The following is a 144,179-nucleotide window of genomic DNA, read 5'->3' as shown; positions in this document are numbered from 1 at the left end:
TTTAAAATTAAGCAATTTTGTTGAATTAAGCGTCAGATAAAATCAAAACATTATGGACAACATCGTAGCAGCAGCAGCAGCAGCGGAAAAAATCAAAAACTGGAGGAAATCAAGAGCGAGCTCCGAGAAGAAGAAACACGCCAGCGTGTGCGTGAAATTGCTGCCAAAACGACGTCGAAGGAGAAAACAAGGCCTACTTGGATGGACGCTCGAGAAGATGGCCACAAGAATCAACTTCTGCTGCAATTTAACAAAATGGCGCTTTTCAGCGCCAACGAAAATTCACGAAAGAGTTATTGTTTCAAATGATTCATGCACTGCTTTTGATGCAGTTTTAAAGCTTTTGACGCTTGGCGTTTAAATTAATTTAAATATTTCCAAAATTTTCATTTTAACAAAAATGAACGAATATTAACAATTTTCGCTTGCAAGTGTCAACGGTCAAACGATCGCAGTTGGCCTTGAACAAGCAAGCGCGTTCTTTGACCCACGCAAAAAATCTTCCCGCTCTCTGATTGGCTGTTTTGTTTTGCCGTGGAGTCGTGAAGGCAGCATTTTTGCCAACGATTTTCATTCCATCGTCATCGTTCGAACCGACAACATCGTAGCAGCAGCAGCAGCAGCGGAAAAAAATCAACGACTGGAGGAAATCAAGAGCGAGCTCCGAGAAGAAGAAACACGCCAGCGTGTGCGTGAAATTGCTGCCAAAACGACGTCGAAGGAGAAAAACAAGGCCTACTTGGATGGACGCTCGAGAAGATGGCCACAAGAATCAACTTCTGCTGCAATTTAACAAAATGGCGCTTTTCAGCGCCAACGAAAAATTCACGAAAGAGTTATTAATATTTCCCCCAAAATTTTCATTTAAAAAAATAATTACGAATATTAACAATTTTCGCTTGCGAGTGTCAAACGTCAAACGATCGCAGTTGGCCTTGAACAAGCAAGCGCGTGCTTTGACCCACGCAAAAAATCTTCCCGCTCTCTGATTGGCTGTTTTGTTTTGCCGTAGAGTCGTGAAGGCAGCATTTTTGCCAACGATTTTCATTCCATCGTCATCGTTCGAACCGACAACATCGTAGCAGCAGCAGCAGCAGCGGATAAAAAAATCAACGACTGGAGGAAATCAAGAGCGAGCTCCGAGAAGAAGAAACACGCCAGCGTGTGCGTGAAATTGTCATCGTCATCGTTCGAACCGACAACATCGTAGCAGCAGCAGCAGCAGCAGCGGAAAAAAAAAATCAAAGACTGGAGGAAATCAAGAGCGAGCTCCGAGAAGAAGAAACACGCCAGCGTGTGCGTGAAATTGTGAGTCGTGAAGGCAGCATTTTTGCCAACGATTTTCATTCCATCGTCATCGTTCGAACCGACAATATCGTAGCAGCAGCAGCGGAAAAAAAATCAACGACTGGAGGAAATCAAGAGCGAGCTCCGAGAAGAAGAAACACGCCAGCGTGTTCGTGAAATTGCTGCCAAAACGACGTCGAAGGAGAAAAACAAGGCCTACTTGGATGAACGCTCGAGAAGATGGCCACAAGAATCAACTTCTGCTTCAATTTAACAAAATGGCGCTTTTCAGCGCCAACGAAAAATTCACAAAAGAGTTATCGTTTCAAATGATTCATGCACTGCTTTTGGTGCATTTTTAAAGCTTTTGACGCTTAGCGTTTAAATGAATTTAAATATTTCCCCCAACATTTTCATTTAAAAAAATGAACGAATATTAACAATTTTCGCTTGCAAGTGTCAAACGTCAAACGATCGCAGTTGGCCTTGAACAAGCAAGCGCGTGCTTTGACCCACGCAAAAAATCTTTCCGCTCTTGATTGGCTGTTTTGCCATGGAGTCGTGAAGGCAGCATTTTTGCCAACGATTTTCATTCCATCGTCATCGTTCGAACCGACAACATCGTAGCAGCAGCAGCAGCAGCGGAAAAAAACAACGACTGGAGGAAATCAAGAGCGAGCTCCGAGAAGAAGAAACACGCCAGCGTGTGCGTGAAATTGCTGCCAAAACGACGTCGAAGGAGAAAACAAGGCCTACTTGGATGGACGCTCGAGAAGATGGCCACAAGAATCAACTTCTGCTTCAATTTAACAAAATGGCGCTTTTCAGCGCCAACGAAAATTCACGAAAGAGTTATTGTTTCAAATGATTCATGCACTGCTTTTGGTGCATTTTTAAAGCTTTTGACGCTTAGCGTTTAAATTAATTTAAATATTTCCCCCAAAATTTTAATTTAAAAAAAAATTAACGAATATTAACAATTTTCGCTTGCAAGTGTCAACGGTCAAACGATCGCAGTTGGCCTTGAACAAGCAAGCGCGTTCTTCGACCCACGCAAAAAATCTTCCCGCTCTCTGATTGGCTGTTTTGTTTTGCCGTGGAGTCGTGAAGGCAGCATTTTTGCCAACGATTTTCATTCCATCGTCATCGTTCGAACCGACAACATCGTAGCAGCAGCAGCAGCAGCGGAAAAAAAACAACGACTGGAGGAAATCAAGAGCGAGCTCCGAGAAGAAGAAACACGCCAGCGTGTGCGTGAAATTGCTGCCAAAACGACGTCGAAGGAGAAAAACAAGGCCTACTTGGATGAACGCTCGAGAAGATGGCCACAAGAATCAACTTCTGCTGCAATTTAACAAAATGGCGCTTTTCAGCGCCAACGAAAAATTCACGAAAGAGTTATTGTTTCAAATGATTCATGAACTGCTTTTGGTGCATTTTTAAAGCTTTTGACGCTTAGCGTTTAAATTAATTTAAATATTTCCCCCAACATTTTCATTTAAAAAATTGAACGAATATTAACAATTTTCGCTTGCAAGTGTCAAACGTCAAACGATCGCAGCAGCAGCGGAAAAAAATCAAAGACTGGAGGAAATCAAGAGCGAGCTCCGAGAAGAAGAAACACGCCGGCGTGTGCGTGAAATTGCTGCCAAAACGACGTCGAAGGAGAAAAACAAGGCCTACTTGGATGGACGCTCGAGAAGATGGCCACAAGAATCAACTTCTGCTGCAATTCAACAAAATGGCGCTTTTCAGCGCCAACGAAAAGTTCACGAAAGAGTTATCGTTTCAAATGATTCATGCACTGCTTTTGATGCAGTTTTAAAGCTTTTGACGCTTGGCGTTTAAATTAATTTAAATATTTCCCCCAAAATTTTCATTTTAACAAAATGAACGAATATTAACAATTTTCGCTTGCAAGTGTCAACGGTCAAACGATCGCAGTTGGCCTTGAACAAGCAAGCGCGTTCTTTGACCCACGCAAAAAATCTTCCCGCTCTCTGATTGGCTGTTTTGTTTTGCCGTAGAGTCGTGAAGGCAGCATTTTTGCCAACGATTTTCATTCCATCGTCATCGTTCGAACCGACAACATCGTAGCAGCAGCAGCAGCAGCGGATAAAAAAATCAACGACTGGAGGAAATCAAGAGCGAGCTCCGAGAAGAAGAAACACGCCAGCGTGTGCGTGAAATTGTCATCGTCATCGTTCGAACCGACAACATCGTAGCAGCAGCAGCAGCAGCGGAAAAAAAATCAAAGACTGGAGGAAATCAAGAGCGAGCTCCGAGAAGAAGAAACACGCCAGCGTGTGCGTGAAATTGTGAGTCGTGAAGGCAGCATTTTTGCCAACGATTTTCATTCCATCGTCATCGTTCGAACCGACAACATCGTAGCAGCAGCAGCAGCAGCGGAAAAAAATCAACGACTGGAGGAAATCAAGAGCGAGCTCCGAGAAGAAGAAACACGCCAGCGTGTGCGTGAAATTGCTGCCAAAACGACGTCGAAGGAGAAAAACAAGGCCTACTTGGATGAACGCTCGAGAAGATGGCCACAAGAATCAACTTCTGCTTCAATTTAACAAAATGGCGCTTTTCAGCGCCAACGAAAAATTCACGAAAGAGTTATTGTTTCAAATGATTCATGCACTGCTTTTGGTGCATTTTTAAAGCTTTTGACGCTTAGCGTTTAAATTAATTTAAATATTTCCCCCAAAATTTTAATTTAAAAAAAAAAATTAACGAATATTAACAATTTTCGCTTGCAAGTGTCAACGGTCAAACGATCGCAGTTGGCCTTGAACAAGCAAGCGCGTTCTTCGACCCACGCAAAAAATCTTCCCGCTCTCTGATTAGGTCTATTCCCGTACTTGCAGAATTGCAGAATTTCTGCAGCTTCTGCAGAATTCTGCAGCCGGCATAAGTAACTTTTTTGCAGCACGTTCCCGTACTTTTCAGCTCGATCTCTTCATCTCTCTCTTTTGCAGAAGTTCTGCAAGTAGAGAAGCGGCAAAAATTTTGCCTGGGTATCGCGTTCCAGTACTTTTTCTGCAACATTGTACACAGTTGAGTAGATTTACTCAAACTGGGTATTATTTTTTTATTATTTCAAAATATTAAAAAAAAGGTTGACAAAAAAAGTAATTGAACGAAGTTTACCTATAGAACTGGGACATTGCAATGCAATGGGAATGCAGCACAATATTTTATTTGAAAGATCAAGGATGTATTATTTATTAAGTAACTAGAAATTAATTATGCTTAGGTAGAAATCATATATTAGAAACAACTTTAAAAATTTACATTAGGTAAACCATTTTACAAATGAGAATGGCAGGTAAGTTTAAAAAACATGATTTGAAAAAAAGACAAACAAATTAAACCTTTGTTTGTCTTCGAGGGACCAAAATACATGTTTAATAGAATGTTTGAAAGATTATTCAGGATAGGGAGGTGGGGGTAAGACGGCCAGGCGGGGTAAGACGGCCACCCCACTGTTTTACTAAGTATACTAATGAATATTACTAAAATGTTTAGCAATACTGTTCCTCATGCTAAATAATGCATATGGAGTCACCTTTGCCAAAAATATTGTTTGAAATAGTATAAAAATAGCTCAAAATAAACAAATAATTTTTGAACTTGAAACTGGATGTAATTTTCATGAATTACAACTTAGGCATTTTGTTAGATAACAATATGTTTTCCTGTCTTCAAATATTTTTTCATGTTAAATTGAAGTTTTCCCTAGATTATGTCCCTCGGAAAAGTTTAAAAAATGCGATGAGCTATTTGCAAAAAATGTTTCAAAAAATTATTTATTTGGGGGCAAGACGGCCACCTCCTCCGGGGGAAGACGGCCACCCGTAATTTTTAAATTTTATTTGATATAGGTTACATTTTTGACGGGTTTTTTGACTATTAAGACATATTTGTAGATAAGGAAAAGCATTTTCAATAAAACTATCCATTTTTGATCAAAATGCTGTTAAATACCGTTTCGACAACATTCTTTACTGTGATATAGCAACACTCATTGATCAGTATGAAATCCTATGAAACTTTTCATAAAAATCGCTAATTTAATATTGTTTACATAATTTTGATTTACTTATTCTTATCAAAATACACAAACTAATTATTTTGCATCAAATTGTGTTTGTTTTGTAGTAAAATTCACAGTTTTTCATAAAATGTGGTCGCAATAATATGAAATTCACTGAGCCAAAATATGAAAATTTTTAAACAGCATTTTTCTTCACATTTGAAACCTGATTTTTTCAACCAAAATAGTTATGATGTTCAGAGAAGTCTGTTCAACCAACCTTGTAGGAATTTGGGTGGATTTAGCAAAGTTATTAAGTTAATTTATAGCACTGGCTGTCTTACCCCACATGGGTGGCCGTCTTACCCCGCGTATTTCATATATATACGATTTCAATTATTTTTTTAAAATTCCTGAAAAGTATTGAAAATTGGTTTTTAGACTAACTAATTTATGTCATTTCTATAATGGACTAGTAGTAGAACAATATGTACGTAGTTTGAGATCAAAATAATCTGTTGTGTAAATTTTATTAGACTTCTCCCTTAGGGTGGCCGTCTTACCCCCATCTCCCCTAACATAAATGTACCGTTTTTATTTGGCTGTGTAAGCGCCAATGTATATTATTTGTTTTAAAAGCAACGATATTAAAGTATTACAACAACTGCTAATAATGTTTCAGAGATGGCGAAATAATAAATCTTTTTCGCCATCTCTGAAACATTATTAGCAGTTGTTGTAATACTTTAATATCGTTGCTTTTAAAACGGATAACATAAATAAACTATGACTGGATGTCACATTAACGAACAACGGTGACGCAGTAAAATCGACAAATAAAAAAAAAATGATCACAAACTCAAAAATTTTAATATACATGAATTAAGCAATCGGGAAATTAAGAAATCCATAATTAAAAATATAAAAAAAAACTAATATTTCCACATCAAGAAACATTAAAAAACATTAAATCAGATATTTGAGAAATTTAAAAATGCAAATAATTATATCAGGGAAAAAAACAATAAATCACAAGTTCAAAGCTTGAAAAATCAAATAATTAAAAACTAAATATTTCAAAATGATTAAAGTTCAAAAAATCTTAATTTAAAAATTCAAAATAAAAAAAAGGTTGAAAAAATTAAATAAAACAACAAAAGTTTTTTTTTAATATTTATGAGATCAAAACACAACAAATTCAAAAGCTACAGTTGAAAATAATAAGATAGAAACTTAAAGAAATTAAAATTTCTAATACAAGTAAAATGAATAAGTTCTGTAAATCAAAATTATTAAAACTCAAATATAAAAAAAATAGGAGCAGTCAAAATTTCCAATCTCTAAATCCTCTAAATTTGAGTTTCTGACCTAAAATATGACTTCGAAAAATGTATTTATATGTGAAATGAAAGCTGTTCATTTGTTGAAATTTTCAAAATGAAACTTTATTTTTAAATTGTAATGCTTTTTTTTGTTTTTGTTAATATAAAACTAAGAATTTATTATTTTTTTGTTATTATTTTACGATACAAATATGTTGTTAAAAAATCTTTCTAATTGAAACATTTTCACACGTTTCATTGTGAGTGAAACTAGTAAATATTGTCAAAATGCTCAAATATTTTGGAAATGTTTATGAAACTTTCACTTTCACTTAACTAAGGTATAAAACTGTAATAAAAGCAAAAATATAAGCATTCCATATTAATTTAAAAGTTATTATGACCAATAAACTGGGCCTCAAACTCACTTTGCACTTAGAAACATTCCACCTTGGGACTCGAACTCATGACAGTTGAATAACGAATCTGATTGACTACCATCTCATTCAGACAGACTTAATTTTGAAATCGGAGGAATGAAGCGGTTGAAAATATAGTTCAAAGTTTTTGATTAAATTATGCCTTAACATAAATTGTTCCAATTCAATGTTCCCATTTTCAAAATATTGAAAAAAAAGCTTTAAATTTCAATGAAAACACAAGTACCTACAAACAACTAAATACCTTTTTCAAATACCGAAAACAATAATAATATCAACAAAACTGAAGGAAAACTGTCATTTTCCGTTTGCTATTATTTTTAAGTTACAAAAATGTTAAAAAAGGGCAATTTAAAGAATAAATGTATTTTTAGTCTTTCAATTTATAAATCGTTTTTTTTTCATTATAAAAAAACTAATTTTGTACATATGGCCCGCAAGCTCATTTGAGCTTCAAATTTGGCCCGGCATCCAAAAACTTTGAGCACCCCTGATTTATATGATTCAAGGTTGCGTAGAAATTAAAAGTTCAAGAATTTAAGAATTTAAGAATTTAAGAATTTAAGAACTTAAGAATCTAAGAATCTAAGAATTTAAGAATTTTAATTACGACAAAATAACATTTGTTTTTTGGTTCATATAAGAATACAAATTGGTAACACCGTTAAAGGTATAATTTATTATTAGCCAATTAAATTTACCTGTTATTTAACACACATATTTAGTATATTCCGAGGTATATTAAAAAACAATTGAAGATCAAAAATTATTCCTAAACAAATATTTATTTGAAATTATTAAACTCAAAAGAAATGTGTCTTTTGAAAGTTTTTAAAAACAATTTGATTTGTAGTACAATTTTTTGTAGGGGTACTAGCCGTGCTGTTTGAACTAAGCCTGAAATCGTTAACATAAAAAATCGTTCTCAATAAAACCAGACATCAAAAACTACCCCAAAATCATCTATAATTACAACTTATAATAATGCTTAATTTAACAAAACTTGCTCATTTTATGTAAGCGTGTAGTCAACATCCATCACACCAAATTGCAGTAACTTTTCAACAAGAAGGGTCTCATGGCGCAGGGGTAGCGGCTTCGGCTGCCGATCCCGATGATGCTATGAGACGCGGGTTCGATTCCCGCCTTATCCACTGAGCTTCTATCGGATGGTGAAGTAAAACGTCGGTCCCGGTTTCTCCTGTCTCGTCAGAGGCGCTGGAGCAGAAATCCCACGTTAGAGGAAGGCCATGCCCCGGGGGGCGTAGTACCAATAGTTTAGTTTCGTTTCGTTTCAACAAGAAAGAGAAGAGAGAGCTTGCAGAAAAGTACGGGAACGGTTTTGCTGCAACTTCTACCTCTCTCACTGCAGAAGTTCTACCTGAGAGAAAAGTTACTTTTGTTGCAGAAAAGTACGGGAACGCTCTGCTGCCGTTTTTGTGCAGAATTGCAGAATTCTGCAGTACGGGAATAGACCTATTGGCTGTTTTGTTTTGCCGTGGAGTCGTGAAGGCAGCTTTTTTGCCAACGATTTTCATTCCATCGTCATCGTTCGAACCGACAACATCGTAGCAGCAGCAGCAGCAGCGGAAAAAAAACAACGACTGGAGGAAATCAAGAGCGAGCTCCGAGAAGAAGAAACACGCCAGCGTGTGCGTGAAATTGCTGCCAAAACGACGTCGAAGGAGAAAAACAAGGCCTACTTGGATGAACGCTCGAGAAGATGGCCACAAGAATCAACTTCTGCTGCAATTTAACAAAATGGCGCTTTTCAGCGCCAACGAAAAATTCACAATTCATTGTTTCAAATGATTCATGCACTGCTTTTGGTGCATTTTTAAAGCTTTTGACGCTTAGCGTTTAAATTAATTTAAATATTTCCCCCAACATTTTCATTTAAAAAAATGAACGAATATTAACAATTTTCGCTTGCAAGTGTCAAACGTCAAACGATCGCAGCAGCAGCGGAAAAAATCAAAGACTGGAGGAAATCAAGAGCGAGCTCCGAGAAGAAGAAACACGCCGGCGTGTGCGTGAAATTGCTGCCAAAACGACGTCGAAGGAGAAAAACAAGGCCTACTTGGATGGACGCTCGAGAAGATGGCCACAAGAATCAACTTCTGCTGCAATTCAAAATGGCGCTTTTCAGCGCCAACGAAAAATTCACGAAAGAGTTATCGTTTCAAATGATTCATGCACTACTTTTGGTGCATTTTTAAAGCTTTTGACGCGTAGCGTTTAAATTAATTTAAATATTTCCCCCAAAATTTTCATTTTAAAAACCCGATTTAATATCACCAGAGGTGAAATAGAGCCTTTCTTACAAAATGATGAAACTCCGAGAAATATATTGGTGCAATTATTTTTTCAAAAACATAATGATACCATCCAGTGAGAATTTTACCTAAAGCTTCGAATCATTTAAGGCTAAACCTCAAATACATTTTTTTTTAAATTTCAGAAGTACATTATTTGTCGCAAGACATTTGAATTTAATTAAGAAAACATAGTGGATTGAAATTATTAGAAAAAAAAATAAAGGGTACTCAGTCTATAATGTTAGTCTATGATTAACTAAAAAAAATATGTATCGCTATTGCACTTTGTCGATCAATTATCAGAAACCAGAAAGAACACTTTCACGCGCAAGCGTAAAAGCGCTGGCGTTGAAGCTTCGACTTGACGACTTTTCGAGCGATAATGGGCTGAGACTTTGAATTTGATGTTCAGTATATGATTGTGTATAAATCCAAGCGAACGGTCAGCGAACGACTGGACAACGCGTACCATAGGTACATTATGTACCGTAGGTATAAAATAGACCCACCAAGTGGTCCTTTAGCCTCTTGTCCTGTAACCCGATACCCTGGCCTCCCGCGGTGCTGGCCGGGATACTAGTAACCATTGCAGAGATCGGGTAACCAACCCCCGGTGGAAACTTTGGTAGTATGCTGACAGGGTAAGGGGGGCTCCACCCTCTTCGGAGGGTGTAGCTGTACCGTTAGGCTTCGAGACAAAAGCCCCCGTTACGGTGTCGAGAGAAAACCGCAGCTGGGTCCCGGAAGCTGCAAGGTGGCAGCCCCACCCCGAGACTAGGTATTCGCAGCCCTGGTTAGGCGGCATACCGAAGTAAATCACCAACTCAGAAAAACGAAAGAAGAAATTCAGGACGGATTAATCGGCATCAGACCAGGCGATGTAAAAAGGACAACGATTGGAAACTCGGTACTTGGAACGTTCGAACTCTCCAAGATCCTGCACGTGCTGGCCTTCTTGCCCGGGAGCTGCACAAGCTGAACGTGCATGTGGCCGCCATCCAGGAAGTTCGATGGCCCGGTCATGGAGAGCGAGAATTCACGGCGGTGGACCCCATCGCCAACACCTCTTTCAAGTACCACATCTACTACAGTGGCGGCGAAAAGGCGATGCACGGAGTCGGTTTCGTAGTGATTGGGGATCAGAAGAACCGAGTCATCAAGTGGAAGGTGGTGAATGACCGGATCTGCGTGTTGAGAATTAAGGGCAAATTCTTCAACTACAGCCTGATCAACATCTACGCTCCGACGAACGACAAGCCCGATGACGAGAAAGACGCTTTCTACGAGCGTCTTGACAAGACCTATGGAGAGTGCCCAAGACACGACGTGAAGATAGTCATCGGAGACGCAAACGCGCAGGTCGGAAGGAAGCCTTCTTCCATCCTGTCATCGGCAAGGAGAGCCTTCATCCTCGCACGAATGACAACGGCCTACGTTTGGTCAATTTCGCCGCAGCCAGAGGAATGGCTATCTGTAGCACCTTCTTTGCGCGCATGAACATTCGGAAGCACACCTGGCGACACCCGAATGGCGAATCGTGCACACAAATCGATCACGTTTTGGTGGATGGTCGACACTTCTCGGACGTGATGGACGTCCGATCGTACAGAGGACCGAACATCGACTCTGATCACTTCCTGGTAGCGTGTAAAATCCGAGCTAGGCTGTCGAACGTGCTGACCCCGCGGACTGCGAGGATAGCGCGGTTGAACGTCCAGCGCCTCGCGAGCAGCGACGTTGCTGCAGAGTACAGTCGGAAGCTCGACGAGCGGATCAACGAGGACGCGCCTACGGGTAACCTGGACGAGCAATGGGGAGCCCTCCAGAGCATCGTCAACACAACGGCTACCGAAGTGATCGGCACGACCAGAGGACGCAAACCCAAAGGGTGGTTCGATGCGGAGTGCCAGCGAGTGACGGACGAGAAGAACGAGGCCAGGAAGCGTATGCTCGTTAAGGGTACGCGCCGAAACTGTGAGCGATACAGTGAGTTGCGAAGAGCAGAAAACGAATCCACCGCCGAAAAGAACGGGAGTACGACGAAACGGTACTTGCCGAAGCGGAAGCACAGTACAACGCGAACGATAAGCGGAGGTTTTACGCGACTGTCAACGGTGTAAGAAGGAAAACCACGCCTTCCCCTGTGATGTGCAACGACACGGAAGGCAACCTGTTGACAGACAAGACTGCGGTGGCGGCTAGGTGGATGGAGCACTTCCAGCAGCTGTTGAACGGTGAGGCACGAGAGGGAATCGTCGAGGACAGGATACACGTTGAGGAAGATGGAAAAGCTGTGGACCCGCCTACGTTGGAGGAAGTAGCTAAGGCTGTTAAAGAGCTCAAGAACGGGAAATCCGCGGGAAAGGACGGACTTCCGGCCGAACTTTTCAAGCACGGGAGTACGCGGATGACCGAGATTCTGCACCAAATCATCCTACGCATTTGGTGCGAAGAACAGCTTCCGACCGACTGGTTAGATGGGCTCGTCACCCCAATCTACAAGAAAGGGCAAAGACTCGATTGTGCCAACTATCGAGGCATCACAATCCTCAACGCAGCGTACAAAGTACTCTCCCGCATCCTGTGGAGCAAGCTGAGACCGATGACCGAGACCTTTGTCGGCAAATACCAGTGCGGTTTTCGAGCGGGTCGGTCAACGACGGATCAGATGTTCACTCTGCGACAAATCCTCGACAAGTTCCGGGAGTACAACCTGCAAACACACCATTTGTTCATCGACTTCAAGGCGGCGTACGATTCGGTCAAAAGAAACGAACTTTGGAAGATTATGGTAGAACACGGCTTTCCGGCGAAGCTTATAAGACTGATTCGTGCAACGCTCGACGGAGCAAAATCAAGCGTGCGAATAGCCAACGAGACATCTGAAGCTTTCGTTACGTTGGATGGATTGAAGCAGGGCGATGCTCTCTCGAACTTACTGTTCATCATAGCGTTGGAGGGTGCTGCGCGAAGGGCAGGCGTGCAAAGAAACGGAACACTCATCACTAAATCGCACATGCTGCTTGGATACGCTGACGACATCGACATCATTGGTATCGACCGTCGTTCAGTGGAGGAGGCGTTCGTCCCTTTCAAGCGGGAAGCTGCGAAGATCGGACTGACCATCAACACTGCCAAGACCAAGTATCTGGTCGCTGGCAGAGCGCGTGGCAGTGCAGGTGATGGTGTTTCGGAGGTGGAAATAGATGGAGAAAGATATGAGGTGGTGGATGAATTTGTATATCTTGGTACACTCGTGACGTGCGACAACGATGTGAGCTGCGAAGTGAAACGGCGGATTAGTGCTGCAAACAGGGCCTTCTACGGTCTTCGTAGCCAGCTAAGGTCCCGCAGCCTAAGGACGCCTACGAAAATCACGCTGTACAGGACCTTGATACTCCCTGTAGCTCTTTACGGTCACGAGTCGTGGACGCTAAAGGAGGCTGACCAGAGAGCACTTGGGGTCTTCGAGCGGAGAATCCTGCGTTCTATCTTCGGCGGCAAGCAAGTAGGAGACCGGTGGCGCAGGCGCATGAACTTCGAGCTGTACCAAGACTACAAACATGCTGATATCGTAAAAGTCATCAAGCACGACAGGCTAAAGTGGGCTGGACATGTAGCCAGAATGTCGGACGAGCGGGCGGCTAAAACGATATTCAGCAGTGAACCTGGACGGGGTCGTCGGCTTCGTGGAAGGCCTCGTACGCGTTGGCTGTGTGCAGTCGACGAAGATGCAAGAGCGGCCAACATTGTGGGCGACTGGAGACGAGCGGCCCAAGATCGAGCATCCTGGAAATCTTCGATTAGTTCAGCGTTGGGTCGATAGACCTGTTGCTGATAAAGTAAAGTAAGTAATAAATCCAAAAATTTAATAGGAAAAAATAGGGTAAAAATAAGACGAAAAACACTAAAATCGCAATATCTCTGGAAATACATTTTGAAAAAGCTTCAAATTTTGGGCCTAAACAGTTTGTTGCGAGCACACCGTGCCGACTGCGCCGACTGCGCCGACCGTGCCCCTCGGATCATCGCCCAAACGAGATTGAATAAAAATGGTATAGATAAGATCCGTCACGCTGACGCAGGAAGACAGATAAGAGAAGACGATGATCTCGCAGGTTTAAGGGTATCAGTTGTCAACTAGCAATTAAACAAAATACTAGCAGTTGAATTTTGGTAAATTATACTTTCTGTAATTTCTTTATATTTCTAACCAGAACTGTATTTTTTAGCAATTAATTGATTAATCGAGCACTCTGGCTCGTTGATAGAGTTCGTCTGTTTGTGACAAGTGTGAAAGTAGGAGACTAAATGTAAGTTTTGAACTATTAATACGCGAATGAATTTGAACTTAACCCTAACTGAATTTAAATATATATTTTAGCTTTGAGCTATACTCTACCACAAAACCCAGAGTTTGCTACAAGAAGTCCGAATATTTTACGTCGCCAACAGAAACTCAAAGATTTATATACGATGGCCTCGAATCCCCGCAAGTCGTTCGTTCGTCAGACCCGCTCGATGACGCGCGTGGCTCAAGAAGCAGCTAACCTCCAAATTGGAGACGCTCGAGATGATGCAGCGAAACCGTTCGAGCCGTCTGTCGTCGAACCGGAGCGAGGGGATGAGCAGGATTGCGCTGGATGTACCAGGCCGAACAACGCCAAGCTGTACATGGTGCGGTGTGAAAAGTGCGAGCTGTACTTCCACTTCTCGTGCGCGAACGTCACCACCGCAACCGTCAATCAGCCGCCGTTTGTGTGCCGTACTTGCGTGCCCTTTCGGCCAAGATCTGCCCGTTCATCGGGCTCCCATGTGAGCAGTACACGTTCGGCACGAATTGCCCTAGAACTGCAGCAGATGGAGGAGCAGTTCCGGATCCAGGAAGCGCTCACGAAGGAACGACTCGCGCAGTTGGAGCGACAGTACCTGTACAGCTCGAAGAAGTACGCGCTTCTTCGGGAACAGGAAGAAGAAGATGGGGACGTAGTGTCCGTAGCAGAGACAGCCGCGCTTCGACGAGCAGGGTTGAGAAGTGGTTCAATGCTCAGGCTGAGACCGGGAACACCGGTCCAGGCGTAAACAAGGAGACGACCGAGTCTGAAGATCACGTTCAGCCACTGAGTGAGGACAAGGCCGATAGTCTGCACGTGAAGTTCACGTCTACTCCGCTTGCTTCGCCAAATGCTTCGTTCAACAAATCGCCGTACGTTTCTCTCCATTTCCTCCCTATTGCCGGACAGTCTCGAGGAAAGCAGCGAAAAGTCGATCCCTGAGGGACCCAAGGACCCCGGGCAGACCGCGGCTGAAATTCCACCCAGCGAGGTTCCAGAACCACCTACCACCATGGAAAGCATCCTCAAACTGCTGCAAATCTCACTGGGGAAGCCGCAGAACACCGGTGCTATCCCGAAGATCCTCAAAGTCACCTCAACCGCTTTCGAGGAGTGGCGAAACAGCATGCAGCGGAAGGATCTCGACCCGATTCCAGAAGAGTTAAGCGAAGAGACGAAGAAAAACGAGCAAAACTTGCTTGTGCTCCTTCAGCAGCTCGAGGATCAGCGCGCCGAGGACCAGCAGTTGCAGCGCCAGCGGGAAGAGCAGCTCAAACGCAAGCTGCAGCAGCAAGAACGTGAGCAAGCGAAGCCGAAGCAAGAACTGCAGCGTCGACTTCAGCAGGTGGAAGCAGAGCAGAAGGAAGAAATGCAGCGTTTACTGCAGCAGCAACAAAGAGAGCTGGCCGAGCAGAAGCGGGAGCTGAAACAGCGTCTCAAGGAGCAGAAGCAACAGCAAGCCAAACAGCAAGAAGAGCTTGACCGTTTGCGAGAGCTCGAGAGGCTGCAAAAGCTGGCAGAATCTCGGGACAAGAACCACTCGTCGGCAGCGGGCCGCAACGGCACGGTCGAAAACAACGAAAGCCGATCAACAGAAAGCATCCGATCAGGAACAACATCTGTACCAAGCGTTGACGATGTCCTGCCACCTCCATCTAACGAGCGATCTCGCGCCTCTGCAAACTTTGGCAGTTCTTCCGTAAGGAGCTCTCGATCTTCATCTTCAAGGTCGTCTACTTTGACAACACCGTCGGTCGTACCTTCCGTTGGATCATTCCCCCTCTCTCGTGTCGCCGCTGCCGGCACCGCCTCCGTACCAAGGACCGACTTCGCAGCAGATTGCTGCACGTCAGGTGGTCAACAAAGAACTCCCAGTTTTCACAGGGAATCCTGTTGACTGGCCGATCTTTATCAGCAGTTATAACCACTCTACGCTGACGTGCGGATACACCGACAACGAGAACCTGTTGCGACTGCAGCGTGCGATCCAGGGGAGGGCGAGAGAAGAAGTGAGCAGCCTGCTCCTCAATCCGTCGACGATACCGCAATTGCTGACCTCTCTGAAGCTGCTGTACGGACGACCGGAGCAGATCGTTCACACGATGATCGAGAAAGTACGCGCGACCCCCCGCGCCGAGAGCGGACAAGCTGGAGTCTCTCGTCTCGTTCGGTCTGGTGGTCCACAATCTCTGTGGGCACTTGAAGGCTATTGGCATGGAGAAGCACCTGTCGAACCCCATTTTGCTGCACGAGCTCGTTGCCAAGTTGCCTTCCAACGTAATGTTCAATTGGGCACTCTACCAGGAGCAACTGCCAGAAGTGGACCTCAACGTGTTCGGCGACTACATGTCGAAAATAGCGACCGCTACCAGCGGCGTGACATTGTTCGCTGCGAAGGCTGCCAAGGACGATTTCCGGCCCAAGAAGGAGAAGGCGGCGTACGTCAACACGCACTCGACTGCCGAGCAAGGTCGGCGCAAGGGTGACGACGAGATCAAGGAGAAGCCGACGGACCGTCCGTCTTCGAACATCAAGGTGTGCCCGATGTGCGACAACAGCGGCCATTTAGCGGCCAACTGCTCGAAGTTCAGCAAACTTTGTCTCGACGACCGTTGGAAGCTGGTCAAGGAGAAAAGACTTTGTCGTCGCTGTCTGGTTGCCCACTCGCGCTGGCCGTGCAAAAGCGATCCCTGCGGAGTCCAAGGTTGCCAGAAGAAGCATCATCCGCTGCTCCACTACGAACAAGCACCCACGGAAGCGAAGCGCAGCGAGCCCGCAACGAGCGGCATAGTCGCACTGCACCGTCAACCGACGATATCAACGTTGTTCCGTATGTTGCCCGTCACGTTGTACGGAAAGAAAGGGAAAGTAAACACGTTCGCCTTTCTCGATGACGGCTCGTCGGTGACACTCCTGGAGCGGAAGTTGGCGGCAACCCTTGGCCTGGAAGGAAAGCAAGCATCTCTGTGCATCCACTGGACATCCGGCATCAAGAAGAACTTCTCGGAGACGCGGGAGGTTGAGCTGGAGATTTCTGGCGCTGATCGTCCGCAGCGGTTCGTCGCGTCGAACGTGTACACGGTGGACAAGCTCGGACTTCCGGAACAAACGATGGACGTCGCGGCCATGGCGGAAGAGTTCGCGTATCTGCAGGATCTGCCACTATCGAGCTTGCAGTCTGCGGTTCCCGGAATACTCATCGGTCTGAACAACGTGCACCTGCTCGCAACACTGAAGCTGCGGGAAGGACGCAAAGGAGAACCGATCGCTACCAAAACGCGCCTCGGTTGGACGGTCTACGGGAGTATGCCGGCGGCTACAAAGTCTTTCGCCCATCGCCAGTTCCACATCTCTGAGGAACAAGCCGAAGTTGACCTGCACGAATACATCAAGAGCTTCTTTGCGGTTGAAAGCCTCGGAGTCATGGCAGTACCGAGCAAGGAGAGCGTCGACGATCAGCGTGCCAACAAGATTCTGTCCGAAACTACCAAACGAGTCGAAGGTGGGCGGTTTGAAACTGGCCTTCTCTGGAAACAGGACTACGTGGAGTTTCCGGATAGCAGACCGATGGCGGAGAAGCGGATGAAGTGTTTGGAGCGACGCCTGGGACGAGATCCGGCACTGTACGATCAAGTTCGAAAGCAGATTGCGGACTTCCAGTCGAAAGGTTTTGCGCACAAGGCGACCGCTGCGGAACTGGACACTTTTGACCCTCGCCGGACCTGGTATTTGCCCCTCGGAGTAGTACTGAACCCAAAAAAGCCCGGCAAAGTACGCGTGATCTGGGACGCGGCTGCCAAGGTCGACGGAGTGTCCCTGAATACCATGCTGTTGAAGGGGCCCGACTTGTTGACGCCGCTGCTGTCCGTGCTTTTCCAGTTCAGGGAGAGACAGGTCGCCATCTGCGCAGACATCGAAGCCATGTTTCACCAGGTGAAGATTCGGTAACCCGATCGCAGCGCGCAGCTGTTCCTGTGGAGAGATTCGCCGGAAAAGCCGCTGGAAACCATGGTGACCGACGTCGCTATTTTTGGGGCGACGTGCTCCCCAGCCCACTCGCAGTACGTGAAAAATCTCAACGCTGACGAACACGAAGCAGATCACCCGAAGGCGGCAGCAGCGATTCGCAACAAGCACTACGTCGACGATTACCTCGACAGTGTCGATACGGCGGACGAAGCAGTTGCGATGGCGCTGGAGGTAGCCGAGGTTCACGCGAAAGCTGGATTCCACATCCGGAACTGGATCTCGAACGACAAAACTGTGCTAGAGCGGATCGGAGCGGTCAACCCTACGACGGTCAAGAACTTCGTGATCGAGAAGGAAAGCGGGTTCGAGCGTCTGCTGGGAATGGTGTGGCTGCCAGACGAAGACATGTTTTCGTTCGCACTGAACCTGCGGGAGGACAACATGAAGCTGCTGACTGGAGAGGTGATGCCGACGAAGACCCAGCTGCTGAGCATCGTGATGAGCATCTATGACCCGAACGGGTTAGTCGCCGTCTTCGTCATCCACGGAAAAATACTCGTGCAGGACGTGTGGCGATCCGGCGTCGGCTGGAAAGACAAAATCCCGGAGAAGCTCATCGGACGCTGGAAGCAGTGGATCGCGCTGCTGCGCAAAATCGAAACGGTGAGAGTTCCACGTTGCTATTTCATGGATTACGAACCAGCCAGCCTGAAAACATTGGAACTCCACGTGTTTGTCGACGCCAGCGAGCAGGCTTACTCCGCAATGGCATACTTTCGTCTGGAGGATCGTGGCCAAGTCTGGTGCTCACTGGTGGCAACCAAAACGAAGGTCGCACCTCTACAGCCGCTTCCCATCCCACGTCTCGAAGTTCAGTCGGGCGTAACTGGATCGCGCTTGTGGAAGACCATCGAGGACGGACACTCACTCCCTATTTCGAAGGTCGTTTTCTGGTCGGACTCCAAGACGGCACTGCAGTGGATCAGGTCAACCGACCTCCGCCGATTTCGCCCGTATGTGGCGTTCCGGGTCAACGAGATCCTGTCACTGTCCAAGGCCGCCGAGTGGAGATACTGTCCATCGCGCATGAACGTCGCCGACGAAGCTACGAAGTGGGGTAAAAAGGGACCAACTTTCGACCCCGATGCGCAAGTTTACGTCTGCCACAAGTTCATTTACGGTCAAGAAGAAGACTGGCCCGAAGACTGCCTCGAGCGGGTTGAGGCGACGGAAGAACTCAGGCCAGCGTTCATGTTCAGCCACTTCGTGGTCAAGCCCATCATTCGACTGGATCTGTTTTCGCGATGGGAACGCCTGCTGAGGATGATCGCCTACGTCCATCGTTTTCTCGCGCGCAGACTGAAGCTGAAGCAGGAAACCTGTCCGGGCGCGCTGACACGTGAGGAGCTGCAGAAAGCCGAACGAAGCCTGTGGCGCTTGGCTCAATCCGACGCTTATCCGGACGAGGTCGCCACGCTGAACCAGAACCTGCTAGTGCCAGCCGAGAAACGAGAGTGTCTGGAGACGTCGAGCAGCATATTGAAGTTGTCCCCTCTGCTGGACGACAGCGGAGTGCTTCGAGCTGGAAGTCGCTTGGAGGCCGCCGAGTTCGCCGCGTTTGACGCCAAGTTTCCCGTGATTCTCCCGAACAAACATCGCGTGAACTGGCTGCTCGTGGACTCCTACCACCGAAGATTTTGCCACGCAAACAACGAGACGGTGGTCAACGAGATACGGCAGAAGTTCAACATACCGAAGCTGCGGGTCCTGATAAGGCAGGTGGCGAGTAAATGCTGTTTCTGCCGCATAAAAAAGGCCATCGCGGTGGCACCCATGATGGCACCCCTTCCACGTGTGAGGCTGTCCCCTTTCGTGCGCCCATTCACGTTCACAGGCGTGGACTACTTCGGCCCGGTCCTGATCAAGGTTGGACGCAGTGTTGCGAAACGCTGGGTGGCGCTTTTCACCTGCTTGACGATCCGCGCAGTTCACCTGGAGCTCGTCGCAAGCTTGTCAACGGACTCGTGCAAGAAAGCAATCCGCCGGTTCATCGCGCGACGTGGAGCGCCGCAGGAGATATACTCGGACAACGGTACAAATTTCCAAGGAGCCAGTGGAGAGCTGTCGAAGGAATTAGCCAAGGTCAACCACAACGAACTCAGCAGCACATTCACGGACACGCACACCCAGTGGCGATTCAACCCGCCGGCCGCGCCGCACATGGGTGGCTGCTGGGAACGAATGGTAAGATCGGTGAAGGCTGCACTGGGCGCAATCCCGGTGGAACGTAAGCTGGATGAGGAGTCGCTGGTCACCTTACTAGCGGAGGCGGAGCATATGGTCAACTCGCGCCCCCTGACTTTCGTGCCGCTGGAGAGCGCAGACAGTGAGTCCTTGACCCCCAACCATTTTCTCATGCTGAGTTCGAGCGGTGTTCAGCAGGCCGTCAAGGATCCGGTCGGCGTAAGCGCGGCTATCAAAAACAGCTGGAACAGTATCCAGCACACACTGGACGAGTTCTGGAGCCGCTGGGTGAAAGAATATCTGCCGACGATCGCGAGGAGGACTAAATGGTTTGAGGAGGTGAGACCAATCAAAGAGGGCGATCTCGTGCTTGTTGTGGACGAAGGACATCGGAACGGGTGGCTGCGAGGACGCGTTGCAAGGACGTATCCCGGCAAGGATGGCAGAATACGTCGAGCGGATGTACACACATCGAAGGGTCTGGTGCGTGAGCGAGCAGTCGTCAAGCTTGCTCTGCTGGACGTTGGTGACGCTGAGGATTCTGGTGCAGATCATCATGCGACACGTGGGGGAGGATGTTGCGAGCACACCGTGCCGACTGCGCCGACTGCGCCGACCGTGCCCTCGGATCATCGCCCAAACGAGATTGAATAAAAATGGTATAGATAAGATCCGTCACGCTGACGCAGGGAAGACAGATAAGAGAAGACGATGATCTCGCAGGTTTAAGGGTATCAGTTGTCAACTAGCAATTAAACAAAATACTAGCAGTTGAATTTTGGTAAATTATACTTTCTGTAATTTCTTTATATTTCTAACCAGAACTGTATTTTTAGCAATTAATTGATTAATCGAGCACTCTGGCTCGTTGATAGAGTTCGTCTGTTTGTGACAAGTGTGAAAGTAGGAGACTAAATGTAAGTTTTGAACTATTAATACGCGAATGAATTTGAACTTAACCCTAACTGAATTTAAATATATATTTTAGCTTTGAGCTATACTCTACCACAAAACCCAGAGTTTGCTACAAGAAGTCCGAATATTTTACGTCGCCAACACAGTTTATGGCGCATGTTTTCGAATGGATTTTTGTTTGAAACTTTAAATTTGATAGTGTTATCTGTAAAATAGTCCAAAAAAATACCTCCAAAAATGGCTTTGACCACATTTACTGGTCGAAAATTGTGAATCGAAAAATAAAATGTTCGTCTCCGACCTCCGAAATGAGTGCAGTGTGCGAGCTGGTGTAGTGTCGCGCTCCGGCCGGTCCGTCGATTTTATCGCAAAAATCGTTGTCAGCCGGTACATCGCGGCGTGAAATTCCGTTGAGACTCTCCGGAACCTGCAGTGAACCGGTGGACATTAAAAGCAGTGCTCGACGATCGCGAATCCGTCATAATTCTCGCGAGTTTTTTTGTGCCGATTTGCGGATCAAATCGAGCCACAACAAGAACAATAAAGTGCTTCCCGCGTGGCAAGTACAATACCATCGTCGTCGTCGCCTTCGTTCTTTCGCACCGCGATTGTGTTGTGTGCTGGTATCGTCGTCGTCGTGAACGAGCTGGGTGTAGTGCTGCTTGGAAGTGTGAAAGAAATTTCAACACGCACAGTGGGTCGGAGTGAAAAAAGTGTGCGGCAGAATACAATCAACAAAAAGATTTAAAAAATTTAAAAGAAATTTTTTTGTGCTAAAGTGGAGTGAATTAAATCAACCAGATCGTACGTACACCCCCCCCCCTCCACCCCGTTTTTGGGCGACTGTACCCCATATTAGAAGCGGCCCAAAACAATTGGGGTTTCGACTCCTTCTACCCGTGAGCGGCTGTCCCCAGGTTAGGGGCGGCTCCTATAGAGGCGAGCGAACCCCCCCCCCCCTTCGAGCGTCTGTTCCCCAGGTTAGGGGCGGCTCAAGGAAACCGGTGTCCTGCTCCATCGTCGAGGTAAGCGTCTGTTCTCCAGGTTAGGGGCGGCTTACAGCAGAAAGAGTTAGGACCCCCTCGAGCGTCTGTTCCCAGGTTAGGGGCGGCTCGGATCAGCGTCTGTTCCCCAGGTTAGGGCGGCTGGCTAACAGTCCCAGTGCCAGGGTGGGACTTTAAACAGTCCTGGTACGACGGTCCTCCGGCGAGACAGGGGTTGGTGATGGCTACACGCACCCGCCGTAAAACAGTAGTGCAGAGAGCTCCAGATGCGAGCCGATCCAATCGCCGACCCGATTTTCGGGGATCCAGGGATTGGAAACTCGGGACGTGGAACTGCAGGTCTCTCAACTTCGATGGGAGCGACCGCATTCTTTCCAAAGAATTGCGGGTCCGCGGTCTCGAAGTCGTGGCGCTGCAGGAGGTGTGCTGGACGGGGAAGGACCACCGGGAGTACGGTGACTACACTATGTATTGGAGCGGCGGCAATACACACGAGCTGGGGACAGCTTTTATAGTGTTGGGCGAAATGTCGAAGCGCGTGATTGGTTGGTGGCCAGTCAACGACAGAATGTGCCGGTTGAGAATCAAGGGCCGATTCTTCAACCTGAGCATCATCAACGTGCACAGCCCGCACATGGAAGCGACGCCGATGACAAGGACGCTTTCTACGAGCTTCTTGACCGCGAGTACAGGAAGTGTCCAAAACACGACGTCAAGATTGTCATCGGCGACTTAAACGCTCAAGTCGGCCAGGAGGAGGAGTTTAGACCGGTTATTGGGAGGTTCAGCGCCCACCAGCAGACGAACGAGAACGGCCTACGACTCATCGATGTCGCTACCTCCCGAAACATGGCCATACGTAGTACCTTCTTCCAGCACACCTCCTATACAAGTACACCTGGAGATCACCAAACGACACGGAGACGCAAATCGACCATGTTCTCATCGATGGTCGGCACTTCTCGGACATAATCGACGTCAGAACCTACCGTGGCGTGGACATCGACTCGGACCACTACCTGGTGGTGGCTAAGCTGCGCCAACGCCTGTCCGAGGTCAACAAGATCCGGTACCGTCGCCCGCAGCGGTATAACCTGGAGCGACTCAAGGATCCGGAGGTCGCTACCCAGTACGCGCGGGAACTCGAAGCTGCGTTGCCTGACGAGGGTGAGCTCGCCGAAGCCCCTCTGGAGGCCTGCTGGAGCCATATGGAAGCAAAACGCGTAAGTTCTACAAGAAACTTAGTCAATCCCGGAAAGGCTTCATGCCGCGGGCCGAAATGTGCCGGGATAAGGATGGAGGCATCTTGACGGACGAGCGCGAGGTGATCGAAAGGTGGAAGCAGCACTTCGACGAGCACCTGAACGGCCCAGAGGCGGAGTACGAGGGCGACGGGGGAATCGACGTCAGCGGTATGGTGGACGGCGGGGACGAGCCAGCACCCACGATGAGGGAAGTTAAGGATGCCATCAAGAAGCTGAAGAACAACAAAGCAGTGGGTAAGGATGGTATCGGTGCTGAACTCATCAAGATGGGCCCGGACAAGCTGGCGGCCTGTCTACACCGGCTGATAGTCAAGGTCTGGGACACAGAACAGCTACCGGAGGAGTGGAAAGAGGGAGTAATATGCCCGATCTACAAGAAGGGGGACAAGTTGGAATGTGAGAACTATCGAGCCATCACTATTCTCAACGCGGCCTACAAAGTGCTGTCGCAGATCATATTCTGTCGTCTGTCGGAGCGAGCAAAGGATTTCGTTGGGACGTACCAAGCCGGTTTTGTGGAGGGGAAATCGACGACGGACCAAATCTTTTTGCTACGCCAAATCCTCCAAAAGTGTCGCGAGTACCAGATCCCGACGCACCACCTATTCATCGATTTCAAAGCCGCGTACGACTCGGTCGATCGCGAAGAGCTATGGAAGATCATGTACGAGAATGGCTTTCCCGGGAAGCTGATCAGACGGGTGAAATCAACGATGGATGGTGCACGGTGCAGCGTGAAGATTTCGGGTGCTATGTCCGACCCGATCGAATCGCGCAAGGGACTGCGACAAGGCGACGGTATCTCCGGCCTCTGTTTCAACATTGGGCTTGAAGGTGTCATGAGGCGAGCGGGCTTCAACATGCGGGGCACGATTATCAACCGGTCCAACCAGTTCATCTGCTATGCCGACGCCATGGACATTGTCGGCAGGACGTTCGAGGAGGTGGCTAAGCGGTACACCGAATTGAAGCGGGAAGCGGATAAGGTTGGATTGAAGGTGAATGTTGCGAAGACGAAGTATCTGCTGGCAGGAGGAACCGAGTCCCTTAGGGCTCGCATAGGACCGAGCGTGACGATCGACGGCGACGAGTTCGAGGTCGTGGAGGAGTTTGTGTACCTCGGATCGTTGGTAACGTCGGACAACAACTGCAGCAGAGAAATTCGGAGGCGCATCATCACCGGTAGTCGTGCCTACTATGGACTCCACAAGACCCTACGGTCTGGTCATCTTTCCCGGCGTACAAAGTGCACCATGTACGAAACGCTGATAAGACCGGCCGTTCTCTACGGGCACGAGACGTGGACGATGCTCGAGGAGGACTTGCAAGCGCTTGAAGTTTTCGAACGGCGAGTGCTTAGGACGATCTTTGGCGGCGTGCGTGAGAACACTGTATGGAGGAGAAGGATGAACCACGAGCTGGCGCAACTCTACGGCAAGCCAAGTATTCGGAAAGTCGCCAAGGCTGGCCGGATCAGGTGGGCCGGACACGTCGCGAGAATGCCGGATGCGCTGGATGCGCGCCAACCGAACCAGACTATCAATCCGGTGAAGTTGGTGTTCAATTCGGAGCCGGTTGGAACGCGGCGGAGGGGGGCGCAACGTGCACGGTGGTTAAACCAAGTGGAGGAAGATCTAGAAAGTGTGGGAGTTCCGCAGCGGAATTGGAGAGAAGCAGCCCAGGACCGAGTTAGATGGCAACGCATCTGGAGACAGCGCATGACCCGGAGGTTGTACGAGCAGTAAAAGTAAAGTAAGTAAGTCTCCGACCCCACGGCTACAGATCTGGCTTTTAAAAATTGTGGGTTTTACGAGCGGTTTTCCAGTGATGGAAGACACAAATTTTTAAGAGCGGATACAGACATCGGCCATGTATTTCAGAAAAAGAGCTCTCAAAAATCAGACTTTGAGTTCCGGGTTTCGGGCCAAAATTCAATCGAAAGAGCGCATCTAAACCTTCAATTTAGTAATAGGATTTTTCCTGGGACGAATCCTCGCCGTGCACGAATTTTTTAGATTTCTGAAAAAGCGTTTTTCCAAAAGCAAACCTTAAACCTTTCTTTTGTAAGAAAGGCAAAAGTCAAACGCTCTCAAATAAAAGTGCGGAATCCAATCGATGTAAAATTTGCTGAGAAGTTTGATCGAGTCGTGAACACTCAGTTAGAAAGATAAATTTATGTGAAATTACAAATAAATCCTTGGGGAGAATTATTCTGAATGACCCCTTACCTTTTTTGAGAAATTTACTCTGTATATAAAGAAAAATCATACAGCTATAACTTTTGAACCAACCGTCTGATCAATACCAAAATTTACTCGAATACAATTCATACCAAATGCTTTTGATCGAGAATGGGCTGAGACTTTGAATTTGATGTTCAGTATATGATTGTGTATAAATCCAAAAATTTAATAGGAAAAAATAGGGTAAAAATAAGACGAAAAACACTAAAATCGCAATATCTCTGGAAATACATTTTGAAAATGCTTCAAATTTTGGGCCCAAACAGTTTATGGCGCATGATTTCGAATGGATTTTTGTTTGAAACTGAATTCTTTAAATTTGATAGTGTTATCTGTAAAATAGTCCAAAAAATACCTCTAAAAATGGCTTTGACCATATTTACTGGTCGAAAATTGTGAATCGAAAAATAAAATGTTCGTCTCCGACCCCACGGCTACAGATCTGGCTTTTAAAAATTGTGGGTTTTACGAGCGGTTTTCCAGTGATGGAAGACACAAATTTTTAAGAGCGGATACAGACATCGGCCATGTATTTCAGAAAAAGAGCTCTCAAAAATCAGACTTTGAGTTCCGGGTTTCGGGCCAAAATTCAATCGATAGAGCGCATCTAAACCTTCAATTTAGTAATAGGATTTTTTCCTGGGACGAATCCTCGCCGTGCACGAATTTTTTTAGATTTCTGAAAAAAGCGTTTTTTCAAAAGCAAACCTTAAACCTTTCTTTTGTAAGAAAGGCAAAAAATGAACGAATATTAACAATTTTCGCTTGCAAGTGTCAACGGTCAAACGATCGCAGTTGGACTTGAACAAGCAAGCGCGTTCTTTGACCCACGCAAAAAATCTTCCCGCTCTCTGATTGGCTGTTTTGTTTTGCCGTGGAGTCGTGAAGGCAGCATTTTTGCCAACGATTTTCATTCCATCGTCATCGTCAACGATCGCAGTTGAGCCTTGAACAATTGCTCAAAATCATATGGTTCGGTAAATGTCCTCCCGGGAGAACCTCCCTGAGGGCACCGGCCACTCCAGGTTGTGGCCAATACTGTCAAAATGGTCTTTTTCATCCAAGTAGTTTGATACCCATATTGTCCAGTCTCGTATGGCGTTCCATCGGAACACCCCTGAGGGTTCTGGCCACTCCGGGTCTTGTGGCCAGAATATTCCGGCTGGCCTGCTCCGCTTGGGCTGCTCCTTGCTCCAGGCCAGCTGCTTTTCGGCCAACTGCTTCTGGGCCTCCAGGCCATCTGCTTCCAGGTCCAGGTTGTTGTTCACTCCTCGACGTCCAGCGATAGAATGATTTCCCTGGGCTGACCGAGCGGGGTTTATATTGGCTCAAAATGGTGACGGATGCTCCGCCTCTTTGTGCCGGTTATCCCAAACCTCATAATTCGCTTTTTGTTGCAACTGTGTGGAAAATTCCACGCAACAGTGCCTTGTTGCGTTGCGGACCCCTTCCCCAGTACCAAGCATGCAAAATTTTCGTAACGCGCGACATTTTTCGTTTTTCTGGATTGACACCTCACCAGAATAGAGCCCTTAGGACAAAGTTCTTTGTCAAAAGTTTTGAAAAAGTTGATCGTTGTCGATCATGGCCGTTCATGGACACCCGCGACAGACACGGAGGATGAAACAAAGAGAAACGCAAAAAGCAACTTTTTCAAAACTTTTTCTCGTAAAACCGCGATAACTCGTGATGTTTATAAGCAAACCCCTTATGTTTTTATATCAAATATTTTGTAATTCTCTGCTCTACAACTTTGTAGAACATTGTTACACTCTCAAAAAATAACCCTGCATTGTTAGAAAAACACGAAATTTTAAAATGAAAACTTTTGTTCTAAATGAAAAAATGACCCTTCTGGGTCAATGTAGATTCGAAAAGTACATTAAATTTCCCTTAAAATGACATGTTCCAAATTTTTTACAGTCGAGTAACGGAAAATGGGAGAAATTTTAAAACTTGTTTAGTGTTTTTTTCGATGAAAATACTTTTTCGGAATTCTGAGTATGCCATTAAATCGGGCGTCTAATTTTACTTAAAAGTCCCTTTGACACCAAATTTCTATCTCATCACCGTTTTTCGCATGTTCAAAAACTGAAGGGGTCGTACCACCCCTCCGACACGAGATATCAAAAAACGGACCTCAGATTCGTAATCAGGGACAAAAGTTACCCCTTAGGACAAAGTTTCACGCAAATCGAATAGGGGTCGGGGCAAATGCTGTGTGAGTTGGCGGAGAATTACCCGTGTACATTTTTGATAGCGTGAGCAATTATATTAAATAAAAAGCGCTTTACTCTTCATAAAAGAAAATTGTGGTTGATTTGTACTAAAACTGCTAGTTGGAATAATCTATTGCATTCAACAAATGTTTGAAAAAAGAAACAAACTTAGAATGCCGCGTAAACGTATGTAATGAAATTAACACAATAACATAGAGCATGAGCATGAGCATGGTTGACTGCCAATGAGCTGCTACTCCGTTATTGACAGATCAGCTGAAGTTAAACATTGAATCAAAAATGATCAGTGGGAGCCAACCATCCGTTCACTGTTTAACCCCTGAAGACCCCGACTTTATTAGTCAATACCGGCGCCCTCCCAAGAATCCTCGGGTCAACAAAAGGGAGGAATTTTAGTCCGATAGTTGAAGTTGTAGACTCATCAAGCACATAGTTTTTCGCTATATCGATAGCGGTGTGCTCTAATGTTCTAACTGAAAATTGAGCCAAAATGAGTTAATGATGCCAATTAAATTCCCTACAAAACGCTTCTAACAGATCTGAAAAATTCGTTTCCTACGCGGAGATATCGCCCTGCAACCATTTGTACTAACTGACATTTTCGTACGCATCATGGATGCGCTCTCTTATTTTTCATCATGGTGCAGCGACCTCAAATTTAAATCATTAAATTAGTCCATTTTTCGAACCTCACCACAGTTCTAACCATGCGCGCTTACGCAAGCATAAATAATTTTACCCGTCGACTCGCGTTGCGCGACAAATAATTAAGCTTATGTACAGGTGTGGATCATGAGTCATCCTCACCTGAAAAGCCCTTTATTAATTTTCGCCAATTGTTAGGCAATCAAAAAAATGATTAAGCTTTCAATTATGAAAGTGCGATGTTATTCCACAGGGGAAATTGAAGGTGTGGCTTAACCAAATTCATTGGCATGTTTGTTCAATGGAGAATTCGACCTTCTCATTATTGACTTACATTTTTGAGAATATTTGAGGAACATAATTTTGATATTCCAATAACATAATTTAAAGTTTCACGACAATGGTTCGAACCCAGGACTTCCGATTTTGAGGTGTACTCACTACACCATACGGAAAGTCATGAAGAATTGCAGAGGTCTGCATAATTTAATTCATGAGGTTCATCGATGCTTCTCATCGGAACGGACAACTTTTAGTAGAACAAAATTTAGTAGAGTTTTCGGGGACTGACTATAAAAACCCCAAAATTCTTGAGGAGGGCAGTTAGTTCCAGAATTAGTTCCAGTCAGTTCCAGCCAGCTCAACTTCAGTCCAGTTCCAGAAGACGCCCCAGACCAGCCGGACCCGCCAGCAGCCACCAGTAGCAGAGGCCCCAGTCCAGCCGGACTTAGCGGTGGAGGCCGCAGTCCGCCGGGACTTAGCCGCCGTGAAGAGTCCGCCGGGACTTAGCCGCTGTGAAGAGTCCACCCGGGACTTAGGAGTTCGGGGTCTGGCATGGCTCGGCGAAGAGGTCTGAAGGACAAGTCTGGCTTCAACGTAGAGAATTGGCACGACGAAAGTCTTAATGAAATTAGCAACAAAAAGTTGAGTGATGTGATCGTGCGCGTTGAGAGTGTTACCGCAAAAATGTAATCTTCAAAAAGTGTAATATACAAATAAGTGAAGTTAACTGATCTGTTTTGACTCTACAAGTAAATATCACAAAAATCCTGAAAGCCTAAACCGCTCGGGCCGTTCAATGGCTTGACCTTTTGAAAACACGCATATCCATAAAAGATACGATTATACTATAATATTATGGTAAATCGCCAGGTGTCCTTAAAAGTTTGAGCAATATTATGGAGCACTATTTTGGAAGGCAAATAGCACAAGTGTGCACATTTGGAAGCGAGAAGGAATTATCAGTTAGGTGAAGTGTGTCAAAATGGTTTAGAGGCGTAGTTTTTTTTTGGTTTGGACGACCCCTACAGTTGTGCTAAGAGTGCACAACAACTTGTAAAATGTTTCAAACTGGACATTTGGGTTGGGCTAAGTGGGTAATGGGTTGGGGATAATTATTGTTACGTCGTTTTTTTTTGCATGGACGACCTCTGCAGTTGAGCTAAGAGTGCACAACACCTTGAAGAATGTTTCAAACTGGACATTTGGGTTGGGCTAAGTGGGTAATGCTCAACGACACGAAGAATGTTTCAAATTGGACTTTTGGGTTGGGCTAAGTGGGTAATGGGTTGAGGAAAATTATTGTTACGTCGTTTTTCTTGCATGGACGACCCCTGTAGGTGAGCTAGGAGTGCACATGACATGGAGAATGTTTCAAATTGGACTTTTGGGTTGGGCTAGCTAGCGCACCTACAGGGGTCGTCCATGCAAAAAAAAAACGACGTAACAACATTTTCCCCCAACCCATTACCCACTTAGCCCAACCCAAAAGTTCAATTGAATATTCTTCAAGTCATTGTGCACTCTTAGCACAACTGAAGGGGTCGTCCATGAAAAAAAACGACGTAACAACATTTTTCCCCAACCCATTACCCACTTAGCCCAACCCAAATGTCCAGTTTGAAACATTCTTCAAGGTGTTGTGCACTCTTGGCTCAACTCCAGGGGTCGTCCAGGCAAAAAATACGACGTAACAACATTTTTCCCCAACCCATTACCCACTTAGCCCAACCCAAAAGTCCAATTTGAAACATTCTTCATGTCGTTGAGCATTACCCACTTAGCCCAACCCAAATGTCCAGTTTGAAACATTCTTCAAGGTGTTGTGCACTCTTAGCTCAACTGCAGGGGTAGTCCAGGCAAAAAAAAACGACGTAACAACATTTTTCCCCAACCCATTACCCACTTAGCCTAACCTAAAAGTCCAATTTGAAACATTCTTCAAATCGTTGTGCACTTCTAGCTCAACTGCAGGGGTCGTCCATGCAAAAAAAAAAAACGACGTAACAATAATTTTCCCCAACCCATTACCCACTTAGCCCATCCCAAAAGTCCAATTTGAAACGTTCTCCATGTCGTTGTGCACTCCTAGCTCACCTACAGGGGTCGTCCATGCAAAAAAAAACGACGTAACAATAATTTTCCCCAACCCATTACCCACTTAGCCCAACCCAAAAGTTCAGTTTGAAACATTCTTCAAGTTGTTGTGCACTCTTAGCACAACTGAAGGGGTCGTCCATGCAAAAAAAAACGACGTAGCAACATTTTTTCCCAACCCATTACCCACTTAGCCCAACCCAAAAGTCCAATTTAATATTCTTCAAGTCGTTGTGCACTCTTAGCTCAACTGCAGGGGTCGTCCATGCAAAAAAACTACGTAACAACATCTTCCATAGTTGATGTGCACACTGGCACAACTGTTAATTAAATAAACTGGCTAAAAGTTTTTACAACATCATTTTCTTATGTTTTTAGGAGTACATCAACCTAGTATCCGTCATAGTTGATGTATTATGGATGTTTTTACAATTATATTCATAAAAAAATATAAATTCTCCAAGTTTTTCATACAAAAATTTTGATTAAAATGATATTTTTTCCAAAAGGATAATTTTCCTACCAAATTCAAACTATAATAAGTGTTTGAAAAAAGTTTTGATATAAAATGTTTTTCCTAAGCTCTAATTAATCAACTCGTGAAAATATAACATTGAAACAACTAATTTGGACTATTTTAACAATAAAATGACTTTGCACGCTTTTGTACCAAAGCCCTGTGCACGTTTGTGCTAACTTATACAAATTACCTCCCAAAACACACTTGTGTCAATTGCAAGCATGATTTTTTTTCGTATTTTCTCTGCCAAAATTTTTCTAGCATTTCAAAAGTTTTTATAATTCACAATGTCTTTAAGTAATGTCAGATGCATACTTTAAAATTGTTAGAACAATTGTTTGTCGAATAGTTTTCCAGAAACAGTAATTCAAAGTTTAAAAATCGATTTTCTCGCAACTACCAAAATGTCAGTTAGTATAAGAGACCACACCGCTATCGATATACTTGTTGATACCGCTTGAGACCGTTGAATCCACAGCATCTCCTTCAAACATCACGTGCTTAATTTTTTTTTTGGGTTAGTAGGATAAGGTATTAGCTTTATGATGCCTCCCGAGCTACGATGCTATGGGGAGGACTTTCATATCAAACCCGTCGGCGAGCCTTCCGAGCAACGATGCTATGGGAAGGTATTTCTAATTAGCACACTAAAACACTCGCGCACAGGTATTTAAGAGCGAGTTTTTCACCGATGTGAAACAGGTCGTATCGAGGTGCTCCGATTTGGATGAAACTTTCAGGGTTTGTTTGTCTATACATGAGATGAACTCATGCCAAATATGAGCCCTCTACGACAAAGGGAAGTGGGGTAAAACGGGTATTCAAGTTTGAGGTCCAAAACACATGAAAAATCTTAAAATTGCTCGCATTTCCGTAAAACTTCATCAATTCCAACTCTCTTTGATGCATTCGAAAGGTCTTTTGAAGCCCTTCAAAATGTGCTATAGACATCCAGGATTCGTTTGACCTTTTCTCATAGTTTTTGCAAATTACTGTTAAAAATGGATTTTTTTAAAACCTTAATAACTTTTGGCAACAGCCTCCAACACCCATTCTCCCATAGGTCAAAAGATAGGGAATTTCATGGACTATAAGCCTACAGTATTAACTTTTTGGCCAATCGCAGTTTTTCTCATAGTTTTACGATTTTTCTAGAACAAACATTTTACGACGTTAGTTTTTGCCCTGTAGGCCAAGAAGACTGCACTTTTTGGTCTCAATTTTTTCATATTCGGAATCCTCAGAAAATTTTACATTAGATTGAGTTGTTGGAAATTTGAATTTGATTGGAAAAAATGCCATTTAGAATTAATTAAAATATTATTTATAATGTTGTCGGATTAGGGGTAAAACCAGTTTTCGCCTACTTGATACAGCATTTGATGTATTGATCATAGGGTAAATAAGATCTATTTCTTTTTTCAAAAATGTTTTATTTAATTATTTTTTAAATCAAAATTACAACTCCAATACTTCTAACTTACGTGAAATTGACCGAGGATTCCGAATATGACAAAATTGAGACCAAAAAGTGCAGTCTTCTTGGGCTACAGGGCAAAAACTAACGTCGTAAAATGCTTGTTCTAGAAAAATCGTAGAACTATGAGAAAACTGCGATTGGCCAAAAGTTAATACCGTAAGCTTATAGTCCATGAAATTACCTATCTTTGACCTATAAGAGTATGGGTGTTGGAGGCTGTTGCAAAAAGATATTAAGGTTTTAAAAAAATCCATTTTTAACAGTAATTTGCAAAAGCTATGAGAAAAAGTTAAACCAATCCTGGATATCTATAGCACATTTTGAAGGGCTTTGAAAGACCATTCGAATGCATCTAAGAGAAATGGAATTGATGAAGTTTTACGAAAATGCGAGCAATTTTAAGACTTTTCATGTGTTTTCGACCTCAAACTTCAATGCCCGTTTCACCCCACTTCCCTTTGTCGTAGAGGGCTCATATTTAACATGAGTTCATCTCATGCATAGACAAACAAACGCTGAAAGTTTCATCCAAATCGGAGCACCTCGATACGACCTCTAGAACAAACCGAGCAGAATCTACAAATACTGCCTCTTAAATACTAAATAAATGTAATTTTTCATCACGATTACCCAGACGACTTAATCCTTCAGCTTGCCTTTCGATCAATGATGATATAGGAAGGACTTTTTTACAGTAATTTACAGTAACACTTAAACCTATGTTAATGCAACAATTCACACGATGTCGTGCATCCCGATTAACGATGATGTAGGAAGGACTTGAGCAAGCTAATCAGAATGAAACACGAAATAAAATTCTTTTCTTTCCACACACAATGCCACACAATTGACCGCGCGTCACCACCCAACAAATTGAACTGATTTTCTTCTGCTTGTGGGCAAGCCAACCAGGATGAAAAAGGAAGCAAAATTCTCTTCTTTTCACACACAATGCCACACAATTGACCGCGCGTCACCACCCAACAAATTGAACTCTGAAATTAACACAATAACATAGACAAACTAAACCAGTGGTGTGCTTTCCGATCATCGATGATAAAGGAAGAACTGATATTTTTGCAAGCAAGAAAAAAATTGCCGATCAACACGATCGGAACTTCAGAGCAACCGCGTGGCCCCGCTGATCGCGATCGACAATGAGAGATACAAAAGAAATGAAAGATATAAAATTAAACATGATAAATAAAGACTTCGCGTCCCCACTACCAGCGCACTAATGATGCCACTATTCAATTTTAATAATCACTCACCCCATGCTACAAACAGAAACACAAAAGAATTAAAAACAAACTCGAAAAATCGATACTGCGCGTCACCACTGCCAGTGCCCTAATCACAAGGTACGTGCTATATTTTTTTTCAATTTCAATTCGGTTTTATTAGTGAATAATCATGTAACAGTTTGTTTATTCGCAGTACATAACAGCTGTGTGTGTTTTCCATTTTGGAACGATTATTGCTTATGACTAAGAGATTACCAAGAGTAAAAAGAAATTAGAAAAAAAAACTTGGTTGCAGTTCCGCGAGCCGTGGCCGATTTTCTGGCAAAGGTGGCATTGCGCTACGTCCATTGGGTTTTTAAAATAAAACCGCCAGTTTACCCAAAAACCGTCCACCGCATTAGTCTCGGATTTTGACGGTGCCGCGGTCGAAGTACAACAGGTACATAGTGTGCGTACCTGTGACTGTTGTCTTCCGCGAGAGGTAGGGGACGCTTTCTCGTCGAAGGCCAAGCGGAAAACGCTGGACTGGAATCGAATGGACGACGGGTAGGATGTTCGGTGTTACTGCTGCTACCCGCTGCCGACTGAGCCATTTTCGCATTTTATAAACGAGCGGCCAAGCATCAGGTCGAGGCTCAGGCAGTGGACCAGCGAAACATGACAGCGATAGAAAGAGAACCAAATATAATTATTTTTAGTTCGTTTGGAAGTCAACGTTTGGCAGAAATATATTGGATATATGATTTACATTAAATAGGAATTTACAGGAAGCCGAACGCGGGTAGAAATTCATCAGATTTGAGTTTCCATGCTCAACGTTTCCATTAGATTCATGATTTACATTAGATTTAGATTTAATTGGAGTAATTTCCTTGACTTTTTACTCTGTACATCATATTTCAACATTACATTGAGTGAGTTCACATTACGTGCTGTGTAAATTTACATACAAATAAATATTTCCGAATGTTACATCATTTATGATGTAACACTTTTGCACGTCATTAAACATTTAAATTTAAGTGCAATTTGATGTAAATTTGCAACAAAATATACGTAAAAATATGATATTACGTATGATTCAACAGTTTACGTCGAATATCAAGTTTACATCAACTCAGTTTACATGTGAGTAATGTTTTCCGTGTCGAGTAAATTCACATTTTTTTCTGTGTAGAGTACTCATCAATGAGACAGGAACAATCATAAAATGGCTCTCACAAGTCGTAGTTTCAACCAATCAGGCTCATATTTGGGGGAAAGTTGTGTCTACTGGATACACGTCTGCCATGATAGTGGCTTTGGTTATGGACGCTCCCTTGAAAAGTTATTCATAAATGTTTGATTCTGGGGTGTAAAAGTATATTATGGACAAAAATTACTTTTTCGCTCGTAGGCTGCCATTAACACCAAAACTAATATTTCTTCAAATTTCTTTCGACGTTCCATACACCCAAACGAAAAATATATCTCAAAATCTGCAAAGTGGATTTGCTGCAGAAAATGTTATATTTTATTACATTTTTGCAGCAAGCCCATGAATCATGCCCGCGTGTAAACACGTCAGCGATCTGCAGTTCTCACCAACACATAGAATGCTGGCGCGTCCCCGAGCAACACTCTAGAGAGAACATTATGTTCGCGTTCTGTCCCTCACCATTCATCAAGCGTCCATGGCGCTGTGGTAGCGTGTCGGATAAACAACCCAGAAGTTGATGGTTCAATCCTCGTTCTGTTAAGATTTTTTTTTCTGCAATACAAACAATCTGCCGTCGGTAATGTCGATAATTGTCGGTAACGGGCAAAAATGTCATACCCCTATATCGCAAAAAATGCATGAGGACAGATTTCATGCAGATTCTGATATGCTTTCATGCCGCCATGTATCACAATCATGCGACAGCCGGTTGGGTGTAGGGATTGAGTTGGGCTACAATGTCCTTTCATTAGGTTTGGCCAAAATTTAGAATATACCCAGTATCCAGGACTGTCTCATTGTTCCCCACTCATTTCAGCTCATGGGTAACAATGAGACACTTTGATTTTTCTTCATTAAACTTTTCAAAATCTATGGAAATCTTTCAAAACATGAATTAAAAGTGATTTTTGGCATATTTATAGAGTTTTAACTTCATTAAACCAAAAATACAAAGTTATTTGGTATAAATATACGAATTTTACAAAATTTAAATACTTTTTAGTATAACTTTTGTTAATTAAAGTTTCATGTTGGCAAAATTGCTCTAAAATGTTCAAGGCAAGTTACCTGCAATGGAACAATACAAAAACATGATGTTTTACTAGAAAAATCTTGATTTTCGTAGTGTGTCTCATTGTTCCCCAGCTGTCTCATTGTTCCTGCCAAGTGCGTCTACAATGAGACAGTTGAATAACTCTGGCTGTAGATGTCGGATCGATCTCATATTTTGGTCAATGTTAGAACACATTAAAAGAAAGAAAATGCAACAAAAAGCTCATTAAAGCATGCTGATGAAAAAATGAGAAAAATCTTTGAAAGTGGAAAACCAGAAGTGTCTCATTGATGACTACCCTACCATATGTAAAAAAAAGTATTAATACCCCTTGGGCACAATGCACATTTTGTGATGAAATATGTAAACAATTTAAAGTTTGACAGAAACCTAGTACTACGTTTTGTTCAGAAACTCATGCCGAACTATTTGCTACAAAAAGCTCATGAATAGATGATTTCCATAAAAAGTTATATAACAAATACTATTACAAAAATCAAAAAAAAGGTGCAAAAAAACAGTTTGTACACCTTTCGAAAAATTAACAAAAATAAAGTTATTTGTTGACAAATCACCATGAATCCAGTCTCCCAACTCCAAATAGGCATCCTTGACTGATTAAAAAAATAATTTGGATTGAATATAAAGTTTACTAACTACTTAGTATAAAAGTTTATAAAACTCTAGAAATTCTATATAAAACTTATCTAAACTTAATTTTGCAAACTTTTAATTTAACTAAATGTGAATATATTACCATAGAATTGCTAAATAAATATTTTGGAGTGGGTATAACACCATTTTGGGGTTTGTTGTATCGATAGAATAGATTTTTCGTTGGAATTTCGTACCAACCCGGAACTACGTCGTCGGAAAATCCGCCGGCATCCGAACCGGTCCACGATTCCGAGTCAACCTATGTGGTATCGGAAAGGGCATAAAATTTCCGATCTTTTGATACCCAAACATCTTGGTTTTCTATAAAACCCACGTTTTTAAATACGCTGAAAGAGCTGAAAGAAGAGCTCAAAACTCTTAAGTTGAACGTGATCGAAGTATTCAAGATGACGAGTCACAACAAGGACATCAAGTATCGTGATCAACTGTACCTGGTTCATCTCGAGAAAGGATCGACAACTCCGTCTGAGCTGAAAGTAGTTTGGGGACGTTATCGTCCAGTGCACCGCGACGTGACACAATGTTCGAACTACTTTGTAACGAGTACATAAATGAACAAACATAAAATAATATTTAAAGAGGAACTGCACTTGGCGTTTCTCAATAGAATCTAATTTAATAACGCCACGAGGTAGGCAATGAGAAACTGACATACAGTTTCTCAGATTTGAATTTAAATGAGATCCAACGTTCTCCAGAGATACACTACAGCTTGTCGATCATCTTGGTGGCCGAGTGGCATAAACTCTGCCTTGAGGTGGGGTCATCAACCGGATTCGGGGAGTTCAACCTGCTAAGATCTTCCGAGGGGAATTCGCAAACTCGCGGTTTCAGGGAAGACGAACTAGCTGTTCGGGGTGAAACGGGCGAGGGGTTTCCGAACGATTGTCCTACGCCGAAGGTATGAGATGGATTGGAATTTGAGTTAAATCGCTCAATTTCTCTTCGCGAGGAGTTAAGCGATTTCCGGGCTCAGGCTTTCTCCACACCGCGGCGTTCTGACTTGAAACCCCAGCGGCTCACTTTATCCAGTTCCGCGAAGGAGGCTACAGGTGTCCTTTTTTCTAGTGCGCGTCGTGATCTTTCTAGTTAGGTAATTTGATTCGTGAGTTTGTCTTTGGGTTGTTTTAAGTTGAAGTTTGTGTCCTTTCCTGTGTTTAGATAGCTAGAAGCTTAGGGCCGTTTTCGTGTGGCGGCAGTAGTGTGCTCGCGTTGGAAAACAGGTGTTTCGGTAAGGTATTGTGCTACCTCCATGTGCCAGTGCTCAGTGCGTTCTTTCCCAAGTGTAGGCCACGCTACAGGCCCAATCCACTCGCCGTCACGCTGCGAAACGCCCTGGATCGACCCAGGACATCACCAGCCCAGGCCCGGCAACGCTACGCCGGACGAACCGCGTCCGTCACCACACGAGGTTCCGGAACTGACCGGCTTCCGCCGGAGAAGGACGACAGCAACCGTCAACCGTCTGCGTCCACCGCATCGGCCACGCGCAACAGCAACCGAGCACGTGCGTCAGTATCAGCGCGACCTCGCTGAGGTCCAAGCCGCGACCCGCCTACGAGTGGCGGCCACGATAGGTTCGGCGTGAAACCACGTTGAGCAGCAGCAACAGCAACAGCAGCAGGGAGTAGTCGTTTCAGCATTCGCTGGCGGCGTTCGAGATCCGGTAGGTGAAACCACCGCGACCAGAGCAGCAGGAGAGCACCAGGTAACATCCGCAGCAGCAAACCGTCGAGTTCGGCGGCCACGTGATCAACGCACTCAAAAGGGACGTGAGTAGAACGCATGTTTGATTAAAGTGATAAGTCCATGGCCCACTTGCTCGCAACCTAAAGCCCCCAGGTGCGAGGCCGATTACACGTCATTTGACGTGCCCATAAACCGTCTCGTCCGAGCACCCCTTGACTTAAACGCACACACCAACATAGAGCACAAAACATAAGCACCAAGTAGAAACCCGAAACACACGACAGATACCAGGCTAACAGGGAAAGGAAGAGGGGAGGACCGCCGGCAAAACCCGAAAATGTGCACAAAACAATGAATGAACGTTCAAACACCAACACAAATGTATCACACACCTCTGTAAAATAAACACTCAACACCAACACCAATGTCGACTTTAGTCTAGACACCAACCAAACTCTAGCTACGGACTGATCCTTAGGATGGTCCAAAAATAAACTCATGATTAGTTCGCGATCGTAAATAAATGTAGTTTTTACTCTATTTTTCTATTTTATTCTATTTTTTTTACTGGAGAGGTTGGGCTCCTTTCTCCCACCGGGCAACCATTGCGTCTTTTCCGGCTCTTGGACAAACTGGGAAACTGGAAGGGCCAAGGGTGATGACTAGCTGCGGGAAGTTCTGAGTCTTCTTCAAGTGGATATCTTTTCTTGGATTTTCTCATTGGGTAATTGTTCGGTAATGTTCTCGCTTTGTTTTTCTGCCGTCAGTGAACTTCCTTTCCCCCGTTCCGGGATAAACTGAACCCCCTCTGGAGGTCTCAATAGCTGGGCAAACTGAAAACAGGTGGATGGTCTCCCTCAGGAGTGGCGCTTAAGCCATCTCACTTACCATCAGGAAGTTCGACAAGCTGGCGTGCTATAACTTGCATGGTGAAAGAAACTGTTTCATCAAGAGTCGTCGTGCGGAGGTGAGCATAAAACTCAAGCTTGCAACACAATCAACGAGAACATCGAAGCCAAATGCTTCAATTGCGGTGGCGACGATTCGACCAAAAATTTTAGCCGCTCATAACGAGCTGAGTTTGAGTTCACGGACGTAGATTTTCCTGCTTTGACGTCACCAGGAGCGGGATCTGCTCAAGTGGTTCCAAATCTGCAGCCATTGTGTTGAATCAGCGGCAAAAGTTGCAGTATTCTCAACACCTCCAGGTTTCAGTCAGCAACCGAGGAAAAACCAACCAGCATCAACGGATGAAGGGTGACCTGTTTTCACCACAAACACTTCTAAACATTTTCATCGAGATGACAACAACACTGCTTGGTTGCAAAACTCGTGCGGAACAAGTAAGAACGCTTGGAGGGTTAATTTTAAAATACAGTTCGTAGTTTACTCGTTCTAATGATTTTAAATAATTCAAATAATTTTTTATTTTAGTGTTAAGTTAGGATTAGTTGTGAAAGTGTTTTTTTTTCTTGTTTATCCAAATGTATTCTATTCAATGCAAAAATGTAAAACAATTTAATATTAATAAATAAATGTGATCAGTTAATTATAAAACGAAAAGTACAACACAGATGAAGAGCATTTAGCCATACCACTTGCAATGTAAATGATATGTAATTATTATAAGAATGTTCAATAAAGATATATTTAAAGGAAAAAAGGAAATGGTTCAATATACCCCCGCTTACAGTATTGAGCCGAATGAGCAGCCTTGCGTAAAGCGATACGACCACTACTACTTCACTGCCTTGGCTATATAGTGAAGCACGTGATATCAACAACAAGCGTTAGAGTGACTAATTTTAGCAAACATGATGAGAGAAGGTTCCGATTTTACCTGGTTTCTGGACATAAATAAAAACTGTTAACATGATTTAGAAACTGTGAAACTGTGACCAGAAACTCAATTGATTCATAACTGTTGTTCGCGCGTTTTGTCGGTTCGTGAGAATTCGGACACTGATTAAAACACTGTTTTTAACTACGTGAGTAAAACAATTTTATTGCGCGAACAGAAACGACATTTATTACTAAATGCGTAAGGTATAATCTAATCGAACACAGGCGCAGCCAGTCCGAAGAAAGCATTCTGTAAGAACTTGCAGTTAGATTACGCCTCAAGTCCTTTTTTTGTCAATATTAATAATTATTACTGACTAAACTCTAAAGGGAACAGTACATGGGATGCGAGCCGAGGAGACATCAAAAAGAGCAAGAATCACCATTGGCTCTCGTCAGAGATGGGCCAGGGACAGACAGGGATTAAATTAAATTTATTTGTGAATCGCATTTAGGCTGGTAGAAATTGACAATGGAGCACTTCCATTTCTACCACTCGAATCCGGTGCTCCATTGATATCCCGCGCGATCAACTGTAAAGAGATAATTAGTATAATATTTGCAAAAGATGTGAATTTCTTGTGAAGCATCAAATTTAGTCAAAATATGAATGAATGGTTTTTTAGAATCAGTAAATTTTTTCTGTGGTCACCCTAACTACCATTCATCATGATCGTAGCTTGCAAGTTGGCTATGTGGCGTTCGGAATATGAACGTAGTTTATGTTTAACACTGTAGTTTGAATATTTTTATACATATAAACTGTTTAAATCAATATTTTTTACAAAAAAAACAGTCAAAAATTGAAAACTGGGATAATCAGCTTATTTTTTTTTTAACGGGAATATCAAATATTCAAAAGACTTTCAAACGACAACGTTTGCAACATTCAGATGTGATAACTGGTAGCAGAGAGTTGTGTTGTGTCTCGTTTTCAATAGTTTGTCGTTCGTTGTCTGGTGCAGTTCATTTTTTGCCTGGACAATCGCGATTGCAGTGCGTGGTGCCTGAATATATTTATATATGAAACATATAGCAGCTTTGTTGAACAGTGTTGTGGACCAAACGAAGCTGCAACATTGCAATAGGCACAGACGTTACGTGTCAGGAAATGATAGAGTGTCATATAAATTTTGTGTAACTTAGTGTAAAACAAGAAGAATCCAGCATCATGGATCAGCGGCTGACCAGCGTTATCATTCTGGGCCTCGGGTTCATGCTTTTGTTCACTGCCTTTCAAACGATGGCGAATATTGAAGTACGAACATGTTTCAAGCGTGATGTGCTTTTTTTATAATGTGCGGCATACGTCTTCAAACATGTTTTCTTTCTTTCACTAACACTTTCAGCAAACTGTGATAAACAGTATCAAAACAGATGATCCCACGTTTACCGGAGATGGATATACTAGTTTGGCGGTAAAGTATTTTCACACCATCAATAAATTGAACGGCAGTTTGAAATTCTTTGCATGTTTGGGCTAAAAGTTTATGTCACTTTTTTTATATCCAATTTAAAGAAACATCACGATTCAAACATGTTAAAATAACTAAAAACATTATGTAATAAATCTTGAACCCGATAATCGTTCAAATATCGTTTTTTTCGTTTCGGAGAATATAGTTAATTGATTTTAAAAATTTGGTACACATCTGAAGCTTTCAGATCTGTTATTTCCTTTTTGCAACAAACAAGAGTGTACTTTAATTTTAAATCGGTAACGTTAATTTAATTGAACAAGGTGAAAAAAAGGCCGGGGTATATATTTTTTGTTTTCGTTTAGAGCTGATTAACGTTGTTCGTACTTTTGTTGGTGTTGCTTTTCATTTATTTGAAGCAACTTTATTCTTTTTGGTAATGCACTGCCTGTTCTTACTGATAAAAGCATTAAATAAACATCTTTAAATTTTGCATAATTTCATTTTTCTACATTTTCCTTTCTTCATACTTGCATAGGTTATATATGCATTGCTGTCCATTTCCAATTGGATTACTCCATCCGTGCTGTCGAAAACTGGACCAAAAATTGCAATGTTGCTGGGAGCTCTCACCTACTGGTAAGTGATGCGTAACAAAAAACATTCCATAATTCCACAACAACTCAGTTTGCTCATAAACGCAAACCTGTATATCGTGACTTGTTTTTTTTTTTGTAAATACAGAAAAGTCATCCTTTTATACCAAGATGAAATGAAAATAATCTCGCTGATTGAACAGACACGGAGAAAAAAGAGTTCCCAAAATCGTGAATTTCATGGTACGTTTTTCAAAATCTTACCATGGGATTTGAGCTCTTTGTTCGAGGTTCCCATTTTCATGAACGCTTGTTCACGATTTTGGGAACTCTTTTTTCTCCTTGAACATGTTTGCAAACACGAAATTTTTGAATGATAACACATAGAATTATACAAAATATAAGTAAATTGAGGTCCAATGTTATAAAACCCACAATAAATTTAATAAATAACATCACTTCCTGAGAAACTAGCTAGCACATAATGTTTGAGAAGTGTAGCGTAAAATTGCTATTTTTTCATAACTATCTAATATATTTTGAAAATAACTAAATTAAAGATGAAATTTTGACGGGGCACGTGGGACAAGTTTAAATCGTTTGAACTAATATTTATGCATGCATTATTAGTTGTGTAGCTATTTGTTGCTGCATTCCGCCGACTGGAGCGAAAACGAACGACCTTGAAATTGTTGAAACACAACTGTTGGTAGGAAAGATACTTTGTGCAATGAGACTGTATTAGTAGTGAGTACCCGGTACCTACGATTCCCGTTACACTTTATATGGAATTCCAATAAGAATGTAACAGAAAATTCAAGCATCGGGTCCAGACTGTTAATCGGTTTAAGGAACAGGTACACTGTTCCCATTACTTTTTCTCATGATATTATGATTCGTTATCCTAATCGGAATTCAAAGTTATCTATAAAATTTTTATTTAGTTCTCTGAATAAAAGCTTATTCAACTCAAACCTAGTTCAACAACAAAAACGAAGCACTTTTGGAAGCATTGTTCACTAATTTGTAAAGGCGTTCAAAATTGGACACGAAATAAGGCGTTCGTCTGTTTGTCTTTTTGCCTTCCTCACCTCACTGAGGCAAGGCTATAAAATCACTCGAAAAATGAACTTCTTAAATACACCTCCTAGATATACCTTCACGTATACCTATCGACTCAGAATCAAATTCTGAACAAATGTCTGTGGGGATGTGTGTAGACATAATTTTTTTCCACACGATTATCTCAGAACTGGCTGAACCGATTTTGGCCGGATCCGCCTTATTCTGTTCGTTTTGGGGTCCCCTAAGACCCTATCAAATTTTATTCTGTTAAGTGAAGTACTTTTAAAGTTATGCCATGAAAAAGGTTTTTTGGAGATGCAAAAAAGGGTGATTTTTGCATAACCTCAAAGGCCGGGTCTTATTGCAACGCGCGAGAGTCGCGCAGCATGCGCATCGCCCGGTTGCCACATTGCTTAAGCAGTGTCTGCGTCTCTTCTGCAAAAAGTCTGTATTAATCATTTCGTCTCGGCATAGATTTAAACGAACTTTTTAGTGAAATATACAACTCATAAGACATTGTTTACTAGGGGAAACAGCATGCAATTCCATCGTGCACCTAATGTTGGCATATCAGCTCTTTTGAATTCAATTACAGTTACCTGATGAAATTTTCAACTGAAATCGAGTGACACATAATTCAGTAGGAAGTGAGCAAGCATGTTTCTATCAAAAGTTTTGCAACATAAGTTATTTAAATTTCTCCCAATAAATAATGAATTATATGAACTTTTCCGTGGAATATACTGTAGCATTTGTGTTTGGTCCGCTTAAAATTACGTCATTTGACTTTCCGTGCCCTTAATCTTGCGCACAAGAAAACCCCCCGTTCGGCGGAAAATACTATAAGCGTCAAAACTGTCAAGTTGACGCAGCTGTCGCGAGCCGCGTGAGCACGTCGTCCACGCGACGCAGCAAAATTTTACTGCTTCTTTTCGAATCGACGGTCGGACCGACCGCACGTTCCACCGTTCCGGCCTGCATCGCGAGCAACCCGGCCGACTGGACGCCCTGGCCCCGAAAGGGGCCTTTTCGTTCTAGTTCTAGTGCTGGCAAACCCGGAGACCTGCAAGCGGCCAGTGCTAAGGCGAGTCGACGAAACCGTCGGCGAGGAAGAGGACCTGTGGAGCCGGAGTGGTCACGATCGGGACCATGTGCAACTGTCGGTGAGTGCACAATTCCCCAGAGCAAGGAGGCAGCGGTGGGGACAAACAAAGCGAGCGAAATGCCACGCGGGAGAGTGTGGTTTGTGCCTGTCGCCGTTGGAATATGGCCCGTGTGATCGTCGGAAGCGGCGTCATGTCTGAACGCCGGAAGTGACGCTCGGCGATGTCGCTGAAGAAAGGGGATGTGTGAGGAAAGAAGGCGAGTGCGAAGAGCGGGGGAAAGAAAAGAAGGGAAGAGGAAGCAAAAGCGCGAGAAGGTGAACAAGCGCGAGGCGCGCGAGAATAAAGAAGAGCGTTGAAGAAGAAGAAGATGCCGGGGAAAAGGAAGATTTGTGCGCACACACACTGATGAGGGTTCAATACACGTGTTAAAACATACATTTCGTGCTTGTGTTTTTCTTCTTTTGAGCTCAAAGAGCAGCCGGGAAATCTCTAATTGTAACATGGCGCCCAACAAAACGAACCCAATCAGGAGATGTAGTTAGCTTTTGTTTAGTGTGTGTGCGCTCGTTTCGCTACTGTGGACAAGCTATGAAAGCAGAGAGAGTAGGCTGTGAACAAGAAGAAAACAAAATACGCAACGCGGTAAAAGGGAAGAGTTGAGGTCAGTTGGAGGCAGGTGATTTTCAAGCTCACACAAGGAGTTACCATGATGGGGGTGAAGCTGGAGACGTTCTGGGTCGTAAAGAAGACGACCGCCTGACCACTTTGTGCAGATTCGGTCTGCAGTGTTTCGATTTAGTTTATGTTGGATGTACGGAGCATGCTATCTGGAGAGTTTTTTGGTCTCTCGCACTTTAGCTTTTGTGGATAATGTTTAGTTTTAGTTATGTGACGTAGGTCACGGGTCAGGCAGTCTCCAGCACACTTCGAGAAAAGTGTAGGCGTAGAATTTTCCGTGTGGCACTATCATACCACACGGAAAATTCTTTCCCTTGTGGTAAGGTTGTGTAGCATTTGTGTTTGGTCCGCTTAAAATTACGTCATTTGACTTTCCGTGCCCTTAATCTTGCGCACAAGAAAACCCCCCGTTCGGCGGAAAATACTATAAGCGTCAAAACTGTCAAGTTGACGCAGCTGTCGCGAGCCGCGTGAGCACGTCGTCCACGCGACGCAGCAAAATTTTACTGCTTCTTTTCGAATCGACGGTCGGACCGACCGCACGTTCCACCGTTCCGGCCTGCATCGCGAGCAACCCGGCCGACTGGACGCCCTGGCCCCGAAAGGGGCCTTTTCGTTCTAGTTCTAGTGCTGGCAAACCCGGAGACCTGCAAGCGGCCAGTGCTAAGGCGAGTCGACGAAACCGTCGGCGAGGAAGAGGACCTGTGGAGCCGGAGTGGTCACGATCGGGACCATGTGCAACTGTCGGTGAGTGCACAATTCCCCAGAGCAAGGAGGCAGCGGTGGGGACAAACAAAGCGAGCGAAATGCCACGCGGGAGAGTGTGGTTTGTGCCTGTCGCCGTTGGAATATGGCCCGTGTGATCGTCGGAAGCGGCGTCATGTCTGAACGCCGGAAGTGACGCTCGGCGATGTCGCTGAAGAAAGGGGATGTGTGAGGAAAGAAGGCGAGTGCGAAGAGCGGGGGAAAGAAAAGAAGGGAAGAGGAAGCAAAAGCGCGAGAAGGTGAACAAGCGCGAGGCGCGCGAGAATAAAGAAGAGCGTTGAAGAAGAAGAAGATGCCGGGGAAAAGGAAGATTTGTGCGCACACACACTGATGAGGGTTCAATACACGTGTTAAAACATACATTTCGTGCTTGTGTTTTTCTTCTTTTGAGCTCAAAGAGCAGCCGGGAAATCTCTAATTGTAACAATACTATTCACGAGACATAAAAGTTATATACACATTTTAATTCTTAAACTAATTGACCAAATTGATAAATTAATAGGTGAAAGTTAAAATGTAAACAAACAAAAAAGGCAACTATTATGTTGAAAAGTCTGTAAAATACATGTTTCTTTATTCCTGGCACTGCTGCCCCGTAAACGTCAAACGTGCTCTCTCTCACTCCTCTCATTCTTTGTTTTTCTTTTTGGTGTGCGATTCGTCGGCTGTCGCCGGATTATGTGCTTTTTGTGTTGCGTGATTTTTTGTGTGAATCAGCTGCCTTGCAAAACCCACACGGCACGGTCGTTGCCACGCTGGACCTTGTGTCGGTTACGAATCGATGGTCGAGGGCGTGATCCGAACGGAACGACCACCAGGAAGTGCTGGGAACTGACCAAGGCGAGAAGGGTAAGATGACAAGAGCGGGGGAATGCCGAAGATTAAGCGGAAGGTGAAGACGATAGAGTACGCGATTCTGGAACATGTCTAGGTGTAGGGGAAGATCCGGATGCTGCCAAGACTACAAAAAGCGCAAGATTGCCGAAGTTAGTCTTGAAGAGCTACGTGCTGTCGCAGGGAGCTTAATTATTTTTTTTTCGACCAGTTTGAAGAAGCAAGAGCTTATTGGTTTAATGGTTGCGGCTTCTGTCTCATACGGAGAAGGATAAGGGAACAATTCCCGGTAAATTCTTTTAAAATAGCTATGAAATTGAACATGGAAAATTAACAAAAAACAAACTGAATCTGTTGGGATTCAAACTGGGACGTTAACTAGCTGGCCATCAGCAGGAATTTAACCGCAAGGTCTGTCATTCTGAAACGGGTCGTTGGACAGGCAATCAAAACACCTTTCCAATGAGCAATGTTACACGCAGAAAAATAAGGCATATTTGAATCAACAAAACGTTTTGTTGATTTGAAAATCATGATTTTTGTTGAATCAACGCTAAACGTCAAAGCAGCTTTTTCAAAACAACAAAAGACTTTTGTGGAATTGAGAAAATCAAGGTTTGTTTCAACGCAAAATCGGCGTTGATTATATTCAACAAAAAAATTGTTGATTCAAACCTCGTACAGGCTGGTTCTACAAAACATTTTTCTGCGTGTATTTTGATGACTTGCTAACTTTATTGAAAGAAAAAAAAAATTATAATTTTTTATGGGTCAATGATTATTTTTTTGCCAATTGTATTTTGTAGATGTGAGGAAGGCACCAACCACCTTAAGGTGGATTAAGTAACTTTTTTTTTTTTATATATATTTCGGTCATGTTCGTCTGATTGAAGGTGTGTTAGTTTGATCACACAACACGGTAGTATGCCACAGCGATCTGTTGCATCACTGTTTTGTCAGAAATAAATGCCAATTCCTATTGGAAGGGAGAGGTTCGATGGCACAAAACGGAAACATAACACTTTATATTTAATAGTCAGGCCCCGGTGCCTGCGATTCCCGTTACAGTTTATATGGAATTCCAATAAGGATGTAACAGAAAAATCAGGCATCGGGTCCAGACTCAAAATTGTTGAACTGTTGACTCACAATAAAATCAACTATTTTTGTGTATAATGACCGTCTCATTATTTTATGTACCTGTTTGTAACCTTCGCTTACGATCAAGAATGCTACAAAAACAACTCAGCTTGGTGGTCATGACTAAAGTATGCTTTCACTATCGTTGTGCAAGTGTTTACACTCGTTTTTCTTTTTTTTGCTGACATGCCAGCTTCGCTAAAATACTTTATAATGTCGACATTTGAATTTCACAGGCTGAAAATTAAGCCTTTCTATTTGACAAAATTAAACGAACCATAAAAAATGTGTGGGTGGCTGAATGTCTTGCTGTGATTAATCCATTATCATTATTTCAAGTTCATCTGTTTACGGTCGTCCGTAAATCCCCGTACCGCGGTGTGTTCCAATATTTTGTACTATCAGTGTGTCAAGGAGAACTTGAAAGCCTGAATACACCATCGAGATGATAAGTGTAACCATGAAGATCGGTGTCAATCAGCACAAATTCAGCTGGGCGACATAATGAATTGAGACGCACAAAAAGTGCAGGTCAAAAAATAGAAATTTAAATTACAATTGGTTATCTGGAATAATTTAATTTAAATTTATTCATTTATTGACTCACAAAAAGTTTACAAAAATTGAAGTGTTTTAATGACAACCGTATTATTGAGTATAGGCCCTGAAATATTTTGATAATTTTCGTTATCAAAATATGTCAGTCAAAACCGTGGTGTAGGGGTAAGCGTGATTGCCTCTCACCCAGTCGGCCTGGGTTCGATCCCAGACGGTCCCGGTGGCATTTTTCGAGACGAGATTTGTCTGATCACGCCTTCCGTCGGAAGGGAAGTAAATGTTGGCCCCGGACTAACATAAAGGTTAGGTCGTTAGCTCAGTCCAGGTGTAGAAGTCGTCTCTCTGGGTCCTGCCTCGGTGGAGTCGCTGGTAGGCAGTTGGACTAACAATCCAAAGGTCGTCAGTTTGAATCCCGGGGTGGATGGAAGCTTAGGTGTAAAAAGAGGTTTGCAATTGCCTCAACAATCAAGCCTTCGGACACCTAGTTTCGAGTAGGAATCTCGCAATCGAGAACGCCAAGGCAATGCTGTAGAGCGAATAATTTGATTTTTTTTTTGCCCTGACATATTTTGATAATTTTCGTTATTAATTATTACACACAGAAAAAAAATCAATTCCCGTAATCGTGAATTAAGTTCACGAATGTGAGATCCACGAAGGAATTTATTCATGAGTATGGTGCATTTGCACCATAAACGTGAATATATTCCTTCGTGGTTCTCATAATCGTGAACTGACTTCACGGTTTCGAGAATTGGTTTTTTTTCTGTGCATACTCGACAATGATCGCAAATTATGATGAATAGAGGTGTTTATTAGGATAACATAAAATCATGTACTTTCACTCCCAGATAGCGCTGTCCGTGTCTAATAAGAACATGAATCTTGATCCATTCAAAAGCTGGACTAAGACAAATCTTATTGGTGAAAAAGTATAAAAGCCGTTTCCAAAAGCTTGAAGCTTGAGTGGCCAAATCCTGTTTACAAATTCAATTCGAAGCACTTAGGAAAGAGGTTTTACATTTTTACCGCTGCGGATTTGTCTGAAACATTGTACAGATATTTCAGCGCATAAAAATGCTCAAACGAGTTTAACTCTTTAACAAAACATAGTTTTACAAACTGAGGATGTAAAAATTATGAAGAATCAAACCATCCATAATTTGCTGACAACACATTTGAAATCATTAATGTTTGGCTTTGAATATGTGTTCAAATATCTGTACGTGTAGCGAAGATGTAGTACAACTATGCTTTTCGACATAAGCACTCTCTTTCTGTATCCCTCTGTTAGTGACTCTGTGGAACTAACATGTGGAATGCAAGGATGGTGAGATGTTGTTGTTGTTAATTACTTTATTTCCGGCAGCTTTAACCTTTCGGTCATTCGCTGCCCAGGATGGTGAGATGGTTTCTTCATACATATTTAGTAGTGCTGCACATAAATTTCATCTCCTTGAGATTTCATCGATTTGGTACAATCATAAATTTGGGTGCAGGACATGCAATTTCACCTTATTCTACTCTCTCGCATGCATAAAACGTTATTAACACTGCAAACATAATACTTTTATTTAATTACAGCTTTTTCATCGTGACGTTCCTGTGGCCGCAAACTTTTTTGCTTTATTTGGCTAGTGGCATATTAGGCTGTGGTGCTGCTCTTATCTGGACTGGCCAAGGAATGTATCTTTCGAAGTGCAGTGACGAAACGACTATTTCCAGAAATTCGGGAATTTTCTGGGCATTGCTTCAAATGAGGTAATTATGCGAATAGTGTATTTTTGGTTCGATGGTGTTATACCAAACCTGGAGACTAAATTTTAGCATTCATTTGAAATTGGTGTAATGTGTTTCTATATCAAAAAGATACTTTTATCTCAAGGATTCACAGTTAAAATTTATTATTTATTTATTTCATTGAGTTGCTGAATTAACTTGAATGCCATCTATAGTTCAATTACAATGGCTAACATAAACATATAACATATATTTGTGTGATATTTAAAATCTTATAGGAATTGTTTGAGGTATTGACACCTAGCGTGAATATTCAAAGAAACAACAAGAATTTTGATTTAGATGGAATGCTACATCTAGCGGTGAAATTTAATTCGATGCCTTAATCCTAACGATTTATTTTTCAGTCTGAACAGTTGATGGAACATTTGGTTAGAAAATTAAATTCAGGAGTTTGAAATGTTTCTGTTTACCGAACCTCGAACCTCGCAACTGCAACGATGAAACATTCCAGTGAAACACTAACCTTGTAACAGCGCGTCACATATACCTATGTTGGCTGGTCGAATTTTGATATGAGAAGCTCTAGCGTTCGTAGCGAGATGAAAAAAACGAAAGGCAAAATGGTCCCACCTATAAAGTTAAGTGTTACAATTTCTAGAAAAAATGAGGATTTATAAGGTTTTCTTTAACATAGTACAATCCTTTTTTTCCCATGTTGGAAAAATCTCGAGTTAAGCATTATAATAAATAAAATCAGTAATTTTGATACATTTTTTCCATATCAATTGGTTAAATAGTTCACCAAAGCAAAACATCAAATTTTTTTCTGATGAAACCACGCCTTCTAATTTTCAAACAAATGTTTTGTTATAGATTTAAGGTTGTAACATATGGTTTCAAACATTAATTATGATGGATCAGTTATGTACAATTAACTACAGTTTTGATTCATTGTATATTTTTGCGGTTTCAGCAACTTTGATTCTTTTAATATTAAACAGTAATGTTTATACTCAAAAAAAATCAAACCATCCACATTAACGACCCCCGGGTCTTTTGTGGTCTCTATTGCAAGTTTCTGCTCGAACCTAGGAGTCCGAAGGCTTGAATGCTGAGAGCACCCAAACCTCTTTCTACTCCAAGGAACTTTCCACCCCAGTGGAAGTGAACTGACGACCTTTGAATTGCGAGTCCAACCGCCGCCAGCGATTCCACCGGAGTAGGCTTGGTTTGGTGTGTTGTTTGTACTTATGGCATGGAGACGACTCCTACACCTGGAATGACTTAACGGCCTAACAACCAAGGCCGGGACCGACATTTTACTTCCTCATCCGATGGAAGGTTGGAGCAGATGGGAAATGTTTATACTCATGATGAGAAATTAAGCGATTGAATTGATTTAAACAAGCATTTATTGTATGTTTATGAAAAACCCGATTTAATCCCACCTGGGGTGAGATAGAGCCTTTCTTACTAAAGAATATAACAATGGTTGATTTTTTGTTAATTAATAACATCGACTTTGTTTATTTATAACGTCAGCACAAAAGAAGTTATTGTTGTTGTTAATTCATTTATTTCTGGCAGCTTTAACCATCTTGGTCATTCGCTGCCCTAGCACAAAAGAAAGTCTTATGATGAAAGCAATGTATTATAAATGATATGATTTCCAAAAGAAATAAAAAACGCAATTTTCACCAAAAGAATATTTTCAATCGTACAATATGTTTGTACGTTTGTAATCAAACAAGCGTTTATGACAAACGCGATCATAGCAAGCTTCCCATGCGCCAGTGACAATGCATTGGCGTCGCCAGCATTGGAAACTTTGAAAACGATATAAACGATGAAAAGCTTAGAAAGCTCCTATTGGAATCCAAAGAACCCTGTTAAATAAACTTACGAAAATGAAGTCTACATTTAGGCGATTTTAGGAGCGCACGGGAAACAAATTGATTGTAGCCGGATGAATGTCCTATGTCACAAAAGTTTTTGCATAAACATTGGACAGTTATGCAAAAACGGACAGGGCAAAAGAAACCGAAAAGCTACGATATCTTACATGTTGTAGGAAACATCGGTAGACAAGCTACTACAAAACGATTATAAGTCGAGCCACAAAATATATGCGCCAGCATTCTGGCGCCAGTATTCGAAGCTCAACTTGACAACTTGTCGACTTGGCGACGAAGCGTCGAATTCGATGCAGTGTGATTTTTTTGACGATTTTTCCGATTAAAATTCATGCTGAGTCGACATATTTACGAAGATGGAAATAACGTCCAGCCTTAAAGTAAAACCTATACCTTTCTTTAGTAAGAAAGGCAAAAAGTAAATCGTTCTAAAAATTGATCGGGATTGCCGATAGATCGATGCTTGTGTGCTCTCTTATACTAACTGACATTTTGGTGGTTACGAGAAAATCGATTTTTTAACTTTGAATTACTATTTCTGGGAAACTATTCGACAAACAATTGTCCTAATAATTTTAAAGTATGCTCCTGACATAACTTAAAGACATGGTAAAATATGAAAACTTTTGAAATGCAAAAAAAATTGGCAGAGAAATAACAAAAAAAAAATCACGCTTGCAATTAGCACAAGTGTGTCTTGAACAGTGATTTGTATGAGTTAGCACAAACGTGCACAGGGCGAATTTTGCAGTTGAGCTAAAATGCTTCTTCGATGGCAGAGTCGTGTATACTTCCAACGTGGCACTTGGTACAAAAGTGCGCAGAGTTTTTTATTGTAAAAATATTAGTTATTTGTTGTTTCAATGTTTTTTGCGTGGTAACTTTGAATTGTTGCTAGTTAAGGAACATTTTTCTCAACAATACTTTTTTAATATATTTGTTTATCATTAAGTTTAGTGTGAAAATTGCAGTTTTTGAGAGCAACTACCGTTAAAACTTGAATTTTATGAAGAAAAAACTTAGTGAAGTGCAAGGTTTCATAAATATAAGTATGATAATCCATGAAATAGCTTCAATGAGACCAAGTATGACGAAAACCGAATAGATCTACGCTTACAAACAGAAGAAAAGATTTGGTAAAAACTTTGAGCTAGTTTATTTTATTTCCATCATGTCATACAACCTTTTTAGAAATGCGAGATATCCTGGACACAACCCCTAGAACTGTTATGGTAGATTGCAGTTAGAACAAGTGTGTCTCTTGCAATGGATTCTTGGTTTGTATCGAGTAGAACAAAAGTGCTCCAAAAAAATCAATGCTTAGTCTTTGAACATGGACGACCCCTGCAGTTGTGCTAAGTGTGCACAACTACGTGAATGATGTTGTTACGTGTTTTTTTTTTGGTTTGGACGACCCCTGCAGTTGTGCTAAGTTTGCACAACTACTTGGAGGGTGTTTGAATTGAATATTTGGGTAAGGCTAAGTGTGAGATTGGTTAGTGGATGCTGTTGTTACGTATTTTTTGGATTGGACGATCCCTGTAGTTGTGCTAAGTGTGCACAACTACTTAAAAATGGTTTAAATTGGATATTTGAGTTAGGCTATGTTTGAGATTGGTTAGTGGATGATTTTGTTACATAGTTTTTTTGGATTGGACGACCCCTGCAGTTGTGCTTAATGTGCACAACTTCTTGAAGGGTGTTTGAGTTGGATATTTGGGTTAGGCAAAGTGTGACATTGGCTAGTGGATGTTATGTTACGTAGTTTTTTGGATTGGACGATCCCTGCAATTGTGCTAAGTGTGCACAACAAGAGTTCCCAAATGAAGCGGTTAGGCTAAGTTCAACTATTGATTCAGCTTAAACCTCCCTTTGTGGTTCAATCCTGGTTCAGTGAACCATGAACCATTCGTTACACCGTGACATTAGTTACACCGAACATACGTTTCACCGTAAAATTCGTTACACCGCAACATTCGTTAAACCACAACATTCGTTACACCGCAACATTCGTTACACCGTAACATTCGTTACACCGTAGCATTCGTTACACCGTAACATTCGTTACACCTTCACATTCCTTACACCGTAAAATTCGTTACACCGTAGTATGGTTACACCGTAACATTCGTTTCACCGTAACATTCGTTACACCGTAACATACGTTACACCGTAACATACATTTCACCGTAAAATTCGTTACACCGTAACATTCGTTACACCGTAACATTCGTTACACCGCAACATACATTTCACCGTAACATTCGTTACACCGTAAAATTCGTTACACCGTAAAATTCGTTAGTTCGTAACATTCGTTACACCGCAACATACATTTCACCGTAAAATTTGAAACACCGTAAAATTCGTTACACCGTAACATTCGTTACACAGTAACATTCTTTACACCGTGACATTCGTTACACCGTGACATTCGTTACACCGTAACATTCGTTACATCGTGACATTCGTTACACCGTAACATTCGTTACACCGTGACATTCGTTACACCGTAACATTCGTTACACCGTAACATACGTTACACCGTAACATACATTTCACCGTAAAATTCGTTACACCGTAACATTCGTTACACCGCAACATACATTTCACCGTAACATTCTTTACACCGTAACATTCGTTACACCGTATCATTCGTTACACCGTAGTATAATTACACCGTAATATTCGTTACACCGTAGTATGGTTACACAATAACATTCGTTACACAGTATCATTCGTTACACTGTATCATTCGTTACATCGTAACATTCGTTACACCGCAGCATACATTTCACCGTAAAATTCGTTACACCGTAAAATTCGTTACACCGTAACATTCGTTACACCGTAACATTCGTTACACCTTAACATTCGTTACACCATGACATTCGTTACACCGTGTCATTCGTTACACCGTAACATTCGTTACACCGTAACATTCGTTACACCGTAACATTCGTTACACCGTAACATTCGTTACACCGTAACATTCGTTACACCGTAACGTTCGTTACACCGTAACATACGTTACACCGTAGTATGGTTACATCGTAACATTCGTTACACCGTAACATTCGTTACACCGTAACATTCGTTACACCGTAATACACCGCAATTAAAACATTTTTTAAGTCGTTGTGCACACTTAGCACAACTGCAGGGGTCGTCCATTAAAAAAAACTACGTAACAATAACTAATCTAATCTAATCTAACCCTAGCGCAGCCAGTCTTTCGAGGGCATCCTGGAAAATGCCTTAGGTTGATTAACGCCTAGCATCCTCTTGTCATTATTAACAATTGCAGTGCCCCAATGCAATAAATTGCTTTGAAACATCACAAACGTTAAAGCGGCCAGGCCAACTGCGTAAAGTTTACCGCAAAGATGATACGTTGAAGTGGGTTGAGTTTGAGCACGAATGTTCAAACAACAACGCAATTCTGAAACAGGGGAGGAAGAAACGTGGGGATCCCCGCTCACGTTCCTGTTAGTTATAGCAATTAATCGTTGGGAGCACCATGCTAAGAAGTAAAAAAACTACGTAACAATAACATCCACTAATTAATCTCACACTAACCCAAAATCCAATTTAAAACATTTTTAAGTCGTTGTGCACACTTAGAACAACTGCAGGGTCGTCCAATCCAAAAACTACGTAACAATAACATCCACCTACCAATGTCACACTTAGGGGTCATCCAATTAAAAAAACTCTGCCACTAAATAATTATTTGACACACTTCGTCTAACTTACAACTTCTTCACGTATCCAAAGTGCACACTTGTGCTAATTGCCTTCCAAAATAGTGCTCCATAATATTGTTCAAACTAGTAAGGACACCTGGCAATTTACCATAATATTATAGTGTAATCGTATTTTCATGGATTTGCGTGTTTTCAAAAGGTCAAGCCATGATGAAAAATAAGAGAGAAAATCCATGATGCGTTCGAAAATGTCAGTTAGTACAAATGGTTGCAGGGCGATATCTCCGCGTAGGAAACGAATTATTCAGATCTGTTAGAAGCGTTTTGTAGGGAATTTAATTAGCTAAAAGATGTCTTCATTAACTCATTTTGGCCCAAAAGTCAGTTAGTACATCAGAGCACAGAGGCATCGAGATGTCGAATTTGTTTTAGATGCTCACTCATGGTCTGTACTATGAATGTAGCAAGAAATTTCGAATAAAATCAGAAATGAAAAATGTTGGCGAAGGTCACCAGGTGGGCTTTAACCTTTTCAGGGATTTTTTCTTATGGTAGGTTAATCAAACGGCTCTAACTCCAGAACCATATTATGGATCTGGATGAAAATTTGGGAGGTTGTAGAGCTCGAAAATGCAATTTTTGAGATAAATGAAAGATATGAAAATGAACAAAATTGACCATATTTTCATTTGAAAACTGTGTATTTTGTTGAAAAGTCTGGCCGCATCCGAAAACAGATGGATATTTCGATATTTGCGCGGCAACTCGCCCAGGTTCAGCACACTAGCTTTCATCTGCATTCAGAAGAATCGAAATCAGATATATGGGAGCTGAGAACGACGCGACACAAAACTTTGCAAAATTTTACCACATACGAACATCACTCGACCTCCACGGAATTTATTTTCTCAAAATTCGAGGGTTGGAGATAGACGAGTTCTGTCAAGGTGAATCGATAGTGCGTCGAAAATTGATGCAGTGTGATTTTTTAACGATTTTTCCGATTAAAATTCATGCTGAATCGACATATTTACGAAGATGGAAATGACGTCCAGCCTTGAAGTAAAACCTATACCTTTCTTTAGTAAGAAAGGCAAAATATATTGCTCAAATATGCTGTTTTCTTCGTTTATGTAGGTTAAACATATAGGGGTCTTCTTTTGGAAAAGTTAGGATCTAAGTTGTCCTATATTGGACCCCTTAATATTGCTCGAAAATAAGTAGTTTCTGGTTTTATTTTTAGACACGTTCCTTAAATTTACATAATTTCAACTTAAGCCGCTGCAAAAACCTTTTGAAGTAAATAAATAAATAAAGAAAAGTATTAAAAATGAAATTACAAGCCATGGTATTAACATTTGAATGAAAAAAGTGTTTCATTTTACACCTGTCCAGTTGTTTTACAATCATTAGTTTTAAAAATATCCAAGCACTGAAGAATTTTTTTTTCGCCGAAAAAAAACTTTTTGCGGTGCTGTAGATTTTAATTCCACAAAAAGTTGAAAATATTTTTGATCGATCCCAAACATGCTAAAAATGATTAAAAATACAGGAAAATGCATTTCAAATTGTTTTCAGTTGGTTAGAATTCTATTTCCATTAAAATTTCAAAGTTTTTGAAAAATATTTTTGTCCCCTGATTTTTCGGACCGATTTTGAAGGGGGGAGGAGGTTCGGCATAAACTTTGATAATATTTGCAACGGCCTTACTGAAGCAGAATAATCAGTCGATTTTTTTTAAATAGGTTATTAAATCATAAAAGATAAACACCGTTTTGTTGTGATAATGCTAGTCGCCATGGCTAGTTTCAGATGTCGAACTCAAAACACTTCTTTAAGCGAAAAGGACAATTAAATATCAGCCAACATTGTTTTGAATGATTCTGTACATGCCAAATAAATAATTTGTTGACAAATACCCGCTTAAAATAGTGATTTTATTGATTTTTTCATCAAATCCCTTCACAGGGTCCACTTTACGACATGGGTCCACTAAGGGATAACATTGTATAGCAAAAAAAGATTATTATTTTCTGTCTGCTTTTTTTTAAGTTCAACTTATTTTGTTAGGTGATGCGATAAGTTTCTATCATTGTGAAGTACCGTCAGTGGGGGTGACATTCGATGTTATTCACATTGTTTTTGTTATTAAGAAATTACGAGAGGTGTATCGTTTTTTTGACCCATAGTCACTCCCACTGACCGTAGATACACAGAAAAAAAAATTCGGTAAATTTACATTATTTATGATGTACCAAAAGTGCACGTAATTAATGATGCGAAATTACATCAAATTCATTGTAAATTTAAATGCCATCCGATTTAATCGTGCCGAACAAATAGCGCTTCAGAAAATGTAAATTTCCGATGAAATCTACGTAAATTTACCGAAGCCAAAATTTTTTTTGCCCCGTTGAATCTAGAATCTGATGTAATTTTCAAACGTTTTTGTAAATCATGGTTCAAATAGATAAAATTCTACCTCATTTTGGACAAAGTTTGACTGCCAATAATAAACCACATATTGATCAATAATAAAGTTAATATGTCTGTACTGCTAAACAACACAAAACGTTTGAAAATTACAACAAATTATAGAATCAACGGAGCAGTGAACATTTCTTTTCAACAACAACAAAAACATAACTGTCGACCTTACGCAAGGTTCTTAAAAAGGAGGTGATTTTACAATACGGAATGTACTCACCTCCGCACAATCCGCGAATCCAGCTTCCAGCTCTGAGTTTGGCAAAGAGGACCAGCTGCGAGAGAAGTAACGGGAAGAAATGGCCAAATTGGGCCAGATGCTGGCTGCTGGCGATAAGTCAACGCTGCCATGTACTGAAGGAGAAGCGACGAAAACGGACGCCCGGCGTGCCCAGCAGGATCAGGGAGTAACTTTTCCGAAAGCAAGGCTATATTCAGAACCATCTGCCGGAACCGTTTCGGCGCGTTGACATCGAGACCGAGTACTTTTTGAATGACTACACCCAGGTCGACCAGGAAACGTTCATTTCGCTGTGCCTGACAAATATCAAATCCTTTCTGAAGACGAATTCGGAACTATTCAAACAACGAATTGGCGTCGACATCTTAACCATTAAAGTGTTTTTATATTTCCTTGTTTGATGGAATATTCTAGTTCCCACACAAGCAAGAAAGCATCTCCTTGCAGCTGTCCCCCGGAACAAGGGGACAACAACAACGACAGCCACCCAGCAGCATCCGCACCCAAGCAGAGAGCGTTTACTTCTTGACGGCCTGTCCGACCTTGGCCTTCTTGGTTCCGCGCACCTTCTTCATACGGTTCTTGCGTTCCTTGCGCTGCTTGCGGGTCATCTTCTTCTTCTCGTACAGTCCGTGGCGGCCCAGTCGGTACTTGGGTTCGAACTTCTTGGCGTTATCCAGGGTGTCGTAGATGAGCCCGAAGCCGGTCGACTTGCCGCCGCCAAAGTTGTTCTTGAAGCCGAACACGAACACCACATCCGGGGTGACCTTGTACATGGCGGCCAGCTTGTCGCGGATCTCCATCTTCGAGACCGAGGCCAGACCCGGGTGCAGCAAGTCGCAGATCATCTGCTTGCGGCACAACAGCCGGTTGGTCATGAAACGGCGGGTACGAATCGTCGCGGTCGACATCTTGGCGGTCCTTTTTAGCAGACACAGGAAAAAATCCACACGTTCTGGCACGGCACTTTAGCGTAAAAGCTGAAACCTAGAATGACATTCAATTTAGTTGTAGGGAAATTAGGTAGCAATCTCGCGCGTAACTCACCAAGGTCGGCGCCTGAATGACAAGAGGTTCCAGCGAAAATCGGTTTGGATCGGTAGCCGAGCTGGCCAGTTTGAGATCAAAAACCTGGACTGCATTATGAATGACTGCAAAATTGAAAATTGCGGGTTTGTTTACATTCAAAGCTTTGACGTTTACTCTCAATGACCTGCTGCGCTAGTAGACTGGTATGTGATGAAATGTCGGATTTGTTGTCGGAGTCAGGGATGCCAGATAATCAAATTGCCGAAACAGCTGCAAAAAAACTGCCGTCTAAATAAAGAAAAAAGAAGAAATCATATGAATAATGCATATGCTTTTCCATCGAGTACGTAATGTTGATTTATCTGCACCTTGACGTTTATTTTCGTCTTTCTATAATCATTTTCAACTGAAACACTAAACCATCAAGTAGCTTTATAAGAATTGTGCAGGTTTGTTTTTTTTTTTCAAGGTTTTTCAAAACATTGATATTAAGGAAAAAAAAACAAACCAAGGGTGAGAGATTGAAATAGGGTCAACCAAAACTTTCAAAATATTGAACAAAACATAAGTAAATAGCTAGCTCCATGCGTTTCCCTTTTTTCTAATTCAATAAAGTTGACGGTTCCAAGAATAATATTACAATATTTTTTCTTTTTGTCAGTACCTGGATACCCCACACTATAAAACTCAAAAACACCGAAAAAACATTTAAAAAAAAATCTTTTCAAAATAATAGAAACCACAAAATAACGAGTTTCTATCGGTATTGTTGTTTCTGACATTTGTAAAAAAAAGTTCTTACTGAATGTACTTGTGTTTTCAAAAAAAAAAATTTGTTTTTATATTTCGAAAATTGTGGTGACATTACATGTTGAACAATTCTTTTATAAGTTAAATGTGGCTAATGAAAAATCGTTGAGATCCAGAATTTCAACATTTCAATTGAAAAAAAAAATGGAAAATGTTTTAAGCTTCCGTATAGCTAACCTGCAATCATTATTTTCAAAAAAACGAAACAACATTTATTTATTTCATCGAAAATTCACTTAAATTCAAATTATTTTTAATAAACCCAAACATGCTCAAATGATTTAAAGTGCAAAGGAATGCATATATTATTAATTTCAGCTGAATGCTCTTAAATTTAATTTTTTAACTTTTTGAAAATATATTTTTGCTCCTGGTTTTTCGAGTAAATTTTTTAATAGTGGTGGAGGGGTGGGTTGATCGACGAAAGCTTTGTAAAATATTTGCTGCAAACTTGATCGCAGGCCATACTTTGGGCACCCCTGATTTACATCTACGGATTCACCCTATTAAAAAGTTTTTTACCGAATTAACATAAGACTTTCAGACCATATTGCGAAATTAGGTCAATATCGAAGACATTTCTAATAAATTGAATCACCCTAATTAAAACCAGTAAAATAATTCCCTTCTGCAGTAACTCCGACAAATTCCAGCATATACCTTGAAAAGTTTATACCCTTGCCACTTGTCAAGTTGCACCTGGCAACACGACAAACATTTCAAAAAGCCACAATGAAGTGAAATAAAACAGTCTATCTCGCTCACATCTTTGAGAAAAGACATCTAAACAAGCGAGATGCATTTATTTTTAGCCTGGGGATACGCCCAAGTGAAGTATTTGCGGTGAAATCGTTTGGTAAAAATGTAAGTCTAAAAAGGAAACAAAACGGATACAATAATTGTGAAAAAAAAGTCGCGTGAGAGCATCTGATCTGAAAACCCTCTTCCGGGATTCTAGGTGTCGGGCCATCAAAGTGCTGTAAAGATGTTTATCCGCTTCCTGCAGCAGGGCAAGCTGGTCAACGTAGACAGCTCGTCGAGTACGCCAATCTTGAAAAAATCCGGAATATCCTGGGAGACTCGACCGTGTGATACGAGACGGATTCATACTTTAGAGTGGACATGAGTGAGGAGGTGATTGACCAGCCAAAGATGCAAATCGGAAACGGAACGTCCTCTACTTACCTGGTTCTGCAGAAAAATGGTAGACACTGAGAAAAGGACTAAGAAACTCCGTTGCAATCAGGACCAAGGTGTTTCATTCGAGTACCATCATCAAGAAACTTCCGTGGATCCGAGATTGGCAGTCCGGATCAAATCTCACGTCGAAGGTGGTAGGTAACAAAATCAAAAATGTGTTCTGCAAAAGGAAAAATGAAAAAAATACTCACCAAAATCAACAGCTGGAAGACGCCAATTTCCTTCCACTTCCACTTCCTTCCGAAAAGAATTCGCGATTAAGATATTCTCTAGGCGAAACGCGTTTTGGTTCAAATGTTCCGGTGAATGTCACCGGACTCTGGATTCAAAAAGTGTCCCACCATCGATAAAGATTGCCAATTTCACCATAACAGTGGTCCGCCGTAAAGAAACTTACATTTACGAGCAACCGAACCGACCCGCGGCAGCACACAATTGTTTTGATTTTGCTAAGTGTCAAACACAAAAGTAAGGAAAAATTTAGGATTTTACAACATTTTAGCATTTACATAAAACGTTTTTAAATGTTTTTCACAGTTTACATGTTTTTCATCCATTCAAATTTGTGGGTTTTCGTTAAGATTTTTTTCATTTACGTAAGATTCACCGGTTACGTACAATCTCATTTTACATGATGGGTGTTTAAATGACATTCAACCATTTACATCGGATTTCAAATTTACATAAAGCGATTTTACGTCCAAAACAATGTTTCCGTGTCGGGTAATTTTACACTTTTTTTTCTGTGTAGTTTACTAACATTTTCCCAAAATATGGTGTAATTTGATGGACTCTACCTTAAATGGCATCGTTTGAAAACTGACCCAATCTCACCTCTTTGAGGGGGTGACATTGGGTCAAATGAAACTAAAATGATGCTCAAATACAAAGATATGGTAAAAACAAGTCATCCAACAGTGTTTCTTGTTCGAGGGAATCGTATTGACATTTGGGTACTTTTTGATCAATTCCAACAAAAGATTTAAAAAGTTGATTTTTCGAGAGGTCATTTTTGGCAAAAAACGTACCGTAAAACGGGGTGACTTTGATAACCGGGGTGACTTTGATAGGTTTGAGATTTTTCCGCAAACTTAAGAGTACAAAAAAATTACATACGGAATGGTTTGGAATTATACTGACCGGGGTAGAGAAGTGTTCAAAGCAGGGCTGCGGAGTCGGGTCATATTTCAAGCGACTCCGACTCCGACTCCGGCTTTCTGAGTTAAGCCGACTCCGACTCCGACTCCGACTCCGGCTCCGGCTTTCCACATATTGTTGACTCCGACTCCGGCCTACCAACTTTAGCTGACTCCGACTCCGACTCCGACTCCAGCTTTCCACAAATTGTTGACTCCGGCTCCGACTCTGACTCCGACACCTAATATTTATTTAAAATATTTAAAAAAATTGAATTGATCACATAACTCACATTTCAGAGGACACTTGCGCGAATACTGTAAACCGGGGTGACATTTCTGTTCAGAGTGTTTTGCAAAATGATAAATACTAATTATATATTCAAACAGAATGGTATGGAAGCTTGGTAGATAAGTTTTGTTGTTCTATGTTACATGTTTTCAGCGATATTGAAACAAAAATCAAAAATATCTTCAGATTTAAAAGCATTTTCAGCACAACAATTTACTAAGAAAGTTTTAATTTAGTTGTTTGAAAAATTAGAACTTATTATTAGGGTGCACAGAAAAAATGACCCCTGCTCCACAATCGGAAAACGGTTTGTTGAGTTATTTTAAGCATCTGTGTCAATTTTGAACGAAATTGGTTGAGATTAACCCATTGATTCCCGAACCTGAAGTTAGTGAAAAAAATGTCACTAATAACTCTTCAGGATCGAGTTTTACAGCTTCGGTATGTTCTACAAAGTTGTAGAGCATTAAATTTCAAATGAGATTCTCACTTTTGGGATTATTTGGATGGACATAGCGCTCCGTGCAAACCAAACAATAAGAGAATTGTTTTTTTCATACATTTTTCTGATTTTTCCCATACAAACTTCACCCCCGAGTATCAATGGGTAAAATTTGACCAATGTTGCTTATACTTGGCCCAGAGTCCTAAAATAGCTCAAGGAACAATAATCAGCTTGTGGAGCGAGGTTTGAAAAAAGTCCCATATTCTGGGCACCCTACTTTTATTCAATTACTTTAAATTTACATTCATTTTTTAAGTTAATAAGCTAGCTACTCTAAATTTTAATTGGACTTTTTATTTAATTAAATTTTAAAAGAAAGCTAGCCTTCATGATCGATTTGACACATAAAATCAATTTGCATACTTTTAGGCTGAATTTTTGAAGAAACACAGAAAACAATTTTCAAAGTAACTTTTTTTAAAAGCTCTTTTGAATTTATTTGAGAAGACCTAAATGGACATTGTGCGATCCAGTCCAGTACACACTTTAAGATATATAAATCATAAAAAATTCTAATATTTGAAATAGTAGTTTATGCAACAAGTTACAAAGAGGATTTTTCAGCACGAGTCGTACATTTATCCAACGAGGTTTACCGCGTTGGATAAATACGAAGAGTGCTGAAAAAATCAAGTTTTGCAACAAGTTCCATACAACATTTTTTGCAATTCCGAAAAACACCCATTGAGTGAAATTTTAAGTAAAATTTTCATGTATTTTGTCAATAAATCGTTTTAATCAAAAAAATGTTGAAAAGTGTTACTTTTCGAAACAAGTGCTGAAAAGTTCAACTTTTCAGCACCCATTTCAGTGCTGAAAAGTAGAACTTTTCAGCATTTATTTTGAAAAGTGTTGCTATTCGATTCTGTTATTTTTGGTACAGAAAAGTAAGCTATTTCGTCGTTCAAGAATGACAGGAAAAGTAAGTAGTTTCACGACGGAATTGCAAAAATTAAATTTAAATTATATCAATTATATCACCCCAATTTAAGGTATTTTTAAAAAAAATAGACTTGTTCAACGATATTATTTAAGGATCAACACTTTAAGAGTTTTGTAGAGAAATTGTAAACATTGAGGTTATCGATATATCTAATTAATTTAATGATTATTTCAATATCAGTTGCAATTTTTTTTCGATATTTTTTGTCAGTCTTAAATGTTTTCAGCACGACACTTTGATTTATTTTTATTTGCATACTAAATGAGCATGCTGCGTTTCATGTAGTAGATTGATATAAGAGTTGATAATTTATTGGTAGAGTTATAGAGTTGTCTGTGGTTATAACGTCAATTTTACAAATGTTTTAGAAACATATTTTTTTCGTTAAGTACTGATAGTGAACCTTTATTTTTCCTATTAAAAAAATGATCTACTTAAAACTTCCAAGACATTCGCTACCGGACAAAAAGATGACGGTGTGTATATTTTTTTTAGAAAGAGTTTGATAAAATTTGGTCAAATTTTAATAAAAAGAATACATAAATACAAGCAAAATGAGACAGTAAAAAATCATTTTAATATGCTTTAGGTTTTGACTACACAGGCACAATTGTTTACTATTTTATGAGTTACGACACTATAGTAAAGTGTATACAAACATTGACAAGGGAGGATTAACAGATTATCATTCAGTGATCTAAGTGAAAAAAAAACATATTAAGAGCTTTCCAATCACAACAAAAATGCTTTGAAAACATCATGGCATCTGATAAATATCTTGAACCAAAAAATAAATTAAATAAAAAAACGTCAACGCGTGATTCAATAAATAAATTTAAAATATTTAAAAAATTGGGAATTAACCTGAATTATTACAAAGATTGAACAATAAATAAGTTCAAAAATTATATTAAATTTTTTGACAACTCCGACTCCAGGTCTATCAGAAATTTACGACTCCGGCTCCGACTCCGACTCCAACTCCACAGCCCTGGTTCAAAGTACCTCAAAAAGAACTTTTCATAAAATTTTAAAAAGTTTAAATAGTTAGTTAACTATAACTAAGAAAATGTTGATGAAAAGCATAATTTGAAACTTCTCAAAGTGTCATAATTTTCTCAATGAACATGATTTTTAATCGAAAAACGGAATGCATTTTCGGATTCTTTGGAAAATTTTCCACAAGGAGATGGTAAAATGAGTTTGTAAATAATAAATAATATGTGTTTTTAAAACACAATTCAATAAAATCTCCAAATTTAAAGGCAATTTCAGTTGAACAAATTTCATGTAAAATGTGAAAACTTGTGATTCGTGCTTTGAATTTAGTATAAAATGCAATATTAATCGATCATTTTATAAACAAAACGAGTTTTAACGAATTTAAGGAAAATACCAACATTTTAATAATTTTACCTTAAATTTATATGTATTTTGTTAAAAAGCTTATACACTTAGTTAACTTAATATAAACATTAATTTTCTTTCTTCAAAATTATATCAACATCTTAGTGATGGTACATTAGACGTAAAAATAAAGTTTGAACACCTTAAATCTGATTTTAAACAAGAAAAACTATGACTATCAAAGTCACCCCGGAATTTAAACTAAGAATTTTTAACGTAACTATTTTTCCAAACACTATTGAAAAAGTTTTTTTTTTCGAAATTAGTACATGGACTTTGTGTGGCCTACCCCAGTACATGTTTTAAAAATAATAATCTTGAGAAAAATCTTAACAGTTGGAAAATATTCCAAAAACAAATTGAAATCCTATCAAAGTCACCCCGGTTTACGGTACCTCAACTTTAGACAGCTGCTAAAATGACAGGATTTGTTCTAGGAACGAGATTTTTTCAGAAAAAGTCATCTTAAGATGTCCCTTGCACAACCCTTTTAACAGAATTCAGTTTCATTGAGAAGTACCTGAGAAATGATAAAATCCGTAAAAAAATACTTTGACCCAATCTCACCCCCAGACCCAATGTCACCCCCACTGACGGTATAAAGAGATCAGTATCTAGGTAAAAATCACACAAACGTGTCTTTTTGCACGCTATGAACTCCTTGTGTATGGCCAATGCAAATATTTTTCAGATGTTATTATCTAACGACTGCAAATTTAAACGTGTTATGTTTTTATTAATTTTTTTCGGAATACTTTTTTTTAAAGCTGTAAAGAAAACTGGGTACCGTGAACTAGGGTATCATTGATAGGCTATCAATGCACTATGGGGTATTTCCATATAAGCGAGCGGCCAAAAATATTTTTTTGCTTTTTTGTGACTTTTTTGTGTTGTTTGTACTTAGTATAATGAAAACAAATGAATTTTGATATTTTTCCAAAAAAAAAGTTTAATTTTCGATTTTTTCATATATTTGAGGCCACATGCATTAAAGTGGTGAATTTTGATATTCTTGCTCTGTCTATTTGATGCACGGAATGGCGGTTTATGCTATGTTAAAGTTTCTGATTTACGTTCAATCTCCCTCCTCTTTTCTTGAGTTTAAATCCACCTCTCTTTGAAGACCCCCATCCCCTCCAATTAAAATTTGATTTTTGCGGTGTTTTAGAATTTTAGACGGTTTATTTTATGGAACATTATATGGATTCTCGTCCACGTTTTTGGTTGATCCACTTGCAAAATTCACGTTTTCCACGATAAATTCTTCTAAATCAAAATCACTATGTAACCGATTGTCTTTAGATTACTTAAAATATGAACTTCTTCTATGGGCTTTTGTATACCTCGTTGTGAAGCTACAGAACAGCATGCGTAGGTTTTCCTCTGTGGGTTTTTCCTGAGTTGATCATGTGATGGTTCTGCAATGTTGTAATTCTTACAAATATACTCGAAAGCAGTTCTCACGTTTTCAGAATAGTGCTTCGTTATATCGTACAGGGACACTACGGTATTATTATCCATACTTTCAAAAGAACACAACAACGAACTGATATGAATATTCGACGAATCGTTTCTGTAAAGTACTTAGAATAGGAATTTCTAATTTTATTAAACGTACCTAAGTACCGTAAACTGGGGTGACTTTGATAGCCCGGGGTGACATTGATAGAAATTTGATTTGGCCACTATTTTTGATACATCCAATGTAACAGTCACATTTTTGCATATATGTTCGATAATAAGCTTTCCCTTAATGCTTACATACTCAAAATTCTCAAAAATGTTTAAATATTAAATTGACGGGCATTTGAAAAACCTATCAAAGTCACCCCGGGCTATCAAAGTCACCCCAGTTTACGGTACCAACAAAGTCATGAATATCAAATCAATTTCAAAACATACATAGCAGGTACGTCATTTCTGCCTCCGCAGGTAAATAATGTGATTTTAACCAAGCGTATACGCGAAATCATTAATTTTCTTGCATGAATCAAAATGTTCAAAATGGCATAACTCAAAAGTGCACATAAGTGCACTTTGAAATTTGGAGACAAGTTAGGACATGGTTCAAATTTTAAGCTGCAAAATTTTCAGATCGCACAAATGCACACAAAAAAGTACTCCATTAACAAAGTTGAAAAACTAAATTTTGAATAAAAATCCATCTTTTTATTTTTATTATTTTTTAGCCTATAAAAGTGTGTTTTGTAAAATGTTATTGAAAAGTTGAATCAATTACCTTTCTGAATATTTATAATGATGCAGGAAAAATACATAAACAGCTACACAGTACAACTATGAAAAATAATCATTTTTTGTCAAAAACATGTTTTTCTTACCATTTTCGCCTTTGAAGGTCTGCAATTCAGTGAATATTGAACCTACAACTTTCAAACTCCGGATTTTTCTTAGTTAGAATGTTTATTTTCGAAAAAAAATACCAAAAAAATAATTAGAGTATGTCGGTTTTTCGATTTATGGCCGCCTGAAACCCCATAGTGCAATGATAGCTTTGACTTTGACAGGTTTTTTCGCAAAATGAAGAGTACAAATTAAATACGTACGGATTGAAATATATGGAATAATACTGACCGTGGTACACAGAAAAAAAATTACACAGCACGTAATTACTGTTTCTTATGTAAACTCACTCAATGTAATGTTGAAATATGATGTAAAGAGCAAAAAGTCAAGGAAACTACTCCAATGTTAATCTAAATCTAATGTAAATCATGAATCTAATGGAAACGTTGAGCATGGAAACTCAAATCTGATGAATTTCTACCCGTTTTCGGCTTCCTGTAAATTCCTATTTAACGGTACACATCAACCATCGCTTTGCACCCAGATTTCTGTTACAGACATTTTAGTATCTTCAAAAATACGGGAACTATCGATATGATTTGTTATTCATCCCCTAAATTACAGTCTTCAAAGTTATTTACAATAAGTTTGACCATTTTGACAATCCGATTCTTTCAGGATTGGGTCCGTAAGTTTGACAAATTTGGAATAAGAAGACAAAAACTTCTTCGGTTGCTGTGCACCCTTAATGTAAATCATATATCAAATGTATTTCTGCCAAACGTTGATTCCAAACAACCCGAACTAAAAATAGTTATATTTGGTTCTCTTTCTATCGCTCTCATATTTCGCTGGCCCACTGCCTGAGCCTCGACCTGAACAAGTTGATGCTTATAAATATTCCTGTAAATTTACATTATTTATCATGTACCAAAAGGTATCATGATAAATGATGGATATTTACATCAGGTTCATTGGAAATTTACATTAGATTCATTGGAAATTTTCATTACTTTTGAAAATTTACATTAGTTTTGGAAATTACATTAGTTTTGGAATTTACATTAGTTCAAATCAACTAATTCTGATTAGCCAATGAGAATGAGAAGCTCGACTTGGATTGCAGTAGGAAAAGGGTGTGGCCTATGTTCTATTTTAAAATGATTGAAGCGGGCAACAAAAGGAAATTCTGTTTTAAAAAGTTGTTTCACAGGTAGGGGACGCTTTCTCATCAACGGCCAAGTGGAATAACGCTGGACTGGAATCGAACGGACGACGGGTAGGATGTTCGGTGTTACTGCTGCTACCCGCTGACGAATGAGCCATCTTCGCATTTTATAAACGAGCGGGAAAAGCATCAACTTGTTCAGGTCGAGGCTCAGGTAGTAGACCAGAGAAGTATGAGATCGATAAAAAGAGAACCAACTATAACTATTTTTTAGCTTGGGTAATTTTGAAGTCAACGTTTGGCAGAAATACATGTGATATATGATTTACATTAAATATGAATTTACAGGAAGCCGAACACGTGTAGAAATTCATCAGATTTGAGCTTCCATGCCCAACGTTTCCATTAGATTCATGATTTACATTAGATTTACAGGGTTGTTACGGGAGAGTCGAAAAAAAATCCGCGCCAAATCCGCGCCGACCTTAAACCCGAAACCGCGCAAAATCCATGCCATTTAAAAAAAATATCGCGAGCAACATTTAAGAAATTTTATTTTTAATGAAGAAAAACTAATTCAGAAAGCATTTGATAAAAAAAAAAACTCGGCTCCAAAAGAATGAAAGCAATAAATCCATTTAAAAAAATTCCTTAAGAGACGGTCAAGGCAAGGGTCATGAAAAAAAATCTTCAAAATAGAAAATACAATATTTAAAAACCTAAAAATTTAACTTCAAAAATATAACCTAGAAATTAAATCAAAATCTAAAATTATAATATCTGGAGTTTTTTTGAAAAGGTCCAATAAACCAAATTTCCAGTTTTTGTTTTTTGGGGGTTTTTGAAACCGCCTTGAGTCAGGGGTAATAAAAAACACCCAAAAGCAAAAACTGAAAATTTGGTTTATTGGACCTTTCAAAAAACTCCAGATATGATAAAATTTCAAATTTTGAAAGTCTAAATATTCAAAACCTAAGAATTTTTATACAGTTCGTAATCCAAAATCCTCGCTAAAATTTCACTCCAAAAGAAATTTAATTTCTGATATTTAAAATAATGTCTGCTCATAATTTCAAAATCTCTAAATAAAATAGGACTTCAAAAATTGTGGAATTCAAGAATTTAAGAACTAAGAATTATAAAAAAAAAACATTTTAGAATTTAAGAATTTTTGAATTTTAGAATTTTTGACCTTTTGAATTTTTGAATTTTTGAATTTCTGAATTTTAGAATTTTAGAATTTTAGAATTTTAGAATTTTAGAATTTTAGAATTTTAGAATTTTAGAATTTTAGAATTTTAGAATTTTAGAATTTTAGAATTTTAGAATTTTAGAATTTTAGAATTTTAGAATTTTAGAATTTTAGAATTTTAGAATTTTAGAATTTTAGAATTTTAGAATTTTAGAATTTTAAATTTTAGAATTTTAGAATTTTAGAATTTTAGAATTTTAGAATTTTAGAATTTTAGAATTTTAGAATTTTAGAATTTTAGAATTTTAGAATTTTAGAATTTTAGAATTTTAGAATTTTAGAATTTTAGAATTTTAGAATTTTAGAATTTTAGAATTTTAGAATTTTAGAATTTTAAAATTTTAGAATTTTAGAATTTTAAATTTTAGAATTTTAGAATTTTAGAATTTTAGAATTTTAGAATTTTAGAATTTTAGAATTTTAGAATTTTAGAATTTTAGAATTTTAGAATTTTAGAATTTTAGAATTTTAGAATTTTAGAATTTTAGAATTTTAGAATTTTAGAATTTTAGAATTTTAGAATTTTAGAATTTTAGAATTTTAGAATTTTAGAATTTTAGAATTTTAGAATTTTAGAATTTTAGAATTTTAGAATTTTAGAATTTTAGAATTTTAGAATTTCAGAATTTTAGAATTTTAGAACTTTAGAATTTTAGAATTTTAGAATTTCAGAATTTTAGAATTTTAGAATCTTAGAATCTTAGAATTTTAGAATTTTAGAATTTTAAAATTTTAGAATTTTAGAATTTTAGAATTTTAGAATTTTAGAATTTTAGAATTTTAGAATTTTAGAATTTTAGAATTTTAGAATTTTAGAATTTTAGAATTTTAGAATTTTAGAACTTTAGAATTTTAGAATTTTAGAATTTTAGAATTTTAGAATTTTAGAATTTTAAAATTTTAGAATTTTTGAATTTTTGAATTTTTGAATTTTAGAATTTTAGATTTGGAATGTTCTGATCTTTTTATTTTCGCCAAGAATGTTTAAATTTAGAAAAAAAAACAAATATTTCTACCGACTAAATTCCATTCCAAAATTCGAAAGTGGAGGCCAGCTTCTGTTACGTCCAATCAAGCTCATATTTGGCGCCCACCAGAACAAGCCCCAATAATAGTTTTTGTTGCACATTCTAATGTCTATATCTTCGGGAAAATTTTGTAATATTTGATTTACAAAATTAAAAATTGAATAAATCCAGTATAAAATTAAAAATAAATAAGGTTAAAAATTATTACTTAAAACTCAAAAGAAATTAAATATTCAGAGCCGGAGATGTTAAGAAATGACAAGAAACATATAAAAAAAATTCTACATAATCTTTATCTTCATTTTTTGACGTTTCGTACTAAGAAAATACAAACAAACATTTTCAAAATTGCCATCCGCGCGATATCCGCGCCTGAGCAAAATTAGCCAGCAAATCCGCTCCAGATCCGCGCCATCCGCGCGATCCGCGCCATCCGCGCGATCCGCGCCGTCCGTAACAACTCTGGATTTAGATTTACATTGGAGTAATTTCCATGACTTTTAACTTTTTACATCATATTTAAACATTACATTGAGTGAGTATACATAAGAAACAGTTATTACATGTTGTGTAAATATACATATTTTTTTCTGTGTAGATGACGCCTAGCACTCTTCTTGTCATTTCGACGTCGTCGTGCTATCATGTCGCACCCGCCATTTTGACGTTCCGAGAAAAACGCGTTTTAATGTTTGACCTTGAATATACAAAAACGAAAGCACACAATGTAAACAATAACAAACACGTTTTGTTTGGCTGACCATTCTGTGCATTGTCCCGAAGTTTGGTTGAAGTTGGTTGCTGAAGTCCCGAGTTATAATTAAAAATGTTTACGGAAGTCTAACTTGTACGTGCGTCAAACGCATCCTGACCTAAAATCCCTTTGCCCTTTGTCGCACTTACATCAATTTGCAGGGAGTGACAAGATAGCACGACAGGATTGAAACATCTTTTATATGTAGAGTGACAAAAATTTTCGGAGCTTTTTTGGTTTTCATTGAATATCTCAGGATTGAAATCGAATTTTGGGGATCTGTGAAGGTCAAAAGGTGAGGCATTGTGAGCTGCACAAAATGGCGTTCTTAACTCAATTTGGCCCAAAATGCACGTACGACAAGTTAGCACGATGGCGACGATTTATTAACATCTGAAGGGTGCCATTGCATTGGAATGCATTGAAACATCTCAAACGTTAAAGCTGCCAGGCCTACTGCGTAAAGCCGTATCGCAGAGACATGATTCGTTGAAGTGGGTTGAGTTTGATCCCGGAAATTTTTTTTTTTTGAATTAAATATACTTTATTGAATCTTTCTTATAATAATTACATTTGGTTTACATAATAAGTGGTCAGCTGTGGCTCTTCAGCTTTAGTTTGCTTTTCGTGATTTAAACACTGTTCATATTCATAACTTTAAAAGTATATGATTTATCATTTTTGTAACACTAGGTACAATGAAGAAAAAAAAATTAAGAAAACATAACCTAACCTAAAACTAACTTAATCTTACCATAAACTAAACCAATCCTTGAATCAAGGGGTATTCAGATATAGCACATTTTTCCCTGAATTTCAAACATTTTTCTTGAATCTTCTGATCCAACATTTTTACTTCTGCTAATTCATGAACCTCACTTGATCTTGTCCAGCCAGGAACATTCAAAACCATTTTGAGTACCTTGTTTTGGACACGCTGGAGCTTCAATTTATGAGTTCTAGCGCAACACTCCCAAACAGGTACTGCATACTCAATAACGGGGTAAATTATTTGTTTGTAAACTGCTAACTTATTTTTCAAAGATAGCTTTGATTTTCTGTTAATTAAAGGATACAAACACCTGATGAGAATGCTGCACTTGTTCAATATTTTATCTACATGCTGCCGAAACAAAAGTTTCGAGTCAAGTATGAGACCTAAATAGACAACTTCCTTTGACCAGGGTATCGAAACATCATTCATTTTAATCAAAACATCATCCTTTGGGACAAATCGGGCCGATTTGGAAAGTGGAAAAATGATGGTTTGAGTTTTGGCTGCATTTATGCGAATTTTCCAGTCGCCAAAGTATTCGGAAAGAACGTCAAGACCCTTCTGAAGACGGCCAACTAAATATCTGGTTATTTTACCCTTATAAATAACGGCAGTGTCATCAGCAAAAAGTGACAACACACCATTACCAGGAAGAGTAGGCAAATCAGATGTAAAAATATTGTACAGAAGTGGGCCAAGAATACTTCCTTGGGAACCCCAGCATCAATGTTGAATAATCCAGAAGCAATCCCATTCAGAAAAACCTTGAACGATCTCTCCGAAAGATAGTGCTGGATAATTTTGATAAGATACATTGGAAAACCGTATAAATACAGTTTATGTATCAAACCATCATGCCAAACATTGTCAAAAGCCTTCTCAACATCCAACAAAGCCATAGCAGTTGATTTAGACTCAAGCTTGTTCTGCTTGATGATTTTAGTTACTCTCGTAAGCTGATGAGCAGTATTATGTCCCTTTCGGAAGCCAAACTGCTCGTTCAAAATTATATTATTATCGTTGGTAAAATCCAAAAGCCTTGAATAGATGACCTTCTCAAAGAGTTTGGACAGACTACTCAAAAGACTAATGGGACGATAACTTGTTGGCGATGTTGGATCTTTTGAGGCTTCAAAATTGGTATGACTTTGCCCAGTTTCCAATTGGTGGGGAAGTAACCAAGTTGCAAACATTTATTGAAAATATTGGCTAGATGTTGAAAGAACTGATCACTCTGTTTTTTCAACACTAGATTAAAATGTTATCAAAGCCTGGAGCTTTCATATTTTCATTTGTTTAACTGCAACTTTGACTTCCTCACCAGAAACATGGGAATCTGCAGGAAATTCAAAGGTAGAGTCATTGATTGTTGAAATACTATTGGCAACTGATGTTTCTTTACGGCTGGTCATGGAAGCGCCAAGATTATGTGAACTAACAAAATGAAGCCCAAGTGCATTTGCCTTTTCCTCGGATGTAATCAAAGGAGAATCCTCAACAATAAGAGGAGGAATAGGCTTTGGTTTGTTTTTAAGAACTTTTGAAAGTTTCCAAAATGGTTTTGAATAATTCCCAAGCTGGCTTACATGTTTTGAAAATTCTTGATTTCTGATATTGTCAAGTCGGTCTTGTATGATTTTGTTCAAATTGTTCACTGAAATCTTTTGTCATAGTCCCCAGTCCGTTGATATTGTCTCCTATAAACATTCCTAAGTCTAATCAAGTGTTTAGTATCTACGTCAATATCAGTTACCTTAAAATTAACAGGAACCTCCCGAACGTTGGCAGCCTCTGCTTGGTTGATAGCCTGCTGGATCACCTCCAGCGAACGATCAATATCAGCAGAAGTTTCCGGGTGTTGATCATAGTCGATGTTGCTGTCTACCACTTGCTGAAACTGCTGCCAGTCAACGTTGTGGTAATCTTTCCGGGTTGGTTGCCGCTGCGGAGTAACGGAAGCTCCAACCTCCACAACCACCGGATAGTGATCAGAACTCAACTCTTCAAACACCTCAGGATGAGCCACGTTCTCAGCCATATTGGTAATGAAGAAGTCGATGATTGAGTGATTCCCAGACCGAGCCACCCTCGTTGGACGATCCGGACTCACAACGTTGTAGTATCCGTTTTGCAGATCGTTGTGCAGAATCACTCCGTTCCGATTCCTCCTGCTGTTGCCCCAAACTTCATGCTTCGCGTTGAGGTCACCAGCGATGATGTACTTTGCGCTCCGCCGTGTCAGCTTCTGGATATCGCTCTTCAGTTTTGCTGCTGAACCATCTCTGGAATTCACCTGACGTGGGCAGTATGCAGCAATGAAGAGTACTGGGCCAACAGAAGTGGGAATTTCCACCCCAACGGCCTCGATGATGTCCAGCTTAAAGTGTGGCAGCCGGCGTGGCTTGAGATCACGATGAACAGCGACAAGCACACCTCCTCCTCCAGAGGTGGTCCTATCGAGCTGCGTCGCGATCTTGTAGTTTTGCAGATAAACTTTTTCACCGGGCTTCAGATGAGTTTCCGTGATGGCAGCTACGTCGATCTCCTTCTCGCGAAGAAAATCCACCAGCTCTAAGTTCTTCCTCCTAATGGAGCAAGCGTTCCAATTCAGCAGCTTGAGGGACCTACGATCCATACTGGATGACGAACGAGGTCAGCACTTCAATCTGCTGGGTCTTGGTTTTGCATCCACGCAGTGCAGCGGACATCTGTTTGAAAATATTGAGGAGTTCGGTTGAGGTGTAAAGATCATTACCATTTTCCTCAACTGCTGGTTCTTGGGTTGGTCTTGGCTCCTGGCTGAAGCCCGGTGGTGGCGGTCTCGGCTCCTGGCTGGAACCCGGCCGTGGATGATTCATCTCAGCTCTCTTCCTGGGATCCAACGGCAACGGTGCCAAGTTCGGGACCTGGCGTCGCGGTTGAAGAGGTGGAAAATTTTGCTCCACCAGGGCTGGAGGAGTTCTACGACGCTGAGGCTGATTCTTCGTCGATGCTTGCTGCCGAATTTTCACGAACTCAGCTCTCTTGGGGCACTTTCGGTCGGTTGACGAGTGCTCACCGTTGCAGTTGAGGCACTTCACCAGCGAATCTTGGATGCACTGGGATGTGATGTGCGCATCGGTACCACATTTGGCGCAACGACGCTTCAGGTGGCAGTTCTTACCTCCGTGCCCGAAGCCCAGGCAGTTGAAGCATTGTGTGACGTCACGATGCACTGGTCGGTATCGCTCCCACGACACGATAATGTTGAAAACCGCTCGAATTGCCTTCAGCTCAGGAAGCGTCGTCGATCCCTTAGCCAAATGCAGCAGGTAGAGCTGGTCACGGTACTTGATGTCTTTGTTGCGTCGGCTCATTTTGTGCACGGCCAACACATCCAGTTTCAAAACTTTTAGCTCGGCAGCTAATTCCTCCACTGGCATGTCGTACAGACCTCTGACGACGATTTTGTACGGCTTATCCATGACGACATCATGGGTAAAGTACTCCGCCTCGTTTTCGGTCAAGTAATCCTTGACCAGTTGATAGTGCTGCCTGGATTGCACCAGCACCTTAAATCCGTCCTGACACAGACGAATGTTGCCTTGGACTTTCCCAGACTTGATGAGTTCAACCAGCCCCGCACGAAAGTCGATCGTTGCTGCTGATTGCCTCACATAAAAAGGAGGCAGTTTCTCCTTTCGCTGTTTCACTTCATTCTCCTTTGCTTCCGCTACCTGGTCCTCGTCAGGCAGTCCAGCAAACTTGTTGTTCTTCAATAGCTGCTCCTCGTGCGACGAAGAGTTCTCCTCCTCCTCATCCATCGGTACAGTACCGTCGCTCTTTTTCGTCTTTTTGCTGTTCGATGTCACTTCCAAAAGCACCTTCCTTTTGGAAATCCCCGGTTTTTGGCCATCAGTTGAGGCCTCAACCTTCCTTTTGGAAATTCCCACTTTTTTGCCTGCTTGAGCCGCAGGTAGGGCGATATTGCCGGCGTTTTGCGCCGGGACGCGACGAGTCATGTTGATTCAGACAACCTTCACCAACGAATGCTCGGATGACAAATGAAGTTTGATCCCGGAGTGTTCGAACAACAACACAATTCTGAATCGACATGGGAGGAAGAAACGTGGGGACACACCACCATATGCTCCGAGATTTGGTTATATTCGTTGGGAGCACCATGCTAAGAAGGTTTGGTACTCCGGGACCCTCTAGGATGGGACATTGTATTTCCACGAATGCCCTGGACACTATTTGCCGTGGTTATAGCGCCACAACTCGCTCTCTGTAACAATATTCCTAATTCCAGCCCAAGGTCACCAAGTCGTCATGGCCTAGTGGTTAGCATTTTTGCTTACCAATCTGAAGGACGGGGATCGAACCCCACCTCGAGCGACTTTGATTTTTCGTTCATATTCATCATTTCATATTTCTATGTTCTTAACTTTCTCGTTGGGAGCAGATGGGAATCGAACCCAGAACCATTCGCTTACAAAGTGAACACCAGTCAGCCACGGGCGCTCCCAAACAATAGAAATCAATATTTTTAGAAAGGGTCCATCCATAAAACACGTGGACACTTTTTTGGGATTCTGTTACCCCGTGGACAATTGTCCATACAAAAATATTTTTTTGTATGGATCGTGGACAATTGCCATACCCCACCCCCCACCTAAAGTGAAGTGTCCACGTGGTTTATGGATGGTCCCAAACAAAACCTGTTTTAAAAAAAAATAGGCAAAATTATATCTTTTTATCTATTTCATCTTAAACTCATATGTATTTTGTCAAAAAGCTTATACTAAATGTAAGGTAAATAATAATATTGATTTTAGCTTAAAAACTGTATCAGCAGCCTTACTTCCCCTGTTCGCATAAATGTCCCATTTGCATTTTCATCACCTTTGAGTCTGGTTCAAAAACGTCTGCTTTAAAAAAAAAAAACAAAAATACCCACTACTTTGTTCTAGACATCTGGAGAAAATCCAGTATGTTTTGTGAAAACTTAACACGCGGCCTTATGTGCTGGCCTTGTGTTTTTCTCGGCTTGCTGTTTTTGCATACATGCAATCATGGGCAGCTTAGTAATGGTACATTTGACGTAAAAAATTAATATGCACGCTTTAAATCAGATTTTAACAAGAAAATGTATAACGATTAAAGTCACCCTGGACAAAACTTGTTTCCAAAATAATGCAAAGACCTTGTATTGCCTACCCCAGTCATGTTTTAAAAATAATAAGCTTGAGACAAACCTTACCAGTTGAAAAATATTTAAAAAATACATTGAAATCCTATCAATGTCACCCCGGTTTACGGTACTTTTAACAAATTAATGACTTCAAGCGCTGAAGCATATTTTTCGACTAGTTAGATTTCATTTAGCTTCGGCGAATTCAGATGGATTTATATCGGGCTGTTCTAGATCAGACACTAAAATAAGAATCAGTACAACAAATTTATAATTTTAAACCTTTATATGCTCTAGAATCTGCTGTTGCGTTCGAACGTTCAGACTGATGTTCCGATTAGTCCTAACTGACGGCATTGTGATATTGAGATTTTCTTGGTTATTCCAGTCTCAGCTATTAGCATAACCGTTCATTAAGTGGGATAATTCGAACAAAAATTTTGTTAAATTTCCATAAGCATTTGTAACTGTTTTTTTTTCAATTTATTTCAAATAACTGCCCCACTCAACATTTTCAACAATGTATTCATCATTATTCATACTTTTAGCATGTTCTGCGGAAACCTACTCGTATTTTTTTTGTTCCAAGGAAAAACGCACATCGACGAAAGCACACGGACGCTAATTTTCTCAATTCTGGGTGGCGTTGCTGTGATTGGTATTGTGTTCCTGCTGACGTTAAAAAATACTTCTACTTTTAATGTGGGCGCCGACGAAGACGGAATTCCAGAGATTAAACAAAGCCCGAAACAAGCATTTGTGGGAGCGATGCGCTTGTTCATGACCAAAAAAATGCTGCTTCTAAGCGTTTCCTTCGTCTACACAGGTATGTAAAATAGTTCAATGGATTCGTGCAAAATAAATCATTTAAAAAATCATGTGAAAGCATGAAGTTTTAGGTCCTTTTTTAACTTGTCAGATAAATTGAACAGCAATGTATAGAAGTTTGTATGGAGATCTAGGGTGGTTTTGACCATCTCAATAGAACAAAACTGTCTCTTTTTAATTTATGTTTATTCAGATTTTCTTTTCCATGTACATTAGGGTGGTCCAAATCCGGACTTTTTTGGGGCTACCCCCTGAAATCAAAGATTGACCCATCACTAGGCTAAATTCCAAATTTTAGCTCATTCTGAAAACGGGAACCCCTCCCTCCAATCGCTTAAAGTTTGTATGGGAAAAATCGTCAAAATGTATGGAGAAAAGCAACTGTTTTACTTTTTTACCTGTGTAAGGCGCCATAGTTATCCGATTCTTACTATTTCTCAAATGTAGAACCTTCATTAAATTTAGAACAACTTTCCCGGAGACACCATATTTTTATGATTTTTTCCCGCGAAGTCATTAGCGCTCAAAACTGACCATTTTTGCGCGGCTAGCTGTAAGGGGCTACCTAACAACGATGTTTAATTCCAATTCGAGCACACACGTGCTCTCTCTCAGGTTCAAACTCTCTCACGAGCTTGCTCGCCTGCCTGCTTGCCTGCCTGTTTACCTACAAGCGCGCGCGCTGTTTCTCTGCTTGGACTTTTGTCGTCGTCGTCGTTTTCGTTTGCTATCCGCTGCGCTGCGTTCCTGGCATGTTTATTATAATGTTCAGGATATATTTCGATATTTATTTCGAGATATAAAATTAAATGTAATATGTGATTAACAATAGATATCATATTATCAGAGCGTGTGTGAGAGAATACAAATTTCGATAAATTAGTTCCTCCATGAATTGTCATCTGTTATTATTGAGTAAATATTTAAATAGGGATATTGTAATTTAAATTTATTTCTAGTTTTTTTTAAATGGTACCATATCAAACTCAAGACTGGGATTTTAACTATTCTAGAAAAAATAAAAGACTTTTTTTTTACTTAGTCAAGTATAGATTTCAGGAAGAACAATACATTTAGACAACTCATCGATTATGGGAACTGTTTTTTCCACTTTTGTATACTATCAAACAAGCTTAAAAAGAAAATATTTGAATTTTTTTCGTAGCCCTATGATCACGACTATTTTTCATTCCATACAAAATATTTTAATCTGCCGAAAATATAACAAACTTCCTTACAACAAATTGCGGTATATTTTGCTTTTGACGATTATTAGAAGTTTATGTCAGATTCCGAAACATCCAAAAAGTGCAAACGATGTCTAAAAGAAAAGCCTCAAAAATAGAGATTGTTGAGTTGGATGATATTTAGAGTAAAAAAACAAAATTTGTATTAACTGAAGATTTTTTTAAATAATTCTAATGAGCATATACGAACAACTGCTTGTAATGCTTGGAAAAACGAACAAACCCTGTGGATTTTTGTGGTGTTCTCTTTGTGCTATGTTCGTGTTCATGTTCGAGTCATGCATGCAGTGGGGGGTCATTATGGTAATTGATATTATTGCGCGTCAGTATCGTGCAAGCAGTGGTGTTGGGAAGGTGGATTTTTGTGGTGTTCTCTTTGTGCTATGTTCGTGTTCATGTTCAAGTCATGCATGCAGTGGGGGTCATTGTGGTAATTAATATTATTGCGCGTCAGTATCGTGAGGGCAGCAGGGCCAGGAAGATGGTTTTATTGTTGTGTTCGTTTTGTAATGTATTTGTATTAAAATCTAGCATGGCTTTTTGTGGTGATGGTATGGTTTTGGTGGTGGTGGTGGTGGTGTTAAAAAAAACAAACGTTCAATTTACTAACATTGAGTCCAAAACCTCCCTACAAACATCTATACCACTAGGTGACGTAGAGATCTCTGCGCATTCTAGATAGATGTTTACTAACATACCTTCCAATCCCCGAGGTTAGCAAGGTACCGGCCAGGAGCCCTTATCTTACTGGATAGTAGGGAGTTTGGGGTAATATCGACAGTGGGGGTAAAATGGACACCCCTTTAAAAATCATGTTTTCTTCGGATATAAAGTGAAAACGGCAATTTAAGTGATAAGGCTAGTACTAGTAATGGCCTAGGAGTATGTACAAACCAAAAAGTTGGAATAGGTTAAGTAGTTTTGGTATAATATGTAAAAGTTTCCTAAGGCCGGTTGGCACTGCCTTAAATTCTAATATTTGAAGGTTAGGAAATAAGGTTTTGCAGGAGTTATATGGCAAAAGTGGACCTTTTGTGTTTAAGGGGATGCTTGGACGATGCCTGAGATATGTACGTATAAAAATTGTGCATTTTATCCATTTTTATCATCAAAAATCGCAATTTATGATAGAATATGCTATGGGGGTAATTTGGACATGGCTTGTGGGGTAATTTGGACATACCTGAAAGTGTACCTGTCAGGCAACAAAAAAGTAACTTTCATGGTTGGATGAGTTTTAAAGGGATTTAGATAAATTTAGAGGGATTTAATATGTCAAAACAATCAAAAATGAATGTGAGCAATTAGAACTTTCACAAAACCCCTATTTTTTAATTTAGATAAATTTATTCCAATATTTGAATTGATGAAAATCTGATTACTGTACATTTGGCGTTCAACAAGACTCTAATGTTGATTGCTTTTAATTAATTTCTTTGACATTTCTAATTTCTATGCTGGTTTACAATAATATTTAAATTTGAAGGGCTACAGAATGTAAAATTAAAAAAATATGATATTTTCAGGCTAATAAATTCTATATAAAGATTGATTTATATAAACATAAACGATACCTTAATCACTAAAAACAAGTATAGTGTGCCTGATCCAGAATCAATGTTTAAATCATTTCAGTATTAATGATTAAATTATGTACAGTATGTAAAAAAAGTATTTACACCCCTTGGGCACTATGCACATTTTGTGATGAAACATGTAAACAATTTAATGTTGACATAAACCTAGTACTTCGTTTTGTTCAGAAACTCATGCCGAACATTTTGCTGCAAAAAGCTCATGAAAATATGTTTTCTATAAAAGTTATATAACAAATACTATTACAAAAATAAAAAAGGTGCAAAAAAAGTTTGTACACCTTTCGAAAAATTAACATAAATAAAGTTATTTGTTGACAAATCACCATAAATCCAGTCTCCCAACTCCAAATAGGCATCCTTGACTGATTAAAAAATAATTTGGATTGAATATAAAGTTTACTAATTACTTAGTATAAAAGTTTATATAACTCTGGAAATTCTATATAAAACTTATCTAAACTTAATTTTGCAAACTTTCAATTTAACTAAATGTCAATATATTACCATAGAATTGCTAAATAAACATTTTGGAGTGGGTATAACACCGTTTTGGGGTCTTTGTATCGCTAGAATAGATTTTTCGTTGGAATTTCGGACCAACCGGAATTACGTCGTCGAAAAATCCGCCGGCATCGAACCGGTCCACAATTCACAAGTCAACCTATGTGGCATCGGAAAGGGCATAAAATTTCCGATCTTTTGATACCCATACATCTAGGTTTTCTATAAAACCCACGTTTTTAAATACCTGGGCAAAAAGTAAGTTTGATCCAAGAGAACAAAAATTACGAAATTCCATACATTTTTGGCAGATTGCTCAAACGAAACCATAACAACGTTTTTGCCTAGGTATTTAAAAACGTGGGTTTTATAGAAAACCTAGATGTCTGGGTATCAAAAGATCGGAAATTTTATGCCCTTTCCGATGCTACATAGGTTGACTTGTTAATTGTGGACCGGTTCGAATGCCGGCGGATTTTCCGACGACGTAATTCCGGGTTGGTACGAAATTCCAACGAAAAATCTATTCTAGCGATACAAAGACCCCCAAAACGGTGTTATTCCCCTTTCCAGAATGTTTATTTAGCAATTCTATGGTAATATATTGACATTTAGTTAAATTGAAAGTTTGCAAAATTAAGTTTAGATAAGTTTTATTTAGAATTTCCAGAGTTATATAAACTTTTATACTAAGTAATTAGTAAACTTTATATTCAATCCAAATTTTTTTAATCAGTCAAGGATGCCTATTTGGAGTTGGGAGACTGGATTTATGGTGATTTGTCAACAAATAACTTTATTTATGTTAATTTTTCGAAAGGTGTACAAACTTTTTGCACCATTTTTTTTTGTAATAGTATTTGTTATATAACTTTTTATAGAAAACATATTTTCATGAGCTTTTTGCAGCAAAATGTTCGGCATGAGTTTCTGAACAAAACGAAGTACTAGGTTTATGTCAACATTAAATTGTTTACATGTTTCATCACAAAATGTGCATAGTGCCCAAGGGGTGTAAATACTTTTTTTACATACTGTATACTACACTAAACTATTTGTTATCTTCCTATTGAATTATAGTTCTATCACAAAATCATTATTTAAACCTTTGATGAAATATTGTGAGCAATACTTCAAAATATAAAGCAATTACAAAACCAGGTTGAAGGATAAAAAACATGCTCAAAAAATCAAATGTTAAACTTATTCTTCAACATGTGTCCAAAATACCCCACAAAAGGTGTTCATATTACCCCACAAGGTATGTCCATATTACCCCACAAGGCATGTCCAAATTACCCCACAAGGCATGTCCAAATTACCCCATAGGGGTGTTCATATTACCCCCACACAAAAATGTGGGGGTAATTTGGACACCTTTTAACTTTTGCGATAAAAATGGGTTTTTCATCAAAATTTATCGAAATGAATGACATTTTTCCATCAAATATGGTCTCTATTATCCTCTGGTGTCATCCACATTCCTTTAAAATATCCATACAGCCCGTAACAGAGCAATTTCCTTAGGGTGTCCAAATTACCCCACACTCCCCACACGCTCATCTAAAGACGAAAACATGGTATCTCCCGTGTTGGAATGTTGTAACCGGATGAGAGTCTAGTGCTATCATACGTTTAATTACAGTTAAACAGCAAGATAAGCGTTGTGCAGCCATCCGGAATTGTGCGACCTTTATTGCTAATGCTAATGCTAATGCTAATGATCTAAGAATTTATTTGCTACATATATCTCAAAACAAACCTGCTATTTTAGTTGAAAATTATAAAAAAAAACATGCCAGGAACGCAGCGCAGCGGACAGCAAACGAAAACGACGACGACGACAAAAGTTCAAGCAGATAAACAGGCAGGCAGGCAGGCGAGCAAGCTCGTGAGAGAGTTTGAACCTGAGAGAGAGCACGTGCGTGTACGAATTGTAATTAAACCAGGGGGATGCTAACGGCAGCCATCTTGGGTGATTGAGATTGATAACGCGCGAAAACTGCGCACAGTGAAAACAAAAATATTTCTTTTTTTAATAATTCAATTTTTGTTATAAGAATTACTTTAGTAAAAGTCAAATTACACAGTAGTTAAGTTAAACGTTTCATGTGATAAAAGTACAACTTTAAATGAGGTCATCGGCCCGTTGTGTGCTTAATAATCCCAACTTTAGTAGTTTATTTTGCAAAAAAAAATGATAAAAATCACCTCACAAACATACACTAACTCTTAAACGTACATTGCGGTAAAATTTTACATAGAAACAATAATTACTTTATTTCCATTTTATGCCTGCAGTTTTTGTACTTTTTTTTACAGTGCGCAATTGCTTTGTTTTGGTTCCGTAACGAACAGCTGTTCTTTTGTGCTGGAGCCGAAGTTGACATTTCCCTTTTGTTCTGGTGCCGAAGTTGACAACTAGTGTTGGCTGCGGGCGAGCTGCCTGTAGTGAGATATAGATGTCGCCCCCCTGAATTAAACATCGTTGTTAGGTAGCCCCTTACAGCTAGCTAGCAAAAATGGTCAGTTTTGAGCGCTAATAACTTCGCGGGAAAAAATCCTAAAAACATGGTGTCTTCGGGAAAGTTTTTCTAAATTTAATGAAGGTTCTACATTTGAGAAATGGTAAGAATCGGATAACTATAGCGCCTTCCACAGGTTAAAAAGTAAAACAGTTGCTTTTCTCCATATATTTTGACGATTTTTCCCATACAAACTTTAAGCGATTGGAGGGAGGGGTTCCCGTGGTCAGAATGAGCTCAAATTTGGAATTTAGCCTAGTGATGGGTCAATCTTTGATTTCAGGGGGTAGCCCCAAAAATGTCTGGATTTGGACCACCCTAATGTAATGTACATTCACTTAAAAATAATATTAAGTGTCCAATCACAATTATGAAATATTGTAGCTTTCGCTATTTAGTGTTTTCAAATGAAGGAGGTCCTACAATTACAAGACAGAAAAGGGATACCTTAAAATTAACTTATAAACTATAGAGAGCGGATCTATGCAGCAGTCGAAATGCATCAATTATCTTATTGGACATAACATCCAATGTGTCAACTTCGGCTAATTGATGAAGTTCACTGGTGCTAAACCAGGGAGGAAATTCAAGAATCATTTCCAGAATTCAGAGGGAAAATAATAAGTTGAGTTTTGCAGCATTTGGAGTTTTTTTTTGCTTTCCTAAGGCTATAATCCTGCTCTAAAAATGAACTTTTCACAGAAAGTCGAAAACTGAACAAATGTCTGTGTGTGTGTAAGTGTGCGTGTATGTGTGTGTGTGTATGTGTGTGTGTATGTGACCAAAATTCTCACTGAGTTTTCTCAGCAATGGCTGAATCGATTTTGGTTAAACCAGTTGCATTCGATTTGGTTTAAGGTCCCATACGTACCTATTGAATTTTATAAAGTTTCGATATGTAGTTCAAAAGTTATGTATAAAAATGTGTTTTTGTATTTCTCCGGATGTTGGATAAGTGACCGGAAATCGATTCGAATATCGTCATGTTATACATCGTTGGTTAGGTAATCGCAACATTTCAACGAGTACAAAACATTGAAGATCTGGCAACCCTGTCTCGAGTTATAATCACTTAAGTGATATTTATGTACTTTTTTGAGGCCGGATCTCACTTAAATGTATTAAAACAATATCCGTATCCATCATCCAACCAACCGTTGGCTGGGTAATTGAAAGACCTTTTTAATGAGCCCAAAACATTAAAGATCTGGCAACCCTGTCTCGAGTTATAACCACTTAAGTGATATTTTTGTACTTTTTTGAGGCCGGATCTCACTTAAATGTATTAAAACTGTATCCGGATCCATCATTCAACCAACCGTTGATTAGGTAATCGCAAGACCTTTCCAACGAGTCCAAAACATTGAAGATCTGGCAACTCTGTCTCGAGTTATGACCACTTAAATGATATTTCTGTACTTTTTTGGCGGATTTTAAGAAATACTAGATGAAATTTGTGACCGGCTCCGTGGCTTAATGGTTACGGCTTCAACCTCATAAGGATCAAAACCCGGTTGGTACCTTTGAAATTTGGAATCAGGAATTTGAATTTTGAATATGAACAAAAACGAAATTGAATCAGGTGGGATTCGAACTCACACCTTTGGATTGGTGGCCTGGGACGCTAAGCAGTCAGCCATCAGAAGGTCCCCTCGTTCTTGAACTTTGGGTGTACTAACTATACTTTCCCATAATATCGCTACCGGCCAGCGGGTATTGGATTGGACCACAAACACACAGACACACACAACTAGATGAAATTTGTGTCCAAACCCATCGAATCATCAATAGTTGGTAAAGAGTGAGGAAGGCATCAACCGGTGGATTAAGTTAGTTTTTTTATTTAAATATACTTTATTGAATCTTCTTATAATAATTACATTTGATTTACATAATAAGTGGTCAGCTGTGGCTCTTCAGCTTTAGTTTGCTTTTCGTAATTTAAACACTGTTCATTTTCATAACTTTAAAAGTATTTGATTTATCACTTTTGTAACACTAGGTACAATGAGGAAAAAAAATGTTAAGAAAACATAACCTAACCTAAAACTAACTTAAACTTACAATAAACTAAACCAATCCTTGAATCAAGGGGTATTCAGAAATAGCACATTTTTCCCTGAATTTCAAACATTTCTCTTAAATCTTCTGATCCAACATTTTTATTTCTGCTAAGTCATGAACCTCACTTGATCTTGTCCAGCCAGGAACATTCAAAACCATTTTGAGTACTTTGTTTTGGACACGCTGGAGCTTCAATTTATGAGTTCTAGCGCAACACTCCAAAACATGTACTGCATACTCAATAACGGGGTAAATTATTTGTTTGTAAACTGCTAGCTTATTTTTCAAAGAAAGCTTTGATTTTCTGTTAATTAAAGGGTACAAACACTTGATGAGAATGCTGCACTTGTTCAATATCTTGTCTACATGCTGCCGAAACAAAAGTTTCGAGTCAAGTATGAGACCTAAATAGACAACTTCCTTTGACCAGGGTATCGAAACATCATTCAGTTTAATCAAAACATCATCCTTTGGGGCAAATCTGGCCGATTTAAGAGGAAAAATTATGGTTTGAGTTTTTGCTGCATTTATGCGAATTTTCCAGTCGCCAAAGTATCCGGAAAGAACGTCAAGACCCTTCTGAAGACGACCAACTAAATATCTGGTTATTTTACCCTTATTAGATTCCTACTCGAAACCAGGTGTCCGAAGGCTTGATTGTTGAGGCAATTGCAAACCTCTTTTACACCTAAGCTTCCATCCACCCGGGATTCGAACTGACGACCTTTGGATTGTTATAGTCCAACTGCCTACCAGCGACTCCACTGAGACAGGACCCAGGGAGACGACTCCTACAGCTGGACTGAGCTAACGACCTAACCTTTATTAGGTTAGTCCGGGGCCAACATTTACTTCCCGTCCGACGGAAGGCGTGATCAGACAAATCTCGTTTCGAAAAATGCCACCGGGACCGTCTGGGATCGAACCCAGGCCGACTGGGTGAGAGGCAACCACGCTTACCCCTACACCACGGTTCCGGCCAACAGATGTAAACATATTGTACAGAAGTGGGCCAAGAATACTTTCTTGGGGAAACCCAGCATTAATGTTGAATAATCCAGAAGCCATCCCATTCAGAAAAACCCTGAACGATCTCTCCGTTAGATAGTTTTTTTTATTTATATTTATTCAGATTTTCTCTTCCATGTACATTAGGGTGGTCCAAATCCGGACTTTTTTGGGGCTACCCCCTGAAATCAAAGATTGACCCATCACTAGGCTAAATTCCAAATTTGAGCTCATTCTGACCACGGGAACCCCTCCCTCCAATCGCTTAAAGTTTGTATGGGAAAAATGTATGGAGAAAAGCAACTGTTTTACTTTTTTACCTGTGCAAGGCGCCATAGTTATCCGATTCTTACCATTTCTCAAATGTAGAACCTTCATTAAATTTAGAACAAGTTTCCCGAAGACACCATATTTTTAGGATTTTTTCCCGCGAAGTTATTAGCGCCCAAAACTGACCCTTTTTTGCGCGGCCAGCTGTAAGGGGCTACCTAACAACGATGTTTATTTCCAATTCGTACACGCACGTGCTCTCTCTCAGGTTCAAACTCTCTCACGAGCTTGCTCGCCTGCCTGCCTGCTTGTTTACCTACAAGCGCGTGCTCTGTTTCTCGGCTTGGACTTTTGTCGTCGTCGTCGTTTTCGTTTGCTATCCGCTGCGCTGCGTTTCTGGCATGTTTATTATGATTTTCAACTAAAATAGTAGGATTGTTTTGAGATATATTTAGCATATAAATTCTTAAATTACGACAAAAATAAAACAAAAAACTGCGCTGAAAAAAATAGTTTAAAGAAAAGACAGCTTAGGCTCGATCAAAAAATTACAGCAAATGTCATGAGAACAGGGTGTTTTTTCAAGCATTACACGCAGTTTTTCGTATATTCTAAAGAAACATGATAGATAATGATTCAATTAAAAAAAAAAAAAACTTCAGGTAATATAAATGTTGTTCCTTTAGGTAGTTTGCTTTAACAAAAATATACTTAGTACAAATCAAAGCAATTTTAAAATTATTGCTGCAAATTTTCATTCATACTCTCTAAAATTATTTTTTTATTCTTTATGGAAATTTCTTTCTGTGTTCCTAGACCACCTGCAACAAATTTTGCAACTGTTTATCATTTTTTGTCAGTTTACCTGTAAATTTAACGATTCAGAAAACATCTCTTTCTGCACAATCGTAAACTACCTTCAGATCTTGCAGTTGCGGCCTTCCTTTCCTTTCAGTTTAAAAAAAAATCTAAAAAACATTCCTTCATTTTTTATCTAAAAAAACTGCATGGTATTTCTTGTAACAAGAGCAGATAAATTAAAATCCAAAACGATGACGATTCATGGATGAACTTGGGATGAACTAATTCATCAAATTTGTATTCTCCCTCACACGCTCTTATAATATGATATCTTTTGTTGATCACATATTACATTAAATTTTATATCTCAAAACAAACCTGGTATTTTAGTTCAACATTATAATAAACATGTCAAGAACGCAGCGCAGCGGATAGCAAACGAAAACGACGACGACGACAAAAGTCCAAGCCGAGAAACAGAGCACGCGCTTGTAGGTAAACAAGCAGGCAGGCAGGCGAGCAAGCTCGTGAGAGAGTTGAACCTGAGAGAGAGCACGTGCGTGTACGAATTGGAAATAAACATCGTTGTTAGGTAGCCCCTTACAGCTGGCCGCGCAAAAAGGGTCAGTTTTGGGCGCTAATAACTTCGCGAGAAAAATCCTAAAAATATGGTGTCTTCGGGAAAGTTGTTCTAAATTTAATGAAGGTTCTACATTTGAGAAATGGTAAGAATCGGATAACTTTGGCGCCTTCCACAGGTAAAAAAGTAAAACAGTTGCTTTTCTCCATACATTTTGACGATTTTTCCCATACAAACTTTAAGCGATTGGAGGGAGGGGTTCCCGTGGTCAGAATGAGCTCAAATTTGGAATTTAGCCTAGTGATGGGTCAATCTTTGATTTCAGGGGGTAGCCCCAAAAAAGTCCGGATTTGGACCACCCTAATGTACATTCATTCAGTTAAAATATTATTGAGTATCCAATCACAATCGATGACTTTTCACCTCAATTTTAAATACTAACAACTTTCATTTATTCATGAAATATTGTAGCTTTCACTATTCAGTGATTTCAAATGTAGGAGGTGACCGAGCCACGTATCCTAGTGGTAACGCTCCCGCCTAGTAAGCGGTAGTTCGGGGTTCAAATCCCGGCTCGGACCAACGCAACTGGTGATCGTTTCTCTTCTGGATTCGATTGCTTAGTAAAGGGAAGGTAGTGTATCGTCACAAACTGGACCTAATCACGACACCTTAGGGAGGCGAACTATGGAATGTTAACATTAACCTTGACATGTTAACATTAAGTTGAGAATGAAATTGCCACTGAATCCGCTTTGTAAATGCCGGCCCCGATACTCTTCAAGGGTGTTCCCCTCAGGAACTGGGAAAGATTTACTTTTTTTTTACTACATGTACAAAAGGGAAAAGGGATACCTTAAAACTAACTTATAAACTATATAAAGAGCGGATCAGTGTAGCTGAAGACTGCACTGATTTTTGTCGAAATGCATCAATCATCTTATTGAACATAACATCCAAAGTGTCAACTTCGGCTAATTGATGAAGTTCACAGGTACTGAACCAGGGAGGAAGTTTCAGAATCATTTTCAGAATTTTGTTCTGAATCCTCTGAAGTTTTTTCTTCCTGGTTAAGCAACAGCTTGTCCAGATCGGTACAGCATAAAGCATGGCAGGTCCGAAAATTTGTTTATAACTGCCTTGATGACCTTCTCAAAGAGTTTGGACAAACTACTCAACAGACTAATGGGACGATAACTTGTTGGCGATGTTGGATCTTTTTGAGGCTTTAAAATTGGTATGACTTTGCCCAGCTTCCAATTGGTGGGGAAGTAACCAAGTTGCAAACATTTATTGAAAATATTGGCTAGATGTTCAAAGAACTGGTCACTCTGTTTTTTCAACACTAGATTAAAAATGTTATCAAAGCCAGGAGCTTTCATATTTATCATTTGTTTAACTGTAACTTTGACTTCCTCAGCAGAAACATGGGAATCTGCAGGAAATTCAAAGGTAGAGTTATTAATTGTTGAAATACTATTGGCAACTGATGTTTCTTTACGACTGGTCATGGAAGTGCCAAGATTATGAGAACTAACAAAATGAAGCCCAAGTGCATTTGCCTTTTCCTCGGATGTAATCAAAGGAGAATCCTCAACAATAAGAGGAGGAATAGGCTTTGGTTTGTTTTTAAGAACTTTTGAAAGTTTCCAAAATAGTTTTGAATAATTCCCAAGCTGGATTACATGTTTTGAAAATTCTAGATTTCTGATATTGTCAAGTCGGTCTTGTATGATTTTGTTAAAATTGTTCACTGAAATCTTTTATTCATAGTCCCCAGTCCGTTGATATTGTCTCCTATAAACATTCCTAAGTCTAATCAAGTGTTTAGTATCTACGTCAATATCAGTTACCTTAAAATTAACAGGAACGTTGGCAGCCTCTGCTTGGTTGATAGCCTGTTGGATCACCTCCAGCGAACGATCAATATCAGCAGAAGTTTCAGGGTGTTGATCATAGTCGATGTTGCCGTCGACCACTTGCTGAAACTGCTGCCAGTCAACGTGGTAATCTTTCCGGGTTGGTTGCCGCTGCAGAGTAACGGAAGCTCCAACTCCACAACCACCGGATAGTGATCAGAACTCAACTCTTCAAACACCTCAGGGTGAGCCACGTTCTCAGCCATATTGGTGATGAAGAAGTCGATGATTGAGTAATTCCTAGACCGAGCCACCCTCCTTGGTCTAACTACGTTGTAGTATCCGTTTTGCAGATCGTTGTGCAGAATCACTCCGCTCCGATTCCTTCTGCTGTTGCCCCAAACTTCATGCTTCGTGTTGAGGTCACCAGCGATGATGTATTTTGCACTCCGCCGTGTCAGCTTCTGGATATCGCTCTTCAGTTTTGCTGCTGGACCATCTCTGGCATTCACTTGACGTGGGCAGTATGCAGCAATGAAGAGTACTGGGCCAACAGAAGTGGGGATTTCAACCCCAACGGCCTCGATGATGTCCAGCTTGAAGAGTGGCAGCCGGCGTGGCTTGAGATCACGATGCACAGCGACAAGCACACCTCCTCCTCCAGAGGTGGTCCTGTCGAGCTGCGTCGCGATCTTGTAGTTTTGCAGATACAGTTTTTCACCGAGCTTCAGATGAGTTTCCGTGATCAATCTCCTTCTCGCGAAGAAAATCCACCAGCTCTAAATTCTTCCTCCTAATGGAGCAAGGGTTCCAATTCAGCAGCTTGAGGGACCTACGATTCATACACGCAGAAAAATGAATTATCAATTCAATAAGTTTTTGCCATCATTTCGATAAATAAAATTATCGGTTGGCAACCAATAATTTATTTTATCAAATTCAATAAGTTTTCTTATCAATTTGATAAAACTTTTTTGTCGATTTGACAAAATGTATTATCAATTTGATAAACATCTTAGAAGAAACGTCAAAAGCAAAACTTATCAAATTGATAAAATTGTTGATCATTTTGATAAATTTTGTTAATCAAAACTATAATTTTGTTTATCGGAATGAAAATTGTATTTATCACTGTGACGGGGACGCGTTGTCTTGTTTTTGCATGCTCATTTTTATTTCTTTTGTGTCGCTTTTTTTTGTGCTTGGGTGCGTGGTTATTATAATTAAATAATGGCATCATAAGTGCGTTGACCACGGGGACGCGTTGTCTTGTTTTTGCATGCTCATTTTTATTTCTTTTGTGTCGCTGTTTGTGTGCTTGGGTGCGTGGTTATTATAATTAAATAATGGCATCATTTGTGCGCTGACCACGGTGACGCGCTGTCTTGTTTTTGCATGCTCATTTTCATTTCTTTTGTGTCGCTGTTTGTGTGCTTGGGTGCGTGGTTATTATAATTAAATAATGGCATCATAAGTGCGTTGACCACGGGGACGCGCTGTCTTGTTTTTGCATGCTCATTTTCATTTCTTTTGTGTTGCTGTGATTCGTATGGGGTGAGTGATTGTGGTAATCGAATAATAACATCATTAGTGCGCTGGAAGTGGGGACGTGAAATCGTGATTATGCAGGTTAATTTTTTTGTGTGCTTTTTTTCGCTGTTCGTATGGGGTGAGTGATTGTGGTAATCGAATAATAGCATCATTGGTGCGCTGGAAGTGGGGACGCGAAATCGTGATTATGCAGGTTATTTTTTTTGTGTGCTTTTGTGTCGCTGTTCGTTAGGGGTGAGTGATTGTGGTGATCGAATAATAGCATGACTTACTGAATTATTTGTGTCTTGAGCGTAATTTTCGTTGAGTAATTGGTGTTTTTTTGTGATTTTTTTTTGAGATCTTAATTAATTGTTTTGTCATTTTCAAAGCCCTTCCTATATCATCGTTAATCGGAAGGCACGGCGTCGGGTAAATTGTGTATAATGTTTTGAATAAGGTTTTATTTTTAATGGTGAAAAAGCCATTTCTATATAATGATCGAAAGACGCACTGACATTCTGGATTAATTAATAGTGTAGTGAAATAATTGTGAGTGAGTGATTTTGTGTGTTAACCAGAAAGACCTTCCCATAGCATCGTTGCTCGGAAGGCTCGCCGACGGGTCTGTTATGAAAGTCCTCCCCATAGCATCGTAGCTCGGGAGGCATCGAAAAGCCAATACCTTATCCTACTAACCCAAAAAAAAAATAATCACGTGATGCTTGAAGGAGATGCTGTGGATTCAACGGTCTCAAGCGGTATCAACAAGTATATAGCGAAAAACTGTGTGCTTGATGAGTCTGCAACTTCAACTATCGGACTAACATTCCTCCCTTTCGTTGAACTGCAGGCTTCTTGGGAGGGCGCCGGTATTGACTAATAAAGTAGGGATCTTCAGAGGTTAAACAGTGAACGGATGGTTGGCTCCCACTGATCATTTTTGATTCATTGTTTAACTTCAGCTGATCTGTCAATAACGGAGTAGCAGCTCATTGGCAGTCAACCATGCTCATGCTCATGCTCATGCTCATGCTCATGAAAATTGTATTTATCACTGTTTTGCTGGTTATTCTTTCGTTATTTTTATTAAAAATCAAACAAAAAATTAGATGATTTAACGCGTGATTCAACGACTGTACTGGTGGTGGACTCGACAGCAACTCGGCAGCAACCTCAAGCGCTTCCTCGTTCTTCTGGTTGTCTACCGTATTCGGTCAACTTTAGACTCTCCAAGCTGAAGATCCACCTCCGTGGTGGACCAACCGGAACTCCACAGGGACCGACTCTCCCGATACCTTCTCCTTCATTTTGGCTTGCATTTGTCAACGCTAAAGTTGTCCGGAACGTTTTGGCGGTGTCCACAGATTCCTGGTTGAAGCTCAGATTCGGGTGAAAATCTGAAAACACGAAAAAATCATTATTTAAAAACAACTCTGTACAAATTTGTCACCATCAACCTCTGATTCTATTCCAAGATCAACCTCTTTGTTCAATGTGGGCTGGGGTGTACTTTATTGCAGCTTACAGGTTGCGGAAGATTTCAGATTTTCCAGGACTTCGAGTCGCTGCCGATCTTTCCGTAGCGGGCGTATTTATCGTCCCCGTAGGTTCAGTATAAGCCGGATTTTACGAAAAACTCGCTGCGGTAGTGGCTGCGGCGGCATTTCCGGCTTTTTCTCAATCACATCGAATTGATTTACCGTACGGTTTACTTCTTAAAAAAAAGTTAGATTAGAATATTCCTCGATGAATCCGCATGTTTGTTTCTTTACTTTTTGATTTGTTTGTTTATGTTTGGAATGACAGGAGAAATTCAGTGACAATTTTATTCATAAAAAAAAACAATAATGATTGTCGTTTTGACAATTAAAGTTTATCAAAACGATAAGTTAGCGTTATCAAATCAATAACTATAAGTTATGATAAGATGATGATAATGTTATTTATCAATTTGATAAGTCTGAATTTTTCTGCGTGTACTGAATGACGAACGAGGTCAGCACTTCAATCTGCTGGGTCTTGGTTTTGCATCCACGAAGTACAGCGGGCATCTGTTTGAAAATATTGAGGAGTTCGGTTGAGGTGTAAAGATCATTACCATTTTCCTCAACTGCTGGTTCTTGGGTTGGTCTTGGCTCCTGGCTGAAGCCCGTTGGCGATGGTCTCTGTTCCTGGCTGAAGCCCGGCGGCGGATGATTGATCTCTGCTCCCTTCCTGGGATCCAACGGCAACGGTGCCAGGTTCGGGACCTGCCGTCGCGGTTGAAGAGGTGGATAGTTTTGCTCCACCAGGGCTGGAGAAGTTCTACGACGCTTAGGCTGATTCTTGGTCGACGTTTGCTGCCGAAATTTCACAAACTCAGCTCTCTTGAGGCACTTTCGGTCGGTTGACGAATGCTCACCGTTGCAGTTGAGGCACTTTACCACCGAATCTTGGATGCACTGCGATGTGATGTGCGCATCGGTACCACATTTAGAGCAACGACGCTTTAGGTGGCAATTCTTACCTCCGTGCCCGAAGCCCAGGCAGTTGAAGCATTGTGTGACGTCACGATGCACTGGTCGGCATCGCTCCCACGACACGATAACGTTGAAAACCACTCGAATTGCCTTCAGCTCAGGAAGCGTTGTCGATTCCTTAGCCAAATGCAGCAGGTAGAGCTGGTCACGATACTTGATGTCTGTGTTGCGTCGGTTCATTTTGTGCACGGCCAACACATCCAGTTTCAAAACTTTTAGCTCGGCAGCTAATTCCTCCACTGGCATGTCGTACAGACCTCTGACGACGATTTTGTACGGCTTATCCATGACGACATCATGGGTAAAGTACTCCGCCTCGTTTTCGGTCAAGTAATCCTTGACCAGTTGATAGTGCTGCCTGGATTGCACCAGCACCTTAATTTCATCCTGACACAGACGAATGTTGCCTTGGACTTTCCCAGACTTGATGAGTTCAACCAGTCCCGCTCGAACGTCGATTGTTGCTGCTGATTGCCGCACATAAAAAGGAGGCAGTTTCTCCTTTCGCTGTTTCACTTCATTCTCCTTTGCTTCCGCTACCTGGTCCTCGCCAGGCAGTCCAGCGAACTTGTTGTTCTTCAAAAGCTGCACCTCGTGCGACGAAGAGTTCCCGCATAGTCAACAACCATACAGTCACCATTTGTCGAATGATTTTTCCTAAATGATCTTAATAATACACCAAATAGGGTGCAACCGTACATTTTCCATTCCCCAAACAATCCTACAATTTATTAAATAGGTCGTTAGGTAATGTTACAATACATTTTTACAAGGGATTTTTTTCGTGGATCATAGCCATACCCTACCCCAAACTGTTCAATTCTTATTTTATGTGAACCGTACCACAAATTAATAAAATATGATTTTAAATGGTGAACTGCTTTACCGACACTTACCGACACCATTTGAAAAGGGAGGAGCCAAAAATAAACTTTACAAATGTTCTGGGAACTATGGATTCAACGGGAATGGTAAGTATATGATTATTAATGGTGAGCGTTTTTTTTTGCAATGTCCGGGATTTGTTACCGCTTGATGATGATGTCTCCTGTTGATTCTTCCGTGGTGCTGCCGCCTTATCTAATTGAGCTATCTCAGTTACATAACGTTTGGCGGTTTAAAATGCATTTTATTATGAAATGTGGCCTCAAAATTTATCATAAATATATCGTAACATGTATGGTAGAACCATACAAATAAATTATAGACCAATCACATGGCGAACAGTTATCGTTCTGATAATGGTCAATCAATTGTTTAAATTATTTGGACTTATAAAAATTATCACGAAAATAAATTAGCTTTACATACAAACTATATGACAAACAGGTATATCATTCCATGAATTGTTGAACAATGGTTTGAATTGTTGAGACTTAGGAAAATTTTCGCTGAATTCAGGTATATCGTTCCATGAATTGTTGAACAATGGTTTGAATTGTTGAGACTTAGGAAAATTTTTGCCATAATTCAGGTATATCGTTCCATGAATTGTTGAACAATGGTTTGAATTGTTGAGACTTAGGAAAATTTTCGCTGAATTCAGGTATATCGTTCCATGAATTGTTAAAGTATTATTTGAATTATTCGGACTTGGGATTTTTTTTTTGCTGTAGTTCAATTGGCTCAATCATACAATACCTGTTTCAAATAATCCTAAGCGTTTGGCGAATTTTACTGTTTGAAATAATACCAAACATATGAGGAATAATTATATCGTACCATTAATTGTTGTGCAATTGTTTCAATTATTAGGACTTAGGAAATTTAGGAAATTTTCCGCTTAGGTTTCTTTGACTAAATCATACCGAGTACCATAACTTTTATCATACCGGCTACAGTACTATTATGTTCTAACAATAGCTGTTTCGAACCATCCTAATCGTATGACGAATAGATACCGTTCATTAAATTGTAGGAAAAAAAATCAACCATTTGAATATGTCAAGATAAGTGTAACAATTCGGGAAATAGTACCATTTTAATTTTGTTATATGGTCGTGACATTATATCAACAATATCACGAATGGTAACTATACCAGAAATAATTTTCTTATGATTTCGACAGTTTCACCTTTGGTATTTGATTATGCGGGTTCTCCTCTCCTCATCCATCGGTACAGTACCATCGATCTTTTTCGTCTTTTTGCTTTTCGATGTCACTTCCAAAAGCACCTTCCTTTTGGAAATCCCCGGTTTTTGGTTATCAGTTAAGGCCTCAACCTTCCTTTTGGAAAGCCCCACTTTTCTGCCTGCGCCGCAGGTAGGGCGATATTGCCGGCGTTTTCCGCCGGGACGCGACGGGTCCTGTTGAATAAGACACCTATGGGTCATTCCATCCCAAGTGACCACGCGTTCAACATCGACCTTCACCAAATTTGCTCATATTTGACATGGGGTTGTTTTTGTCCCAAAAACAAAGAATCCCAAGTTTGGTGACATTTGGTCCACCCCGCGCCCGTGGCATCCACCTCCTTTTCTGAGATTTTTGGAAAACCTCATTTTTAAAATGCATTTTGCTGAGAGAAAAGTTTACGCGGATTTGAAGATTTTTTGACGTAGAATCGAATGGCGTACTCAAAATTTACGTAAAGTGTTGCCAGATATGAAAATTTTGCGCTTTAGGTTTTAAAATGCATTTTTAACCCTTTGGACGAGCACTTACGGGAAAACTGACAATTGCATTCGATTGCTGAGAGTTTTTTACATTAAATTCAATCAAAACCTTAGGGTAAATTGAATATTTCTTGAGATATCACATTTTTAAGTTGGAAAGCTTTGTATTGCATAGCAAATGAGCAATTCTCTACCAAAACCGGAAATGGATTTTATTTGTATTTTTTTTATTTAGCTCAAACTGTGTGGGGGCCTTCCCCTATGACCAAATAAACTATTTTGCGTCATTGGTTCACCCATAGAAGTCTCCATACAATTTTGGCTGCTGTCCATACAAAAATGGTATGTACACCCAAAATTCAGAATCGAGATAATCGTTCTCTCAAAATTTATTGAGGGCTCAGTGCCAAAATCGATAGAATAATGGTACCAACTCACACCATCATAACAAATGAGTTCATTCGTTAGTTGAATCAATAAATCTCAAACAAATGTCATACATCGACTTCTGACTTCTCCATGGTCACCAAGCTGTGGTGGCCGAGGCAGCTAAGTCATTGGATTGGTTTGTCAAAGGTCTCTGGTTCGATTCCCGTTGTCGACACTTTTGGTTTTTTGTTTGACGGATGAACTTTTTTGCAAATGAACCTCGAGAGAATAGTTCTATCGCCCATCTCGAGCTGTGTTCTCTGCGTCCGTGAATGGTACCACTATTCTCTCGACTCGAGACCATCATTCTCTCGGACTAGCGCTGCCAGTTTTGGGTGCAAATATTCAAACAGCTGTAAATTTTGAGTGAATTTTCTGATCAATTTGGTGTCTTCGGCAAAGTTGTAGGCATTGTTGTGGACTTTTGAGAAAAAAAAATAGGTTCACGGATTTTTTTTTGCAGATAGTGATTTGGATTTGGAAAAAATCGAAGTTGCATGCAAAAACAAGTTTGACATTATTTTTTTTATGCAAAATTGAATTTGCAATCGAAAAGTACTTTGCAGATTTTTTGATAAAGGGCTCCGTTTTCAAGATAAAGCCACCGAAAGTTTGATTTTAACTTTTAACATCTTCTTCGACAAAGTTTCCCAAAACGCTATCAAATTTTCTTATTGTCAAAATTCTCAAAGATTTTGATCCGGGGAACAACAACAACATCGCAAAGCGCTAAGAATTGATCCCGTAAATATTAAGGGTAAATTTTTTGAGCATGTTTTTAAATTTTGCCAAAAAAAACTCCAAAAATCCTTCAGGTAAAAATTGGACCCACCAACCTTAACCAAATGGGCTCATATTATCAGGCTAGCTTCTAGGGCCATAAAACTAGAAAATTCCTGTTGAAGCGCTCGAAATTAAACATTTCGTCATTTTCTTATATCCATGAACCACGCCAAGTCTTGTCAAGACGGGGGGTTTAAATGCATACATACAATAAATACATACATACAATACATACATACATAAATACATACATACATAGATACATACATACATTCATACATACATACAATACATACATACATAAATTCTATTTTGGGACATTCACTTGCTTCCGTTAAGAAATTGAAAAAAATCAAATTTCAAGGCCTACTATGCTCTCACGCACTGTACTGTTGAAAATTGATTGTAAAGTAAAACATTTGCTATCCCAATACAAAGCTTTCCAACTTAAAAATGTAATATCTCAAGAAATATTCAATTTACCCTGAGGTTTTGATTGAATTTAATGTAAAAAACTCTCAGCAATCGAATGCAATTGTCAGTTTTCCCGTAAGTGCTCGTCCAAAGGGTTAAAAATGCACTTTAAAACTTAAAGCGCAAAATTTTCATATCTGGCAACACTTTACGTAAATTTTGAGTACGCCAGTCGATTCTACGTCAAAAAATCTTCTAATATGCATACCCAAAAGTTCACTTTTTGTAAACTTTTCTCTTAGTAAAATGCATTTTAAAAATGAGGTTTTCAATAATCTCAGAAAAAGAGGGGGGTGCTACTGGCGCGGGGGTGGACCAAATGTCACCAAACTTGGGATTCTTAATGTTTGGGGCAAAAACAACCCCCATGTCAAATATGAGCAGATTTGGTGAAGGTCGATGTTGGACGCGTGGTCACTTGGGATGGAATGACCCCTATCTAAAGTGCGCAAGGACCCCTACGTCACCTTAGTGGTATAGATGTTTGTAGGGAGGTTTTGGACTCAATGTTAGTAGGAGAGGTAGAACCCTAGGATACACCTCGAAAGGCGTTGCATGTTGGTTGTAACAGTATTCCTAATTCCAGTCAAGGCTCACCAAGTCGCCATGGCCTAGTGGTTAGCAATTTTGCTTACCAATTCAAAGGACGAGGGTTCGAACCCCGCCTCCAGTGACTTTGATTTTTCGTTCATATTCAGCATTTCAAGTATTTCTATGTCCTTAACATTCTCGATGGGAGCAGATGGGAATCGAACCCAGAACCATTCGCTTACAAAGCGAACACTGTAACCATTCAGCCACAGCTGCTCCCTAGCATTTGAAGTAATTTTCAATTCTATTAAAAAAAGAATTAAAAATATCCAAGCTTCATTGTAATCTTCTTGTGATGACACCTTTGGTGGAGATGCTTGTATCATCAGCAAAAGTGATTTCTGACATCCTGGGGGCAAATCAGGCAAGTCAGAAGTCAAAATATTGTATAAAAATGGACCCAAAATGCTACCTTGAGGGACGCCAACGTACATGTAGTTGAGCAAATTTGCTATTGTACGATCCGTCAAATAATTTTGAATAATTTTCACAATATAAATCGGAAAATTAAACCTATTTTCGCAATCAAACCTTTACGCCAAACACTGTCAAATGCTTATTCAATGTCTAGAAGAGCGGCGCTAGTAGAATTTGTTGCTCCGAATTTGTTGGTGTAATCCAATATCCAATTGGGTACTAAAGCCCTATGTCAATTTTTATGTGCAACGGTAAATAACACGATTAAAAACAATTTCTGATCACTTTTTTTTCATTTTAATGCAAATTTTTTTTTTGACTGGACAACATTTTTTCGATGTATCAACTATGGTCCCCTTGGAACGAGCTGTCAAGTAGGAACTTTTCTGTCAAGAAGGACCGCGAGGTTAATTTTTCAAAATTGATTAAAAAAATCCATTTTAAACTCTTTGTGGTCGTACAAAGGGTCATTGTACTCAGAAAAATAAGCTTTATCGCTGTAAACAATAATATCAGAAATCTAAGCTTCATTTTAGGACCCAATTGTCCGATTTTTCCACACTCTCATTCGGAACGGAACCTTTACGCATGGCCCTCAGGGACGTATCTGCTGGTAGTCCTTCAATGAACTCCCGCCAGTACATTCGCTTCTTCCGCTTCAGAGTATTACTATACCTGCGGATCAAGAGCTCTGTACTTTTGGAAGTTCGCTCGCACTTGCAGAAGTCCACATAAGCTTCAGACCTGGCCGCCGAGAGATCCGTACACTGAGCTTGTAACGCACTGTTATAGATCAAACCCACATTAACTCAGTGCGGACGTTATGCATCGGCGGCCGTTACTGATCGTGTGGTCCGCCCTAGAACCGCCCTGGCGAACCGAGGGCGGGCCGCCTGGGCGGTTGAAATTTGACATTTGAAATTTTTCAATTTCGTCCGCCCTCCATCCGCCTTGGCGTGCCATGGGCGCATCGCCTGGGCGGTTCAAACTGGTCGCTGAAATGTTTCAATATCGTTCGCCCCTCAATCTCCGCGGCGAGCCAAAGGCTGATTGCCGTGGCGGTTTGCATCTGAAGGAATTTATTTCGAATTTGACATTTCAGTCAGTTTTCAACGAGCTTCGGTGGGTGTTGTTATTTAATCGGCGGCTGCTGATTTTCGTTGTTAAGTTCGTGTTGGGAGAAGTGTTGTGTGTTTAGATTGTTTACTTATGTAAACAAACAGTTGAAAGTGCGTTTGAAATAGTGATTGAAGGTTGTTTTGCAAGAATAATCGTTATTGTTGGTGTAATTTATGTGACACCCCTTATAAATATTGTTGGCAGATGTGCAATCATTTGGAATACTTTGAATTTGATATGTTTCATTGTTGTTATGATTTGATTTATTCTTTTTTGTATGTTTGTATGGAAATTTGGTGTACATTTTGGTAAAAAGTATACCTTTCCCAGGGAAACCTCTTGAAGAGTATCGAGGTGGCATTTACAAAGCGGATTTTGTGCCAATGTTTACTCAATTAATGTTAATGTTTTTTTTTGTGTGAATGTTAACACTCCAAAGGTTGCGGGTTCAGTGCCAGCAGTGGAGGAAATTAGTGGTGCAGAAGCGATTTTTGTCTTTCTTTTGTTTGACGTTTTTTAGGTGTGCATGATGCAGGACGTGGGTAGGAAGTAATTTCAATTATTTTCAATTATCAGTTCAGCGGCAACAATATCATTTAAAATTGTGTTTAATTTTTTACAGCTTCCTGGATCATTTATAAATGAACGGCTTATATGTATTTATCTATTCTGCATTTGATTTATTTGAATGTTTATATCATTCCTATTCCTTGTCCTTTTTTCTACCATTCCGCCATACCATATATGATTAAATTTCATGAACTAACGACAGTTACTGAAATAGCAATGGAACCATCTGAAGAATTTTTCTTTAAAATGTAATTATCTTTCTTCCAGCTTCCGGGAATCTTCTTCAATTATAATGCCTACATTTATCTATTCACTAGATGATTTATTTAAATGTTTATATCCTTCCTCATCCTATTCCTTTTCTTTCAGCAATGGAACCATCTGGAGCATTTGTCTTTTTAATTATAGTTGTTTGTTTTGCAGCTTCCCGGAATCATCTTTAAAATTACTGCTTATTTGTATTTATCACTGTAAGATTTATTTTTATATTCATATCTACCATTCCCCATACAATATATGATCAAATTGAATGACAAGAAAGAACATAGGGTGTAATCTACTAGGATACTTTCTTCGGATTAGCTGCGTTGTTTTTTATTAGATTAGAGTATGAATTGTTAACATTCAATACGTTGACTGTTTATATGTAAGTACCAATAATACATGAACATTTTAAATAATTTAGTTTTTAAGAATTAGTTAAAGAATTATTTTTATTTGCAGGAAATGGAAAATCTTCGCAACAAGTTTGCTTATCAATATATTATTTTGTTTCTTTATTTTTTTCATCATTTCACCTCAGTGAACTAACAACGCACGTAAGATGTATTGAGAACAAAATTATTTTGAAAATTATGTTTTTTTTCATATTTTTGTTTTATTTCTAAATTTTAGCACACAAGAATCTACAAAGATCTGCATTTCTATATAAGGCACTTTGTGTTTTTTTCAGTTTTAGATGAACTTGAAAAAACACTATCAGAATCCTGAAGGAACCTGAACGGGTATTCTGCGTGGGCGGATGAAATATGTATGAAAGGCGAATCGAGGGCGGGCCAAGGCGGTTGGGGCTTTTTGGGCGGATGAACTTTATATAGGGGGCGGATCGGGGGCGAGCCGCTGGCGGACCAACCTATAGGGGCGGCTGAACCGTATATGAGAGGCGCAACAAGGGCGAGCCAAGGTGGTTGGGGCTTTTTGGGCGGATGAATTTTATATGGGGGGCGTATCAAGGGCGGCTGAACCGTATATGAAAGGCGCAACAAGGGCGAGCCAAGGCGGTTGGGGCATTTTGGGTGGATGAACTTTATATGGGGAGCGTATCAAGGGCGACCCGCTGGCGAACCAACCTACAGGGGCGGCTGAACCGTATATGAGAGGCGCAACAAGGGCGAGCCAAGGTGGTTGGGGCTTTTTGGGCGGATGAATTTTATATGGGGGGCGTATCAAGGGCGACCCGCTGGCGAACCAACCTACAGGGGCGGCTGAACCGTATATGAGAGGCGCATCAAGGGCGAGCCAAGGCGGTTGGGGCTTTTTGGGCGGATGAACTTTATATGGGAGGCGTATCATGGGCGACCCGCTGGCGAACCAACCTACAGGGGCGGCTGAACCGTATATGAGAGGCGCATCAAGGGCGAGCCAAGGCGGTTGGGCCATTTTGGGCGGATGAATTTTATATGGGGGGCGTATCAAGGGCGACCCGCTGGCGAACCAACCTACAGGGGCGGCTGAACCGTATATGAGAGGCGCATCAAGGGCGAGCCAAGGCGGTTGGGGCTTTTTGAGCGGATGAACTTTATATAGGGGGCGGATCGGGGGCGACCCGCTGGCGGACCATCTTACAGGGGCGGACGAACCGTATATGAAAGGCGGGTCGAGGGCGAGCCACGGCGGTTGGGGCTTTTTAGGCGGATGAACTTTCTATGGGAGGCGTATCGAGGGCGACCCGCTGGCGGACCATCCTATAGGGGCAGTTGAACCATACAAAACGGCGTATGTAGGGCGGATGAACGGCGGGTAAAACATTTCAAGGCAAACCTGGGCGACCCCGGGGCGAGTCGCTGGCGGACCAACGTCACGATAAAAACTGATCGTGCGCCAAATTGTTGCAAATTTTATCCGCCAGCGGCACTGCGACTTCAGAGGAGAAATGTGCCCTGTTTGCTGCCCACTTCAAGGACGCGTTCAATTCCAGGTTCGCTTCGGAGGCGGAAATTATCGAAGCCACAAGGAACACTCCCATCAATGCTATCGAGTGTTCCCTCACGGAAGTTGCGAATTGCCAAGTATCTGCTGCTATTAACAAGCTCAAACTCTCCTATTCGCCCGGTCCCGACGGAATTCCCTCTTCGGTTATCAAACGATGTTCTGGTGCACTCCTTTCCCCTTGACCTGCCTGTTCAACCTATCTTTGCGGCAAAGCACCTTCCCGGATAAGTGGAAAGCCTCTTTTATGTTCCCGGTGCACAAGAAAGGTGACAAAAGCAGCGTCAAAAATTACCGTGGAATCACCTCTCTCTCGGCTTGTTCGAAGGTTTTCGAAATTCTGGTCAATAATGTACTGTTTGACTCTTGCAAAACTACATTTCCACGGATCAGCATGGCTTCTACCTAAACGCTCTGTTGTCACGAATCTTGCTCAATTCGTGTCACATTGTCTTCAAGAAATGGATGCTGGAGCTCAAGTCGACGCAGTGTACACAGACTTGAAGGCGGCGTTCGATCGGGTTGACCACGGAGTTTTGCTAAAACGACTGGAAAGACTCGGAGTCTCCGCCAGTCTCGTTCGTTGGCTGAAGTCTTACCTCACCAACCGGATTCTGCGAGTCAAGATTGGGAACTCTGAGTCAGACATGTTCATAAGTCTCTCTGGCGTTCCTCAAGGCAGTAATTTAGGTCCGTTACTGTTCATACTTTTCGCCAACGAACTGTCGATGCTGCTAAGCGAAGGGTGCCGGTTGTTTTACGCTGATGATGTCAAAATCTTCACCGTTGTTAGAAGCGTTTTGAACTGTTCAGCTCTGCAAAGACAGTTAAACCACTTTAACGAATGGTGCGTGCGTAACTTCCTGACGATCAGCATAGAAAAGTGTAGCACAATCTCTTTCCACCGTAAACTCAAACCCGTGGTCTTCGACTATGCCATCGCCGGAAACACTCTTGCTCGGGTAACCCAAGTACGTGACCTGGGCGTTACCCTTGATAGCAAATTGTGTTTCACTATCCACCTCCATGACATCGTGTCCAGAGCCAATCGACAGCTTGGATTCATCTTTAGGATCGCTGATGACTTCCGAGATGTCGCGTGCTTACGTTCATTATACTGCGCGCTGGTAAGATCCATCCTTGAGTTCTGCTCCGTAGTGTGGTGTCCGTACCAGAGCACCTGGACTGCTAAAATTGAATCAGTTCAGTGAAAATTCACCCGGCTTGCCCTTCGCCGTGCAAGGAATCCTGCCGGTTGGAACACGTACGAAGAACGTTGTCGTGTCTTGCAGCTAGAGACTCTCGAGCGGAGGCGGCACGTCTCACAAGCAACGTTTGTTGCCAAAGTACTGGCCGGTGAAGTTGACACTCCTTGGATTCGCGCTCAAATTCAAATCTACACACCTGCTCGGCCACTTCGTCAACGCCAATATCTACAACTTGCTAACCGCAACACCAACTATGGACAGCACGAACCAGTTCGTTTCATGTGTAGCCGATTCAACGTATTTTCCCACCTGTACGATCCCAACATCTCCACCCCGCAGTTTCAACAACGAGCCCGACCCTGGTACTCTCACCAGCTTTAATCTGTTTTTGTGTTTCATGTTGTTAGCATTTGTCTTTTGTTAAGTTGAGTTTTATCATTAAGACCACAAGTTGTCGGATGATTTAAATAAACAAATAAACAAAAAAAACAATTGAAAAGCTTGAGCCACCCGAATGAAAATAACATGTTAAAAAATACCACAAAGTCAACCGCCCAAACACTTGCATTTGATAGTGGTTTGGATTGATGTTGAAACACAAACCAATTAGATCTACGATGTGACTTTATTCAATCATTCAAGTGTTTGGGCACTTGAATAAAAAGTGTGGCATATTTTCAGTGTACTCACCATGTCATTGACAGATCAGTAAGAAAGCTAACCTCACATGGTGTCAGAAGTGGGCACGCCTCGTGGAGGAATAAAAAAAATCGGAAAACGCTGAAAAACTTCCGAAAAATTCGCGAAAAGCTTGTTTAAAACGCGTAACGTTATAAGTCTGGCGTCGGTATTGCGAAAAGTTCCAGTAACAACGAAGTAGAAGCGCGAAATGGCGGGCGGATCCTCCAGCTCCAGGTGGACAAGGCGCGAATCTGGAGAGACTAGCTGCAACAGTACGAGTGGTTCGAACTGGCGGCGGGAATCACGAATCTGCCGAAGGAGCGTCAAGTCGGAATCCTAATGAACAGTTTGGGACCGGATGTGTTGGGAACATTCGCCGGATTCCAACTGACGGCGGCACAGAAGAAGGACCCGGACGAAATTAAAAAGAAGTTTGCCGAGGCCTACAATCCAACCACTAATCCGACGTACAGTACTTACGTCTTCCTCAAAACGGACCAAGGTCCTGATGAGAGTTTCGACGCGTTCCTGATTAAGCTGCGGCAAGCGATCCACTATGGGCCATCTCCATACAAACAGGCGGCCAAATTATTTTTTTGCTTTTTAAATGTTTTTTTCATACAAATTTGGGTAATTGTATGGTATTGAAATGATATACGTCCATTTTTATGACTTTTTATGTTTTTCAATAGTTGATTGTTTATAATAAATAGTCTTTTCATACATTTGCAAGTGCAACAGAGTTGCGTGTATATTTTATTGCATGTTTATATTATTAAATTATGGATAAGCTAATACATTCCCACTTTAAGGACACAACCCCTCCCTCCTCTTTCTTTCACCCTCCCTCCTCCTCCAACAAAATTTTGTTAAGCGTATTAAATTCATTTTTAGTCAAATATTTATTTTTAATGCTGTGTGTTGCTTTTGTGAGTCCATGCCATATAACTTGAGATCCCTCCCTAACCCCCCACCCTTTACTGGCATAAATTGCGAAAATTTTAATTGCTAAATCAAAAAACAGAAAAATTAATTTTATCCAAAATATTAATTATGAAGTAAAACGATAAAATACAAAACATATTCTAACTAATCCTAATGTTCTTGTTCATGAAAATTCTTTTGATTATTGAGTTTCTGACGGCTTCAGGATATGTTAAAGGTACTTTTTATGATGTTTTGTACTAACCAACATAGAACTTAAATGTGGATCAGTTTCATGGAATGATCGTAGAAATTCATCATACTAAGTCAATATTTTGCTGAATACTTTTTTCGGTATCAAACTGAGATTCTCCAGTTTCGCTTGAGAAACTTCGGTACGAATACCTTATTTTGACTAAGGTACTCTTTTGAAGCGACGATGCCCACGAAGTAGGTAGCAAAGCTAGAGAAATAAACGATTGCAGCAAATTTTGATAAAACGTAAATGTTCAAAATGGCATATCTCCGAAAACGCAAAAAATCGCAGGCTGGAAATTTCAGCAATATTAGATTATGATCCAATCTTTCAATTGATCTTAGTTTCATGTTTAGCATCGGTTAGCAAAAAAAGTACTCGATTAACAAACACAAAAAAATAAGTTTTGTCAAAAAAATGCTTCAGTTATTCGATGAAAACTTCAGTTTTTGGTTTGGAAACAACATTTTATCTATTAATAGTTTCAAAGCTTATCTCATTACCTTTCCAACGATGTATAATTGTCTTAATAAAATATTTAAAATGGCTGAGCTATGTTAAAATTAAACAATCAGCCTTTTTTTACGAAAAACGCTAGTTTTTTACTCCATTTTTTGACTTTCAGCTTGCGTATCTGCGTAATGAACAAACTTAGAGCTTTGAAAATTTGGATTTTTCTTAGTTAGAATGTTTACTTTCGAGAAAAAAATACCAAAAAATATTTGGAGAAGGTAACTTTTTTGAAACTTGGCCACCCAATGTACCATAGTGCGATCGTGGACTGCGATTTCAACACCGTGCAGGAGGGGGGACAACAACAGAAGAGCGGCTGCTTAAGGACAAGATAGTTCTTGGGATCCGGAGCCTGAAGGTTCGAGAGATGCTGCTCAGTGACCCAAAGCTTACTCTCGAAAAAGCCATCCAGATATGCCGATCAAGCGAGAAGACCACGGAAACCCTCCATCAGATGAGTTCGGAGGCCAAAAGTTGTGATGCAGTACGAGAGAAACAGGAGGAGCAGATCTTCAAGTGCCGCCGCTGCGGAACTAAGCACGGAAAGATGAACTGCCCGGCTTACAAGAAAACCTACTCAACGTGCAACCGAACGGGACACGTGCCGGATTGCTGTTTCAGGAAGTCAGCCGTTGGGAAAAGTGGCAAGCGATCGGAGAGGAAGGCGGCAGCGGTAGCTGTAGAATCGGAGTCGTCGGATGAATTGAATTAGGAGACTTTTGACCTGCACTTGCACGCGGTAGCAGCAGATGACGCGGACGAAGGGGATTGGTTTGAGGAAGTGTTCGTTGGGGCAACGAAACTAAAATTTAAGTTAGATTGTGGTGCCCAGTGTTACGTGCTACCTCTCAAGCTAGCGCAGAAAATCAACGTCGACCTGGACAAATCCCCAACGAAGTACATCGTCTCGTACAACGGCCAGCGAAACCGGGTAGCAGGAGAATTTTCGATGCTGAGCACAGTGAACGGAAAGCAGGCCACGCTTGTTTACAAAGTCATCGACCTCAGTGTCTTGCGAACCTTCGTGGTGAACGGACACTAGAGCTGCGGTATTTTTTACTACCTAAGCTCAGAGTTATTTCAAAACAAAATTCACAGTCTTTTTAAAGACTACCTGAGTTATTTTCCAAAATTCTAAACAGTCTTTTCAAGACTAACCCCACCTGAAATTTTGTTGTATTTTACAAACGAAGCCATCTTTTTTAAGAGAACTTTGCTTGCAAAATGCGTCAAACCAAGGTAAACGCAAATCTTCTGAAGATTTGGTCGTTACGTCGGTGAAGCGTTTGAACGCTAAACCGGCTAACGGAAACAAGAAAAGAAAACAGCCTCTTCTGAGGTCTGATTCTGATTCTGAATGTGAGGTCAATCCTCCAATTCCATTGACAAACAGTTTCGGTGTTTTATCCGAAACTGATGACAAGGAACCTTCTCCTCGTACTGAGCCTTCTGCCGTCGAGAAACGAGTAAAGGCTCCGCCAATTGTAGTGACTTCCGTCTCCGATTTGGCCAGCTTTCGAACGCAACTGAAGAATTGCAAGGAAACTTGCAATTTGAAAGTTTCGTTCCAGCTTGGTCGAAGAGGAGAATGTCGCTTGTTGACGGAATCTTTACAAGATCACCAAACTTTTGTTGGTTATTTGAAAAACCACAAACACAATTTCTACACGTATGAGACCAAGAATGCTCGGCCATTCAAGGCAGTCTTGAAAGGTCTCTCCAACGACTTGTCGGTGGATGAGATCAAAAACGAACTTAAGGTGTTGCTTGGCTTTGCCCCATCCCAAGTAATACCGATGAAGAAAAAATCAAACGGGAATATTTCTCGCTTTGGTTTGACTTCACAATTTTATCTGATTCATTTCAACAGAAATGAAATCAACAATTTGAAACTTTTGGACAAAGTTGGGACAAAGTTCAGTTTTTGTTCCATGTACGGGTAAAGTGGGAGCATTTTAAGAAACATGGCGGTAATGGCCAGAATCTGACCCAGTGCCGGCGTTGCCAGGCATTCGGTCACGGTACTGATCATTGCGCCATGGTTCCAAAATGCATGGTTTGCGGGGATTCTTCTCACGACAAGGACAATTGTCCCGTGAAAGAAGTCACCCAATTTAAATGTGCAAATTGTGGTGGAAATCACAAATCAAATTTTTGGGATTGCCCCATCAGAAAAAAGGTTTTGGATTCTCGTGCCAAGCATCAGCCGAAATCCAAACCGAAATTTTCACAAAGTCAGGTTATACCTGCATCTTTAAATCAAACGTTCGTGCTGTCTCACTCGAACAATTCTAGAAATACCCCTACCGTGGAAAAGTTAGGTAACAACAATGGCATTTCTTATGCTAACGTCGTTTCGGGTTCATACACGAATTTTAAATCCTCTACCAATCTTTCTGAAATTGGGCAGGTACCTCAAATCTCATTTGAAAATTTTTCTGCTGGCAACGCTTTGGGATCTTCTGATCTCGGCGATGTTACGTTTGAAAAATGACTTTTTGCAAAACTCACTGTTTGGTTTGATTCAAACAATGAGTAATGCTACATCCATGATGGAAGCAATCCAGATTGGATTAAAATTTGCGAATGATGTTGTTCTTACCCTGAAGTTTAATCATGGATCTAAGTAATTCCATCAATATTATGAATTTTAATGCTCGCTCTTTAAAAGCGAAAGAAAATGAATTTTTCAACTTTTACGAGTTCATAACGTGCATGTTGCTGTTATAACCGAAACATTTTTAAAAACTGGCACTTATTTGAAAAGTGATCCAGATTATAAAGTTATAACTAATAACCGAATGAATCGAAATGGCGGTGGAGTTGCAATAGTTATTCACCGTAGTATGACTTATAGCACGTTACGTGACTTTAAGTTAAAAGTTATTGAAAGTTTGGGCATTGAACTTGAAACTTCTTTTGGGAAAATTATGATTGCAGCTGCATATTTGCCATTCCAATGCACTGGGGAAAATAAAAATTATTTCAAAGGGGATTTGAATAAACTTACTCGGCATAGATCTCGATTTTTGATCATCGGTGATTTTAATGCCAAACACCAATCTTGGAATAATTCAAAAGTAAATTCTAATGGTAAAATTCTGTTCAGAGATTGCACTTCTGGTCTTTATTCGGTTTTATACCCGAATGGGCCAACTTGCTTTTCTTCTGTTAGAAATCCATCAACAATTGATTTGGTTTTGACAAATCAAAGTCAGTATTGTGGTCCTTTAGTGACTCATGCTGATTTTGATTCTGATCACCTCCCAGTAACTTTTTCACTTTCTCATGAAGCAGTTACCAGACCCAATAGTTCTGTGTTTAATTACCACAAAGCTAATTGGGACAGGTATCAGCATCATATTGAGAATAATTTAAATCATGATTTTGTTTTAGAAACCAAAGCTGATATTGATTCAGCCTTGGAATCTTTAACTAATGCAATTTTGGATGCTAGGAATATTGCTATTCCTAAAGTCCAAGTCAAATTTGATTCTCCCATTATTGATGACGATCTTCAGCTTCTGATTCGTCTGAAAAATGTTCGCCGAAGACAGTATCAACGTTCTCGTGATCCTGCACTGAAGCGAATTCAAAAGATTTGCAAAAGGTTATTGACCACAGATTCACTCTCCTGCGAAATGAAAAGTTCGCAAGAGATGTCGAACAAATTAAACCTTATTCCAAACCTTTTGGAAACTTTCAAAGGTTCTTAAGAAACCTCAAAACCCATCCCTTCTTTAAAAGATGGTGATAATATTTTATTAACTAATGGGGAAGAAGCTCAAAACTTGCTCAGCAGTTTGAGAGTGCTCATAATTTCAACTTGAATGTTTTGAGTCCTATTGAAAATCAAATTTCAATAGAATTTCACGATTGTTATCCGAGCATTCGTTGGTGAAGGTTGTCTGAATCAACATGACTCGTCGCGTCCCGGCGCAAAACGCCGGCAATATTGCCCTACCTGCGGCTCAAGCAGGCAAAAAAGTGGGAATTTCCAAAAGGAAGGTTGAGGCCTCAACTGATGGCCAAAAACCGGGAATTTCCAAAAGGAAGGTGCTTTTGGAAGTGACATCGAACAGCAAAAAGACGAAAAAGAGCGACGGTACTGTACCGATGGATGAGGAGGAGGAGAACTCTTCATCGCACGAGGAGCAGCTTTTGAAGAACAACAAGTTTGCTGGACTGCCTGACGAGGACCAGGTAGCGGAAGCAAAGGAGAATGAAGTGAAACAGCGAAAGGAGAAACTGCCTCCTTTTTATGTGAGGCAATCAGCAGCAACGATCGACTTTCGTGCGGGGCTTGTTGAACTCATCAAGTCTGGGAAAGTCCAAGGCAACATTCGTCTGTGTCAGGACGGATTTAAGGTGCTGGTGCAATCCAGGCAGCACTATCAACTGGTCAAGGATTACTTGACCGAAAACGAGGCGGAGTACTTTACCCATGATGTCGTCATGGATAAGCCGTACAAAATCGTCGTCAGAGGTCTGTACGACATGCCAGTGGAGGAATTAGCTGCCGAGCTAAAAGTTTTGAAACTGGATGTGTTGGCCGTGCACAAAATGAGCCGACGCAACAAAGACATCAAGTACCGTGACCAGCTCTACCTGCTGCATTTGGCTAAGGGATCGACGACGCTTCCTGAGCTGAAGGCAATTCGAGCGGTTTTCAACATTATCGTGTCGTGGGAACGATACCGACCAGTGCATCGTGACGTCACACAATGCTTCAACTGCCTGGGTTTCGGGCACGGAGGTAAGAACTGCCACCTGAAGCGTCGTTGCGCCAAATGTGGTACTGATGCGCACATCACGTCCCAGTGCATCCAAGATTCGCTGGTGAAGTGCCTCAACTGCAACGGTGAGCACTCGTCAACCGACCGAAAGTGCCCCAAGAGAGCTGAGTTCGTGAAAATTCGGCAGCAAGCATCGACGAAGAATCAGCCTCAGCGTCGTAGAACTCCTCCAGCCCTGGTGGAGGAAAATTTTCCACCTCTTCAACCGCGACGCCAGGTCCCAAACTTGGCACCGTTGCCGTTGGATCCCAGGAAGAGAGCTGAGGTGAATCATCCACGGCCGGGTTCCAGCCAGGAGCCGAGACCGCCACCACCGGGCTTCAGCCAGGAGCCAAGACCAACCCAAGAACCAGCAGTTGAGGAAAATGGTAATGATCTTTACACCTCAACCGAACTCCTCAATATTTTCAAACAGATGTCCGCTGCACTGCGTGGATGCAAAACCAAGACCCAGCAGATTGAAGTGCTGACCTCGTTCGTCATCCAGTATGGATCGTAGGTCCCTAAAGCTGCTGAATTGGAACGCTTGCTCCATTAGGAGGAAGAACTTAGAGCTGGTGGATTTTCTTCGCGAGAAGGAGATCGACGTAGCTGCCATCACGGAAACTCATCTGAAGCCCGGTGAAAAAGTTTATCTGCAAAACTACAAGATTGCGACGCAGCTCGATAGGACCACCTCTGGAGGAGGAGGTGTGCTTGTCGCTGTTCATCGTGATCTCAAGCCACGCCGGCTGCCACACTTTAAGCTGGACATCATCGAGGCCGTTGGAGTGGAAATTCCCACTTCGGTTGGCCCAGTACTCTTCATTGCTGCATACTGCCCACGTCAGGTGAATTCCAGAGATGGTTCAGCAGCAAAACTGAAGGGCGATATCCAGAAGCTGACACGGCGGAGCGCAAAGTACATCATCGCTGGTGACCTCAACGCGAAGCATGAAGTTTGGGGCAACAGCAGGAGGAATCGGAACGGAGTGATTCTGCACAACGATCTGCAAAACGGATACTACAACGTTGTGAGTCCAGATCGTCCAACGAGGGTGGCTCGGTCTGGGAATCACTCAATCATCGACTTCTTCATTACCAATATGGCTGAGAACGTGGCTCATCCTGAGGTGTTTGAAGAGTTGAGTTCTGATCACTATCCGGTGGTTGTGGAGGTTGGAGCTTCCGTTACTCCGCAGCGGCAACCAACCCGGAAAGATTACCACAACGTTGACTGGCAGCAGTTTCAGCAAGTGGTAGACAGCAACATCGACTATGATCAACACCCGGAAACTTCTGCTGATATTGATCGTTCGCTGGAGGTGATCCAGCAGGCTATCAACCAAGCAGAGGCTGCCAACGTTCGGGAGGTTCCTGTTAATTTTAAGGTAACTGATATTGACGTAGATACTAAACACTTGATTAGACTTAGGAATGTTTATAGGAGACAATATCAACGGACTGGGGACTATGACAAAAGATTTCAGTTAACAATTTGAACAAAATCATACAAGACCGACTTGACAATATTAGAAATCAAGAATTTTCAAAACATGTAAGCCAGCTTGGGAATTATTCAAAACCATTTTGGAAACTTTCAAAAGTTCTTAAAAACAAACCAAAGCCTATTCCTCCTCTTATTGTTGAGGATTCTCCTTTGATTACATCCGAGGAAAAGGCAAATGCACTTGGGCTTCATTTTGTTAGTTCACATAATCTTGGCGCTTCCATGACCAGCCGTAAAGAAACATCAGTTGCCAATAGTATTTCAACAATCCATGACTCTACCTTTGAATTTCCTGCAGATTCCCATGTTTCTGGTGAGGAAGTCAAAGTTGCAGTTAAACAAATGAAAAATATGAAAGCTCCTGGCTTTGATAACATTTTTAATCTAGTGTTGAAAAAACAGAGTGATCAGTTCTTTCAACATCTAGCCAATATTTTCAATAAATGTTTGCAACTTGGTTACTTCCCCACCAATTGGAAGCTGGGCAAAGTCATACCAATTTTGAAGCCTCAAAAGATCCAACATCGCCAACAAGTTATCGTCCCATTAGTCTTTTGAGTAGTCTGTCCAAACTCTTTGAGAAGGTCATCTATTCAAGGCTTTTGGATTTTACCAACGATAATAATATAATTTTGAATGAGCAGTTTGGCTTCCGAAAGGGCATAATACTGCTCATCAGCTTACGAGAGTAACTAAAATCATCAAGCAGAACAAGCTTGAGTCTAAATCAACTGCTATGGCTTTGTTGGATGTTGAGAAGGCTTTTGACAATGTTTGGCATGATGGTTTGATACATAAACTGTATTTATACGGTTTTCCAATGTATCTTATCAAAATTATCCAGCACTATCTTTCGGAGAGATCGTTCAAGGTTTTTCTGAATGGGATTGCTTCTGGATTATTCAACATTGATGCTGGGGTTCCCAAGGAAGTATTCTTGGCCCACTTCTGTACAATATTTTTACATCTGATTTGCCTACTCTTTCTGGTAATGGTGTGTTGTCACTTTTGCTGATGACACTGCCGTTATTTATAAGGGTAAAATAACCAGATATTTAGTCGGCCGTCTTCAGAAGGGTCTTGACGTTCTTTCCGAATACTTTGGCGACTGGAAAATTCGCATAAATGCAGCCAAAACTCAAACCATCATTTTTCCACTTTCCAAATCGGCCCGATTTGTCCCAAAGGATGATGTTTTGATTAAAATGAATGATGTTTCAATACCCTGGTCAAAGGAAGTTGTATATTTAGGTCTCATACTTGACTCGAAACTATTGTTTCGACAGCATGTAGATAAAATATTGAACAAGTGCAGCATTCTCATCAGGTGTTTGTATCCTTTAATTAACAGAAAATCAAAGTTATCTTTGAAAAATAAGCTAGCAGTTTACAAACAAATAATTTACCCCGTTATTGAGTATGCAGTACCTGTTTGGGAGTGTTGCGCTAGAACTCATAAATTGAAGCTCCAGCGTGTCCAAAACAAGGTACTCAAAATGGTTTTGAATGTTCCTGGCTGGACTAGATCAAGTGAGGTTCATGAATTAGCAGAAGTAAAAATGTTGGATCAGAAGATTCAAGAAAAATGTTTGAAATTCAGGGAAAAATGTGCTATATCTGAATACCCCTTGATTCAAGGATTGGTTTAGTTTATGGTAAGATTAAGTTAGTTTTAGGTTAGGTTATGTTTTCTTATTTTTTTTCTTCCTTGTAGGGTATATGGCCCTATTTTGGACCTACTATGCAAAGCGTCAACATATTTCGCATAGTTCTCAGGAACGGTCTAACTAATTTGGCTCGTTTCAGGATTGTTTTGTGCCTTAATTTATGCTTAACAAAGTGTACTATTGAAAATTTAAAATAATTTAACCATTCCATTGTAATAAGCATTTCAAGTAAAACATTTTTGGATGCTTTTGGACTTATTGAATGTATTTTGGAGACATCGCTGAACCTATTTTGGACCCACACTCTGATTGGTTGAAATTTGGACAACTCGAATTGCGGCGTGCGGCGGCAACACGCACACTTACAAAAACTCGGTTTGATAAACCAAAGGGCCTATCCACGATTATAATTTGGAAAATATTTATTTCAGAAATTAAACAATTATGATGAAACAATGGATTTGAATTTGAAAACGTGTTTTAATCATATTGAATGGAAACTCACGCATCTTTAGAAGGTCTCTGTCCTATTTACAATTTGCATATTCTTACGACCTAATTGTTCAAGCATTAGAACATAAAAGACAACCCGTTATTACTCGCAATAAAAACACCTTATCTTAACATTAAATGAATGACACAGATACATAACAAGTTACAATGAAAAAAGGTTCTAAATTTTACGCAGAGCTTATGTTCAAATATTATTAAACAATCAAGAAATTTTAAAGGGAGATTATAGCTTGTAACTTGGTGTGAAACTTTCTCATCTGTCATGTTAAACTTTACAGTTGCTTGACAAAAGATTAACTACATGTTGCACTTTAAAAACAATGTAATATTTCAAAAAATCTTTGTTTGAATACCAGGGTGCCTTTGATAGTCATAGTTTGTCTTGTTAAAAGCAGATTTGAGGTTTTCAAACATTATTTTTACTTCGAACTTACCATCACTTAGGTTGCTGATATATTTTTTAAGAAAATCATTTATGTCAATACTTAGTTATTTATGTTTATAAGCTTTTTAATATAATACATATAAATTTTAGGTAATATTGTTAAAAATTTAGAACTTTGCCTGAAATTCGTTGAAACTAGTTTTGTTTATTAAATTATGGATTTATATTACATGTATAACTGAATTTAAAGAATGAATCAAAAGTTTTCACATTTTATATGAAATTTGTTTTACTGGAAATGCCTTTAAATTATGAGATTTTTTAAATTATGTTTCAAAAACAAATAAAATTTAATAATATTTATATTACTTATTTTACCTTTTCCTGGTAGAAGATTGTCCGAAGAATCCGAAAATGCATTCCGTTTTACGATTCAAAATCATGTTCATTGAAAAATCATGACACGTTGAGAAGATGAAAATAATGCTATTTATCAACATTTTCTTAGTTATAGCACAGACAACAGACGTAGCGGCTAGAACAAAATATTTTGAAAATCGTGTGTAAAAACATGGCTGCCGCATCCTGCTAATCTACTAGCGCCATCTGTTAGCCTATTGCCACTCTCTAAAGCAGCCATGATGGTTTTCTGAGAAGGTGTGTTTGAAAATGCATCACCCAAAAATGTTTAAAAATATATTATTTAAATTTTTCGAGAAAAGAAATAAAAAGGTAAAGATTGTGTTTTTATGCTACAGTAAATCTACTTTAATTATCAATTAACACGATTTACGAGCACATGGATTTTTTTCATTTAATTATCAATATTAAAAATAGTCTAATCTGATGGTTTTTAACACAGCAACCAAGGCCGCGCTTGAGGCTGTCAAATTTTGCTGGTTATGTTTATAAACAAAACCAACAGAGGTGAGCGAAAATAAGGAGGAGACCCGGTGGAAATCGGGAGGATGGGCAAGCGTTTCTTGGAGGATAAAAGATCCGGAACCAGAAACGAAACAATCCGGAACTGTCGAAGAAGGAAAAACAGCAAGGTATGACACTGTAAAGTCTGGATGTCATTGGCGCCGTCAGCAAGAGCTATTATCACGGCCAACCCCGTAAACCTTTTGGCCCCAAACGACCGCATTCCGAAGATTATCTCCGGAACCGACAAACCAGCTACCACGATCATTTCAACGCTCACCTCCAAGGCATCAACATCTTCAACGCCCTCGAAACCCACCCCACCTTCAAGTGACGCCACTTCCGGCGAACCCTCGTCGCCATACCAAAGGCCTGAATCTTGAATGTTCTCCCCGGCGCGTCAGATTCCCCCACCGGATTTCTAGTGTAAGCGATCCTCAAACACCAGAACCAGAACAAACGATTACAAACGTTGAAAACCAACAAAATGAAAGTAGGCGGAAAGCGATATTTTGACAGCGGGCAATGTGTCAGGGCAAAGCGACTGCAGCGCCACAAACGGATTGCCACAACTAAAAATCTGTAACAATGATTTACACAAGGGAAGAATCGAGCCCAAACGTCTGTTGTCTGTGGTTATAGTTAACTGACTTTTTAAACTTTTCAAAATTTCATGAAAAGATCTTTATGAGGTACTTTGAGCACTTCTCTACCACGGTCAGTATGATTCCATACCATTCCGTACGTATTCAATTTTTACTCTTCATTTTGCGGAAAAATATCAAACCTATCAAAGTCACCCCGGCTATATGTCTCAAATCATAATAATGTTGACATCGCATTAACCTCTTATGCCTATTTTTTCGAAGATTTTTATTTTTCTAGCTGGTTTAATTGTGTTTCTAACATGATTGACACGGTAAAACTTAAAAATGTAATTTATTATAAACCAACGCTGCCAATGGCGAAAAAAATCGTTATACCTATATTTTTAAAATTATATATAGATAAATATGCAAAAATCAGATAAAACTTACAAAAAATATATTTTCCATATGTATATTTCTCTGATTAGTTTGCAATACGTCTTAAAAGCCATCACGATCTCCGACATATATTTGATTTTTTTTCTGAACCAAACCAAATTTTGTTTGTTTTCCAGTAAAGAACATTTAAGAGACGTGCAGATGATAATTCAAAGCATTTTTTATTTATAATTAGTAAATTGATCGAGAACAAATCGAAAAATTGATTTGTTTACAACTAGCGCTTAGGATCTTTTTTAAACTAACTCAAGATTTTTTTTAAATTTAATTCATACGACTTTTTCAAAAACCACTCGTAAACGATGTTGACAGCTCCTGTCACGGTGACAGCTGACGATTTAATGAACTAGACCCTTTAGGTTTTTCAATCGTTTCCCCTTCAATTCCAACAGGGTAGCCAGTTTGCATTTTTTGAAGCAAAAATTAAAAATATATGCGGCTAAATTGGTGATAATGATGTTAAGACAAAAATAAATCAACATCAGTTTAAATTTTGGGATACTTTGCAATCGGTCCTAACAATCATCTAAATCTCTAGCATCAATTTGCATTTTAATCGTTTAAAAAACATATTTTCATTGTTTCTGTTAATCATTTGCTTTTTAAAGCTTAGATTTCATTCAAATAATTACAGTAAAGAAATTCAATTCAAAATATTGAGTTAAAAAAAAATCAATCAATTTCAATGAAATATCGAAATAAATTGATAAACAAAACTGGCAACACCTTGTTATGCATGTGTTGGTGATAGCCTTGAACCGACGGCAAAGTAGCTCCAAAAACTGATCCAACGCGGCTGATTTGAAAATATATTTTGAAATGAGTTTTTTTCGATAATAGAATAGTTATATCAATAGTTTAGTGACGGAAAACAAGAAAGAATTAAATAAGCAACAGTTACATTGCTCGGAAACCGGACGAAATTGCTTGGTGTCAGTGCAAAACAGAAAAAATCATCAAGGTGTCGCGAGCCAAATCTGATAAGCAACGAGGCCGGAATTTTTGGACCTAATCGATGTGCTAGGAAAATGAAAGGAAGTTCGAATGGCGTTGGAAAAAGTGGCTGAAGAGGCGGAAATAATCAAAAATGTTAACATTTTTGGAAGAGGTAAGATACAAAACGATCCTGCCTACACTTTCTGTTGGTTGGATTCAGTGAATTCGTACTTTAAAAGCCTGAACTAACTCGATTAATAAAAATAGGTCCAAAATAGGTACTAGGTCCAAAATAGGGTCATATACCCTACCTAGTGTTACAAAAATGAAAAATCATATACTTTTAAAGTTATGAATATGAACAGTGTTTAAATCACGAAAAGCAAACTAAAGCTGAAGAGCCACAGCTGACCACTTATTATGTAAACCAAATGTAATTATTATAAGAAAGACTCAATAAAGTATATTTAATTCAAAAAAAAAATAGAATTTCAGAATATTGTTGAACAAGAATTTTCATCAGATGAAGTTTTTAATACGGATCTGAATGAAATAAAATCTATTATCAAAAAATTTAAAAAGATGAAAGCCCCTGGTGAGGATGGCATTTTTACATTTTAATTAAAAATTACCAGAAGTAACTTTAAGTTGCTTGGTCAAAATTTTCAACAAATGTTTTGATTTGGCATATTTTCCCAGTAGTTGGAAAAATGCCAAAGTAATTCCGATTTTGAAACCGGATAAAAATCCTGCTGAAGCCTCAAGCTATCGGCCCATTAGTTTGCTTTCATCTATTAGTAAATTATTCGAAAGAATAATTCTTAATAGAATGATGACGCACATTAATGAAAATTCAATTTTCGCTGATGAGCAGTTTGGATTTCGCCTTGGGCATTCAACTACTCATCAGTTGTTGAGAGTTTCAAATTTAATTCGAAGCAACAAATCTGAGGGCTATTCAACTGGCGCTGCTCTTCTAGACATAGAAAAAGCATTTGACAGTGTTTGGCATAAAGGATTGATTGCGAAATTGAAAAGGTTTAATTTTCCGATTTATATCGTGAAAATTATTCAAAATTATTTGACGGATCGTACTCTGCAGGTATGTTATCAGAATAGCAAATCTGATCAACTACCTGTACGTGCTGGCGTCCCTCAAGGAAGCATTTTGGGTCCAATTTTATACAATATTTTTACTTCTGACTTGCCTGATTTGCCCCAGGATGTCAGAAATCACTTTTGCTGATGACACAAGCATCTCCGCCAAAGGCAGAAGCCTTCGTGTCATCACAAGAAGATTACAAAAAAGCTTGGATATTTTCAATTCTTATTTGAAAGAATGGAAAATTACTCCAAATGCTGCAAAAACTCAACTTATCATTTTCCCTCACAAACCAAGGGCTGATTTTCTTAAACCAAAAAGTCATCACATTATAAAGATGAATGAGGTAAATTTAAAGTGGGAGGATCAAGTGAAATATCTTGGACTTGGTTTTGACAAAAACCTTACTTACAAGGATCACATTGAAAGTATCCAGGTTAAATGTAACAAATATATTAAATGTTTGTATCCACTTATAAACAGGAATTCTAGACTTTGTCTCAAGAATAAACTGTTAATTTATAAACAAATTTTCAGACCTGCCATGCTTTATGCTGTGCCGATCTGGACAAGCTGTTGCTTAACCAGGAAGAAAAAACTTCAGAGGATTCAGAACAAAATTCTGAAAATGATTCTGAAACTTCCTCCTGGTTCAGCACCAGTGAACTTCATCAATTAGCCGAAGTTGACACTTTGGATGTTATGTCCAATAAGATAATTGATGCATTTCGACAAAAATCATTGCAGTCTTCAGCTGCATTGATCCGCTCTTTATATAGTTTATAAGTTAGTTTTAAGGTATCCCTTTTCCCTTTTGTACATGTAGGACCTTCTACATTTGAAATCACTGAATAGCGAAAGCTACAATATTTCATGAATAAATGAAAGTTGCTAGTATTTAAAATTGAGGTGAAAAGTCATCGTTTGTGATTGGACACTCAATAATATTTTATCTGAATGAATGTACATGGAAAAGAAATTTGAATAAATATAAATTAAAAAAAAGTCATCGACATCGATGTAGTGCTTGTGCTGGGACGCAGCAGCTACGTCAAACTAAACCTGATCAAGCGAGTTCACGTGGCTGAGAAGGACGACGACATCTTCAAGGGTCTAGGCTGCTTGAACGGATTTGAATATGACCTTGACATCAAGCCGGATGCCAAGTTTGAGATTCGCCCAGCGCGCTTGATTCCGCACAAGATACGAGAAGAAGTTAAAGCGGAACTGGACAGCATGGTAAAGCTGGGCGTCATCAAGAAGCAAGAAGAACCAACCCCTGTGGTGAGCAACCTGGTCGTCGACAGGAAGAACAAGAAGATCCGGCTGTGCCTTAGGGTGCCCAGAAAAAATGACCCCCTGCTCTAAAGCGGAAAACGGTTTATTAGGTTATTTTAAGCATCTGTGCGAATTTTGAGCGAAATTGGTTGAGATTAACCCATTGATACCCGAGCCTAAAGTTGGTGAAAAAAAATGATTTTCATACAAAAATGACTTTTTTAAATCGCTAATAACTTTTCAGGATTAAGTTTTACAGCTTTTGTATGTTCTACAAAGTTGTAGAGCATTAAATTTCCAATGAGAATCTCACTTTTGGGAATATTTGGATGTAAGTAGCGCACCGTGTAGACCAAACCGTAAGAAAATTGTGTTTTCCATACATTTTTTCGATTTTTCCCATACAAACTTCACCCCCGAGTATCAATGGGTAAATGTTAACCGATTTTGCTCATATTTGGCCCAGAGTCCTAAAATAGCTCAAGGAACAATATTCAGCTTGTGGAGCGAGGTTTTGATAAAAAAGTCCCGTATTCTGGGCACCCTACTGTGCCTTGACCCTTCAGATGTTATCAAGAACGTCCTGCGTCGCCACTACCCGCTGAGGACGATCGAGGAAATCGCTGGGAGTGTTTTAGAATCGCATCTCTACACTGCTTGAAGGCATCCCGAACGTCGATGTGTCGATGGACGACATATTGGTGTATGCAGACAGCGAGGTGCAGCTCAGCGAGATCACAGCGGTGGTCTTGAAGCGGCTGCAGCTCAGCGAGATCACAGCGGTGGGTTTCAAGCAGCTGAACAAGGACAAATGCCAGTTCGGGGCGCGATCGGTCAAATTTCTGGGCCATATCGTGTCTGCTGAAGGATTGAAACCTGATGACGAGATGCTGGAAGCCATCCGCAGAATCAAAGTGCCAGATAACAAGAAGCACTTCCAGCGCCTACTCGGGATGGTAACGTACCTTTCGAAGTTTATCACTAACCTCTCGCAAGTCACAGCACCACTAAGACAGCTTCTTCAAAAGGACGTGGCCTGGCGTTGGGAGACCGATCAGCAGCATGCGTTCGAAAGCATCAAGGAGTTGCTGTCAACTCTCCCAGTTCTAAAGTTCTACGACGTGAACAAGGAGAACGTCCTGTCTGTCGATTGCAGCTCACACTCGATAGGGGCGGTTTTGATGCAAGACGGACACCCGATCGCGTACGCCTCAAAATCCCTGATTCCAGCCCAGCAGAACTATCCCCAGATAGAAAAAGAAGCTTTTGCCATAAGATTTGGTTGCCAAAAGTTTCATTCGTACATCTTAGGAAGGCCAGTGAAAGTGGAAACGGATCACAAACCGCTCGAATCCATTTTCAAAAAGCCGCTGGACAAAGCACCACCGAGATTGAAGCTGATTATCCTGGACGTGCAACCTTACGCGCCGGATGTGGTGTACGTCAAGGGAGTGGACGTCCCAATCGCGGACGCTCTGAGCCGCGATGTCGACAATCCCGCGAAGAAGAATGACGACGAACTGGAAGTGCACATCGTGATGAACGTGACGAGGTCGTGGATGAACCGGATCGTCACCGAGACGGACAAAGAAGAGGTGCTCAAAAAGCTGATGCAGGTTATCAACGAGGAATGGCCGGAAGTAATCACTCAGCTGGATCCGGAAATTCAACCGTTCTGGAACTTTCGAGACGAGCTGTCTACGTACGCTGGAGTAGTCTACAAAGGAGAGCGAATTTTGATTCCTTACTCACTGCGGCAAACCGTTCTGAAGGAGATTCATGCGGGACATTTCAGCATCCAATCCTGCATCAGACGAGCGAAGCAGTTGGTGTTCTGGCCTGGAATGAGTCGAGACATTCAGCAGTTTGTAGACGAATGTGGGCCGTGTCAAAAGTTCAGCCGAAGCAACGTCAAGGAGCTACGAACCTTGGAGTCCTCGGAAGTGATCGAACATCTGGAATGGTGGTTTTCAGTGTGGGGAGCACCGGAAGAGTTTCACAGTGACAACGCACGGCAATATACGTCCCAGCTCTTCCAGAAGTTCGTCAAGGAGTGGAAGTTTAAACCGGTTACCTCAAGCCCTTATTATCCCCAGAGCAACGGCTTGAGCGAGAGAGCGGTACAAGTCGCTAAAAACGTCCTGAAGAAATGCCACGAAGATGGGAGTTCGAATCAGCTGGGCTTGTTGAATTACCGTAACATTCCGAGAAGCGATGCGCTGAAATCACCAAACGAGCGGATTATGAGTCGGGTCACCAAAACTCCTCTACCGATGATCGAGAACAAGCTGAAACCTACGGTGGTCGAGAACATGAAGCAATCTCTGGAAGTCGAACGCAACAAGCAGAAGGCGTACTACGATCAAGCCGCTCGTAGTCGTCAGGAGATGGAAGTCAACGACCGGGTGTTCGTCCAGAACCAGCTGACAAAAACTTGGGAGCCAGCTCGAGTGATTGCCAAAACAGAACTTTCCAGATCCGTCATCGTAGAGACGCAGAGCGGTGATATACTTCGTCGCACCACAAGACACTTGAGGACGTCTTCAGCCCAAATTCCGGAACAAACTGAAGCTGTTGCTGAGGCTCCCGATGAACCTATCCCGGATCGGTTGGTGTTGGGACCGACAACTGAACACACTCCGGTGGCATCTGTAATGTGAGACAGTCTGTCAAGTGTTTGACTAGTAAACGGTTGGCTTAAATGCGCCACTTCCGACGGTAAACCGAGGAAGACCAACCGTCATCACGGGTGCCCGGCCACGTGAGACCCCTAACCGAAGGGCGGGTTTATCTTGGTTTCCTGAAACAGGATCAAAGACGAAACGACTGTCTTCCAAACTCAAGAGGTTCAACAAACTAAGAAGGAAAACTCAACAAAACCACAAAAGAAAACGTTCAGCCAATAACCAAAACCGATTCCTACCTCTGGATCATCACCGGTGAAATCTTCCCGCCCACTGTGCCGCGTCTCGCTTTGGGAGTAGAAGAACTACTAAAAAAAAGACTACTGAGCCAGCCACTCCAAAAGAAAAAGAAGAACGCAACAATTTATCCCAAAACCCAGTGAAAACCTCCTGGTCGCTTTTTATTGCTCAAACTGTAGAAAACTGTTCATTTCGATCGAAGTGTATTTACATCGTGGGGGTGTTCACAAAAAAACGGTTTGATCCCAACGGGATTCGAACTGCGACCATCTCGCTTGCAAGCTTCTTCGGTAAATTTTGTGTTCATCTTCCTACTGGCGCCTTAGCCGTCTCGGCTAACCTGTCTCTCTTCCCTTTCCCTACCTATCCGCCCAAGTGCACGTTTTGGGCTGCGTGCTTTACGTGTGCGTGTTCATTTGGCGCGGCGCGCGCTTTTCATGGGGTACCCTCAGGGGCTGTGATCACATGCGCATGGATTTTGGTACTACTCACGGTCTGACCTGTTGTTGGTTGTTACAGCAGCGGCGTCGGGAATCCCCGACGGTCGTTCAGCAGATCCGGGTTCGGTTCCGGAAGTTGTCGTTCCTCGATGATCTCCCACGTGGTCCGGATGGACGTCTTGGACCCGACGGGATGACTCTTAAGCGCGTTGGTGACGTCACGCTTCTTCCGGCACGTGGCGACTTGCCGGGTCTTTTTGCCACCGGGTGTGGTACGGCGGGTTTCTCCGACGGACGTTCGAAACGGATGGGCTGTAGCGAAGCAGCAGATTTCGAAGACGCCGGATAGAGTACCTGGCCAACTAGTCTGTTGGGTTGGTGAGGTTAGAACACGCACATGGCACGACACACACAACACACGCATTTTACCTGGACTTGTTTCGCCAACAATCCACGATTCTACCTTGCCAAACTAACTAGCCTACTCTTTCGGTGATTTGTAGCACCTCACGATCTAAGGGAAAGGGTTTCGAAAAAAGTTAACACTGAACTGGGTCAAAACGTCACGTCCTCTAATTACCCTCCAACTCTAAACTAGCAATCACTCCCGCTCCCACCACGGTCGGTGACAAAGTGGACGAGTCAAAGTCAGAAACCCTCAGATGAGGTGCCAGAATCGAGACTTTGGCTATCGGAAACTACAAACCCGAAATTTCTTCGTTCTTTAGTTTTTTTCCAAATTTGTCTTCTTCTGTTGAATTGTTGAGTTTTTCAGATCAGTCCATAGCATGTTCACTTCCCTCTTGATGTTTTGAAATCTAGCCATCCCGCTTGCCCTTTTTTCAGAAACCACGAAGTTTGCCCTTCGTGTATAGAAATCTCACGTGGCTAGGAAAAAAGATTGTAAAAGTTCTGATTTTGTGAGTGCGCGTCGCGAGAGTACGGTGTCCGGTTTAGGACGGTAGCTCATAGTGAGAGAACGAATGGCTGAGTTCGCGAATGAACTCTGCCGTGAACTTACGGGAGCTTTCGAAAGGGGGAATTCATTTCCTAAACATTAATCAAGGGGTTCTTCGATCGATTTTTTTCTGTAAAAGGGTACCTTATTACACATCCACAACACCAACTGGAACATCGCAGCCATATTTTACTAGGACCGGTAGAATGGTGAAACCACCTGTTAGATTAGATCTTTAGTTTTCTTTCGAAAAGGGGAGATGTAACGTAAACTATGATAATCCACTACTCTGTACTCTACCACTCTACCTACTCACCATGTCATTGACAGATCAGTAATAAAGCTAACCTCACACTAACTGAATCGAGATTTGTTAATTAGGTTTCAGGGGGCGAAAAACTGCATAAAACTATTTTTTTCTGTTTTGGTCAAATTCTAAAGCTATTTTTTTATTACAGGATTAGCATTGTCATTTTTTAGTGGCGTGTATGGAGCAAGTATTGGGTTCACAAATGCAATAGGCAGTTCGGCCAAACAATTAGTTGGCTTGAATGGAGTGTTCCTTGGCGTCGGCGAAGTGCTGGGTGGAGTGGCCTTTGGTTTGCTCGGCAAGCGGAGCGCTAAGTGGGGCCGGGATCCTATCGTTATTACTGGTTTCATCATACACATTATCAGTTATTTCCTTGTCTTCATGAATCTGCCGGATGTGGCAGTATTCGGTGACACTGATGAAGTGGCTTACTTTAATCCACCCATCCCGTCGGTGGCCATGCTATGTTCGTTTCTTCTTGGGCTTGGCGATGCTTGTTTCAACACTCAGATATATTCAATGCTGGGAGGAGTGTTTGCGAAAAACTCTGCAGAAGCATTTTCCATATTCAAATTCTCTCAGGTAACATTCGATCGATCATTATATTGTAGTTGTATAACACTAAAGTTTATCCCTTTACAGTCTGTCGCAACAGCTTTAAGTTTTGTATATTCGACGCATTTCGGACTACGTGTACAACTCGTAATTCTATTAGTTTCTGGAATATTAGGTACAATGAGTTTCTGTTTGGTAGAATGGTCAGTTAAACGGTCACGTGCCTTAATAAGTAACGATTGTGAAACTGTAGATAATAAGAAATAAAACAAGACAATTTTTACATTTTATTATGTTTTTTTTTTGTTGCACTGACTTTTTATAATTCTCAACTGGAAACATGTTTGCTTGGTACTAATACTGATTTTGTCACAAGTCTTGCAAAATTGCACACAACTCTTATCAACTCAAGGTATACAAATTAAGCTGTACCCTATTCATACAAGCCCATCGATGTATTTTTCAAACTCATTCACGGTGAATGCTCGAATACTTTTTCCAAAACGGCCATTCACAGACGCAATTCCAGCATGATAAATTGGCGACGCTCCTGCTCGCAAGTTTGGTTCAGAAGCTGAAAAAATGGCAAATTAAGGAAAAGTGTACACAGTAATAAAAATGTATGTGCTACCTGCGTGAGAACTAGGAGAGTCTGCATTTGAAACAGTTTCTTCCACGGGTTTACACTGCGTGAGCGTGCTAGCAATAACCAGCAGGCACATGGTAATAACGATCTGTATAAATTACAACAAATGATATATATCTTAAATTAAAATATCGTATTTTTTAAAGAAGCGGTCGTTCAATGTTTGTCAGAAACGTGAGCGGGGGATCCCCACGTTTCTTCCTCCCCTGTAGATTCAGAATTGTATTGCTGTTTGAACATTCGTGTTCAAATTCAATCCAATTCAACGAATCATCTTTGCGGTTAACTTTACGCAGTTGGCCTGGCCGCTTGAACGTTTGTGATGTTTCAAAGCAATTTATTGCATTGGGGCACTGCAATTGTTAATAATGACAAGAGGATGCTAGGCGTTAATCAACCTAAGGCATTTTCCAGGATGCCCTCGAAAGACTGGCTGCGCTAGGGTTAGATTAGATTAGATTAGATTAGAAGCGGTCGTTCAATGTTTGTTCTTTATGACTATACAATTTAATGGCGTGAAATGGGTAGCAACGTCATGATTCGACACTTAGTAGCATATCAGTTTTGTTAAAGCTGGTAAAAAATCATGTAGTAAGTTGGATATGTAGAAATATCATCAGAATGTAGTATAATCAGTAGGGTGGATCGACATGATTGATTTTTCAGAACAGGAATTTTCCGGTCCCATTTGGGCCCCCAAACAACCCCTCAAAATTTGGGAGCGATTGGCTTTGACCCGGCTTTCCGCAAAGCGATTCAAATTTGTATGGAAATTTGTATGGAGAAACCCTTTTTTTTACATTTTAATTTTTATAATTTTTATTTTTAACTCAATTTAAAAAAACTAACACCGTTCACAGCAAAAAATGCGACGATGCACATCACTTTCGTCAATATTGACACTTAATATTACACAATGCATGTACAATTTTTGCAAACACAGTAAAAGTTGCAACCGACGGGATTCAAACCCAGCACCAACAGTAAGGACTGGCGCCTTAGCCCACTCGGCCATCAGACCGATGAAAAGTTGTAAGGATAAACGCATATATGAGCATGACATTTCGGTCAAGTAGGTTTCTCATACTGATGGGCTACATGTTGCAGGGTGTAAAATTAAATAAAATTGCATAAAATAATGCAATATATATTTTACACCCAGGCTTTTTACACGCAGCTGGATTACTACTTTTTTAACTGTGTAGAAGTATAGTCCTGAATGTCCTCTAAAACATTCCCGAAGAATATATGGTCTTATCTTACTTCTGGAAAAAAATACAGAGAGTTGTTGTATATGAATGTGGATCTTAAATAGAAGCTTGGCAAGAAAGGCAAGAAATATAATTTTCAGCACTTATTTTGCAATGCTTCTATTAAAAACTCTGTATCTTTTTCCAGAAGCAAGATAGGACCATAATTTCTTCGGGAAAGTTTTAGAGGACATGCAGGACTATACTTCTACGTTGTTGGTGTTTAAATTGAGTGAAAAATGAAAATTATAAAAATTAAAATGTAAAAAGGAGGGTTTTCCCATATAAATTTCCACACAAATTTGAATCGCTTTGCGAAAAGCCGGGTCAAACCCAATCGCTCCCAAATTTGGGGGGTTGTCAAATGGGATCGGAAAATGCCTGTTCTGATTGAATTAGTCCATTTTGAAATTTCCACATACAACATTAAGCCACCCTAATAATCAGTTAATTTAGAGAGAATGAATGCAAAATATGTCTTCTCTGGACATTTTTCATCAGAATTTTGAAATTAAAATGACTTGTTGTGCTTCGAATCCCGGAAACTGATAAAAGCTGATTCGAAATCCGGACACTTTTGTGGTTTGGTTGAGCGTTTCAGCAGAATGCATTACTTTGAAAGAGACGAGTTGTTCCTTTTAAGTTGTTCCTTTTAATTTTTAATATCTTGACAGATACGTATTTCGTCTACTACTTGCAGACTTCATCAGTGTTTTGTTCTCGACTAGCGGAATTGAGAGGAACAACAAGTTACTCGTCTTTTTGTATTCACGGACACTTTTGTTTCGAATTCCAGACACTCCTTTTTGCTTATGAATCGCATTTGGACTTGAAATGAAAGTTGATGTTAGAATTCATCAAATACAGCGTCGTACCTAGGGGTTGGCGCAGTTGGCGACCGCCAAGGGCGCCATCTCTTGGGGGGCGCCGATATCGATGATTGTACAAAATTTTCATGTCAGTTATAACATCCTCATTAGTAGGGTTAGTGAATTTTCACGATTTCGCGGACAGCGTGAAATTCGTGAAATTTGAAGATTTCCGTGAAATCCCGTGAAATTTGTCAATTTTCTCAAATCAATTCTTTAAATTAATAACATAATCAATATTTTTTCATTAATGACTTTTTAAGTAAGTGTTATTAGTTTTCAACTGAAAATGATGATATGAACCATTTGAAAAATTGTTAGAAAAACCTACATTAACATGAAATTGATAGAACATTTACTAAGAAGTGAATGCAGCGAAAACTAAAATGATGTTAACAAAAATCAATAAAAGAAAAAAATATAATCTCGCATTTTTTTTATAAATTCTGTATTTTTCAACCAAAACTTGTTAAAAAGTGATATTTTTTTAAAAATTAACTAATAGCAAACATGCTTGTGAAAGTTACATCCAGTTGAAAAACTTCGTCTTTCCCTTTTCCTCCGTTCAATGATCTAACCGGTGGAGCAAAAAAAAAAAATAAATTGACAAATTGAATTTCATCTGAGTAAAGAAAATATTAAGTAAATAGATTGCTATTTATTAGACAATCTAAAAAAGTTTATCAATTTTATTTAGAACTAACTTGATTTATTAATATTCTCATGACCCTAATAACAATTCAATTATTATTTAATTTGATATTTGAAACTTAAAATTTTATAAGAAATTCAAAGAGTCATCCTTGGTTTATTCAACATTAAATTAATATTTATTTGTTAGTTTTTTTTCGATTTTATCTTTAAAGTCACCTCTTAAGAACATTTCACCTGTTTAATTTTCACGATATTTCATTATTTGCGTGAATGGCTCCCGTGGAAATTAAAACAAAATGTTTGTTTTCTGTTCGGGTTTTTAATAACATTTTGAAGATTTCGTTACAGATTATATTATTTTTGCCTATTGATTTTAAATTTATTTATTGAAAAGTGAGGTGAAGAGTTCATTGAAATCTCAAAAAATATTTTCAACTGGGCAAAATGTCGCAAAAAAAGTTATTTTAATTATTAGATTGTTTTGTTGAATTTGGATTTGATATGAAATTCAATAAAATGTAAAGGATAAAATAGTCGCAATAAATGGCTATACGAGGATTTTTTTTAAATTACTATAAGTGTCAGTTTAGTGTCACGTTAAAATAAAGCTATGATTTTTAAGTTTATTTAAAACAAGCATGAAAAGTACTTTCTGAGATAGTTATTTTAATATTTTTCATGTTTTGCGAAATTTCCGTGAAATTTGGTGTTTTGAAATTAAGGTCCCCGTGAAATTTGCAATTTTTGAGCGTGAAAAATCACTAAGCCTACTCATTAGGTATTTAAAACAGAAAGGGCGCCAAAATGTAAAGTAGAACTACAAATAACTAGATAATTTGGTTTAAAATATAAAATTTAGGGGTGCCAAAATCAATTGTAAGAATATTTCTACCGAAGTGTTTTTTGAAAATTTGCTTGATTTGCTTAATCTATTGTTTCATAAAAAAGGGGCGCTCAATTGGCAGAAAGTTCAAAAAGTTCTAGAAGAGCTTTTCAAAATAAATACAGCATTAAAGTTTGGACCGTTGTATAATCAAGTTTTTTTTTTCTGTTTGAGTATTAAGACACGGAATCCTGATTACAAGGACTATTGTATCGTGAGAGATATGATGAAGTTAAAGTCACACCTTCTAGACTAAAAAATTGACTAACTATATGTTATATTTATGTTAATTTTGCTGTGAATCACAATCAGCCAAATTGTGGAAAAATATGGTCATAATGTCGCTCTGATACTAAATCGAACTGAGCGATTTCCACTCTCGCCGCACTTTTTCTCTCCGCCTTTTTTATGACTCGACTCAATGACTGGTATGACTCGATCAGTGTACAAGCCACGTTTTTTTTTATTTAATGAAAAACAAAAAAAAAAATGTACCATCATACCGGTTTGAATCGGGACACATGGGGTGAACTAGGACAGTTGTTTTAGCCTTGTTACTGCAAATATTTGGTTTTTTTTAAATTATTTTTGAATACTAGAGTAAATTTTCAAAACAATCAATGAGTCATAGGTTTCCTATGCAGAAAGAACATTTTGAAAAAATAATTTTAAAGAGAATATAACAAACACAGAACAGGGACCATCCATAAACTACGTGGACAATTCTCCATATGAAAACTGTAGTCCCAATAGGGTCCTAAAGCCCTATGTAAATTTTGATGTACAACGATTAAAAACACGCTTAAAAACAATTTCTGATCACTTTTTTTTATTCAAATGCAAAAAAAAAGTTGACAAGACAACATTTTTTCGATGGATCAACTATGGTCCCCTTGGAACGAACTGTCAAATAGGACCTTTGCTGTCAAGATGGACCGCAAGGTTAATTCTTCAAAATTGATTTAAAAATCCATTTTAAACTCTTTGTGGTCGTACAAAGGGTCGTTGTACTCAGAAAAATACTTGAAGAAATTGCCAACATCATCATCCAAAACCTCCAACGGCAATACGCAAGCGCTAATACTTTAGTTTGACAGAAAATGCGGAGAGAAAATTTGCGGCGAGAGTGGAAATCGCTCGTTTTGATTTGGTGCCAGAGCGACAAAATGTTTTTTCAATGACGTGTTAAACGAAATGAAATACTAGAGTTTTGAAATAGGAAAACTGCTTTAAATTATCAACAGCAAGACCAACATTATTTTTTCAAAAAATAGAAAAGTTTTTCAGAGCACACAAGCTGCTCTAAATATCACATTTTTAGTTTTAGCTTAACTGGTGTTGAACAATGGAGTACCCGACGCGATTGGTATTGAGCAATGTATTTCTTATGGAGCGAACTACACACTCAAATTTTTCTCCGAGATTCGGCAGAAATCTGCCAGATTCAGAACAACTTATCGAGTAATGTTATTTCGGCAAAATTTACACTTTTAATTTTTTAATCGTTCTCAAATGTTTTTGTATTGAGAAACTATTTTCCGAAAAGTGTTTTTTTTATTAAAAAAAAACGAATAATATTTTATCAAAGTATAAAAATATTCATAAAGCTTTTTGCAAAAAAAAAATCTAGAATATGGAACTCAATCTAACGAATTAAAAAATACCAATGAAAAAAATCAATCCAAAAAAAATTATTGTTTTATTTTTTCCAAATATACCTATTGTTAATGCGGCTATCAGGATCAATTATCATTCTGCTGCGTTCGTATCCCGCACTTGAGGAAATCGCAGAGGTCCCTTAGTAGGTTCAATTGTTGGCATGTCCGATCAACATGCTTCATTTCTTATCTAAATAAGGCACGTGGTCTGAAATAAGCAAGGCATTCTCGGGATGCCATGCTAGTTTTTGGTTTCCTGAAATGACACGTGGTCGTTAAATGCGTTGCGCTAATCAAGGTGCACTTAAAAGTCGCAGCCAACCAACAGTTAACCCTCTACTGCCCAAATTTTTTTCGATTTTTTATTTTTCCCGTATTCAGGAGGTCATTTTGAGCAACTGTTGTTCTACGAAAAACTTAACTTCTCTTGTTTTATGTATTTGTTGTTTCATTTTTATTATTTTAAACTGCTTTTATCTTGCTTAGTTTATATTTGTTTTTGGTAGTATTTGGCCTACTCTACCACTTCCTATAATTACATTTTGTCTATCTATTTTTTTCATGTTTTTACAGTAACTTTTTCAATTGTTTGCATGTTTTTCACATTTTCTGCTATAAAATGGCACCATTATCAATAAAATTGTAAATAAATGTGTAAAGTCATAGTCTGGGGCACTAGAAAAATAACTGCATACTTCTTTTTAATTAAGGGGTTACACACATGAGCAATTCTCTGAGATTTCGGTCGTTCGATTTTTTTGTATTTTTTAATCCGGCTGAAACTTTTTTGGTGCCTTCGGTATGCCCAAAGAAGCCATTTTGCATCATTAGTTTGTCCATATAATTTTCCATACAAATTTGGCAGCTGTCCATACAAAAATGATGTATGAAAATTCAAAAATCTGTATCTTTTGAAGGAATTTTTTGATCGATTTGGTGTCTTCAACAAAGTTGTAGGTTATTTAACTTTTTATCATTTCAAAAAGGCCTAACATTCAATATTACGCCCTTTTAAAATGTTAGTCTTGATTTGAAAATTTTAAATGTATTTTGAATATGAACAAAAAACGCATGGAATCAGGTGGGATTCGAACTCACACCTTTGGATTGGTAGTCAGATGTTCTAGCCACTCGGCCACCGAGTGGTTGACACCCTTTGAGTGAATTAATCCGTAGTGGTGAAATAATGTCGTGGATTCTCGTGGCGCAGGGGTAGCGGCTTCGGCTGCCGATCCCGATGATGCTATGAGACGCGGGTTCGATTCCCGCCTTATCCACTGAGCTTCTATCGGATGGTGAAGTAAAACGTCGGTCCCGGTTTCTCCTGTCTCGTCAGAGGCGCTGGAGCAGAAATCCCACGTTAGAGGAAGGCCATGCCCCGGGGGGCGTAGTGCCAATAGTTTCGTTGAAATAATGTCACAAGGTCATTTACTACATAATACAACAATCCATTTCCCAACGATTCCCCTACACACACTACACACCATATTCTATAAATGACTCGAAGTGGTTGGTACGGTATGTCCTCACTTCTTCTTCTTCCCCTGATGATTCCATGAAATGTGGGTTCCGTTCATAGAATGCAACGCAGTAGGCCGGGCCGCTTTAGTGAGTGTAATACATTTCGCGGGTTCTCGAAAGTACTGCAATCATTAATAATGACAAGAAAGAACTTGAGGCGTAATCTAACCATAAGTTCTTCCCGGATGCTTTCTTCGGACTGGCTGCGCTTGTGTTCGATTAGATTAGATTAGATTAGATAAAAATGGCTATAACTTGAAAACGGTGCACTTTATGAAAATTTCACTTAAGTACTTTTTGATTGCAAATTAAATTTTACATCGAAAAATTAAGTTGACAAAATTTTGCGACCAAAATTTCGATTTTTTGAAAACATCAGTAATGATTAAAAATTCATAACTCGGTCAATGATTATTTGCACAACCTGGAAATTTCTGAAAAGTTGGCATTTTATGTTCTCTAAAACATATTAAAAAAAATAATTAAAAATGGTGTTTTTTTGCAAATTAAGTTTTAGTGATAAAAAGTTAAATAAAAATATCACCACTTTTTTTACCGTGTATTATAATTTTCCAGTGTAGTCCGTATCCATACCTACAACTTTGCCGAAGACACCAAATCGATCAAAAAAAATCCTTCATAAGATACAGATTTTTAAATTTTCATACATCATTTTTGTATGGACAGCTGCCAAATTTGTATGGAAAATTATATGGACAAACTAATGATGCAAAATGGCTTCTTTGGGCATTCCGAAGGCACCAACAAAGTTTCAGCCGGATTAAAAAATACAAAAATTAAAATTAAAGAAAAAAGACCGATTCCGTAGAGAACTGCTCATATGTCGAAAATCACAAAATTTCATATTACAGAAAAATTATTGAAACCACTTAAAAGATGAATTTCAATCACTCCTGAAAGTTTCATGAAGATTTCCTTATATAACTGAGTTAGAGACGATTTATGCTCAGAATTTTGCCATGTGCAAAGCAAACTGTCTAACTTTCTGAGCGTTTTGCCTTCCTCACTGAGGTAAGGCTATAATCCTGCTCTGAAAATGAACTTTTTATTAAAAGCTCCTAGACCCACCTTCATGTATACATATCGACTCAGAATCGAAAACTGAACAAATGTCTGTGTGTGTGTATGTGTGTGTGTATGTGTGTATGTGTATGTATGTATGTGACCAAAATTCTCACTGAGTTTTCTCAGCACTGGCTGAACCGATTTTAATCGAACCAGTTGCATGACCGAGCCACGTAGCCCAGTGGTAACGCTTCCACCTCGTAAGCGGTAGATCGGGGTTCAAATCTCGGCTCGGACCAACACAACTGGTGATCTTTTTCCTTCTGGAAACGATTGCTTAAAAAGGGAAGGTAGTGTATCGTCACAAACTGGACCTTATAACGACACCTTAGAGAGGCGACCTATGGAATGTTAACATTAACCTTAACATGTTAACATTAAGTTGAGAATGAAACTGCCACTGAATCCGCTTTGTAAATGCCGGCCCCGATACTCTTCAAGGGTGTTCCCCTCAGGAACTGGGAAAGATTTACTTTTTACAGTTGCATTCGACTTGGTTTAGGGTCCCATACATCGCTATTGAATTGTTTGAAGTTTCGATTAGTAGTTCAAAAGTTATGTATAAAAATGTGTTTTCACAAATATCCGGATCTCAATTATATGCATGTAAACGATGTCCGGATCCATCATCCGACCCATCGTTGGTTAGGTAATAAAAAGACCTTTCCAATGAGTCCAAAACATTGAAGATCTGGCAACCCTGTCTCGAGTTATGACCACTTAAGTGATATTTATGTACTTTTTTGAAGCCGGATCTCAATTATATGCACGTAAACGATGTCCGGATCCATCATCCGACCCATCGTTGGTTAGGTAATAAAAAGGCCTTTCCAATGAGTCCAAAACATTGAAGATCTGGTAACCCTGTCTCGAGTTATGACCACTTAAGTGATATTTATGTACTTTTTTGAAGCCGGATCTCACTTAAATGTATGTAAACTATGTCCGGATCCATCATCTGATCAATCGTTGATTAGTTAATTGAAAGGCCTTTGCAAAGTGTCCAAAACATTGAAGATCTGGCAACTCTGTCTCGAGTTATGACCACTTAAGTGATATTTATGTACATTTTTTAAGCCGGATCTCACTTAAATGTATGTAAACTATGTCCGGATCCATCATCCGACCAATCGTTGGTTAGGTAATTGAAAGGACTTTCTAATGAGTCCAAAACATTGAAGATCTGGCAACCCTGTCTCGAATATGACCACTTAAATGATATTTATGTACTTTCTTGAAGCCAGATCTCACTTAAATGTATGTAAACTATGTCCGGATCCACAATCCTTCCCATCGTTGGTTAGGTTATCAGAAGACCTTTCCAACGAGTCCAAAACATTGAAGATCTGGCAACCATGTCTCGAGCTATGACCACTTAAGTGATATTTATGTACTTTTTTGAAGCCGGATCTCACTTAAATGTATGTAAACTATGTCCGGATCCATCATCCGACCCATCGTTGGTTAGGCAATTGAAAGGCCTTTTCAAAGTATCCAAAACATTGAAGATCTAGCAACCCTGTCTCGAGTTATTACCACATAAGTTATATCTGTGTTTTTTTTTATCTAAAAAAAGCTGAAATGTGTGTCCAAACCACTCATATTACCCATTTTTGGTAAAAAGTGAGGAAGGCATCAACCACATAGGTGGATTAGGTTAGTTTTTCTCTAAACAACGAGTTGATTTACGGGTGCCACGATATCTCGAGATGGGACGGACCAAATTGACTGAAATTTTGGGTGAAGACTCCCAAGACATATCCCGTGTGCATGACGAAGTCCGATTTCAAAATTTTGAATTTAAAAAAAAATACAAACATCAAAAACTGGCGATTTTTTTTTATGAAAAACAGAAAAAAATATATTTTTATCTTTTTTTAACAAACTTTTTGAAAATCGGCCTTCTTCATGCACACGGGACCGGTTTAACGAGTCATCACCAAAATTTTGAGCCGATTTGGTTGAAGCAATGTTGAGATATCGTGGCACCCGTTTTTGAAACTGCTAACATCAAATAGCTATATCTCGGCAATGATATAACCAAATGTCTTCAAATTTGTTTTGTTAATAGATGGAAATGTATGTTTTTATGGCCTATAAACAGATTTCGAAAAAAGTTTAAGTGGGTGCTCAAAGGCGTCATCCATAAAGTATGTCACGCTCTAGGGGGCTGAGCTAGTGTGACATTGCATGTTATAAGTATAGGAAAAGCATGACAAAGGGGGGGGGGGAGGGGGGTAAATTTTGGCTGATTTTAGCGTGACGTACTTTATGGATGAAGCCAAACCAACCTTTGACATTTTTGTCGATTTACATGTATGTAACCCCTTAAAATATAAGATATCGACGCTGTCGTGCTATCATGTCGCACCCGCCATTTCGGCGTTCCGAGAAAAACGCGTTTTAATGTTTGACCTTGAATAAACAAAAACGAGAGCGCGCAATAAAAACAATAAAAACACGTTTTGTTTGGTTGACCATTCTGTGCATTGCCCCGAAGTTTGGTTGTATTTGGTTGCTGGAGTCCCGAGTTATAATTACAAATGTTTACGGTAGTCTCACTTGTACGTGCGTCAAACGCATCCTGACCTGAAATCCCTTTGGCCATTTGTCGCACTTACATCAATTTTCAGGGAGTGACAAGATAGCACGTCAAGATTGAAAATCCGCGGAGCTTTTTTGGTTTTTATGGAATATCTCAGGATTGAAATCGAATTTTTGGGATCTGTGAAGGTCAAAAGGTGAGGCATTGTGAGCTGCACAAAATGGCGTTTTTAACTCAATTTGGCCCAAAATGCACGTACGATAAGTTAGCACGACGGCGACAAAATGTTAGTAAAAAACACTGCTCAAGTTGACCTCTATAAAAATGACATTTTTAAAAACATTGGCAAAATCACATAAAACAAGTAAAATTTCCAACCCATAAATTATCTAAAATTTCAAGAGTTCTTCTTTCCAATGCTTTTAAAGATCAAAAATTGGTTGAAAATGGATTTTTGGCGATTTTTTAATCGAAGCCCGTCTAAAGGCGGGGCTGGGTTGTAGAGGGTTAAGAACACACAGAAAAAAATCAATTGCCGTAATCGTGAATTAAGTTCACGAATGTGAGATCCACGAAGGAATTTATCCATGAGTATGGTGCATTTGCACCATAAACGTGAATATATTCCTTCGTGGTTCTCATAATCGTGAACTGACTTCACGGTTTCGAGAATTGATTTTTTTTCTGTGCAGACCGCCGCACTTTGCGCAGTAGACGATCCCTAGAACCGCAGAATGTTAAATTATATTGTCAAGTATAATACTATCATTAAAATAATTATTATCATAAAATGCGCAAGATTTTGAATGATCTTTAATTGATTTTCACGATAAATTTGAAATTAAATATGTCTTTATTGAACTTTCTTATAATAATTACATTTCATTTACATTCTAAGTGGTATGGCTACATGCTCTTCATCTTTGTTGTATTTTTCGTTTTATTATTACTGTTCACATTCATTCATTTATTTCAAATTGTTTTACATTTTTGCATTTAATCGAATACATTTGGGTAAAAAAAAAGAAAAAAATCACTTTAACAACTAATCCTAGCTTAAAACTAAAAAAGTAAATTCATTGAAATATTCAAAATCATTAGAACGAGTAAACTACGAACTGTATTTTAAGATGAATCCTCCAAGCGTTCTTACTTGTTCCGCACGAGTTTTGCAACCACGCAGTGTTGTTGTCATCTCGATGAAAATGTTCAGAAGTTCTTGTGGTGAAAACAGGTCACTGCTGCCTTCATCCGTTGATGCTGGTTGGTTTTCCTCGGTTGCTGACTGAAGCCAGGAGGTGTTGTATTCTCTGCAACTTTTTGCCGCTGATTCAACGGCAATGGCTGCAGATTTGGAACCACTCGAACAGATCCCGCTCCAGGTGACGCCAAAGCAGGAAAATCCACGTCCGTGAAAGTTGGTGGTGTTTTGCGACGATTTGGTTGGTGCCTCGTCGTCGCCTGCTGCCGAATTTTCACAAACTCAGCTCGTTTTGGGCAGCTTCGATTCTTGGTCGAATGGTCGCCACCGCAATTGAAGCATTTCGCTTCGATGTTCTCGTTGATTGTGTTGCAAGCTTGAGTTTTGTGCTCACCTCCGCAGGTTGCACAACGACTCTTGATGAAACAGTTCCTTCCACCATGCCCAAACTGCAAACAGTTCGAACACTGTGTCACGTCACGGTGCACTGGACGATAACGTTCCCAAGTCACGATGATGTTGAAAATTGCCCGAACTGCTTTCAGCTCAGACGGCGTTGTCGATCCTTTCTCGAGATGAACCAGGTACAGTTGATCACGATACTTGATGTCCTTGTTGTGTCTCGTCATCTTGAAGACTTCGATCACGTTCAACTTAAGAGTTTTGAGCTCTTCTTTCAGCACATTCACATCCATGTCGTACAAGCCTCGGAGGACCTGTTTCATGGGGCGTTTACCTGGATCGTCATGGCTGTAGTATTCGATCTTTGTGTTGTTCAGGAAATCCCGAACGTAGTTGTAATCCTTTCTGGTAGGTAGCAGAATTTTGAGTCCATCAGCACACAAGCGAATGGAAGCTCGTAAAGCACCAGATTTGATAAATCCGGTCAGCCACTTTCGCACCGAATCCGATGACGATGTTTTCACAAAAATGGGTGGCAACTTTTCCCGTCGTTCAAATTCTTCCTTCTCGCTCACGTCCACAGGGAGGGTAGCGAACTGGTTTCCAGACGAATTTTGAGCGTCCTTGCTCAAACTGCCTGGCTTTGCAGGTAGCGCTTCGGCATTCTTTAGCTTCTTCAAATCTGCCGATCCTGCTGGTGAGGACCGCCTCTTTTTCTTGCCCTGAGGCATTTTTGCACTTTTTAGCACTTTTTTGGTGTGTGAGGGACGCACGTCTGACTCGCTGCTCTGTCAACCACAGACTATTGATTTTCACGATATGTTCTGCATGTTGAAAAATTATACTGATTTTGATATATTTTGAGGAAGGTTTTTTTTTTCAACTACACCGAAATGATAAGCTAAATATTTAAAGAATTCGGGATAGTGCTTTGCTTATACAATCAAATTAATACTAGATCAGATCAAATTATGCAGGCTTAGAAAATATCAAATTTACTAACAAATTATAGCCAAATTTATCATGATTGTGCAATCAATTCTGTGCATTTATCTGAAAAACAAAAAAAAACAAATACTGCTATCTTGCTGCTATTATTATCGATTTATGAATTCTGAGAACATATTCAGACTTAATTCCTACAATAAATGTTCATTTCATCCTATCTCATATTAATTTGAAAAATCAAATCAAATAATTCACTCTACAGCATTGCCTTGGCGTTCTCGATTGCGAGATTCCTACTTGAAACTAGGTGTCCGAAGGCTTGATTGTTGAGGCAATTGCAAACCTCTTTTTACACCTAAGCTTCCATCCACCCCGGAATTCGAACTGACGACCTTTGGATTGTGAGTCCAACTGCCTACCAGCGACTCCACCGAGGCAGTTAACGACCTAACCTCTAGGTTAGACCGGGCCAACATTTACTTCCCTGTCCGACGGAAGGCGTGATCAGACAAACAGCAAAAAATCCGATGGTAAAATCGCATGCAAAAGCATGCACATCACCTTGTGAGCAAAAGCATGTAATATTGTATGCAAAAACGTGTACAAACGTGATTTTGGCCGATTTTAGCGTGACATACTTTATGGATGACGCCTTACATGCTTTTGCTCACAAAGGTGATGTGCATGCTTTTGCATGCGATTTTACACAGAAATTTTTTACTGTGCAAATCTCGTCTCAAAATTTGCCACCGGGACCTTCTGGGATCGAACCCAGGCCGAATGGGTGAGAGGCAACCACGCTTACCCCTACACCACGGTCCCGATTTTATTTGAAAAATAAAACATAAAAACTGTGTTTCTGATTTTGAACATCATATTTTGGTCTCCAATTGCAATTATAAAATCAAAACATAATGAAGCAATCCTTGAAAATTAAAATCAATTTATCAAAATCGACTCAAAATGCTTGTAAATTTGGGATTCTTCACCAAGCGCGGCGTGGACTCAAGGTACGGTTCTGATCAAATAACACAGTTTTGACAAAAATTATGAGAACTTAAGTCCAAATAATTGATAAAACCAGATGAGAGTTGTATTGTTAATCTGATGTTGGTAACCCGCGGTGGATTTTCTTGAAATAATTCATTAGCGTCGAACTGTCAAAAATTGATCGCGGTAGGTGGCCTCGGATGCTTTTCTACCACAGTTTGTTGGTTGATCAATGTGGTAGATGCTTTGGGCGTCATCCATAAAGTATGTCACGCAAAATCGGCCGGTCTTATGAACACCCTGCTTTCAAAGCATTTATTTTTATCAAGCAATAATTTGCAAAATATTAAAGTTCCAGCTGAAAAAAATTAAAATGACTATATAATAAATTATAGTGTGATACCGTCATCATTGGTGACATTGGGTCTGGGGGGTGAGTTTGGGTCATACAAAAATGCAGAAATTTGTATGACCCAATCTCACCCCCAGACCCAATGTCACCCCTGTTGACGGTACTTCTAAATAATAGTAAGCAAACAATTTTAGAAAAGAGGATTTAATTTAATTGTGTACGTTTCATAAAATCATAAAAAAAAACTAGAGTGACGTCACAATCTCGCAAACCCCCCCTCCCCCTTCGTCACATCTTGTCACACCTTCGGTAGCCCCCCCTCCCCCCTAAGAGCGTACGTACTTTATGGATGACGCCTTGGTGGATTTTGACTTCCACCAAAATTAACCAAAATCAAATTGACAATACAACTGAGGTGTTTTGGTTTCGAAGCGTCCGGGAATTCGAAGCATGACAACAATTATGACCTTGCTCTAAAAGAGGAGAACAGATTTTTTTTTTCTGAAGAAGACACTTAAAATTACACACTGCATGTACATTTTTGTAAACTCATAAAAAGCAATCGACGGGATTTAAACCCACCTCAAACAATACTGGCACCTTAGTCCGCTCGGCCATCAGACCGATGAACAGTTGTAAGGATAAACGCATATATGAGCTTGACATTTCGGTCAAGCAGGTTTCCCATACTAATGGGCTACACGCAGCTGGATTACTACTTTTTTGCTGTGTACTTTGAAACCAAATCTTACCCATTAATATTTTTTTCATATAGATTAGGCCAATGGAAATTCAATTCAAGAACTCAATTTCCTGGTCTCCAAAATCCTACAAAGTCAAAATACAAAAATGACAGTTTAAGGGTGCACATCAACGAAGAAAGTTGTTGTCTTCTTATTCCAAAATGGTAAAACTTACGGACCCAATCCTGCCATAACGGGAATGTAAAATTAATCAAACTTTGTTATAAATTACTTTGTGGACAGTACTTTAGGGATAAATAAAAAAATATGTCGAAAGTACCAGTAGTTTTGAAGATACTTAAATGTCTGTAACAAAAATCTGGGTGCAAAAGCTCCGGTTGATGTGCATCGTTAAAAAAACTGGATACTCACCCCATAGAGGGATGACATTGAGTCAAATGAAACTAAAATGATGCTCAAATACAAAGATAGGGTCAAAACAAGTCGTCCAACAGTGTTTCTTTGTCGACGGATTTTTTTATTTACAGTATGTAAAAAAGTATTTACACCCCTTGGGCACTACGCACATTTTGTGATGAAACATGTAAACAATTTAAAGTTTGACAGAAACCTAGTACTACATTATGTTCAAAAACTCATGCCGAACATTTTG

At 40.0% G+C, this 144,179-nt stretch overlaps 4 protein-coding genes across 8 annotated transcripts; 3 read left to right on the top strand and 1 right to left on the bottom strand.

Moving 5' to 3' along the window:
* Window positions 1–10,869: 10,869 nt before the first annotated feature.
* LOC119770232 lies at window positions 10,870–13,645 on the top strand. The gene is made up of 3 exons (XM_038264686.1): window positions 10,870–11,392; window positions 11,434–12,157; window positions 13,639–13,645. Exons 1-3 carry the CDS (start codon window positions 10,870–10,872, stop codon window positions 13,643–13,645), a joined length of 1,254 nt encoding a protein of 417 aa, XP_038120614.1.
* Window positions 13,646–17,748: 4,103 nt separating this feature from the next.
* On the top strand, window positions 17,749–20,607 carry LOC119770227. The gene has a single exon (XM_038264682.1). It carries the CDS (start codon window positions 17,749–17,751, stop codon window positions 20,605–20,607), a length of 2,859 nt encoding a protein of 952 aa, XP_038120610.1.
* A 19,737-nt stretch (window positions 20,608–40,344) lies between these two features.
* Window positions 40,345–128,108, top strand: LOC119765492 (UNC93-like protein MFSD11). Of its 5 annotated transcripts, XM_038249471.1 has the most exons (7): window positions 41,275–41,604; window positions 41,696–41,764; window positions 42,303–42,403; window positions 50,091–50,267; window positions 78,922–79,199; window positions 127,412–127,845; window positions 127,906–128,108. In XM_038249471.1, exons 1-7 carry the CDS (start codon window positions 41,518–41,520, stop codon window positions 128,083–128,085), a joined length of 1,326 nt encoding a protein of 441 aa, XP_038105399.1. In that variant the 5' UTR covers window positions 41,275–41,517; the 3' UTR covers window positions 128,086–128,108. The 5 variants fall into 5 exon arrangements, with proteins under 5 accessions (XP_038105401.1, XP_038105402.1, XP_038105403.1 ...); XM_038249473.1 differs by lacking the exons at window positions 41,275–41,604; window positions 41,696–41,764 and adding an exon at window positions 40,345–40,492; XM_038249474.1 differs by lacking the exons at window positions 78,922–79,199; window positions 127,906–128,108 and having other exon boundaries at window positions 41,273–41,604; window positions 127,412–127,571.
* On the bottom strand, window positions 58,960–59,554 carry LOC6045513 (40S ribosomal protein S24). The gene has a single exon (XM_001862841.2). It carries the CDS (start codon window positions 59,506–59,508, stop codon window positions 59,116–59,118), a length of 393 nt encoding a protein of 130 aa, XP_001862876.1. The 5' UTR covers window positions 59,509–59,554; the 3' UTR covers window positions 58,960–59,115.
* Window positions 128,109–144,179: the final 16,071 nt, after the last annotated feature.

The sequence above is a fragment of the Culex quinquefasciatus genome, chromosome 1 (genome assembly GCF_015732765.1).
Source record: "Culex quinquefasciatus strain JHB chromosome 1, VPISU_Cqui_1.0_pri_paternal, whole genome shotgun sequence".
NCBI classification, from domain to species: domain Eukaryota; kingdom Metazoa; phylum Arthropoda; class Insecta; order Diptera; family Culicidae; genus Culex; species Culex quinquefasciatus.
This window is presented reverse-complemented; position numbering and strand designations above follow the sequence as displayed.

What these genes read in the sequence shown, in the direction of transcription:
- LOC6045513 (XM_001862841.2), bottom strand. Translation starts at nt 59,508, where the DNA reads ATGTCGACCGCGACGATTCGTACCCGCCGTTTCATGACCAACCGGCTG.
- LOC119770227 (XM_038264682.1), top strand. Translation starts at nt 17,749, where the DNA reads ATGGTGACCGACGTCGCTATTTTTGGGGCGACGTGCTCCCCAGCCCAC.
- LOC119770232 (XM_038264686.1), top strand. Translation starts at nt 10,870, where the DNA reads ATGGCTATCTGTAGCACCTTCTTTGCGCGCATGAACATTCGGAAGCAC. An exon ending in CCGAAACTGTGAGCGATACA is followed by an intron (nt 11,393 to 11,433) that starts GTGAGTTGCGAA and finishes ACCGCCGAAAAG; the next exon opens with AACGGGAGTACGACGAAACG.
- LOC119765492 (XM_038249471.1), top strand. Translation starts at nt 41,518, where the DNA reads ATGGATCAGCGGCTGACCAGCGTTATCATTCTGGGCCTCGGGTTCATG. An exon ending in CGTTTCCTTCGTCTACACAG is followed by an intron (nt 79,200 to 127,411) that starts GTATGTAAAATA and finishes TTTTTATTACAG; the next exon opens with GATTAGCATTGTCATTTTTT. An exon ending in CCATATTCAAATTCTCTCAG is followed by an intron (nt 127,846 to 127,905) that starts GTAACATTCGAT and finishes ATCCCTTTACAG; the next exon opens with TCTGTCGCAACAGCTTTAAG.